The 144,179-nt window shown below is 39.8% G+C and overlaps 3 protein-coding genes across 4 annotated transcripts; 1 reads left to right on the forward strand and 2 right to left on the reverse strand.

Moving 5' to 3' along the window:
- The first annotated feature begins 1,034 nt into the window (after positions 1–1,034).
- Positions 1,035–100,383, forward strand: FOCAD (focadhesin). Its single transcript, XM_005154972.4, has 45 exons — positions 1,035–1,117; positions 4,969–5,068; positions 5,509–5,597; positions 9,907–9,981; positions 11,474–11,628; positions 15,501–15,605; positions 22,950–23,051; positions 24,531–24,735; positions 26,997–27,203; positions 27,651–27,738; positions 28,469–28,671; positions 29,765–30,022; positions 39,327–39,431; positions 39,819–39,920; positions 40,412–40,542; positions 41,223–41,349; positions 51,765–51,899; positions 52,270–52,320; positions 53,464–53,547; positions 54,699–54,813; positions 57,464–57,652; positions 57,907–58,028; positions 68,321–68,413; positions 70,432–70,520; positions 72,793–72,834; positions 75,082–75,190; positions 75,667–75,783; positions 77,275–77,513; positions 78,972–79,061; positions 81,515–81,662; positions 83,515–83,634; positions 84,656–84,778; positions 85,358–85,435; positions 85,828–85,899; positions 86,056–86,158; positions 87,313–87,393; positions 88,479–88,607; positions 91,526–91,641; positions 92,841–93,098; positions 93,734–93,823; positions 94,970–95,147; positions 96,615–96,712; positions 97,533–97,784; positions 98,919–98,994; positions 99,532–100,383. Exons 3-45 carry the CDS (start codon positions 5,541–5,543, stop codon positions 99,603–99,605), a joined length of 5,391 nt encoding a protein of 1,796 aa, XP_005155029.2. The 5' UTR covers positions 1,035–1,117; positions 4,969–5,068; positions 5,509–5,540; the 3' UTR covers positions 99,606–100,383.
- Positions 100,384–103,044: 2,661 nt separating this feature from the next.
- On the reverse strand, positions 103,045–119,389 carry HACD4 (3-hydroxyacyl-CoA dehydratase 4). Of its 2 annotated transcripts, none has more exons than XM_031054350.2 (7): positions 119,353–119,389; positions 116,372–116,475; positions 115,354–115,451; positions 109,526–109,638; positions 106,997–107,103; positions 106,123–106,254; positions 103,045–105,505 (listed from the first exon to the last, which is right to left on the reverse strand). In XM_031054350.2, the coding sequence occupies exons 2-7, from the start codon at positions 116,466–116,468 to the stop codon at positions 105,423–105,425; spliced, it is 630 nt and encodes a 209-aa protein (XP_030910210.1). In that variant the 5' UTR covers positions 116,469–116,475; positions 119,353–119,389; the 3' UTR covers positions 103,045–105,422. The 2 variants fall into 2 exon arrangements, with proteins under 2 accessions (XP_030910210.1, XP_005155028.1); XM_005154971.3 differs by having other exon boundaries at positions 115,354–115,481.
- Positions 119,390–133,093: 13,704 nt separating this feature from the next.
- On the reverse strand, positions 133,094–133,648 carry LOC101872647 (interferon alpha-2-like). Its single transcript, XM_005155097.1, has one exon. The coding sequence runs from the start codon at positions 133,646–133,648 to the stop codon at positions 133,094–133,096; it is 555 nt and encodes a 184-aa protein (XP_005155154.1).
- Between the last annotated feature and the right edge of the window lie 10,531 nt (positions 133,649–144,179).

Consider the following 144,179-nt stretch of genomic DNA (forward strand, 5'->3'; position numbering starts at 1 on the left):
AAGCTCAACATGAGCTGGCAGTTGCTCACAGCCCAGAAAGCCAGTCATGTGCTGGGCTGCATGAAAAGGAGCATCAGCAAGTTGAAGGTGATCCTTCCCCTCTACTCTGCTCTCATGAGACCCCATCTGCAGTACTGCATTCAGCTTTGGGGCCCCCAACACAAGAGGAACATGGACCTGCTCCAGCAAGTCCAAAGAAAGGAGACCACCGAGATGCTCAGCGGACTGGAGCACCTCCTTTATGAAGACAGGCTGAGACAGTTGGGCTTGTTCAGCCTGGAGAAGTGAAAGCTCACAGGAGACCTTAGGGCAGCTTCCATTACCTAAGGGGCCTACAAGAAACCTGGAGAGGGACTTTTTACAAGGGCATGTAGTGAGAAGATCAAGGGGAATGGCTTTAAACTTGAAAAGGGAGATTTAGATATTAAGAAAAGATTCTTCACTATGAGGGTGGTGAGACACTGCCACAGGTTGCCCATAGAAGCTGTGGCTGTCCTATCCCTGGCTGTGCTCAAGACCTGGTCTAGTGGCAAGCCGGTTGGAACTAGATGAGCTTTAAAGTCCCTTCCAACCCAAATCATTCTATGACTCTGAGGTTCTATGCTTCCGCTTAAGTCTTCAGATTTTAGTCTCCATTTCAGTTTGAATGTAAGGAACAGTCTGAAGCTGGCTCAAAATTATAAGACTAATTCACACCTCACATCCTGCACAGAAGCCTCGGCTCAAAGCACCTCATGCACAAGTACAAGAAACCTGGCCAAACCGTGTGATGAAGGAATGGCCGGCAGGCTCGGCGAGGCAGCCTGGGCAGCTGGAGCTGTGGCGGCCGCACGTCGTGCTCACACAGGCACGGCACAGAGAAGCATTCTGGTGGCCCAGCCCCGTCTAGGTTACGACAAACTCGCATAACCGCGTACCTGCCCCGCATTCCCGCCGAGACCCCTGACTGTCACCACGCCCCGTCGTGACCTCCCGCCAGGCAGCGCGCATGCGTCATTAGCCGCGCAGGCGCCTTCCCTGCTGGTGGGCAGGGTCTCATGGTGGCGCCCAGCTCCGTGTTCACTGGGAGTTGGGTGAACGCGCCTCTGGAGCTGGTCGGGTCGATCGGCGAGGCGAGGTGAGATGAGATGAGGGACGCGAGACTGCGGGAGGCGGCTGTGCTGCCGAGCGGGTGTGCCCGGCGCCGGCGTCCCCACTAGCGCAGAGTCTTGAGGAGGACGCTGAACTCCGGCCGCGCCTCTGCGGTGAGGTGCCGGGGCCTTCTCCTCCCCGGGGCCCCTCTTCGGCGACAGCCGCAGTGTGGCCGTACTGGGTCAGGCCGCGAAGCCCGCAGGGCATGTCACCAGGGCGGGCACACCGTCCCGGGGTCAGGCCAGCGGAGAAATAACAACTGCTGCCGTTAATAAGTTGGGGGAGGGGGCGTGGGGGGAGTGGCTGTGCTTTGTTTTTGGGTTGGTTTGGGGGATTTTGGTTGGTTGGATTTTAATTTATTTTCTTTAAACCTGGTTATTTTGGGGAGTTTTGAATTGTTGCACCAGTGACCCACAAGCGGTGGGAGGGAGTGTTTGCAGGTGGTGTCAGTGCTGGTTTGGTAGGAGCACCGGTTGGAACTGGGAGTCCTAAACAATGAGCAAAAGTCAGTTAATGTAGGAAATGTGATCTCAGTGCTCTTAGTGATAATTTCCTGTTATTTACCATAGCTTACCTTGTCGTAATTACTTATGATAAGGTGGTATAGACAGTATCTGAAAATGTGATGCAGTGACAACTTTTAATAACCAGGATACACCCCCTGTCTGCCTCAGTCATGTTAGCAATGCTTGGCGCCCTTAGCGTTAGGATGCTCTATTAGGTTTAAGTGGCAAGGCCATGATAGTGTGAGGGCTGTAGGTGTAGGGTGGCTTCTGTGAGAGCATGCCAGAAGCTTCTCCAGTGTTAGATGGAACTAGTGCTAGCTGGCTCCAAGACAGACCCACTTCTGTCCAAAGCTGAGTGCATCACTGAGCTTGGTAGAGCACTAAGATCAGTGCAGAAAAAGGGGGAGGAGGTGGTCCAGGTGCTGAAGCAGAGATTCCACTGAAGCCCATGGAGAGCCATAGTGAAGCAGATATCTGCCTACACCCTGTGGAGGACCCCACACTGTAGTAGGCTACTGTTTGGGGCAGGCTTCTGCCAGGCTCAGTGGAGAGAGGACTCCACACTGCAGCAGGCTCTGGGCAGAATGTGTGGCTTCGTGGAGAGAGGAGCCCATGCTGGAGCAGGTTTGCAGCAGTACTTGTGACCCTGTGGGGGACCCACACTGGAGCAACCTGTTCCTAAAGGACTGCACCTATGGAAGGGACTCACACTGCAGCAGTACATGAAGGACTGCAGTCCATGGGAAGAACCGACATTGGAGAAGTTTGTAAGGGACTGGTTCATGTGGGAGGGACCCCTTGCTGGAGCAGAGAAAGGGAATGACCACAGACCTCATTCCCTGTTCCCCTGTCCTGCCTGGGAGGAAGTTAGGAGTGAGTGAAATTGACCACAGGAGGGAGAAGGAGTAGGGGGAAGGTGTTTTTAGATTTATTCTTATTTCTCATCACCATACTGTGATTTGATTGGTAATAAACTAATTTCCTGGAATTGAGTCTGTTTTGCCCATGATGGTAATCGATGTGATCTCTGTCTGTCCTTACCTTGACCAATAAGCCTGTCTTTATATTTTCTCCTCTTGTCCAGTTTTCAGTTGAGGGGCGGTAGTAATAGAGTGGCTTGGAGTGTACCTGGTAGCCAGCCAAGTTCAACCCACCACAAATGCTTACTGTTCACATTGAGTATGTTGGGAAAGCAAGTGTCTCTTTCCTATGCCTTGTCTTTTTAAAATTTATCTTTTGTGCACACATTTCTGTGTATGTGTTTGGTTTTTGTCTGAGGCAGGTGTTTTTTATCTGTGTGGTTGATGGTGTAGAGTACCACTTCAGCAATGAGAATAGGAAAAATAAAGTTTAGGACAGACAAATAAAAAAGATCTCTGAAGGCGTCAGGTGTAATTAGTTATAACTAGGTAGGCTGCTGATATACGTAGGATAAGTTTTGGGATGTTTAGTAGCGAGTGTATGCTTGCTGAGATCAGCTGTTTTGGCAGGGTCCTTTGCAGTATGTTAGGAGAGGACTACTGTAAGAATCTGCAAGATAATTATTCCCTTTCATAATATTCCTGTACTGTTTTTTATTTCTGGAGGCAGAAAAATGAGAAGGAACTGCTGTGTGGAGTTAATTTTGGAGATGGGTAGATTTGTGTCAGAGTGATGCTGCTTCCTTTGCAAAGATTCTATTTTGTATAATGCTAATAATATTGCTGTTAGCTGCAATCTGGAAATAAATTACACAATGCTAGAAATTGTTTATCATAGAATCATATCATTGGAAGGGACCTTAAAGTTTGTCTAGTTCCAACCCCACTGAGACAGGCAGGAACACTTTCCACTAGAACAGGTATCTCATGGTTAAAGATTCTGCTAAGTGTTTTTTTGAGACAGAATGTTTTTCCAAGTGTTGTAAGCTACGGTAGAGCTTACCAGTTGTTTTCAAGGCTATTGTTGATGGGCTGTAGAGACTTGCCAGCTCTCATGAGCCTGACCCTGTTTGTTTTTCTTGTCATAAAAGACAGTTTAAGAGTAGGAAACATTATTTTGCTGTTGCTTTTCCAGTTCTTCGCATTGTGTGAAAATCGTGCCATTCGTGAAAAGTAGGAAAAAGAACTGCAAGAAGTACCGATGCTTACACTTCTCTAGAGTGGGGGCTTTTGGCGTATTGACAAGAGTGTGCAATAACCATGGTTTCTAAGAGTAACAAAACAGTTGTTCAGAATCTTAGGGTTTTAGTTATTGGAAAATGGTCTCCAAATTAATGTTAAATATAAACTGAAGAAGGGGGAAAAATTCTTCACCTTTTTGTTTTTGTTTCTTTTCACTGTGTCTTAAGTCCTGACCTAATTTTGATAGCTTTCATGTCTTCAGTGCCAAAAAAAACAAGACACTGGGTTTGTGTTGTGGGATTATTATTTTATTTTATTTTTTAACTATCTCCATATGTAGGGAGTGCTTAAGTTCCATTTTATAAATCATATTTGGAATTTTTTGAAATTATTTTTACTATCTTTTGGCTTTGCAATTACTACAACAGCAGCTGTGCTTCTCTTAAACCTGTTCTTCCTGGCTTTGTCTCATGCTGTCATCAGTCTGAGTGCTCAAATAGTTGTTACAATGTTTCCGTGTAGGTTGCTATTGGGAAGGCTGGAAATGACACTTTGAGAAGTGGGATATAAATTAATAAATAGCATCATGGGGAAGTGTGCCAGCTCAAGAATGCATTTAGCAATTCATGGTTAAAATTAATTCAGTTTTCTGATACAGATCTTGAACTGTGAAGTTCAGGTGACTCGAGATGGCAACATGAATGCAATGTGAAAGTGTATCTCTTCAAAGCTTTCAAAGAACATTAGCCACCACCCCTTGACTGGGTACTACTTTCTTAAAGCCTTTCTTTTGGTGATTTTAAATTTGCTGAATGTGTTCTGTGAACTTTTTACCTCTTCTCGAAAGAATGAAATTTTAATGGTAGTCTGATAACACTGCCAGTAGTCATCTTCCATGACCTGTTTCTGTGCAGTGCAAAGTCAGCAGAGAGAAAAGTAAGCATTCCAAATAATTTATATTGTTATGAAAGACTTGGTTTTGCACAGATGAGTAACTATGAAATTGTATGCATAGATTAGCAGAACTGTGAAACAGCATTTAATGTTTGTACTAGTGCAAAATAATAGCATTTGACATTGTAGTTACAAATAAATACTCTATTAAGTATGTATTTGAGATAAAAGCTTTCTGCTCTTTGTACCTGTAAAAAAAGTGTGGAAAATAGCTGGTAAAACAATGCATTAAAAGTAAGCTTTATTATCTTTTTTTTTTTTTTTCCTCTTCACAGTACTTGAGGTTCCTGTGTATTTGTGGGTGCCTGCATATTCCAGATTAAAAGTTTTTTTTGTCAAGTGTTCCAACTACAATTACAACTTGCAGTCTCACAGGTGGGTGTTTTGTTTGTTTTACTTCTGGTTTTGCGTGAAATAATTGAATAATTTGTGGAGAATTGTGCATTCTAGAAATGTTTTAGAAACTGTGAACACTCCTTCTGAGCTGTCCAGTTTTCAAGGCAATGAGGTATCCCTAAAAGGCTCTCAGGAGGAAATGCTCTCAGACTACACATATGCTATGCACTAAGGAACTTTATTTTGCTCCAGCTACAAGAAATGTTGATCACACACTCTTTGTGTAAGACCAGTGAGTATTCAGCATATCATGGGTTAAGGCCCATAAAGCAAGGTGATATGGTAGCCTTAGGATGGGGAAGAAAACTCTTTAAAGTTTATATCTGCTGTTAAGTACAAGATAAATCTTGTGTATTTTTTGTGGCAAGTAGAGTACTTTCTTTCCTAGTCCTAAGTATGTTTTTAAATTTCTTTTGCAGAGTGAGAGGTGGTGTCATATGACAGAACCAAAATGCTGGATGACATTAAGAAGCGGTTTGAATTTCCTAATGCAGTTATACAGTCACAGGTAATTTTTTTTTAAATATTAAGCAAATTGAATTATCTGTGGAAAACTTTGTTCCAAGGCCTGCTGCCTTCCTGTAAAAAGGTGATAAAGAAGATTTTGGGGAAGGTGGGGGGTTTCCTCTAAAGGCAGAAAGCCCTGGAGGTAGGCTATTCTTAAATTGTAAACAAATACCAATTGCCTTCTCTGTGTAATCCAGACGTTGGATATAGTTGCTCATCACTGTAACGTCTCTGCAAGAAAATCAGAAACTTTCCATGACTGGAAGGTTTAAGTGGAGCAAATGGTTTTTAGTGACCCTGTGATCTTGAGAGAATCCAGGAGTTACCAGATACCATGTGTAAGGTTAAAATACTTGACAGTACTTTACAAAACTGTCTTTAGAACTGATCTGCTTTCTTCCTGTGTGATGAGAGCCGATGGACTACTGTAGTCTTATCTGACATCAAAGAATAACTGTGTTCACCTCTACTGTGATCAGCAGACCAAACATTTTTAGAGCCATGCATTGCCTCCTGGTCATAATCACCTGAAATTTTCTCATGTGCATGAAGTGTTTACCATAGCATTTTTAATGGACACTAATTAAAAAAAAATAGACTGTTTTAAAAAATACATCTTCTTTGCTTTGGCCATGTCTCATTTCAGTACTAAAAACTTATCTCTTTTGCTGTAAGCTCAGTGGTAACTTCCCTGTTTTCTTCCTTTTCCTGTTTTGAATTCATGATTAAATAAGTAGCCATTTGTTTGCTAGAATAAGTTGATGCGTATGTAGTCTGTTCTACCTGGTTTTTCTGTTGCCTTTTCAATTCAGCTCAGTTTGCAGTGGTTTACAGTAATTAAGTTTGAAAGAGAGACAGAGAAGTCCTCTTGTGATCAGTTTGGCATTTAGGAGAGGAAGTCATGTCTCTGCTAGGATTCATGTAAGGTCTAATGAAGTGTATTGTACTGCTTATGAGTTCGCATCACTACTAGCCTCGAAGCATAGGATTTTGCACCTTTGAACCAGGTTATTTTTCTCCAGTGCAGAAGAATATCACCATGGTACAAGTACTGCCATAGTGTCTTGGTTCATCACAACAGCTGCACATCATTCAGGGCTACTGGTTCACTTTGGTTGACTTTTGTGCCATGCTTTGGTTGTTTTGCTAGTTTCCAACTTTCAGGAGAACTGGCTACACAAGACTTGGAGAAGGCTGAGGTTCTGAATGGCTTCTTTGCCACCGTCTTGACTGGCAAAGGCTCTGACCGCAGCACCCAAGTCTTGGAAGGCGGATGCAGGGACTGTGAAAACCTAGACCTTGGGCCCACTGTACATGAGGATCTGGTTTGAGACCATCTTAAGAACCTGAATGTACACAAGCCATGGGACCTGATGAAATCCATCCACGGGTCCTCAAGGAGCTGGTGAATGAAGTTGCAAAGCCACTGGCCATCATATTTGAAAAATCATGGCAGTCAGGTGAAGTTCCTGATGACTGGAAAAAGGGAAATATAACCCCCATTTTCAAGAAGGGGAAAATGGATGACCCAGGGAATTACAGACCAGTCAGTCTCACCTCTGTGCCTGGCAAAATCTGGGAGCAGATTCTCCTAGAAGGCATGCTAGGGCACATGAAAGGTGCTGGGTGAGAGCCAGCATGGCTTTACTAGGGGAAAATCCTGCCTGACCAATTTGGTGGCCTTCTCTGACGGGGCTACAAAAGTGATGGACAGGGGTAGAGCAGTTGACGTCATCTACCTGGACTTGTGCAAAACGTTCAACACTGTCCCACATGACATCCTTGTCTCTAAATTAGAGGGACATCAGTTTGACAGGTGGACCACTGTGTGGAGAAAGAACTGGCTGGATAGTCGCACTTAAAGAGTTGTGGTCAACGGTTCAATGTCTGGCTGGAGATCAGTAATGAGTGGTGTCCCTCAGGGATCGGTGTTGGGACTGGTCTTGTTTAATATCTTTGTTGCTGACATGGACAGTGGGATTGAGTGTGCCCTCAGCAAGTTTGCCAATGACACCAAGTTGTGTGGTTCTGTTGATACGCTGGAGGGAAGGAATGCCATTCAGAGGGACTTTGACACACTTGTGATGTGGGTTGATGCCAACCTCATGAAGTTTAACCATGACAAGTGCAAGGTCCTACACTTGGGTCGGAGCTATCCCAGGCACAGCTACAGGTTGGGTAAAAAGGAAATTCATGGTAGTCCTGCGGAGAAGGACTTGGGGGTGTTGGTGGATGAGAAAATGAACATGAGCCAGCAGTGTGCACTCACAGCCCAGAAAGCCAACCGTATCCTGGGCTGCATCAAAAGGAGCATGACCAGCAGGTCGAAGGAGGTGATCCTGCCCCTCTACTCTGCTCCTGTGAGACCTCACTTGGAGTATTGTGTGCAGTTCTGGTGTCCTCAACATAAAAAGGACATGGAACTGTTGGAACAAGTCCAGAGGAGGGCCATGAGGATGATCAGGGGACTGGAGCACCTCCCGTGGAGCACCTCCCCTCATGGATCACCATGAGGATGATCAGGGGACTGGAGCACCAGGGGACTGGAGCACTATTAAGACAGGCTGAGAAAGTTGGGGTTGTTCAGCCTGGAGAAGAGAAGGCTGCGTGGAGACCTCATAGCAGCCTTCTGGGATCTGAAGGGGGCCTACAGGGATGCTGGGGAGGGACTATTCATTAGGGACTGTAGTGATAGGACAAGGGGTAATGGGTTGAAACTTAAACAGCAGAAGTTTAGACTGGATATTAGGAGGAAATTATTTCCTGTTAGGGTGGTGAGGTACTGGAATGGGCTGGCCAGGGAGGTAGTGAATGCTCCATCCCTGGCAGTGTTCAAGGCCAGGTTGGATGAAGCCTTGGGTGGTATGGTTTAGTGTGAAGTGTCCGTGCCCATGGCAGGGGGGTTGGAACTAGATGATCTTGAGGTCCTTTCCAATCCTAACTATCCTATGATTCTATGACCCTTGAAAAGCGTGCTGTAATCTTCAAACTGTCATCAGGCCAGGATCCAGCTTCAAGGCAGATGTCTTCTCTTTTTGAGACCAAGACATCTGCTCTGAAGAGCCCGTAATCTACACAGACAAGGATCAGCAAAGTGAGGAACTTCAGCATTATTTGTAGGTCAAAAAAAATTTACCACTCTATCAAAATCAAGTTTTTGGAGTGCATTGGACTAATTCATATTTTGACTTTCCCGTACAGCTCACTGCAAAAGCCACTGTATTGATAAGCCCCTTTTCCAGTGTAACGAGAATGTTTTAAGAATGTGGGTGTGAATTCATTTCTGAATGTCCTTACAAGCAGGAAAAAAATAAAAATAATAGAAGATCCACTTTGTAAGTGCCCTAAAAAGATCCAGTCTGCCTGGGGAGCATGTTGTTGTTACTTTTGCAATGGGATAACTGCAGAGAAACATATACACATATCTGACTTTGTCCCGTTTTCTAATTTTGTTCTCAGAATAGTAAAATTCACAAATAAAAACCAGTCTTTTTAAGTCAAAAGTGTTAGAATACAGATCCAGACTTTTGAAAAGCATAATCTTCATAATTGAGGAAGGTATAAAGTGTCATCTTTCCTGAAAGTAGAAGGAATGTGAAAACATTTAAAATAATGTGTTCCTGTCTTTTTATGCACTAAAAAAAAGGACTGTCCCTAATACCTTTTTTTTTGGCTGACTTCCTAATTTACTTTTTCCAAAGGTTAGTGTCTGTCCTTACCATAGGGTAAATGCAGCTACTGTTCTGGGTACAGTGATAATCTGAAACATTTTTGTCCTCTTACCATAAGAAGATGTGTTTGTCTCTCACAGAGAGGGTTTTCTGTGTATCAGTATTGATGATTAAGAAATGAGACAGAGTAGAACATTAGAGATGAGTCAGGAAACAAATGCCTGGTTGCAAACACCTTTAAACCTTTCAGAGTGTTCCAGTATCTCAGGCCACATTGAGGTTTTTAAAAGCAGTTTGAGAAAATCATGTGTTCCTTCTATGAAAATAGAATGAAATGCTTACTCCTAAACTTCAAATGGACAAATATATGCTGTTCTGAGAAGCATTTTTTTGAAGGACCTTGAAAATTTAGATCTTGTTAATGATCTCTGCCACAGAATAGCTTTATGAGGAATACTGTTAACTTCAGATGCCTTGTTTAAAGTAAATAAAGCCTTTCTGGCGGTAGATATGCTAGGGGATAGTAAACTGCCTAAGTGAAATGGTTGTATGCAACAGCAGTTCAAATTCTTCCTATTTGAGAATTAAAAAATAATGTTTGATCTGCATGTGTTCTTTTTATTTCTTTTTCTCTTTTAGGCAGTGGGTCATCTGATTGCTGCAGTACTGAAAGAAAATGTTTCTTCAGAGAAAATCAGGCAGGCATCTGACCAGGTTTGTGAAATTCTTTCACCTCTGTCTCCTCTCCTATCCATATGTGCTTACATTTTTTCTGTTTTCTGATTCCCCACTGTGTAGTAAGTCCTAGAAGTTAACTTAGGTAGTTAGCAATATGTGTCTAGGTGGACAGATAGAAATAGCATATCTCTGGGCTCAGAAGAGCAGTTTCACTTCCACCAGAAGTCTTAATGGCAGAAGTCATAGTTCTGCACAATATCAACACCTAGCTCTGCCCAGTTTAAGAGAGTTTTATTTGCATTTATTTTCGTTACTGCAAGTGAAGTGCTATATGGTGAGACATCACTGAAGTAGGAATTTCAAAATTACGGCATTTCACATTACCTATATTGGTGTTATTTTTAACATTAGCTAAGGAGAGCTTTTATCTCTTGAAGAGAAAGCATAGTGCAGAGGCATACTTTGTGTTTTAGATGAGTCAGTCTTGCTCAAGTGCTGCTCTGTCTTGTTAACTGAGAGACATATGTAATACTGGCATTTGGAAGTGTTGCAGTAACATAGAAGTGTTAGTTAGGATTTGTTCTTCCATTCTTCCTTACCAAAAGCTAACTTGTACAGAAAGGAGCAGAAGATTATTTGTGGATTTTTCCTCCCAGTCTGAAGCCTTAAAAAATTAAATAAAATAAGCCCCAAACTAGCAAACCCAAACCTGAAAAGTGTTGAGTTTTGATGTGAGGGAATGTTGAGGGGGCGTGTAGTTTCTGTAATAGAAACTACTCTAACAGTCCAGGATCGTGTTCCCAAATGACATTCTGTTTTGAGGTACAAGCTGACTCTTCCCATTATGCTGCCACATAAAGGTTTTAAGCTAAAATACAGCAAACCCTCTGAAACATTAAGAAGTAGAATATTGTGTTGCTTAGACATCGATTACTCTTTTTAGACAGGAGTATTTTGTAGTGTTCGGTTATTTCAGAATGTCTCTTGTTTCTCCATTTGGAAGCTACAAAGTCAGCAAAAGAAACTGTGAATACAAATTTAGTATAAAAACTAAAGCAACAGTTTTAACGGATACAGCCAAATCTTTGTGCTTACTAACAAATGTAGAGAACTTTGTATCATGAGCAGAGACAACTTACCTTTGGATAGCCTCTTGTATGTCTGCCTGTAGCTGTCCGAAATACATCTTGTTGTAGACAGAGCTGACATAGCAGTTGCTGAGTTGTTTCCAATTACATCTTGCTTTTCTTTTAAAGAGAGTGAAATTGTGGAAAAAATTGTTTGCCTTACCCTTTTCTGAGAGACTCCTGTTCCTACTTATGACTCAGGCAGGAGGAGGCAGGAAAGTGGGAGCTGTCCTGGGAAAACCTTTCTTGGGTGTGGAACCTGTACTCCAGCTTTCTCACTTGTTCTAAGACTTCAGTTTTTATTTTAAAGTGTGTTAAATAATCACCCTAAGATGAGTGAAAAAAAAATAAAAATCAGTGTCAGCTTTCTCATTGCATTTGTCTCCTGCTTTTGCCTTAAGACTCCTGCTCTGAACTTACTTTGGGAGAACTGCTGCAGTGAGAACGTTGCCTTGCGAACAGCCTGCTCTGAGGGGTTGGTAGCACTTGTTGCAGAGAAACATGCTGAGCTAGACTATGTTCTTCATGGAGCTCTCAGCCTAATTCCTTCAGCAAGGTAATGTTTGGTTGCCTAATCTTGTGGGTTTTGTCAGCTGGTTATCAGTCATTGCTTTTCCCTTATAAATACAGGGGAAGAGGAAAGGTTCTGTGTATTACAGGGTCTTCAGATAAACTGTGGCATTAAGGACTGGCGTTGAGGTGTCACTCTGCTGAAGGCTGTTACTTTCATCTTGGCAGTTTGTCACTGTGGGTCTGACTTACACACTCATAGAGTATCCTATGTGTGTTGGCTGAAATGGTTAACTGTTCAGACTTATGCTCTGAACTTAGAAATGTTGCTCACATACAGGCACTGTAAGACTGTAGGTGGGGATAAGGAACACTATATTTCATTTCCCTGTCTGCTGAGGAAGAAATCACTTTACCTGGCTCTGCAATATTCTGTGAATATAATGTCTGCATCTCACAATGGTGTTTTGAGCTAGGCTGGCCTGTGCAGCATACTGAGAGAATGCAGCTGTGGGGGGAAAAAAGACACTGCAAATAAAATTTAAAATGGGAAGTCAAGTGATGCTTGGGAAGATGTTTCCATTCAGATATACCAGTCTTACAAAGTTCGTTGGGTTAGCTTTGTCTCTTCTGATTTTTGGCAACTAACTGGATTGCTGCGCTAAGCTTTCTCATTCACTTCCTACAGAATGCTGGAGTCGGTTTTAGCCAATCCAGCTAGTTGGTGCTGCATGTGTGATGTATTATGCTGGTGGGCTCAACAGCTGGTTGCAAGAACCATGCTATTCAAAATATGTTTTTCACCTCTTCTCACCCTCACATCACTAGTTCTAGTCTGAGGTTTCTATTGGTTGCTCTGAGCCAGAGGTGAGGTTAGGTTTGAGTAAACTAGTGAAATGCTTAAGAAACAAGATATTTTTAAAGAGTTTGCTTCTTTCCTTGTAACTTGATTGTTTACAGCTAGGATCTTGCCGTCTCTATACTTAGTTTGCAGTAGGTGGTTATGGATCCATAGGAAAGGTTTTGTAAATATATTTACATAATATGAATAATTTCTGCAAAGCACTCTCCTCCAAATTAGAAAATTTTACTAGTTCAGTTTGGGGTTGAGAAAAGAATATCCATTGTTAACAAAGAAGTAAAAGCACCTGTGCTTAGAGTGTGGAAACCCTAGTCCTGTGGGGTAAAATGGAGGGAAGGTTTATGAGCTGTGGCTTGCAGACTAAGAAATGTGAAATTCCTGTTCAGCTGGGGGTTTGTTACAGCAGTAGTGGTTTATAAGGAAATGAAATGCTAATACAGTTTTGTACTTGAGAAAATAAAAAGTGTAAAATGGGATATTAAGGATTGAGTTAACCTTAAAAACAAAATCAAGGTTATGTTGAATGGGCTTGGATATGGAGCATTTCTATATCATTCTTAGATTTTTTTCCACATGTGAAAACAACACATATCATTCATTGCTTAGTATGTGCTGTTAAATTACCCAGGAGTTTTCAGCTTCTTTCTGCTGCCATCCCAGTCCCAAGCTCCTATGGATGTCTGTGGGTTTAAAATGTCTGTAGGCTCAGGAGCTGACTAAACCTCAGATTGGTTCATTTCAGTGCTGGTACTGGGGTTTTTTTTTGTATTGACTATTAGAATTATAACCCACTGTTTTTCATTCTGTTCCCCCTGCCAGATTTTCATCCAGGTTTGCTCTGTGCCTTTGCAGTGCTGTGTGCACAGTGTCTGTAAAAAATAAATATGAAATTAGCAGCCAGTGGACAGGCATTTGCAACTGCTGAGCATCTTTCAGTCCTGAATGGAGATAGGTGAATGTTTTATTAGCAAAGACTACTCATGTTGTGTTCTTGCTTCTCTTGTGTTATGGTGAATTTAGCACGGATTTAGTGCACCTGCTGGGTTTCGTTTTGTCATGTGTATCAAATTCTGTGTGCTAGGGAAGACAGTTTGCTTTGATAGAGGTGAATATTGAGTGCTTATCTAAGGTGACTTCTTACAAGATTAATGCTATCTGCTCATTATACAAATGGGGATCTATTCTTACCTCTCTGGTACATCATTGTACCATAATTGACTCTCAGACCCAATGTTCAGTTTCCTTTGTTGCCCCAGCTGTTTAAAATTTATGGAACATAGTATTTATACATGTGTTTGTGTGTGTATGCATGCGTACAAAATATGTACACATGTGTAAACATATAAACGTTTTTACACATTTTTAACATTGGTCTCCAACTTTCTGTGTAGAAGATGATGGGAAAACTCTGTGGTCTGTATTCAATAAAGAATGAGTATAAATAATAAAATCAGTCTATTAAAACCCTGTGAAACAATGGATTATTCTGATCTCTAAGATTGTCAGAAGGATTTCTGTGTTACATATTATGTACTCTAAATATATGTATATCAATTCATAATTTAGGGATTGTAGAGTATAGTGCTCTGTATGTCAGACAGACTAATAATATATCCGTTTTCTCATGTCTTAAATGAGTATGATGGTTTATTTGTCCTGTGAGAGGGTTACGTAAATTCTGCATAGTTTCTTGTTTACAGCTTGTCATCTGGGGAGTTCCTGCAGTGTTCCATTCATTGATGGAGAAGTGGAATTGCAGACAAAATAGATTTCTCAGATTTTTTTTTGGTAGGAAGAAAGGAAGGGGGAGCAGCAAAAAGGGGAAAAAACCCAATGAAAAAACCAAACAACTAAACAAAAAAAAGGAAAGAAAAGGCAAAAAAAAAAAGCAAAACTTCCCAAAACAAACAAACAAGCAAACAAAACCCCACTCCCCTAAAAAAAGACCAAAAAAACCCCAAAACCCCAAAGCAAAAAAAAACCCAGTACCCAATTCTCCTTTTCCTTCCTTATCATACACTGTGTGAAAGAAGTAACATCTTGTTGCATGACTATCTCTTATATTAGCTCTTTCTGTTTGTTATGTGAATAAGGTGAGGAGTAATTATGGTTTGTTAATTTTTAGTAGTATACCATCTAGTTGATTTTAAGGGGTGATGTTGCAATTGTATAATATGTTCTAGATGAAAAGTCAAAGCATTGACCATGACTTTTTCTACTTCTCTGCTTCTACATTTTCACCTTGCAAAAAGTGTGTTTCATTATAGAATTCAGGCTATTTTCTTGAGTGACTTGTGTTGGATTTGGCATTGTCTGGTTGGAAAGGTGTGAAGAAGCACTTTATGGAGAAAAGAGCAAAATTTTGATAGTTGTACTTTTGTCCTTGTAAGCTCTGCCAAGCAGTAGTAAGCTGTATATTTAAGCTTTTTACTGCATGGTCACAGATGCTTTTTTTCTGCTCTTCGTGGTGGACTTTGTTGATTTCATTAGTGCCTCTCCAGCAGAATATGGACATTCCTATCAAAATTTCAGAAATACTGTTGTTTCTTAAATCTTCCTGAATGTTCCTTTAAATAAGATAGGAGAAGGAAGATAAAGTAGCTGTATGTATTTCTTTTCTACAGTCCTGAGATCAAAAGTCAGCACAAACTAGGTGTCTCAAGTGTCTTTTCTGACAGCGTGATTTCTCTTGCTTTTTCTTCCTAGACAGTGGAGTGGTGGAAATTTGTGATGTTTACCTGTATACTTGCATACAGAGAAAAGTTTTTAGCTTGTTAAAAGCACCAGTTTCAGTTAAGGTGGAGACAGCAAATATAGTTGTAAGATACGGTAGAATCAAAGCATCAAAAATTTTAATTGATGCATTGTGTTGCTTGTTACGTGAAAAGGAGAACAAAGACACATGGATTTACAACTTGTGTAGGCAGATGTAAGGAGGTCCTTAAGGAGAACTCTAGGATTCTGGAGTGTCAATTTTCTTCCTGGATTCCTTCTTTTATGGAAGAATCAACTAATATAACTACATGTGACAGCAATGTGTTTCTCTTTATCAACAGGAATGTACATGGTTTAGTAAAAACTATTTTGAAATTACTACAAATTCAAGCCATTCAACTGGGAGAAGATGGAAATGAGGCTGCCCGGAAACTATATGGTATCAGGTTAGTTTCACATTGGTTTTATTTAGATACCATAATAATTTCTTTTTTTCTGATTTTTCACTGGCTTTCTGCCCATGTTATTTTTGGTTTTGTGGTTTTAGTTGTTTGGGGTGTTTTTGGCTGGTTGGTTTGGTTTTGTTTGATTTCTTTTTGGTTTTATTCTGTGCAAGTAAGTAAGCACTGCACAGGTTACCTGCAGAGATAGTGGAATCTCCTTCCTTGGAGATACTGAAACCTGATTGAATGTGATCCTGGGCCAGCTTGAATGATTCTTCAGTGGTGACCCTTCCAAGCTAAATGATTTTCTGATTCTGAGATCTACTTTTGTTGTTGAAAGTTTCAAGGAGATTTTATAGTACAGGGGTAAGATTGCCACCATAAGCTCAAAAGGGGCAATGGTAACATGAAGGCTGAGTGTGAGAAAGAGCAAATAAATACTGTTACTTGTTCACATATAGTGGCTGGATGATTGCTAGCAGTCCTTTTAAATAAGTCTTTTAAGACTGGACCTCTTCCCTCTCACTTGTTTTTCCTGCTTTATTCCAGTTATCAAATAAGGTTCCTAAATGCTTTTACTGTTAAAGTGGTTGCCATATAAAATAAATGGTTTAAAGAGGCATTCAGAGCTCTTGTATAAAGCTGCTTGTCAGGTGGTAGCAGTCATCTTAAGGGGACATCTTGGTGACTTCATCTAGCTCTTGAAAAACCGGGAGTCAAGTGCTGACATTAACAGCCATTATTGTATCTACTTGGCAGATGTCATGAGTATTTTTCAAGTTGCTTCTTAAGCAGTTAAGAGGTATCATTGTAGCAGGCTGTAGCTATAATGCTTTAAGGATGTAAAAGGCACTATTTGGAAGACAGGAATCATGTTTTAAACAAAATGAAATGCTGAATTAAAACAAAACAGACTGTGGAGCACTTGATGTGCTTGCATTCCTGAAATCCTGTGTGCCTTGGTTTTTCTAGCTATATCAGTTCTACAGGATGGTAGAATTTGTAGAAAGAACAGGTGTAACTGAAAAGGCAAGTAGTGAAGGGTGGGTAGTAAGGTGGAACTCTCTTGGAAACTTTAATAGTAAATAAACTCATTTAAAGTCTTGTAATAGAAGAGGTTAAGTTCAAGCAATCCAGGCTCTGTGTGAAAAAGAGGATAGTAGGATGTGGCTGAAGTGAAGAAATGGCCTCTCCCCAGTAGGGTGAAAAAATGTTACTACATTTTGTTTTGTTTTCCCCAAGCTACCAAAAGAAAAATTGCTGGAAGCGTAAGGCAGATGAAACTTGGTTATCCGGAATAGTTTAAAATAATAGAAAACTGAAAATAAGCAGCAGACTAACACTTAGCCAGTATATTTTTGTTTTTCCTTTTGTTTCCGATGTCAGATTTCTTGGCTTGGTTCTGAATATCTAGGAGGTCAAGGCCATGTGATTTTGACATCAGACTATTGTTTTTTAGTGTACAGGAAGGTCTGTTGTCTTTATTCAGTGACTTGTTATGTAACAATTTTTGTAGTTGTGTTCTATCAAGTGCCATTAAAACTTAATTTCTGGAAGAAATTAAAGAATGTATACCATAACTCACAGACAGTAACTCCTGTTGCAGTGTTAATATATTATGCTATCAACTATGCAGAAGTATTTCATACAAAAATCATCAATGAAGAATCAAAAAGCACCAGTGTGTTCTCAAGTAGTTTTCTATTATGATCTCTGTTGGAACATTTTAAAACCAGTGTTACAGGATAATAAATAAATAAGTTTGGTTTAGACTAATGTTAATTTTGGACAATAGAATTACTTTTAAAATGCTGCCTGTTGATACAATGTAGTATCATAAACAGTTCCTGAAAAGAAATAAGAGAAAATAATGCCTGTAGTTTGGTTGAGTTAGCTTTTCCCATAGCAACCATCATAGTGCTGAGCTTTGTATTTGCAGCTAGAATAGTGTTGATACTATACCAGTACTTTGGTTTCTCCTGAGCAGTGCTGTTTTTCCAGCCCACCCCTACCCCTTCAAAGGGGTACCAGTAAGGTGGGAGTGTGCAAGATTTTGGGAGGGAGCATAGCCGGAACAGCTGACCCAAAGGAATATTCTATAGCATAGGACATTGTGCTCAGCAATAAAAGCTAAGAGAAAGGAGCTGGGGATATGGAGGGCATTCATTATTAAGATGTTGTTAAGACATGTACTGAAACCCTACTACATATCCCAGGAAGTGGCCTTTTGAGTAAATCCTTTTGTTTGACTTTGTGTTCATGTGCGGCCTTTGCTTTTTCTTTATTAATCTGCCTATATCTCAACCTACAAGTTTTTCATACTGTTTTCTTCTGATTGTGCTGAGGAGAGGGAGTGGGGGATCAATTTGGTGGGCACCTCTAGGCAGCCAAAGTCAACCCACCAGGTAGGTTTTCCAATTTCATCTGAGGAATCCTGTAATTCTAATCCCAAATTCTCCACTTTCTGTAAGCAAATTAACCATGGAAAACAGGGAATTGATTACCTCTGTTACTGCAGGAAGTGGGAAATGTTCCTTTTACCCATGTAAATCAGTAGAAAACTGCCTCTCCTATCACTGAATTTTGGGATTCCTGATTGTTTCCATAAGCTGTGTAAATGCAGCTGGATGTTTAGTTGGGTTTTGTTATGGTTTTGGGGGTTGTGTGTTTGTTGTGTTTTGTTTTGTTTGTTTGGTGTGTGTTTGTTGTGTTTTGTTTGGTTGGTTTATATTTGTTTGTTGCTGTTGTTCTGTTTGGTTTTCTTTTTTTAATAAGTAGCATTCCAGTGGTGGATAAATACCACAGCAACTCTGGTGGGACTTTTTTAAGGATGCATAAAAAAAGTTATGTGACTTTTAAACTTGCATATGGAATGATCGACACTGTTTGCTATAAAGTTAGGAGATGCTGTAGCAGAGACAGAAGTAGTTTGCAAGTTGGTCTCACTGTGGACTAGAACTGAACATTCCCAGGGGATTTATTTGTTGTATGGCATAAAGCTCTGTATTAATGTAGCTGTCCAGTAACCTAAGCTCAGGCTGAATTGAGTGGGAGGACAAGGAAGAGAGGTTTTTGAGAAGTGCTTGTCAGCATTCTCAGTGCAGAGCTTTGGCTACAAATATCTGCTGAAAGCTATTTAACATCTTTTATTTTCTTTTTTTAAAAATGAACTAGTATTATACATTATTTTTAATGTGATTATCCATTATTTTGTCTAAAAATTCTGGAGAGCTGAAACTTTCTGAAAATCAAAATTAATTCAGAGCAGGTAGAAAAATACTTCTAAAATGCATATTTGATGAAGTGCTGCTCCATCTTTCTGAAAGGACCAGGGTCAAAGCTGCATACATAGAAAATTATGTTACTAGCAGACATTATTTCCTTATACAGAAAAAGCAATCTGACACTGAATTTGTGCTTTAAATCTGGTTGGAGTGCTCTTTTGTCCAGAGATGTAACGAGAACATTGAGATGACATTAGAAGTAATTTTTGTTTTATTGTTCCCTAGACACCTATGTATTTACAGGTTGATAGCTGCTGTGTCTGGTTGTGATTTTTGCTTTATCCTGACCCCAATATTTTGGGAATAATTTAGGGTAGTAGCACTGTAATGTCATTTAAAGATGTGCATTTCATGAATCTTCAGTTAGTGTTAATGATAAATTATGCCTACACACCTGATTTTTCCTACTGCTAATAGTGTTACCAAATGGAACTTTGTCAGGCTGCACATTTTAGCATTTCATTATCTATCAGTGTTCAGTATGGAGCTTAGCTTATTTTTTTCACCAGCCAGTTCAGCGCAGTTCTGTGAGTTTTAGAACACACAAAATCTGTCATAAAAGTCTTGCCTTTTTTTCTGGATAGTAAATAATTTTCATTTCAGACCTGATACATAGAATCATAGAATCATAGAATAGTTAGGATTGGAAAGGACCTCAAGATCATCTAGTTCCAACCCCCCTGCCATGGGCAGGGACACCTCACACTAAACCATGCCACCCAAGGCTTCATCCAACCTGGTCTTGAACACTGCCAGGGATGGAGCATTCACTACCTCCCTGGGCAACCCATTCCAATGCCTCACCACCCTCACAGTAAAGAATTTCTTCTTTCCAGCCAATCTAAACCTCTGCTGTTTAAGTTTCAACCCATTACCCCTTGTCCTGTCACTACAGTCCCTAATGAATAGTCCCTCCCCAGCATCCCTGTAGGCCCCCTTCAGATCCCAGAAGGCTGCTATGAGGTCTCCACACAGCCTTCTCTTCTCTAGGCTGAACAGCCCCAACTTTTTCAGCCTGTCTTCATACGGGAGGTGCTCCAGTCCCCTAATCGTCCTCATGGCCCTCCTCTGGACTTGTTCCAACAGTTCCATGTCCTTTCTATGTTGAGGACACCAGAATGGAACAAAATACTCCAAGTGGGGTCTCACAAGAGCAGAGTAGAGGGGCAGGATCACCTCCTTCGACCTGCTGGTCATGCTCCTTTTGATGCAGCCCAGGATACGGTTGGCTTTCTGGGCTGTGAGTGCACACTGCTGGCTCATGTTCATTTTCTCATCCACCAACACCCCCAAGTCTTCTCCGCAGAGCTGCTCTGAATCTCTTCTTTGCCCACCCTGTAGCTGTGCCTGGGATAGCTCTGACCCAGGTGTAGGACCTTGCACTTGGCATGGTTAAACTTCATGAGGTTGGCATCAACCCACCTCACAAGTGTGTCAAAGTCCCTCTGAATGGCATTCCTTCCCTCTAGCGTATCAACAGAACCACACAACTTGGTGTCGTTGGCAAACTTGCTGAGGGCACACTCAATCCCACTGTCCATGTCAGCGAAAAAGATATTAAACAAGACCGGTCCCAACACTGATCCCTGATGGACACCTCTCATTACTGGTCTCCAGCTGAACATTGAGCCATTGACCACAACTCTTTGCGTGCGACCATCCAGCCAGTTCTTTATCCACCGAGTGGTCCACCTATCAAATTGATGACACTCCAATTTAGAGACAAGGATGTCATGTGGGACAGTGTCGAACGCTTTGCACAAGTCCAGGTAGATGACGTCAACTGCTCTACCCCTGTCCATCACTTTTGTAGCCCCATCATAGAAGACCACCAAATTGGTCAGGCAGGATTTCCCCCTAGTAAAGCCATGCTGGCTGTCACCAAGCACCTTGTTGTTTTTCATGTGCCCTAGCATGCATTCCAAAAGAATCTGCTACATCACATATGCTGGCTTACTTCAGTGTCATAGCAACATTTAGTTGACTTCATTACATTCTTTTTATTAGGAAAGATAATTAATCTAAAAATATAACAAAGCTACTAAAATGAACTGCTGCTATAATTTTGGACATCTGTACAAGGCTATGGACTTTAAAGGTCTTGGTGTGGTATGTAAACAGTATTTCTAGATTGCTGCCTGATAAAATATACTGTCAAAAATCAAAATCCCAACAAAACAACCAACCAACCAAAAAAACACAAACAGAAACAAAGCAGAAGAATCTATATCCAAACACCCCCCCCCAAAAAAAAAGCCCACAAACCAAAACCCATAAACAAAACAAAAAAGCCTGAGCTTCATAAATTGTTTCATTGGCTGATTCTTTCTCTGTGCAAATACATTCTTTTTTTTTTTTTTATAATCTGAATTTACCTATTTCAGTTACCAGCTTCTGATTCTTGTATGCTAACTTGACATTTGTTGCTTTATGAAATTTCTGTTTTCAGTGAAGGTACTTGGGTTGCAATGACAACATCCCTTAATCTCATTTTTATTGTTTTGTGCTAATAAGCTTAATAATGTGCTTATTAGCATGTGTTTTTCCAGGTCTTCATGAGACAGCCATGAGAAGAATTAAACTTCTCCATATTTTTAAGAACTGACTTGAAAGATGATGTCCTGATTTTAGCTGTAACAGTTATTTTTCTCCTTCCTAGTATCTAGTTCAGTGCTGTGTTTCAGCTTTAGTCTGAGAACAATGCTGGTAACACACCTGTGTTTTAACTGTTGCTCTTAACCCCGATCAAGGACTTTTTAGTTCCATGCTAAGCCAGTGAGGAGGGGCACAGGAAGCTGTGAGGAAGCAGAGACAGGACACCTGACCTAAACTAGCCAAAGGAGTATTTCTATTGAATGCATTTGTTGCCTTTCCATTTATTCATACAATCCTGCTCGCTCACGTGTTTCTAGCAGATCTGTGGTAATTGGCAAGACTCTTCCAACTTTCTCACAATTAGGAAAGTTGCTTCCATTTTGAGAGCAGGGAAGTATCATTTTGTCTGCTGTTAAGCTGTTGCTATCCCAGAGAAGAATATGTAGTTGGATGAAGCAGGAAAGGAAGCTGGGAGAAAACAGGGACATTTAGCAGTCAGATGGGAGTAAGTGGGCCAGTCATAGCAATATGGGTAAAATCCAGAAGGAGGTGATGGAGGTAGTGATGAATCTGCCTTCATGTCACCAGTTCTTCTCAATTTCCCACCTCTCCAGGAAATTCGATGTCCAGACTCTCATGTTCTGCTTTTCTTTCTTATACTAACTTACTCCAGTGGAATGACTTTTCTTTTTCTTATGACAGAACAAATTATATACTTCAGGTTTCTCTTCCTGCCCCACTTTTCTTCCACCTGCTACTGTCCAAGGATAGTTACAGTTTTACAGGAGCATTGCACTTTTAGGAGGTGTGGATGGCCTTCAGTGATTGACTTTGGAGATGGAGAAGGTGCTGGTGATAGGTAGGCATTGGTGTCTTTTCAGATGTTAGAGGGATGGCAGTAGAGTGGAGATCTCTAGACTGGCGGTATGCTGGCCTTTCTCCTTTCCTGCTGCTTTTGCTGCCTGGAAAAAAAAGAAAAGTAAAAACAAGAAGTTGGAGTAGGATTTAAAGTAGTAAGTGGGATGATTGTCAAATTGACTGCTGTGAGGTGCTGAAAATCTGTACCTATGCTTGAAAGACTGAACTGGCATGTTACATGGGGTTCAAATTTTTCTGTGGGTATTGCTTAGAGCCCACTACTAGGTCATGGTGCTGCTGCCAATGGCTGGAATCAGGCCACATATTTGAAGAATAATCCTTAAACATTTATTAAAAAAATTAGAAAAATCAGAGCAGGACTTCAAATACAGATTTTTTTTAATTATTATTTTTTTTTTAAGTCTTGTTTCCTGAAATTTCTATAAAATATGCTATTTTGACAGCATAGCAGTTCTGGCAGACTTGATAAAGGGAGTTAATACCAGAGAGTTAAGTTGTCTATTTCTACACTGCTTTTATTTTAAAGATAGTTATTTTTCACACTTGCTTTCTGCATTGTAGATTTAAATGTGATTTCCTTGTGTTTCAGGAACAATCCTCATCCATTAATCAATGTCCTTGAAAACAGACCTGATTGCTGGCCAGTTCTATTACAGCAGATAACAGTATTTTTCCATCAGTGTCCAGAGAAGTAAGTAAATGAATAATTAAATAATAGCAGATGTAGGCAGCTGGATCGTATGAGTGTAATTTTTTTGGAAAGCAGCTGCAATGAGCAGTCTTTTGAAAAATATAATTATAAAAATAAATTACACCATTTAAAGGTTAAAAATAGAATATTAATGAAGTACTAGAATAATCCACCAAAAATATTTTATGTTTTTTTCTAAACTTTGACGTTGATGTGATTTTTATTAATGTGGAAAAATGTGTGAAAAATTCATAACACCTTTGAGCAGTTTTCATTATTTGCTTTATCAATATTTTGACTGCTATGCAGGTATAACTTATCTGTACAAAATGGTGAGATGATGAAGGTAAAGCACAGATGGTTACATCTCACCATAAAGGATAAGGTCTTTAAAAATTATGTATGCTTCTTGATTAAAAAAAAATAGAAAGGTTGTGCCACTTTCTTCTGTAAAATACCTGTAACAATGAACAAAGTTGCCACCAATTTCAACATTTCTTCATGCTTATCTCAAAGGAGCTTGTCCATTGAAGCTTCAGTGTAAGACCCCAAATGCCGTAGCAGACTAAGTGCCAAATGTTTTCACTGGTTTTATACCTGTATGTATGCTCTTCAGATAAAAGGTATTTCTTCTGTTTTCTGGAAGACTCATACAAATCCAGCAGAGTAATAGTACAGTGAAACTGACTTCTATATTCTGTTGCTCTGGGTAAACAAATAAGTTTATTAATGTCTCAAATTTCTGTGGTCTTAGACTACATGATCCACAGTAAGGCTTTCATGCAAAAGTGTGTTTTTTTTAAATTCATCAGAGTAATTTTAAAATACTGTTTTCAGACTTGCTGTTCCACTCAGCTACTAAATCTGGGACTTGTGAAGAGTCCTGTCAGATGTCTGAACGATGGAATGAGCTGTGGATTTTTTCCTGGTAGCTTGCTTTAAATTAAAATAGGAATTGTTCTTGCTGAGAAGGAAAATTTCTTAAACTTCTTTGCTGCTTTTTGTGCAAATGTTTCTGTGGAATACATTCCAGACTGAGAATATAAAATCATGGAATCATAGAATCCCTTAGGTTGGAAAAGACCATTAAGATCATGAAGTCCAACTGTAACCTAATACCATGTCTGTAAGTGCCACATAAACAAGCGCCACCTGCATATGTTGATGTAGATGTGTTAGCCAGTTCTTCTTAAAGCTTTGCATCAGGACTAAGTCTTGTTTAAAACTGACTTTTAATTTTGATTCCCTGTATATTTGTTAATTGCACTTCATTTTGTGGTTACTATATGAGGTCTTATGACAGTATGAACAAGTGCTAACAAGTTTTTTGTGAGATTTACTAGTGTCTTCTGTAACACCTTTCTGTTTATTGTGTCCTGTAAATTATTTCAGGTAAGGTTACATTGCTTGGGTTTTCCTTTTTATTTGTTAAGTCTTCAGTAAAAGGCAGTCTTGGCAAACTTGCTTCTTGAACTGCAGGGCACAGAGTTCATGTGTTGGCATAATGGCTCCATTTCTAAGATACCTGTATTGCGAACCATCTCAGTTACGGGAATATGCTGAACTGCGAATGGGTTTACTTAAGATCTTACTTCAGCCCCATGGTCCAAAGCATAAAGAAGCACCCTGCGTGCTGGAATGTCAGATTCTTCAACTTCTGTGGGATGTGGTTCCCCATCTTCAGGTACAGTTGTTGCCTGTTGTACAGTTGTTGCATTAAAATTTGCCAGACCCCAATTTTACAAAGATACATTATCAAAGTAAAGATACTATTATTAGTATTATTGCCTTTCCAGTGTGTAAATACAGCATTCTCTTCCATTTTTTATAGGCCTGATTTGGTAGTACAGAAATCTAACAAACTGGCTCTTTCTGGTAGAAGATAAAGCTTGTTAAAAATCTGACATATCTTATGAGGCATAAATTGAAATACATTTACCATAATTATTTGTCACTAGGTGCAACAGTAAACATACAGCGAAGTTGTAGAGATACCCATGAGAGAGATAATATTGTTAAATGTTAAAATATTTGTGAAAACATGCAATTTCTAACTTAGCATGGATAATACTAAATTGAAACAAATTATACGAGAAGCACAATTCAAGTGTTCCTAGGTATTCCCTTCTTACTCTTTGTAACAGAGGAATTAGTGGATATGAAGACAAAATTTAATCCTTCTGTAATATGCTGAAGTTTGACAATGCTTTTTTAAGTTGTACAGTGATACTTGCTAGGAGCTACGGATTTAATCTTTTCTATCCCTTTTGGTTAGGGGTCTGGGGTATTGGTTAAAGTTCATAGCTCTGCTTTGAATCATGCTTTACTGTGACATTGGTAAAGCTTTTTTGTCCCTATAAACCTTTTTTGTCCTCTTTCGTTTTGGAGCACCATCTTCAGTGTGAACTATAGTGACTCAAACATGAGGTGCTATGATATCATTGCCATAGGGAGATAGTTTATAAGATCAATAATGTAGAGCATTTAGCTTTACATCAAGCCTTATCATGCAGGCTTGATGAGGATATTTGGTAGCATCTTTCTCCTGAGGAATTTTACTAGTAAAGTCTACTTTCCACTAGTAGCTACTTTTCACAACTTTTTGACCAATAATAACTTTGATTATACATGTTTATCTTGGTTCAGGTCTATGCTTTTTCATGATACGTAAATACTGACTTTTCTAGTCACAGGGTATTTCTGATTTTGTCTTGATTATACCTGAACTTCAGTATAACTTCGTGTCCTGAAGGTGTGACCAAGCTTCTGACTTGGTAACATTTAGCAATAAAAATGGCACCGAAGACTCACAAGATTAGTTACAAACCTTTCTTTCCTCCATGCATGTTGGCACTTTTCTTAGTAGAAGTATGTTTGTTTTTTATTAAGCTTGGGTTAATACTTAAATGTTTTTGTCTTGTCTGAGGTACAACTTTCACAATGGACAATAGTTCAAGAAGCCTGTTTGATGAACTGGTTTATAATGTTATTCCTTCTCCTCTTTCTCTGAACCTTGGGTTCTCCTTATCCTTTTAAACTTAGCCTTATTTAATCCTCCGTATTGTAATGTTTTCTAGTAATTTTGTCTGATGATATCAACCAAGCTGTCAAAGGTACAGCTTGTCACCTGCAGACTTTTCTAATGAAAAAAAATGTGGAATTTAGGCTTCTGGTTTGAGCAGATTATTCATGGAATTTGTTCTAAGGTCCTAAAAATTAAGATGTTTTCCTCAATGCTGGCTCCAGAATTTGGATTGGAACAGCTGGGTCTGTAACTAGTGTTTTTCAAGAGCAGAAATGCTCTCAACTAACGCATAAGGGTTTAGAGGCAGCCTGCATTTTGAAGTCTCTTTACTTGGCTTCTAGGTACAGAGATAATGCTTTTGGGTTTTACACTTCAGCTTTTCATTTTGTAGTAGGTAGATTATGTGGTGCTCCAAAAGCAGAAAACACCACTGCCTTTGTCTTTTGTGACATATTAATATATCTTCATTATGTTACTGAGGAAATACCCTGGAGCAGGAAGTTTCCATTACAAGATATTAAATGCCCGCAATTTGTTTTATGTTGCTGAGAGAACCCTGAGAGCTGAATTTATTTGCTATTGCTTTTGTGAAAAAAGGGACTTTTCTCAACAGCTACCAAGAAGTCTTTTTATTCTTTCACATGTTTCTAATTTTACTTCAGAATATTAAATAGCAGTTCATCTATTGCTTCTTCCGGGAGTTGAATAAGAGATTCCTGGGTTTAGTTTATAAAGTGTTTCTTCAAGGCTTTGGTAATACTTGCAGTGCTAATATTATTGCAGAGCTAATAGAACTAATTCTATACTTGGGAAATTCTCTGTGGATAGGGAAGGGGAGGTAAGCCAGAATATGTTTTGGTTTTGTTTTGTTGTTGTTTTTCATTTATTTATTTATTTATTTATTAACTGCCTTTCTACAGCATAAAGACTTAGTCCAAGTTACAGAAGCCTCAGTTTTTCTGCAAGAGCTATTCCTCAGTCTACTGCGTTTTTCTGTGTTTTGGAAAGTTCAGTTATCTGAGTTTTGTCTGCAACTCTTATGCTTCTGTGAAGTGTGCTTAAATGTAATGGGAGAATGCTCATCTTTGATCTCCTTAATAGAGGACAACTTTGAGCTCTTAAAAGAGGTAAGAGTTCAGGGGGAAAAATGCGTAGTTGTATTAAATTCAGAGAATGTAATTTTTAATACAGTAGTGGCATTGATATGTGACATGCATCTGCAAGTGACCGGTGTTGTTTGAAAAGTTTCTAACTCATTTTTTCCTTGGCTGAAGACTTTCAGAAGTTGAAAGCTTAACTGGTTCTGTACATATCAGTTAACTGTTTAGTATGGGAGTTGATTTAAACTGAGCTAAAATGGTTTGAACGAAGTAACAAATTAAAATGTTGTAGTTACTCACTTAAAATATGATTTTTGCACTATTTGTATTCTTTATTACATGTGTTATGTCCGTGTGCACTCACTATGATTCATGAGCAAACTCCTTAGAGAGTTTTGCTTGCTGCTCATTTGTGCTATTTAATCGCACTGAAAAAACAAGGCGATTTGAACCACTTCTGTTTTTTCCTTGCAGGCATTTCCAGTGGAACAGGGTATAATTGGGCTAGCACTTCTACTGCTGCAAACCCCAAAAAGTCAGCAAAAGTCTCTTCTGAGTCTAGGTAAAGCTCTTCTTGTCAAAGAGGAATCTATATTCTTAAGATTGTCTGTTGTTTCTTCACATTTATGTCTATACAAAAAACTTTATTCCCCTGAAGTTGGATTGGGTGATTGGGTTTTTTTTTTCATTTGTTCTTTTTTGTTTTGTTTTTTTTTTTTTTTTTTTTTAATAAGCAGGGTTTTCCCTGAGTTTAAAAAGCAACATTTCATGTAATGGCAATAAAAATAAATTTTCCTGCTACACTAACTTTTTTTATGAATGTTACTCTATTTTAAGCTCCCTGCTGTCTTGGAGCTTATCTGCTTTGGTTTTGAGTCAACAATAGGGTATTCTCAGCTGAGACTGATGCATGCTGAATGGTTTCTTTTGACAGATCTTAAGAGAGAAGGCCTGGCAGTCATGGCAATGTTTGGCTGAGCTTTTGATTTAACCGTTTTGATTAGTGGAGTTATTCCAGTAAAAGCAAAGGACTGTGCTGTGTTCCATTGTTGTATTTCTTGCTGCCATCAGGTACTTTGTTATAAACAACAGAAATGTACGGTCTCTAAACGGAATTGGAATTTCATAAAAAAATCTTTTGCACTTCAGGTCTAGTATGCACATAGTATAATTGTTACTTTGCTTGACCAGTGTGTTTCATAGAAATGTTTGTGTCATGTGTCAAAGTACAAATATTGTTAGTTCTTTCTTCCATGCATGATCTTTGTTTTTCCCCACCTTTTCCTAAATAGCCTGCAAGCTCCTTTCCTCTTCAGAAACCCAGAGCATCTCAACCACAGCCTTCACTTTGGTGATGCCTGTGCTACAGATCTTAACCTCTACAACAGTTGGGGACTGCCTATCAGAGGATGATTCTGGAATTACAAGGCAGCAGCTGGCTGTAAACCTTTTGGAACTGATACAGGAGGAAGGTGTGAAGAATAAAAAAGAATTGGTAAAGTTACAGGGTTTTTTTCTTCTTTTGGGGCAGGTAGGAGGACTGATTCAACAGGATTGGCATTCTAGATTGCTGATTTTTTTTCACATATGGTGGTTGTAATGCGTAAGTAATGGAATAAGTCAGTTTTAATGCTTCTTAAGAGGTCATCTGAAGTACAGTGGTGTTCTAACTTCCATTAAACAAAACAAATTTACATTGCTGAACAGTGAAATTCTGTGATTTTATGGAGAGCAGCCTTTCCTACTCAAAATCTCTTTTTTCCCTGGTAATTTATAGCCGAGTAGGCCCTGTGCTATTGGACTCCGAATTTCATTTTTAATGTTTGTTTGGAGATGCCTTTTCAACTAATATCTTAATCATGATTTTGATACGAACATTCTTCATCTGATTACTGCCTGCCAACTACTTTCTTGATAATTGAAAGGCATTTCTGAAAATAGTGCATTTTCTAAGAAAACAAAAAATTACTAGTAAAGAAATGTTTTTTTCTCGGGTTAAAATTTATTGTTTTAATTAAAAACTTTGATCTTCTCTGTTAATGTGCAGGAGCTTTGTAATATGCATACTTTTATATATATAGAAATCTGAGGAGGATTTCTCACTGGTATTTAACTACTTTCCTCCTTATCATGTTACCTTTTCTGGCTGCATTTGTAGAACATGTTGTTCTGAGCAGTGAAACAGTTTACCTAAAACTGAGTTGTTTCATTAAGTACTATAAAAAGTTAGAAGAATTTCCTTAGAATAACGTAGGAACGGGAGCTGCCAATGTACTGCAGTCTTACTGTGTCCATTTTAGTGAGGAAGTAGCACTGCAGTTACCAGCAGGAACAGGAATGATGGATGCTGAATGAAGGGGGAGCTCCTGCATGGGGAATTAGCAACCCATTCAATCATCCTTAGTATGGTAATTCATATAAATAATTTTAAAGAAATGTATTGCAAATTATTCTTTACATTTATTGTAATAGGACTCTAAAAAAAGGATTTGTTTTCGATAACAGAACTGAATTAGTTACATTTTTTTAGTTTGATCTTTCATTGTGCCTTTGTTGTTTGAGAATTTTTTGTTTCACTTTCTTCTCAGGTATCCTGTAAACTCCTTTACCCCATAACCAGCTCTTACAGCTCATTGTTTACAACCTGGAAGATGATAGAGCTCATGAAAGAGAAGTCTGCAGTTACTAACTGGTTATCTTCAGTTAAATCACTGTTACCTGTCACCACTCAAGTCCCTGCCCATGTTTTTCTTCTGCTGGCTTATCTGTTGGTCCAAAAAGATGGAGACAGTCTTCGTGATGTACTCCAGGCTACTACAGAAATAGTCAAAGCTGATTGTTCTCAGGTAAAAACCCTTACTCTATTTCTGTTACAGGGATTGGGATGGATTGTGCAGCCTGAGAGACACAACTCTGCCACAGCTTCATGACCTCAGGTCTGACAAGTAGTAAAACTGTGCCTGTACACCCAGTAGGTGTATCACATGCAGCACATGTGTACACCACATACCTGTGCTTGTATGTATATAATGCACACAGAGCACTCACAAGAACACAAAACAGCACCAGAGGTCCTATCCTGCTTCACTTTCTGGCTGAGAAGGATGGGGGTCGACTAGTGAGAATATATGTGCAATGTACGGATATGTATGATAGATATGATATGGAGCTTTCCAGCAACGGGGAATGCACAGTTAGTGTGAGCAGTAGGTGGCTTCTGATTCCGCTCTCACCAGTTGCTGGCATCTGGACGTACAAACCTCAGAGGTCATAGCTCTGCTGCAGTTGCTGGTGCAGACTGTCCCACTCATCCTGCAGACACACACAAATGCACCCCTACACACATCTCCTGACCCTAGGAGCACCACTGCTCTCTGGGACTCCCCTCACCCCTAAGTAGACACATCCACTGTGGTCTCACCTTCAGATATACACATACACATGCACACGTGTGTTCCCCATGCTGGCTGGAACTCTACATCAAAATATATATTATGTCTCAGTTTTAGAGTATTTTTTAATTGTTTAGGCTTAGGAAAAAAAGACTGGATTATTTGTTAATATTATCTAGTAACTATGAAAATACATCATGATGAAGTGGAAAAGAGGCTACTAAACTATTTCTGACTTTTGGTGACGTCTTAAATTATTCTCTGTGTTCTTTTGTGGTTATTGGAAGGTTGCGAAGTCCCTTGTGATATCTGTGTACTTCTTAAAAATATGTACATAGTCTATGCTTCAGTACTGAATTCAGGCTAGAATTATGCATCATGCTTATGCTTATCCACATGGAAAGATAAATGGCACTATTTAGAAACAATAATAGTGCATGAGATATTATACACAAACAGTCACATCTTCTTTGAAAAATTAAACAGAATATAGGTAAGGGGGAAGTGTTACTTCAAATTTCAGATGTGCCATAAAGACAGGCTTTATTTGCTTCATTTTTTTCTGTCTCAAAGAGTTACCATATTCTGCAACACAATGGTTGGATAGAGCTTACAGTGCATGCACTTGATGACTTGTAGTGATGAGCACTCTAACTCTGATCCAGGGAACCAGTTTAGGATGTGCTTCCTGTTGAATACATACTGAAATGCTGGGCTAAACTAGACATGTTATACAGTGCTTTTGGAGATAACTGTATTTCTTAAGCCAGAGAAGATTTTAAACCAAATGACAGATTCATCTGTTGTGGGTTGCCTGCTGTTAACTTTTTAAGTTTCTAAACTTTTTCAGGATGGTCTTTTGTTGTTTTCTTGTATGGGTGTGTTTTATAATGAACTCAAATTGGTAAGAGTTTTGGGAGTATGTGATTTCTTTTAAATAGTTTTGTCAATTTGACAGAATTTTGCATTTTCTTTGTCTTTCAAGTATTGTATTCAATGCTTTTGTGTTGTAATTAGGCTTGTAGGGATTAGTAATATTTCTTCAAAATCTCTTTCTGTAAGTCAACGCTCAGAAGAAGTATGAGTAGTCTGACAGGTTCACTAAATAGCCTGTAACCAGACCCTGCAAGGGAATTAGTTATCATCTAGGAAAAGGGTAAGTAAGTTACCAATACGTGTTGCAACATCTGCAGTAAACATACCTCTGCTACATCCTATGAAACTTTTCTTCAGTTCTCATCCATACTGCTGCAAATAAGGCAGTTTCCTTCTTGTTATGAACTTAGCTAGTGGTGTAAAAAGCGCTAAGGTATCTCCAGGTTTTCATCGCAACTTTCCTGGTTTTGTGTATAGACTGTAACTTGGTTTGATATATTAGGGCTTTGAGTTGTATGGTGAATCAGTTGTATGATAAATATTACAGAAAGAGGAGAGGCATGATGCTTTGTTTATTAGCTGTTTGATGTAGTTTGTTCAAAATACAATTTGATAGTAATTCAGAAGAGAAATAAATTACAGGCAAAAAAAAATCACTGAAGAATGACACCTTAGCAGAGTGGCCTGGACTCTATATAGAATCAATCTCTTCTGATCTCCCTTGGAGTAATCTGGAATAACTTCACCGACTTTACATGAAAAGTGTTAGAAACAAATTTAAATGCAAGTCATCAGAGGTACAGAAGCTTTAGACATGCAAAAGAAGAATTTATCCTGAACTTCTTGGTATTTAGCATGACATGAGTGGATTTACATCCTTTGTTCTACCTGTTTGAAGGCAAAGCTTTTATTCACCAGTGCAGTAAGAAAGATTGATGGGAGCAGCCTCTTGAGCTAACTGTGGTGCTCTGACTATTTCAGAATTAAGAATCCTTTGAGACTGGTGAAAAAGTCCTTCCTGGCTTTGGGAAAAATGGCTCATGCCCAAATGAAGAGAGAATGTGGAGTTCAAGCTGTATCTTGTTTTGTCTTTCCCTGATGATTAGCAGAAAGCCATGTGAATTAGAAACTGTTGTTTAAAATGACAATCAGTTGATAATCATCTAACTGCTCACACTTCATTTGCTAACAGGGACTGTAAATGGTTAGCTTTTAGTTTTTTAAACTACTGTGGGTACTAAGATTAATCTCTGCAAAATATATAGAGTATTCTCATGTCTTTTTAATAGTGTAACATGAAGCAATCAGTATAATTAGTAACACAGCAGAAGTTCAGCTGGGTAATATTTGGAAATTTGGCATGAAAAGAATACTCTGCTTATTTGGGATATTTCCCTTCTTAGTCTTTACATGCACCCAAGGACACCTAAATATTCTCTGGTTAGCAATATCTTAACACATTGCTGTCTTTTGAATTACATTTTTTTTATTCCAGAAGACCTTAACACTTTAAAACTGGGACTTACCGTCTGGCTCAATTAATCTTGGGATCACCTGGCATCTGTCTTGACTCAGAAAAATTATTTTAGTTCTCAGTCTGCTAAATGGGCCCACAGAGATTATTACACTGTGACACAGCCCTGCACTGAAAAATTATCATGTTGTTTCCTGAAGGTGCAGTGCTCTCTCTAAGGCATGAGGAGTTACCTCTGGTCTCAGTCTTGCCATTGCAATAGTTAGTACAGGGGGAGAAAACATTGAAACTCTTGGATGGGGGAAATAACCTATTTAATAAACTCAGTGGGCAGTATGATGGCAGCAACCACTAGCATACTGATGGCAAAGTTATACTTCAGGAGTTGCATTATTTGGTTCTGTCTTTTATTCAGTTCTACATAAGTAAATGATGCTTTATAAAAGATGGGTAAGGGGTAAAACTGTGATCAGAATATCCTTTAAGAAAGTGAAAAGCTCATCACAGCAAATTTTTAAAATGTTTTGAGTCTTCAGTTTCATAGGGCACTTTTTGAAGGATGCAGTGGGAAGGTAGTGTGCAGTATATTAATTAGAATGCTGTTCTGAAGAAGAAGAAAGAGATTGGGCGTGGAAAGAAGAGAACAGAAAATGGCTGTTAAGTTAATTTTTAAATGGTCACCTGTTAACTTGAATCTCTTCCTTTGGTGTTAGTAGCACATGAGTACTCAGTTTAAACCTGGGTGTTTGTAATGGAAGGATGATGGTCTAACCAAATGAATACAGATATATTCAGAGTTCCATGTTTTTGATTCATGTTCAAATCAAAGTAAACTCTTGGGTTAGCAGAATCTCAGCACTTAGCCTTGCAAAATGTAAGTAAAATGTCTGAAGGGCAAAATGAAGAAGTGTCAACTTTGCAATCAAACTGTAGACTGCTTGTACGACATCGGTACATATAGAAGTACTGGGATATCGTGGTGTGGGGTCATAGCATAAAAAGAATCCTGTATTGCTTTTTTTCTTCTTTCTTTTTTTTCTTTAAAGTGATGAAGTTAATCAGTAATTCTGCTATTAGTGAAATTCTGTTGCTGTGTGGTTCAGATGGTTAGTGGCTCTAGCTTTGGGTGGTGAATTGAAAATTGAATAAAAGGGTGATTGCCATGCAAAATCTGTGCTGGGGAATTGTGTTTCAAAACAAGACAGGGTCAGAAGAGAATGTGCATTGAGAATGCTGTCGTCATTGCTTTCATGTCTATTACAACTCTGTGGTGGTGGGTCACAAACAGTATCTCCCATTTCCGCACTGAACGTTGTTCATGTAAAGAGTCTTTTTTTTCTGCAGAAAATTAATGGAGCATTTTAAAAACCTTTCTAGGTTTAAAAATAATTACTGTAATTGATTTTGCAGACATTGTTCTGGCTATGCTTTATTTTTGTGTTTTCTTACCCTTTCCATTAAGGGAACCTACAGAGGACTCTGTGTATGTATCTCCTCCTTCCCCATTGAGTAAAAGCGTTTTTATGGTGCAAGGTTAATGATTGTATTGGACACGTTTTTAGCTGAGGCATTTTGGAGTAATGATCTGAAACACTATAGAAGAAAATCAAAAAATCTTTTTAAAAGGCTGAGGAATAAAGAATAGTACATGGCCTTTTAGTCTGTCTTAAATCACTGAGAGGCTGCTCTGACACATGATGTTCATAAAACACTTAATACAGTTTTTCTAATAGGATGAATTTTCTTGTTGTGCAAAAACTGTTATTACACTATGTGAAACCAGCTGTGCTGCAAGGGGAAGAAATTAAATCATCTGACTGAGAGGTCACTAGTGAATAGTAGCACAAGGTCTATTACCATTATTAAAGGATTATGAGCCTCTAGAGGACATCCGGTCTTTTATGGTCTTTCAACTGCTGGAATGAAATATTTTAGTGGTAAATGACACCCTTCTGGGAAATCCATCTAAAGATACATTTTGTGCTCTTTGGGAGTGTGTTTGAAAACAAAACAAAACAAAATGTAAAATGCATTTTTATTTGTGTGGAAAACATGTTTTTATGTTGAGCTGGATTTGGCTTGCTCAGGTGGAGTCTGATGATATTGTCCCATGTCTGATTATTTGTACTGTAGAGAGTAGCAGTAGGGAAATAATCACATTATAGTCAGATCTTCATGGTTGAAACTTCCTGGTTAGGATCCTGCCGCAGTACATGAAACCTTTGAAAATCTAGCTTCTGTTCTCTAGAAAGTGCTTCTAATTTTTGAAAACAGTTTATTTTATAACTTTTATAAACAGAAAGTGAACTTCACTTGTGCACCCTTTTGAAAAACTGGTTCCTTCATTTGTGTGAATTGATAATTCCCTCTAGCTCATTGGAGCAAGAAATGCTAAGAGTACTGAATGCTTTTGAAAACCTGCTCATGTCACTGCCTTGCCTACTGGGAAACTAGATTGTTGCTACCTGTCTTGCAGAACTCAGCCTAACATTTCCCAGAAATAAAACCTGGAACTTTGTAGTGACATTTGTTTCCTGCCTTTTGGTTGGCTTTTTGTGGGGGGCCTGGAATGATCTTTTAGTGTTAAAATTGACCCAAATAACAAGTATGTTCACACCATGTTCCACTACATCCTTCAGAAAGTGCCCTATGGAACTGAAGAATCAAAATACTTTGAAAGTTTGCTGTGATGAGCTTTTCACTTTCTTAAAGGATATTCTGATCACTGTTTTACCACTTGCTTTGCCCATCTATTATAATGCACCATTTATTTATGTAGGACTGAATAAAAGACAGAAGCAAGATAACCATGCAAGCAAGGAAAATATGGTGGGAATAATGTGAAGTGATAGCCAACATGTAGAGTTTAAAATTATGTGTTAATACGTATTTAATTATTTGACCTCACTGACACATCCTCTGGGAGTGTAGGGGATGCAGAAGGCAGTGTTGCTAGGCAGCATGCCTCTTCCACCTCTGGAGCTGCTTCCTACCTACTGGGAGCAAATGAGTCATCATGTCTGCATTTTGGAGCTGTTGAGCCATTGATGAAGATTTAGCATAAATTTAATGCTGAAATTAGTCCCAGCATTGTTTATCCATTACTTGAAGCAGATGGAGAGAACAGCACCTTTGCTGTACTAGAACATTTTGGTCTTCCTCCTTACCTTAAAATGTGAATTTAAAGGTCAAACCAAGTACACTTTGAAAGACAATACCTTTAAGGAAATATATAACTAAGCATGTGCTTAGTCTTTTACTGAGAATTTTGTAAATCAACTTTAGTATTTGTTTCCTAGATTTTAGTGTAAAAGTCATCGTAGAATTTTCACCAAATTTGTGATTGGAAAATTAGTGCCAACACAGGAGTTGGAATAAACTTACCATCACAGCTGATAAAGGCTAGGCTTGAGCTGACTGACTTTAAAGGGTTTGGATGCTTCTATAACTAAGGTTTAGGAATATAATTTATTTTGATTATATTTTATTTTGACTGTCACTCAGTCTAGTTGCGGCATGTATAGTCCAATGTAGCTACAACTGAGAATACAGGGAGTAGCCTGTTGAATAGAGAACTGGCTTATGATCAAATGGAGTTGCATAAGACCCTGTCTCTGGCAAAAGGAAGAGTCACTGTGGGGGGAGATCTGAAGGAACAAACTCAGGTAATGAGTTTGATTACTGTAACAACATACCTGATGTCTCTACTGATGTTTTATGTAGCCTATTTGTCCAGGGAAGGATAAACTGACGACAGCATTTATCAGGGATGGGTATAGTTTAAAGAATTAACAAAATGTTCATACCATCTAAGCTGAGAATATTTCAACCATGCTGCTGCATACAAAACTGTCTGGAAAATATTATTAGAAGACATTTGTTCACTGTTCACGCATTGTTTTAACACTTTTATGGAGAACTTATGCATCTCAACAGAGGAACATGAATGACCTCCCTAATGATTTTGGGATTCTAAAATGGTGACGCAGGTTGCTGTGTTAGTGTTAATGATTACCCCCACCCCTAGAGATGTGGAATGTCTGTTGCTTAGTCACCCTGCAATTGCCACCCTGCAATTCACCTTGTGTTATTCATAGATTTAGGTAACAGCAAATCAAGTGATACTTTTTTCCTTGACACTCAAGGTAGAACAGGTGCTTCTGTCTACCAAGTCTTCTAGCTTCAAGGGGATTTTTCTTTTCTTCCTATGTTATTTGGTTTCTGCTCAAGCTTCCCTTTCCCTAAGGCTTGATTTAACCATGCCTGGCTTTGAGGATATTTAGCTTTTGGTACTCAAGTCTTCAATTCAATTCTATTTAATCAGGAAATTAATTCTGCTTTTCATCCTGTGTAGTAAATGAACATAGTTTTCTTACAGTCATTGCTGTTTTCGTTTTGGCATGGGTAAATAGGGGACTACCAACTCTATTGTGCATAGGTTAGTCTAAACAAATCATTGCAATTGGGGGATTGGAAGGAAAGGTAAGTCAGGAAATTAAATCTCAAGTTTTGGGTGAATGTTTCATTTTTCTGTTTTTCAGTGTTCAGTTTGGAATAAACATGTAGGAGAGCAAGTCTTGTGTGGAAAGCGCTCCTAAGTGTGAGAGGCTGCTCAGATGAATACTACCTTAAAATCTCAGGCATATTTATTGATTTTTGCTTTGAAAGGTTTGCAGTAAAGCCAGTCGTCTGTCTGGGGAGGTTATGAAGTGATGATTGCCTCTGCAGATGGTAGACAGCAACCTTGAAAAACGGGGATGGAGACTAGTCAGTTAGTCAAAAATGTGGGGAATAAGTAGAATAAACAAGTTTATTCTACTTAAGAATGTCAAGAAGTATTTGCAAAACCAGGGAAAAAAAAAAAGAATTATAGATATTTCCTTAGGTATTAAATACAGATTCCAGAACAAGGGTTTTAAGTCTCTGGATGTCCAAATTTGTGTTGTTCAGCTGTAGAGATAGTGATGTCTTGTAGAACAAACAGTATTTTCTTTTTGTCTGTAACTTGGAACCAGTAATTACAGAAAGAAGCAAAATCCCAGAGCTCTTGAATTTTTATTCATTATTCTTGCTCTGTAGTTTCTGTATTCTGAAGCAGGCTTATGTACCCTGAAATGTTATTATTTGAAGACATCTGCTCATGTAAAAATGCATGTTGAGAGACTGCTATAGCGGAGTTTCCCGTTATTTTTTTTTAACGGCTGCATTTTGAAACCACTTACATATATATTAAAGGGGCAGCTTTACCAGGGTGGGTTTTCAGAGGTGTAGGAATGTGAATTAAAGATTGGATCCAATCCTGTAAATGTTGGGTTTGAGAGTTTCTTAGTCTTTTAGCCCTGCCCAGTATGTGTAGAATTTAGTACATGTTTGTACTCCTGCTTTAAGCCTCCAGTCTTGGCCTTACTCAATGAGTTTTCTAAAGTTACAGTAATTTGAGGTTAAAGAGGAAAAAGCCTCTTCCAGGGGTGACTCACTTCAGAAGTAAACACTAGAAATGAAATGGAGAACTCTGTACCCTGTTCACAAAAGGAAAATAATCTTCTGAAAGCCAGAAGACTCAAAAATAATTTTGTCTGTTTTCTACTGCTGAATACCTAATTTCCTAATTAGCTATTCTGTTCTTGGGAATGACATTTATCTTTTCACACAAGTTTTATCTGTGGAAGACTAAGCCATGTGGCTAAGTGAAAATCATCAGTACTGTATAAAGGCAGAATGTAAAGCAGTACTATGTAATTAATCATAAGTATCCATGAAATCAAGTAGGGGGAAAAGCAAAGCCAGCCTGAGTAGTTTTAATTTTAGAGGGTAGTGACGTGAATATGCCCAAGTAAAAACTGAAGGCCTGCAGGTATGAAAATACTGAAAATCTGGTCTAAATAAAGGGGGAATGGATGAATATCTCCCGTCCTTTTTTGTCACTTCAGGGACTGCTTTCTGGGAGTTTTGTACCATATATTAAAGACTGCAGTAAATTATATATTATTATGTGACAGGTCTGTGGGATATGATTGTAGCATCATTGGAATTTCTGTGTAATGACAGAACTGAATTGGAATAGTTTCTTCATTCATTTGGTATGGATTTTAGTGTACCACTTTCAATTATGTGTTCCTTTGAGTATGCCTGTAATGTAATTTCAAATAAAAATTCACATGTGGATTATTGCAGTGATTTCAGCTGAACATACAGGCACTATGTTACGTAAAATGATAATTTAAAGGGAAATAAATTGTTAATCCTATAAAATTACAGACTTAAGAATTTTCCTTTCTCTTTCCTATTAGCAGAAGTACTAATGCAAAAGGGTAGGAGTTTGTAATATTTTCTGACAAGATCACTGTCTTATATATGAGATCGCGTTGGGAACCTAGTTCCAAGTTTTTTTTTCTTCTTTTATTTTAGGTCCCAAATCTGATCCCAGTTTTAGTATTTAAATTGGGAAGACCTTTGGAGCCTGCACTTTACAGGGATGTATTGTATACATTGCCTACACTGGGTGTACACAAGGTCAGAATGAATGTTTTTTAATAAAAGGAAAACTGTGTCAATAAGAGGTCATTTATTTTGTAAAAAAATATTTATACTGAGCAAAGCATAGCTTGCTTAAAATAACTGATTTGTAAGCTTCAGCATAACTTTCTAATATCTTGGATGGTATATGACGTTTGTTTTAGAATTAAATTTACATTATGCTGTATTGTCTGTACTGTATCATTATATATAGGTCATAAGAAGATGTTCTTGGACTTGCACTGAAATTTTTCACAAAATTGACATTGCAGTTGGACAGTTATCTCCTTGGTGTACTTGGTCATAAAATAATCATTTGTAGATTAATCTTTGTTCTCGGACATAAAAAATAACAGTGAAATTTGGTTAAAAATTTTCTTTCAGGTTTGTGTTGCTCAAATTCTACGTGCCATACACATGCTGGGGAGCGTGCCAAAGCTTAGAGCAGTTACTTTGCGGCTGATGACATCCTTATGGGAAAGACAGGTTAGAAAATTCTTGTAGTGTTCCTAAGATAAGTGTAGTTGAAAAACTAGTTGCCCCTAACCAAGAAAGGAAATAAATTTTGTAATATTGCTTACACTAATAAGTCATTATCAGTGTTAATAAGTAAGTGGTGGGCTCTGTTTTAGTGAAAAATTTCAGTAGTATGTCTTTCCTGAAACCTGCTTTTCATTTCATGAGCTCTTAGACTGGATGTTTGAAGGACAGCTTTCTGCTTTTCATGATGTACAGTAAGAGCAAGACCTTAGTTATATGGCATTAATTTGCTTTTATGTTCATAAAGTAGCAACAGAGATTTGGTCTGCAGAAGCCATTTAAATCTCAGTGCACTATTAGATTCTCTTAATGAAGAAAAGCAAATATGGTATACAATAAAAGAGATATTTACAGATCATATAAAAGTGCTAACAATGAAAATGCTGTCATCAGCTTTCAAAGGTGTGATGATAACTTCAAAATTTAACCTTTTCTAGGATCGAATTTATCCAGAACTGCAGAAGTTCTTGGCAATGTCTGATATGCCTTCTTTGTCTGTTGACAAAGATGCTCAATGGGAAAAGCTGATTGCTAAAGCTGCTTGTATAAGAGATATATGCAGGCAGAGGTAAGCACAAGTGTAATCCATCTTACTTCTTTTTAAGTCAACCCAAGTTTTTTTTCCCCCCAGAAAAGCTGCATAATTATTTCTCCTACTTTGTTGTATTAATTGCAGGTGATATTTTTTTAGCTGTATGAAATACTGACTCACGCATTACTATTCTCAGCAACTAGTAAGGTTTGGGGTTTATAATAAAAATAATAGAAAACATATATAAATAAAGTTAAATTAAAATCTCTTTATCCTGAAGCAAAACATGCATCTTGTCCTGATCCAGTAACTTAAAGGTCTTTCAAATTATAAAAAGGGAGTGTTGAAACATTAGAAGAAACAACTGATGATCTGTCTATCTTTCTGTCCAAAGAAAGATTGGATGCTTTTCTGGATTTTCCTTCTCAGTCACTTCTTGAATGATGTTGTCCTTTAGTATACACAACATCCTTGGACGAAAACTTCCATTGTTTAGGTTTTTTTTGGAACTTTGGTGCGTGCTGATTTAATTCTCCAGATCACTTAGCCTTTAGAGCTTTCTATCATATCCTTGTTTGTATCTTTTTTACCTCCCAGTTTTAATCTGGTTTAGTTGTCACTTAAACAAAAGCAACACATAATGAGTTTTTGTGTATAGAATAGAACTTGTGTATATACGTGAATATTGGCTTGTATCGTCATGTTTTTTCTTTTAGGCCATACCAGCATGGAGCAGACATGTTGGCTGCAATTTCCCAGGTATTAAATGAATGCACAAAACCTGATCAAGCTTCACCTGCTGCCTTAGTGTTACAGGGTCTTCAGGCACTTTGTGAAGCTGAGGTAAGAATTTGGCTTGCCGTTGTGTTTTGTTCTGTTTGTGGATCATGGACTTTTTTCCTAGTTGTCTTTTGTTTTAAGAGTACTTTGGATTGTGGCAGATTTTTTTTTCCTTCCTTCTGACAAATTTAATTCCTCCATTCCAAGATCAGTATATTGTTCCTGGGGAATTGTACTGTAAAATTCTACTACAGCAGGTCAGTCCTTCAGTGCGTTGGTTTAAATTTTCAGTCAGCTTTGCAGTCTATTTCAGAGACATCCTTTCAGGTATTTTCAATGAGATTTGAAAAGAACAGCTGTTTGGCACATAATTCTGATTGGCTGAAAATTATGTAAAACATCTAATCTTTTGATACCTTGTTACTGGCCTGCTGTACTGGGCCTGATTCATATGATGGCAAATCACTTCTAGTGGGGAGGCTTTTGTTTTATGTTTCCTAATGCATTCGTTACTTATTGATGAAGAGGTCAAGTAAGCATTGGAACATCCTTCCCAGAGAGGTTGCATTGTCTCCATCCTTGGAGCTTTTCACATTCCTTTTGGACACAACCCTGAGCGACTGAGTCTGATCTCATAGTAACCCTGCTTTGAGAGAAAGTTGGACTAGAAATATCCTGAGGTGCCTTCCAACCCAGATTGTCCTGTGATCCTATGATATCCCTGAGTTAGGAGCCAAGGGTCTTTGTTTCCGCAGTGGCATACCTGATATGGTCATACAGGCACAGACATGCTGTGAATTCCACTATAGACAAACTGCGGACTATGCAGGCCATCTCAGTTAGTGGACTGATGATAGTCTGCAGAAATATTTAATTACCCATCCTGTCAAACAGCAGTTTTAAGTTTATCCACTTCTTCGCTTTTAATGCAGTGTTTACTGCAGTAAGGCCAATCCAACAAAATCCAGCCATTGTCATACGTTTGAAATCATGTCAGCAGTTTAAGAGCAACATGGTAAATGGTTAGCAGTCCACAGACATTAGTATTCAATATAGTTAAAAAGCTTCAGACAAAGGCTTATAAGAACAAGCTTACTCAGGGTAATCACTGTGTTTGCTTTTGGTGTGGAATTTGGCTCTTCTTTATTTTACATAGATTCTTTGAATGCTGGCTTCAGTATTTAGTGTTTAAGCAGTATTTTCCCAGGCTGGATTATACTTAGACTTTGTTTCGCAAAGAAGCAGGAGCTAGGCCTATGACAAATGTCACATCCTACTATGAAAACCTCATTTGGGAACAGACATTCTGTACCTCTGTTGAGAAGTGATAGGCTGAGACAACAATAGGAACTCAGGGAGGAAGGAAAGAAGGAATCACTTAGTGGGCAGGTACCAATTTTTCCTGTCCTAGTTCTTATATGCCTCCCTCATCTTGTTTTGCTTCTTCATTTTCAGATCTGCCACCTAGCAATACCTTAACAGAATTCTCTTGTTTGGTAAAGTAGGTAACCATTTGGGTTAAGTAATGCAGTCTGTCTCTTGGTTAGTAATTAGACTCCAGTCTGCAGTGCAGTAACCTTAAAGGGCATAATCATAGCGATTGGTCAGAGGGATTTGATTTGGTGCTTTCTCTCTGCCACTGTCTTAATAACTGACTATGGGAAAGGGTGCAGCTGCATAGGTGCAGAATGTTTGTGAGCACCTAATTTTCAGTCAGCTTCTGCACCAGCATAACAAATTATGTTTTCATTTGTATAGTTGACATAGTTGAAGACAGAATCTTATACACCATGTGGCTTTGTCAAAGCTGAGTTAGCTAAGCTGAGAGTCTCAGAAAAGCTTCTATGTGAAACTAATGCTATAATGTGCTATAACATTGTTTTGTTGTTGGTTTGTGGGTTTTTTTTTGTTGTTGTTGTTGTGTTTGGTGGTTTTGGTTGTTTGGTTTTTTTTGAACAGCATTAAGAATATCAGCTTAGTTTTAATGGGTCTCACAAGGAGGGCTTCTCTCCCCGCTTTTTTTTTCTAGTAGCTTTTAATGAATAGTGCACAGTGACTCGCATGTCAAAAATGTAAAATACACATCGTTCTTGCCAAACCACATTTCCTAATTGTAAGCAAATATTTTGTTGGGTTTTTTTCCCAGTAATTTCAGTGGAAGCCAGTGAACTTCCTATGAGGACATCTATCCTGGCATTTAATCGATTTCTTGTACCAAGTACTGTATGCAAGTTAAGAAACATTCAAGAGCAAAGATTATAAGCATAGTTTTTAGAACCACTTTCCAAGCTTTTTCTGGAAGTGGTTTCTTGCTGTTTATTCCTTCAGTCCACATTTAAACATTTTATTCACCATAAAGAAACCAGCATAGCAGAATATTACAAGGAACTGAAAAGCTGCATGAGAGCAAATGGTGTTGACTGAGTTTAACATAAATAGGAATTACAAACCTTGGATGCTCTTTACAACCATAAAACTGTACTTTTACAATGGTGAGTTTGTGTTGAGATATTTTCAGGTCAGATTTACTCCTCATTCTCTTTTTGCCTTTATATCCTCAGCCTTGTACGTAGTTAACATCATAATACCTATTTGAACTCTCTAGCCAGTAGTGTAGGTGCAGTTCCTTACCTGTGTAGGACTACTGTTGAAAGGAACTGCCAGGCTTTATATAGGTAAGGGGTTTTCCACATACTGAATGAGTGCATAAAATAAGTTGACCTGGAACCTTGCTGGACTGCATTCAGCCTGACTTGTCTGGTAAACACCCACTGTCAGAATATTTGCTGTTTTACTCGCTCTAATGGTATACTGCTACTGTGCCTAAAAGTGCTGCTGCTGCTTTTGGTTTTGTTTTGTTGTTGTTTTTTTTTTCTGGTTTGGTTTGGCTTTTTGTTTTGGTTTTGTTGGGTTTTTTTCTCCCTTCCCCCTCCCCTCACATCTGAATTGAAAACTGTGACTCCACCTACACTTTCAAGTCATCTACCAAAATCCATTTCAGTGTACCCTCATCACTGGTGCAATTCCTGGTTTTTGAAAGTGGGAAATGTCAGATTTTGTGGCAATGTAAATGTACTTTTTTCCATTTGCAAATGCATTGTTATATCATAAAGTCATACAATAGTTTGGGTTGGAAGGGACCTCTAAAGGTCATCTAGTCACAAACAGTTTCTCTTTCTGCACCTGTCTCTGCACCCAAACTGTCTTCATTTTGGAAACATTCACTACAGTGGCAACTTCATTTTCTATCATTTGATTAGGATGTGTGGTATACTAGCATAGTCCAAATGTTGCTAACGTTATTTTCTTCTCCTTCCTATTCCCAAGCTTTGTCATTTTATGTATTTTGACAGTTCATTTGGTTGCTTTCTCAAGGCTAGAAAAGAATTCTAACTTTGTCTTCTGGTTTGCTAATAAGAATCTCTTGGTTGGGAAGCATGCAAATAAACAAGCCTTATTGTAGCAGAAGAAAATGTAATGATTTGAAGGATGCTTTTCATTGTAAGGGCATCCACTGAGGAATTAAACACACAAACATACACCTGCACTATTTTCAAGTTATTTTTTGATACTTAGAAAACCTTCCCTTTTGCATTCTTAAAGAGCTGTAGTTTCCAAAATGCTAGTATTTATTTCTGGATGTACCAATGGAATTTTTCAAACATTTTTACCGTAACTGCAGAGAATCAGAATTTGCTTAGGACTTTTTTTGATCTGACACTTGGGTGTTGTATTATTGAATTAAGTTTTCATGTTTGAGCTGTCAGCTGTCAAAGGCATATTTATAGGACCATCTGCCTTAGGCTGGGAACTCTATTGCAAGTGTTCTTCGCAATAGCAGAAACATTCTGGGTCGTGTTGATAAGTTTCTGGATTTCCATCAGATTACAAGTGCTGTTAAAAGATCAGAGACATCATACAGTAGGAGAATTTTAATTCATTAACTATGCTTGATGGTTCTAAATTGTGATTATCTAATTGAATACCTCTGAACTGAAAATATTATTACTTAAATTATGGTAATGTCATTGTAGTTCTGTGGTTTCATTAAATAAAGAATTTGATGTAGACTGATGCTTACTTTTGTAATTGCATTGAATTGAATGTGAAATGGGGTTTGAATTCAGAACAGTATGTTTCTTGGACCCAACCATATGTGGGTCCTAGAAACATGAGCAGTTTCTCAATGCAGTTTTTAAACTAGCTGCCATAGTAATATGCGCCTTTCTAATCTGAGAATACACTGGCTTTGGAGAATTGCACCGATTCTTAGCTGTGTTGTTTAGCTTCGTACACGGCTATTTAGTGGGACTGTGGTGAAGATGATCCTGTGTCCAGTAGCAGTCCAGAGTGCCACACACTGAGAAGACAGGAGAATGCATTAGATGGAAACATCAGTGTTCTGTCATACAGTTAAGACCCTTCAGGAAGCTGTTCATGCTGCCAGCATCTCAAATGTTTTTCAGGATTTGAGTCTTCAATATATATAAGACTGGAGCCGCACAGCTTTGGATTTCAGGCAGCAGCTGGTACCGTGCATCTGGGATTTTGTCTCAGTGCCTGGCCAGTACCTGAAGACCTGATCCAAAATGAAGATTCTCTTTCATACCTTTTCTCCCTGCTTTAGGGCTTTGGATAGTGGCAGTGTTATGATGACATAGTGTCAAGTGTTATGATGACATATAGTGTCAAGTCTGAAACTTCACTGGCAAAGTTTTTGATGGCTACAGCACTTTCCTTTTTTTGGACCTCCTTTTGTTTTAAAAACAAACCTTAACAAGCAATCTCCTTAAATACAAATAAAAAAGCAGATAAAATGGCATTCTTTACCTTTTGCTCTCAAGAACAATACAAGAGCAGTGATGAGTGAGGAAACTGAAACATCTGGCTGTGAAAGGCTGAAAGGATCCACAAAAGAAGTATGAATGTAATTTTAACATTTTTTGTTTGATTGGCTTCTTTTTCCTAAGGAGTTATTTTCTCAAATAATGTAACTTGTTAGACATGGTATATTTTGGGACTGTATGTCATGTTTAGTATACCATGATATTGACTGAGAGAGTATATTGGCAGTTGCAGTTAAGTAAGACATTTCAGCACATGTCGAGCATGTTAGAGACTGGCAAGTCATTGATTACAAGAACAAAATGGTCAAAAGTTGCATATGCTGGCATATGTATGTTGCTGTACTGAAGAATTATCTTTCTGTGAGTAGATGATGCCTTTACTCTTCAATAAAATATTTAGCAATTGGAAATGCATGATGTTTCTTTTAGCTGATAGAAAAATTTAATTTCTGCTGGACCTCCACTTCTCAAGAAGATACGTATCAGTAGATTTAAAATCAGTATTGTGTTAATATAAATAATCTCTGCCATTTTCATGAATGTTTTTGTAGGTAAGGAAATTAAACCCTTTGAAAGGAAAAAAATCCTAATTTCACTTTTTTGGTCAGAGTATTGGTGTTGACTAAACTACTGAAATACTATTTATTCACTACAGTATGCTAAGTACTAGATCTTGTATGGCACTTAGTACTGCGCTTAGCATGTACAATGTTTACATGTGTATGTATGAAAAACAGTCCTCAGTGTATAAGACAGCATATGATTGTTGTAATACTACTGGGGATGTGTGACTTAATACCTGTGGTTTTGGCATACCAAATATACTTGGTCCAAAACCAATATTTTGTTTTCAGTGTAGCTGATAAAAAGACATTTGATATATGAGATACCTGCAGATTTCAGTTAAGTTCATCTGCTGTGGATGAAAATGCTGAATGCTGAAAATGCTAAGATGTCTAGTTGTTCCAAACAATTATCAAAAAGTGCAATTTGCCATTGCTTAGGCGTGGTGTGGATATCTGCTGAATCTGAAACTTCTGTTAGATTGCTCACTACTTTTTATGACCTTCTTTTTAACTGTTAGCTGAAATCGGAGAATGTGCGTGATACCATAGAAAAGAATTACATTAAACCATCTTGTCTAGCTACTAATTTTTAAGTCTTCCTAAATGACAATATCAAATGAGACCCCATGAAAACATAACAGCTTGAATTTGTTTCTCTGCATAGTAATGCAAGGTGTATTTTCTGCTTCCAGACAACTAGTTTATGACAAAGTTAAAACGTCTAGGTAGTTTAGTTTAGTAAGTGCTACAAAATGCTGTCTTTCTGAATAGTGGAAGAGATATTTTCATGTTCTTGCAAACAGTATGTTTTGAAAAATGGAAGAAAGAGAGACATAATTTTCGCTCAGAATGTTATCAGATTAGGTCTTGCCAGCCATCAGTGGTTGTTACCATAGAAACGTATTTATGGGTTTGCTATTCCTGAAACAGATTCAACTCAAAAGGCATCTTCAGTTTCTGTTAATCTGCACTCTGCAATTTGTTTTGCACTCACAATCAATTGCCTGAATTCAGTGATACCAAAGATGCTTTTTTCAGTGTAGAATAACAGTAAAACTATATTTCTTAATTCCTTCCCATAATATGCTCATAAACATTCCTTGATGTAATTTCATTACATAGATAGATTTGTATTTATCTTTGACTGAGTCTTCTGTTGCTTTGCATTAATTTCATAGACCTTGAAGAAGTTTTCATGGCATTGTGGCTCAGATTGTTTAAAGAAGAGTTTTGATTTGCAGCTCTGGTATGTTTTCCCCTTTCAAAGGCTGAGTATATAAACTCGTACCTAGCTCTGCCATAGCTATTTTGGGGTTTGTTTTTTTTTTGCCTAGACTTTGGTTTTGTGCCTGCATTGTTACAGGTTTGGTATGTTTCTTTGTTTTGTCGGTTTTGTTGTTGTGATTTGGTGGTTTTGATGTGGTGGTTGTGTTTGTTGGTTTGGGATTTTTTGTTTGCTTGGGTTTTTTTTTTCTGTTTTTCTTTGTGGCTCTTCCTATTTTGTGCTGTTTTCATTGCAGTGGAGCCTGAAAACTCAGAGACAAACTGTAGCAACATATAAGTTCCAGATGTAATTATTTTAGATATGGTGGCAAAATCTGAAAACTGAAATTTTCCTCAGGGAGTAGTGTGCGATTTGATGAAATGCCTTAGCAAAATTACCCAAGTTTTTGCTAGAATACATGGCTTCTTACAGAGAGAGAGCATGAGCAAGTGGAAAAGTCTCTCAAGAAAAAAGTTTTAATACCAGTAATACTGTCCAGTCAAGCTTCCTTTTCAATTTGACAACTTCTTTTTGTGACTTCTCTGTAATTCTTCAGCTAGAACTGCAACACTGGCTGAACATTTTATAGGTGTTTTTCAGTGCCTAGAAATTCAAAATATTGTACCTATTGCTCATTGAGCTGTCATGCAGATCTTTAAGAGTGAAGATGAGCCAGTAGAGGCTTATTTTTTATCTGGGAAGGGCTAAGTAGGACCAAATATGTGTCGCTGTTGTGCTGTAGTTAGGGTTATGTAGTCATTAGTTTCTTCACTATACAGAGTTAAGTTGTTACGAAAACCTAGATAAGTAGCTGTTACAGCCTAATAGTCTTTCAGCTTTGTGGAAGGTAGTATGGATGTGGAAAACATCACTGATGGCAAAAGCATAATTTCTAACTCTTAAAAACATTCTAAACACCTAACCCCAAATGTTATAAATGGGGCCTGAAGCAGTGATGTCTTCCTGAATGTATGGATGTTCTGAAACACGGGTGTATTGATATATAGAAGGCTCCTTTTCCATCTGAAATATGCATCAATCCTAGAGATAAGTATTAACATTTTTTATACTTAATAAAGAGCATACATCAGTGGTTTTTTAAAAAAAAAGAAAGAAGGAGAGAGAGATCAATAAGCCCTAAACCAGAAGCAGCAGATATAGAGAAGGCTTGTGCAGCATCATTGTTTTCCTCAGCAAAGAATCTGCAGCAGTTGGTGCAGTCAGCTTTTGAAATCACTGTGTCCTCCTGCAGAACAAAATATGACCTTTTCACTAGGGATCTTGGGGTTCAGTGTGAATTCTGGAAGCTGAATGCAATGCGTGAGCATACAAAAAAGATTATTTGTGAGATGAACAGATCTTGTGCGTTGTCAGTCGATTAGTTGCCTGTGACATTAGATCTCATGGTAAGGAGTAATCAGTGTAGATAGACTAATAAAGTAACTATGAATTTTTAAGAGAAGCTCTCATCTAAGAGTACATGGATGAATGTGAAGGTACTTATTTGACTGTCAAACAGGTGGATAAGGTAAACGGTTAGTTTGAGCTGGTTTTGCAGTTTAAATTGTTCCTACTGAAGAAGAAATTAAAGTATAGTGGGAATAGGAGTATTAGCTGTGAATGGATTTGGACTTGAAAACAAGTGTTTCATTGAGTCCCTTGCCCTTTCCAAAGGGACCAAAATTTCTCTTAGTACTTGAACACTTTTCATCAGGTACTAAGATGAGAAAGGCCATTTCCTTTGAATGTGCAAAGATTTCTGAGGGCATCTGAATTGGTGTGAGGAAGAGTTTGAAGAATTTCCAGTGTGCATAAAAAAATACTCAAATCACTTCGAGTGTTGAAGGAGAACCTATACAGCAGGTGACAGCTTAGCTTGGGATCTTCCTGTACACTGTTGTTATTCTTCATAAAATATGATTGTGAATATAAGCAGTAGACAGAAAGGACTTTTTTAGCATCCCTAAGTGGAAGTATTCACATTTGTAAGGAGACTTCTTTCTGTGTGAGTGCACTGAATAACGCAGATTTTGTTGTCATCTGAATTGTGTTTTCTTGGAAATAAAGCTGAGCATCAAAAACTACTGTGTCAAGGGGAACAGTGCTGGTTTTGTGGTTTTCATTTTTTTTTTCTTTTTTTTTTTCATTTGGGTGTAATTGCTTTCAGCTTGCAAAAGATCCCTGTGTACTTACCATATCCATGCTGTACTGACCTGCAACACTAGAAAAAAGAGAAAAGTAAAAGCTTGGATTTCAGCTCTGGTATTGCTGCCCAGCAGTAATACCTTTACTTCAGGATAACCTTCTGGCTGAAGAAATCAAAATACTTTTCTTTTTTTCACTAAGAGACTTCAAAGCCTATACTCTCTTCCAGAGCTTCAACAAAATAAAATCCCGTGTCTGCTTCCTCATCTTTTCATATGACACAAAAGATTACTCTTTTCTCTATATACTGTAAAATTTTTTTGCTGCTTGGGTGTGGCACTGATGTTTTAGGCACAGTATGTGAAATGCCTTGACAACAAGCTGCTTAACTATTTCAGAGACTCAGAGTTAAGGATATTTTGGTAAAGTGCTTAACGATAATCATGAACATAAACACAAAAAGTGATCTTGTATTCAGTGGACTGTTCATGTATTTAAATCTAGGCAAAAAGTGGAGTGCCTTTTTTAATTGAGTTCTGAAAAGTGAATCATGTCTCCCAGACATCTTCCGTTATCTTCCTTTTGCTGCTGATATACTTGTAGAAGCCCTTCTTGTTGTCCCTGATGTCCTTTGCCAAGCTCAATTCTAAGTGTTCCTTGGCCTTCCCTTCACATCTCTGCGTATCCTGATGATGTTCCTATGGCACTCCCACTTGGCCTGTCCGTTCTTCCACCTCCCATAAATTTCCTTCTTGAGTTTAAAGTTTGCTAGGAGCTCCCTGTTCATCCATGCAGGTCTTCTGCCCTTTTACGTGAATTCTTCGTCATAGGGATACACCGGTCATGGGCTTGGAGGAAGTGCATAATGCCTTCCTAGTTTCTGCAAAGGCAGATTTAAAAGGCTGAAGTTATTATGTTCTAAGGACTTGGAAAGCAAATGTCAAGACCCAAATTCATTATTAACAATAGGAACAATTTTTTTCCCCCCCAAGTTAAAAATTGGAAGCATGATGCTACTGTAGTTTCCTGACAGAATTACTTTTCTTATGTTTCTTGTTCACTGAAGTGATTTCTCTCACTGAAAATTCTAAGAACTGACCTGCTTAGTGGAGGGGTTATGAAGCTGTGGTATTAGTGTTTATTTTAATTTGACATTTTTCCCAAAACTGCTGTATTCCTGCAGTTTCACAGTCTTCTCCTTTTCTGCAGACCTATTTGGATTTGATTATGTTTAAAGATTAAGAGTATTTTGTTTTGGAGGGCTCCCAGGAAACATAGTTTCCTCAGTAGCTTCCTCTGCTTCCATCCTGTTGAACTCCTACAAAGAGCTTACTTTTAAACTAAGCTACACAAGTGAATTGGACCAGTAACATTACATAAAGATACATCTACAACTTGTGTGTGTTGCTAACAGCATCCTCTTTACTCCTTCTGGTAGCTGCTTTATCTGGTGGACTGGTATGCATTATTATTGCATGATGTCAATTAATATACTGTGAGATCGTTAATGCAGATAAAATTTTAACATGCTTGCCTTTTTTTGTGCATTCTGTAATTCCTGCTCCTAACTAAGAAGAAAGGTGGCAAGTGCTGAAAAGAGATGTTTAAATAAAGTTGGGTTTGCTGTTAGCAATGGTGCCTCCTAATCTTCTTCAGGTTGTTTGCATCCGTTCTACATGGAGTGCTCTGTCTCCAAAGTTGAGTTGTGATACAAGACCCCTCATTTTAAAAGCACTGAATGAGTTGTTTGCCCTGGTTCCCTCATTAACAGTGAATACAAGCGAACATGAGGTATGTGCTCATAGAATAAGGTGAGTCTCTTCGTGCATCTTTGTATATGTGTTTTATGTGTACGTGCTTGTTTTTAGTGTCTAAGGTGCACACACTGTTTAATTGAGGTTAATCATAATTAATGTTTCCATACAGTTTCACAATTTTAACTTGTATTAGTGAATCATGGGAGATAGGTGGGAAATCCCAGTGCAAGGTTGATCAATTTTCCCTCTCCCAGAATGTGGGGATATGTGAATATGTCTAAAGTTTAAACTTCCTAGCTCAGTGCGTGTTGATGTGGCAGCAGGTTATTTCAGGTAACTGTCTCTATTTCAGCTCTTTATTTGGTTAAAGAAAATCTGAATGTCTGCTTTGATTGCTTTTATAGAAATTTAAAGCTCAAGTTGTCAACTTTCTTTGGAACAACACACAAAACAAGGTAGGTGATATAGCCGAAAATGTTGATTGCTGGTGTCAGCAACTGGATTTATTGTTTTATGCCTTTCTGTCAAGATATGGTTATCTGTCTCATAAGGGGTCTCATTTCTAATAGGGTTTCTTCTTCATCAATCTAATAGGGTTTCTTTCTTCATCAATCATTTAATGCTGTTTGTGAAGCAATGTAATGCACATGAAAGGTGGTAACTGATGGTCCTAACATCTACCACTCTGTCGTGGTTTAAACTAAATCTGCACAGTTCCCCCTTTGTTTCCCCTCCCTCCCCTCACCTTCCCACTCCCGGAGGGATGGGAAGGAGAGCCAGAGGAATACAACTCCCACGGATTGAGGTAAAATCAGTCCAGCAATCAAGGTATAACAGAAATAACTACCGGTACCAATAATAAATCAATGTTAGAGGAGACAAACAGGGAGAGAGAATACAATACCACCCGCCGCCACGAGGCCAGCCCCGAAGAGAAGAGAGCTCCCCCCTCCCCTCCTGGCCAGCTTCCAGTTGCCTCCCCGAGCCCAGCCCGGAGTGTTAACCCCTTCCCTTCTGGCCAGCTTCCAGTCCTCTCCCCGAGCAGGATGTGCTGTGGTATGGAATACCTCCCTGACTAGCCCAGACCAGGCGCCCTATCTCTCCCTCCTCCCTGGCAGAGCATGAGCTACTGCTGAACCTATGACACACTCACAACAAGAATTGTAGCAAAAACAACTGACTCCAGTGGTAGACTTCAGCTTTGATGTGGTGAAGCATCTAGGCAAAACTGCAGCTATGAGAACTAACTGAATTTTTTGCTGGGGTATTGTAATGCATCATCACCATAGGACTGGAGGAACCAAAGTATTTTAGTTTAAACATAGCTTGGATATTGCTACATAAACTACCCTTCCAGCAGTAATGGCGTTCAGCAATCAGACGTTTACTATCCAGGTTACATAATGGATCCTCCTAGTTTGCATTGTATATATAAAGTAAGCAATTGAGAGTGTGCCTCAGGAACACATAGTTATTTTAAAGGGTTTTTTCAGGATTCAGTAGTTAGTGGATAGGCTCTTTGTGTGTGCAGTTTCCAGTTGATAGCAATACTGTGTGCTGTGCTTACGATTTTCTTTTTCCTCTGGTTAATTTGCTAGGATGCTGTAGTAGCCATTTCAGCCTACAAATCACTCTCGGCATTTGGCTCTGAAGAACATAAAATACTTCATCTTCCTGAACAGGTAGCATTTTACATGGATTGTATCCTCTTATCTTCTTGAAAAGGAGAGAAGGGTTTGTGCCAGAGAACCATCCTCCCTTATAGAAGGAATATGAGCTCCTGCTGGTGAAATGGGATGGTAGTATGCATGATTAACATAAACAGGACTTGGGAGAGGGCACAAATGGAGAGTGGGATGTAAGCAATCAGAAAGTAATTTTTTTTAATGCATTAGTTAAATCAGCAGGTTATTTTTTTGATCACCTAATTTGCATTTTAAGCTTTTCTGTTATTGTTTGCAGTTGAGGTTTTGACACTATGCAACACTTGAGATTACTGCTTCATCTGTTTCAGTCACTCTCATGCTTAGTGCTTTATGTTCCTGAAATGGGCAAGTCAGTTTGAAAAGTAGGTGCTATTTTTGGAAAAAAAAAAAAAAATTAAGACAGACTTGGCAATAATCAGTAGTCTGGTACTTTATGGCATAGTAAATTATTTATGGCATTATTGCAAGATTGGCACCATCTGTGTGTTGTAAAGGTCAGAATAAGCAACTTTAAAATTAAAAAACATTCTTGCTTTATATAAATCAATGAGGGGATTTCAGTATAAATGTTACAGCTGAAAAATGTATTTTGCATGGAAAAGCACAAGATAGAATGTGGGAAATCTAAGCATTGCTGCAATACTAAATTTTTCACAATAGTACACAGCTCTTATTGGTGCTGTTACTTTACACTTGTTAGAAAATAAGTAAGTGTTTTCATTGAAAGCATTGTAAATATGTTGCAGTTTTTCAGATTCTGAAAACTAGTATAGGATAGTAATGCCTAACACAAGTGCTGCGTGTATATCCAATATAAAATACTGATTTTCTCTAATTGAAGAAGAATCAGAGAGAAGATGAAGTTTTAGTAAGAGTTTAGAGAGAAATTTTACTTTTATAGATACGGATTTACATACTTGTGATTTTTATCAACCAGCTTTGCCTTTCCTTCAGGTAGAAGAAAAGCTTTCATTCTTTTAGTTTCAAATTAACAAAATGGAGTGAAAATAATGAGATTAGGAACTTCTCATATTGGTATTTTTGACACTTCATTGACACTTGGAATCATGAAAGGTAATAGATCTTGAATTTTTGTGCCGATTAGTTTTTTTCTTTAAACCTTTCAGGCACGACCAGAAGTAAACACTTTGGAGGAGGCAGGCGTGGATGAAGAAGATCTTTTTATTCCAGGCTCTTCATACATCAAGCTGTTGTCTCTAACACCAGCTTATGTTTTAGGAGGTATATTATATTCAGTATTTGAGGTTACTTTGCAGATTTATAATCACCATCACTATACACACGTGGCTTTTTTATAGTGGAGTGTCATGTTAAAGTGCAGCTGGAGAATGTTATACTAGGTTGCAGGAAAAATATTAAAGCAGAAGTTCAGAGGAAAACAAAAGCCCAACCCATTTTTAGGAAAACAGTGAGTCAGAGGTCATGATGGTAGAAAAAATGTTTATGACAAGATGTTAAAAATCCTTATCTGTCCTATAGGAAAAGCCAGTTGCTTATTACTTGCTTCAAGTGTTGTTTCATTGTAGTGCAACTTCAATAGGTAAGGCTGAACAAATATATTTAAAGGCAGCTCTGTATTTTAGCCCAGCATGGGCTGAAGGAAAAAACCATACACCCAAACCGATAATGTTTTATAAACAGAGTATCAATAGTATTAAACAACTGCTGTATACAAAAATCTGTTTAATAAATAGATCAGTGCTATGCTTAATATTTTAGTGGTGCATATTGATTTTAAATTATGCTTCAACAGTAGTTGAATCACTTTTAGGATTTGGGATTTTGAATATTCACTTGATTGCTCTCATGAATGTTATCTTTTGTTCCCAGTTATAAGCTTTTTATGTTAGTACCTGGACTAAAGTATGATTATTTCACTGTTTGTAGAATACATGATGTGTCGATGTGTGATTGTAACCTGTAAACATGGGCATAGGATAGTAGTAGTATTCTGTAGTATTTTCTCCCAGTAGCAACTCACTGAAAGATCCATTCACTTGATACTCCATGCATTGGAGTCTGGAGTATATGCAGTCTCACCTGGAGAATCTGTGTTGTGATAGATGTGCAAACTGTCAAGTTCTGGAAGCTTTGTGGGGAAGACTGACATACAGCAACTAAAGGTAGTGATGTGTCTGGGCAGAAAACTCAAGCTCTGTGTGTGATGGATGCTGAGATAGGCAACTTAGCAGGAAGTTGGGAATCCAAACTGGACTTTGGAGAGAACAGGCTGAGTAAGAAGATGCAGCTAATATTCACTGGTGTCCTGGTTTCAGTTGTAACAGTTATTTTTTCTCCTTCCTAGTAGCTGGTGCAGTGCTGTGTTTTGACTGGGTGAGAACAGTGCTGGTAGCACACTGATGTTTTAATTGTTGCTCAGTAGCACTTACCCTGATCAAGGACTTTTCAGTCTCTCATATTCAGCCAGTAAGGAGGGGCACAAGAAGCAGTGAGGAAACAGAGAGAGGACACTTGGCTCAAACTAGCCAAAGGGGTATTCTGTACCACAGCATTTCATGCCCACTATATAAACTGGTGGAGTTACCTTGAAGGCCCAGATCACTGCTTGGGTCGAGCTGGGTATCAGTCAGCGGGTGGTGAGCAATTGTGTTGTGCATCACTTGTGTTTATTGCCTTTTTTTACTTCCCTTTTTAGTTTTTTATTCTCTTTGCTAATTATTTCCCTTAGTATTGTTAGTGGTAGTAGTAGTAGTTTTGTATGGTACTTCAGTTATTGGACTGTTCGTATTTCAACCTGTGGGGTTTACATTCTTTCAGTTCTCCTCCCCATCCCTCACAGAGTGGGGGAGGAAGGAGGGAGCAAAAGAGTGGCTACGTGGTGCTGAGTTTCACCAGCTAGGCTTAAACCACAATAACTGATATAAAAACACATAATGAAAACATATAAAACTATTTTGTTCCAGTCTGCGATAGGTATTTCTTGGACCCAGAAAGGATGAGTGAGTACCCTTTTGTCTCTTTTGTCCTCAAGTTTCTAGTCAAAGTAGGACTGTGTATAATTTGGGAGCTTGTATGACAAAGTCTCAAGCCTACTGTGAAACAGTTATAAATCCTCTTAAAACTCAGTTATGTAACAAAAGCACTAACAGATTTTCAAACATACAAGGTTTTCAGGGTGCTGGTACAATGCTGGCTGTTTGTGATGTGGTAACAAATATCTTGCAGTTATATATCTACATACATTGTACACGCAGAACATGTACAGAACATGTTTTTTTCTAATGTGTGCCTATAGAAGTTGCTTAAGATTAACTTCACAAATGAACAGTAAATTAATTCTGTCTAATGTTAAACCTTATCAGACTATGAAATGCATAGCTTGAGAGCAGAGAACTGTAACTATTTGTACAGCTATGGTAACAGAAGTCAAGGTAATACTTCCTTCTCTCTGTATCTACTGTTTGCATATATACACTCCCTCTCCATCTACCTTCTTTGCATTATGCTTCTTTTAAATCTCTTTTAGAACAACCTGGTTTTAAAAACAATATTTTTCACTGTGTTGGTAAATAACAGTTTTATTTCTTATTGTCATTCTGTCAGCTTGTACCAGTTTTATTTGACACCCAGAAGACAATATCTCATGGTTTAGTTAAGACCATGTTTCTTCCCTGCCTTAGTTTCTGACTTACTCAGAGCCTCTTGAAGTTGCAGTGTGGTGTTGCAGTGGTATCAGAGAGACTTGCTAAGAGTTCTGATATTTGGCATGACTCGCCTATCTAAGCTTACCTCTCATGAAGCAGTGGTATCATTTTGGGTTTTCTAGGTTTGTTTTGGGGCCTCGTCATCATGGTCTGTGACATTCCCTTTTTCTTCTTTTTTTTTTTGTTTTTTGTTGCAATTCATCCAGCATTTGAAGAGTTTGCAACATCACTTGTGAAACAGGAGATGACCAACATGCCCCGTGGTATCTATCATTCTGCCTTGAGAGGAGGGACCACACGGTCAGACCAAGGCAAAGCCATGGCAGGCGTTGCAGACTTCTTGCTGAAAATGTATGAAAGGAACAAACAACCAGGCATGACGCCAGGCCTTGCAGGTAAGCTGTCAGTTTATTGAAGTTAGACAAATATGTATGCTCTGACCCAAATATTTCTATGAATCTTGAGAGTTAATCAGTTTAAGCAACAATGTCTTACTGCCACTTGCCTGTGCTTACATAGGCTTTTTTAAATTGAAGGCTTTGTTGTCTTTACTTTGCTTTGGGTTCTTCCCTGACTTATGCAAGACTTATGAACTGTTACCATGAGTATGGGTATTGACCCTTCTTTTCCCCTTCTCTCCCTCCTTAAGCTGGTATGTTGTCTTGTTATGACCTTCCAGTCCATATGGGCAAAGACGGCAAGCCTATTAATCGATTTCTGACCAGTAGGGGCCGTAATTTCCAGCAAATGTTGGTAGCCCTCATTCATGAGGTAAGTTGCTGGTTTTCTTTCCTTTTCAGAAGTATTATGCTTCCTTCCCTGTCTTACTACCTCACTTGTTTATGCTAATTAAGTATTAGCATAAGCTAGCAATGGCATGTATGAATATATGATAATTAACTAAAATTGCTGTGAGGACCAGCTAACTTCACATGTAAATACTTTTTAAGTGTTCACTGATGAAGTACTTCTAAAAATCAGTAAACAAACACAAGTTGACTTGCCTTTATTCACTTTGCAAGACTACTGTACCTGCCTTATGCCTGTTGTATGTAACCAGCTGTAGGTGAATGACAGGTTTGAACAATGATGGGATTCTGTGGGGACATGACATTTTCACCTTGCTAAGACTTGCTATTTTGTCTTTTAAATGTTTCAACTCCCTGACCTGTTAGGCTTACATTGTAGAAACCATACAGTTACCTTTGGTGTAGTTTCAGATAAACTACAGCAAAACTTAATCTTTACAGAAAATGAAGTGCCTGTAACAAAATCTTTCAGAGAGTTTAAAATTATGGTATTTATGGTTGATACAAAAGTTGATATTTGAAAATTTTGGAGAGCAGGAAAGCAACTAAGTAGTTACACTGGGTCCAGGGAAAGAAGTGGTCCGTTCCCAACTTTATGCCAATGAGAGCAGTTACTGACAAGAGTAGAAGAGTATTAATTGCTTTAAAAGTTCATAAACTAATTCTGTTAATACAGTCATTTTGTATTGCTGCAGAGGTTGATTGCAGTCTGAGGGTGAATTTTCTGCTCACAGGACACAAAATATGTATAAATTGTATTTGATACAAGCAAGAGAGCTTATATGGTGATAAAAAAAAAAATCATAAGATTTGGATTGCCTCTTAGCCAGAATGTCCAGAAATAAAAACAGGGTATGCATATCTGGAAATTTTAAAAGCTTTCTTTTTTTTTTCCTGCCCCACAGCAATACTAATTTCTATTACACTTTTCAAGGATAGAAAAGCTTAAACGGTCCCATTACTCCTTTTTCTGTCCTGTTTACATGCAGTGTGGTGCTATTAAAGATAATTTTATTGTATGCTGTTTTGTACAGAGGAGCCTTTTCTTCAGAGCATAGGATGGATCTTGTGTTGATAGTGAGCCAGAACCATATAAAATAAAAGGAAGTGTTTATCTAATACTCTCACTGTACTTGTTGCAGAAGTTGGAAGAGCTAGAATGAATAAAATATGGTTTGCAGGTGGGAGCGTGTTTGGGTCCTGATTTTGGTTTGTGAGTGACACCCAGCAGACCTGGAGGCTAGCAGCTGCAAAATTCCTTTATGATGCTAGTAAAATCACTGACACCAAACACTTTCTGTCATGAAATAAGTGAACACAGAGTTTGAGTGGGAAGGTTGCATGCACGGGGTTTGGAGAGTTTTCTGTTTACAAACTGAAAGTCTGACACAGAACACAGGTGGACATGCGTTCTGATCTTGTGATGCATCTGCATAGTGCTCTGCTAGCTTTGCTCTCAATTTCTGCTTCCTGCTTTTTCACACTGCACTTACAGTAGTTCACTCCCTCACTCTCTTTAGAGCAAATGAGTTAGTTACCTTTCTAGCAAACCTGTCTGCTGCATAGTTTGCCTGAAGTTTCCAGTCAAGCAATGTGTATGTTGAAATCAGCAGCTTCTACCTAGTTCAGTCTTCCAGCCCTGAACCATCTCTCAAAACACTTCCACAGATTAGCATGCATATAATTTTTTTACCTATCATGCAGCATCTTGTCATTTTGGTCCTTCTGAACTGAAAAGCCATAAACTAATAAAAATGTCTTGTGGCCATAGGGACACCACATGGATCCCAGTAGAAATTAGACCAAAAGCAGTACAAGGATGAAAGCTATTCTGCACCAGTTGTACTGGGGTATAGAAATCTTTCCCTGGTACTTTCTTATGAAGGCAGCGTCAACAGGGTTCTGAAGTAACTCAGATCTCAAGTTCTTCTCAAATAGTAAAAATAAAACCCTCAAACCACCCTTAAACACAGATCTCAAGGTGTCTAATCACTTACACAAGATTAACAGGTATTTTCCATTTTTACATCTAACTGCAAAGGATACCCCTCCTCCTCCCAGAAATGTGCAAGTAAATCAGTGAATGTTATGTAACATTTTCCAATGGAGAGCACATGGGGAAGTTCACAAGGGTACTGCAAAATGTGTCATGGAAGCAGATTTAGAGTAAGAAGTTAGGAATGGTGCACGGACTTGCACGTGGTGAATGGGGTGGAGTTAGTAATATATACTAATGACTGGAGACAGAAATATTTTATTAAGTATCTCAGTCTTTTGCGAAGTTAATTGGTTCAAGGTGTATTAAAACTAAAAAGAAATCTAGGTATGTTTGAAATGTAAACCTAAGCACAAAACATCTTCAGACAATCCTAACTGTACCCTTTTAGGAAAAATTCACAATAATTGTAAAGTTTTGATTGAAATAGGTTAGTATTTCTGCTCTGAGCTTAGACTGCTTTAAAAGACAAGCTTGGTTTTTGCATTTTTTTCCCCTTGTACAGAGAAATAGTTGGAGTTAGGGTTGTCAGAGAAAGGTATTAGTGTCTTTGAGAAGAGAAGGGTGCCCACGGACTCATCTGACTGCATTTTGTGCCTTAGTGTTTAGCCCTCAGTGTTCTTCTGAGAAGCAGAGTTTAACAGTAAAAAGGGAGCTTAAGCTATAAAGCTATCAAATAGCAGTACTGGTCTGAGAAAATAGAGTTAGTAGGACCTAGGCTCACCTTTTGCCTGTAACAGTGGCTATAGGAATTAATGTGTTTTGTGAAGTCCTTGCTGCAGAGTTCAACACAGCACGTTAAGCAAGGGTTTATTAGGGGGTTTAAATTACCAGAATTACGTTTGTTTGCTACAGCTTTGAGTCCTTTTTATTTGCGGGGAGTGAGGAAGGGGGTGTTAACTCTTATACTGACTTCTTAAGTAAAATGAGAAGCATTTGTTAAAAATGGTGGTCTTAAAGTGGTCTTAAAGTGGTCTTTGAAGTATTGCTGTCAGTACAAAGCTTAGAGAAAACCATGAGGTGGATGTAAAGACCAAGAAATTACATTTAACCGGGAGCTAACAATCATCCATTCATTTTATTTCTAAAAATCCCTGGTAGCTGGCATTTCCTTAGTGATTAGCAGTCTTCAGTATAATTGGTGTACTGGGATAATAAGGTTTTTGTCTCTTCAGTGCTTTGCTCCATGCTCATCTCTGTAGAATATAAGCCTACAGCTTGTGTATCTGTCTGTACATCTGTATGCTTAGTTGCCATTATTACACTTAGTTTTGTGAAAACTGGGTCATGGGGAGGGGCCTGAGGCAACCAGTTTCATTTTTGTAAGATTCTTTGTAGAAAAGTGATGCCTGAGATTCTGCTGCCAAAAAATAAAAAAATTAGTTGCATGAGGTCTATATGCAGAGGATGCATGTTTAAAAGTCTGTAAAGCATATAAATAACAGCTACGTGGGTTTAGCTGCCATTCAAATCTGAGAGTAACAACAATGATGAAAAGGTAATTTACTATTAAACCTTAATGGGCCAGAAATATTCTATCTCCTGGGTGTTACTCTAGATGAGGGACTGCGTACAGCTGTAATACCTGTCAGCAAAATCAGATTAAGATGGTGCAGAAGGCGATTTTGATGTCATTTGGACTGGTATCTGTTTCAATAAACAGTAGTACATTTAAAATGCCATATTGCTCTTTACTGGTGACTTGAAAGAAGAGGACCATATTTCCCAGAAATGGGGATGTGCTGTTCAACTGATTATTAAACAGAGCTTGTTAACCTCTCTTTGAGAGGACACATAAGCTACTGTAGTCACAGTGGTCAGAAATCACATAGACCATGGATTTTCTTTGTTTTCTCTACATCTGCCTGGATCAACTATGCAAGAAGTCCCCTGAGGTTACCAGTCACCTGGGCTAGGTTAGCTAATAATTACCTGTGTCTCATTCAGTTTTGGGAGTAAATATAGGAGCTAACAGGAATAATCTCTCACCAGCTTCACTTATTTGTGTTGTGAAAATTAATTAGGATTAATAGTCACATATATTCACATCATGCACCATATGTTTCATGGTTCTGTAAATGTATGTTTTGGGTTAAAGTTACTAGGTTCAGCTAACTAACCATCTTTTCTTTCTGTAGTGGAGGTAAGGGGAATCGTTCATGCTGTATGAAAAAACAGCAGCCTTCTTTTGGCACACAGATGAGGTGTATGGTGTCTTTGACAGTTGGAACCGATGCAATGCTTTTAGAATGAAGGATGGTCTTGCTTTCACATGTTTCTCAATATTCAAGTGCTTTCTTTGTGTTCAAAATAGCACAGTTATTTTGCCCTAATAATTAGTAACATTTACAACACTATTGTAAAGTTGTGTGCCAGTGATGAGTTGTACAAACAATGATCATGTTAGGTGCTCTGTGTATACTCACAGACCATTCCCTGCTTCTATTTTAAAGCACGTTCATTAGATTTGCTGCGATGGCATGCATCTTTGAACGCTGAAGTGGGAAATCCCTTCTGTACATTTCCTACCTGATCTCATTTTGATGTGATCAAGAGATTTATGGCCTTATTTAAACCTTATATGTGAAGTACCTTAAGGTGATAATTTGATTTCCTGGAGCAGAATTCACTGTAGTGTATTCATCTGTACCAAGGTATTTCTGTGGATGTGGTTTAGATTATGAACTACTCTGTGCTGATTTTCACTCCTGAATTTACTGAATGTATCTCCTCCAGTAACGAAATGGTATTCAGGAAGTAAGTTTGTAATCTGTAAGTTTTTGTTTTCCTCCTCCTCAGTCTAATGCGCCTTGGAGAGACAATTTTTTTCTCACGAAGGAATGCTGGGAGAGGATTTAAAAGTACATGCATGCAAATATGTTAAAAAAGAGCCCCTAAGCAAAATTTTAAATTAAAAGAGATGCTGCTTCCCTGTTTCACTGATGTGAATATGTAATGGTAGCCTCATTTATGAACTGAGGCTTCAGTTTATATGCTACATATATGAGAAGGACATTTAAATACATGCCTAAACATTTAAATAACATATGGGTATTGTTTAAAACATATTTTCACACCCACACATTTATTAGAGATAACTGAAATTAGGAATCAAGTGAGTTGGCAGGGCTACTGAGGTGGAAACCTGTTGTAGTTAGTAAAAGAAGTTACTGGGTTTCCCAGTCTCCTTGCTCTACAGCAGGTTTTAAGAATGGCCATAAATATTAATAATATCATAATTTCCAAGTTCTGTAGGCAGTATTCTCTCTATTAGACATCCAGGGAAATGACAGAAACAGGCTTAAATTCAGTTCTCTATATTTGTTTCATGTGCCCTCTGCTGGCTCTGCATCAGTGCATAACAAGTGAGCAATACACAAAGATCCCTGGGAAACACAATGGTACCAGTGCTGAAAGAAAGCTCATCAAGACCTTGCCATGGTGTTTGATTTTTAGTTGGAGTGCATTGGAGAGGGGAAACAACCTTCTGATTTCATTTGATATTATTTTTCAGTCTTACGGAAGTGTGCAAAATTTGTGCCATGTGTATTCAGAAATGTTGAAGTACAGGAGCAGGATCTCCTGTGGTTTGCCAGCATTCCCTGTCTTGTGGTTTGGCCAACTCAGTCTATGCTTGTGTGTCTTTTCAGGGAGGCATGCTCTTAAGCTTTGATCAACAGGCTCATATTACTAGGTCCTAGCTCATGCAGTTTGTTATTGGCTCAGGTATCAGGCTGCAGCTCATCCTTGAAAACTATTCAGCAGCCTGGCCTGGCTGTGCTGCTGCCTCCTGAGAACATCACAGGACCAGTGTGGCACTGTTTCACTACCACTCATTGGTTCAGAAGTCACTTAACCCTCCTTCCCACTTGCCCAGTATCTTCTTACACATAAACTGTGCTCTCAAACAAATCTGAACTTCACTTACTGTCAGCTTTGTCTGTGCTTGCTAGTATTAGTTAATGAATGCTTAATGTAGTTGTTGTCATTGTATATCCAGTGATAGAGGAGGAGTAAAGACTGCAGCTTTCCTGTACTGAAATAGTGGGTATCAGCACTGGTTATGTGATAATCTTCAGCACTATATCCAATCATTTCTCAGTCATAGGTGATATCTATTTGAGTGTTCTTTGTCGTGTGAAGATGTTATATCACCTCTTGTCTTCTTCTCATTCCACTTTCTGTAAATATTTACTGCCATGAAGAAGGTCAAATAATCAAAAGGTGCTCAGCAGTTCTGCTGGTCATCAACTGTATCTGCAAACTTAGGTAAGATGTGAGAGTTGCTAATAATACGTTCCTGATTAGACCTTATTGTCTAATTTGCTTTAAATGTAACAATACACCCAAAGCTTTGTATTTCCTGCTGGAGCATCTGAAGTGTTTTGAAGGCCTGTTTTTGTTCTGATGCACAATTATGGTTTGTGTGGTGAGCTCCATAGATCACCATGAGACAAATCTGAATGCACGAATCTAAAATAGTTCCAGAGCAGAGACAAAGGGAAAGGCTGGAGTTGCTGCAGATACCTCTGGAACCTGAGGTACACACAATTCTGACTAGGGCCTTGACTGCTTATGAGCAAGAGGTAATGAACTCAAATTTAAACATGGGAGGTCCAGGTTAGATCCAAAGAAGAAATTCTTTACTATGGGAATGCTGAGGCACTGGAACAAACTGCCTGAAGAAGTTATGAATGCTCCATCCCTGACAGTGTTCAGTGGCAGGTTGGATGAGGCCTTGAGCAACCTGGTTTAGTGTAAGGTATCACTGCCAGTGGCAGGGTGGTTGGAATTAGGTGATCTTAAGGTCCTTTCCAGCCCTAACCATTCTGTGATTCTGTGTTGATGAGCAGAGATGAGAGGGGTATGTGAATAAAATTTTGGCTAAAAAGGAAGGACTAGCTTTACTGAATGTTACTCATTTAAAGATGAGATTTGTTTTTTTCTGCAGGGTTTGATCATGTTGGCTGTGGGACAGAGTAGGTAATTATTTTTATAGACTTTTCAATTAAATTTATTTGTATAGATATATTATTACTTATACAGAATTGTTTTAGGTTTGCCACTAACAGTGGGCATGAAGTTTTAGCACGGTCCTATATTTTTTGTTGTAAAATCCATGTCAAGAAAGAGTATTGACTGCTTTATGTACATCACAAGGGGCATAAAATAGAGAAGATGAAGGTACTTAGCAGACAAGGGGAGTTCAGTTGTTCATCTTGGTTAACCAGTCTATACAGAGAGGCCAGTGGAGCACATGATGGGGAAAGGAGGGGTTTGCATATATAGAGGCATGGAGTAGTTTACATTTTAACAGGGACTAGTCTCCATAATAAAATAGAAGGAATAAAAAAGAAAAATTATAACCTTCTGGGATTAAGCCTGGCAAGATTAAGTTACTCCAAGTGGGCTTTGCATAATTTCTGATCACAGGGTTTTTCCTTTACCTGGGGAGTCTGTTGCGTTCTTCTAATTTAGAAATAAAATGTGAAGGCTTAAGCAGTGGATACTGAGATATCCCATCTCACCTCAGCCTGACAATGTTTGCCTTTCCGTTATTAAATACTGATTACCCTGGAAACCAATGATACTAAGTAACTTACTTCAGTGGAGTCTAAATGGCTATGATGACATTATCTTTTTGGTAGAGGCAGAAATAATTGGACAGTAGCAAGAAAAATAATTCTGTATGCCCACCTTTGAATATGATGAGATATAACAATGCACACCCATAATTTTAATTGCAGAGCTTATGTTGGTTTTGGTTCTGAAAACAGCAGTTTAAAAGGAGAGGACACCTGTACTCTTACTATAATAAAATATTGATGCAATTAGGACAGTCATGAGGAGAGGGAAATACAGGCTCTTCTAGTTAGTTGTGATACACAATTTTTAATTAATGTATTTTGATTTATAAACTGGATAATATGCGAATAGTGGGGAGAAGTGGACATACATTATGCAGGTCTCTGATGTCTGGAAAAACTTTCTTAATGGCCTTGAATTTGTGACCCATTCTATTTCACTTAGACCTGTAATTACTTCCTTAAGCTTTCAAGGGCTAGGAAATGGCTTGTTACTGAGATCACTTATAGAATCATAGCATAGCTAAGGTTGGAAAGGACCTTAAGATCATCTAGTTCCAACCCCCCTGCCATGGACAGGGACACCTCACACTAAACCATATTACCCAAGGCTTCATCCAACCTGGCCTTGAACACTGCCAGGGATGGAGCATTCACAGCTTCCCTGGGCAACCCATTCCAGTACCTCACCACCCTAACAGTAAAGAATTTCTTCTTTACAGCCAATCTAAACCTCTGCTGTTTAAGTTTCAACCCATTACCCCTTGTCCTGTCACTACAGTCCCTAATGAAGAGTCCCTCCCCAGCATCACTGTAGGCCCCCTTCAGATACTGGAAGGCTTCTATGAGGTTTCCATGCAGCCTTCTCCAGGCTGAACAGCCCCAGCTTTCTCAGCCTGTCTTCATATGGGAGGTGCTCCAGTCCCCTGATCATCCCCATGGCCTCCTCTGGACTTGTTCCAACAGTTCCATGTCCTTTTTATGTTGAGGATACCAGAACTGAACATAATACTCCAAAGTGAGTTCTCACAGGAGCAGAGTAGAGGGGCAGGATCACCTTCTTTGATCTGCTGGTCACACTTCTTTTGATGCAGCCCAGGGTATGGTTGGCTTTCTGGGCTGCAAGCACACACTGAAGCTGGCTCATGTTCATTTTCTCATCGACCAACACCCCCAAGTCTTCTCCGCAGAGCTGCTCTGAATCTCTTCTTTGCCCACCCTGTAGCTGTGCCTGGGATTGCTCTGACCCAGGTGTAGGACCTTGCACTTGGCATGGTTAAACTTCATGAGGTTGGCATCAGCCCACCTCACAAGTGTGTCAAGGTCCCTCTGGATGGCATTCCTTCCCTCCAGTGTATCAACCAAACCACACAGCTTGGTGTCATCGGCAAACTTGCTGAGGGCACACTCAATCCCACTGTCCATGTCAGCGAAAAAGATATTAAACAAGACCGGTACCAACACTGATCCCTGAGGGACACCACTTGTTACTGGTCTCCAGCTGGACATCGAGCCATTGACCACAGTTCTTTGCATGCGGCCATCCAGCCAGTTCTTTATCCATCAAGTGGTCCACCTATCAAATTGATGACACTCCAATTTAGAGACAAGGATGTCATGCGGGACAGTGTCAAATACTTTGCACAAGTCCAGGTAGATGATGTCAGCTGCTCCACCCCTGTCCATCACTTTTGTAGCCCCATCATAGAAGGCCACCAAATTGGTTAGGCAGGATTTCCCCCTAGTGAAGCCATGCTGGCTGTCACCCAGCACCTTGTTGTTTTTCATGTGCCCTAGCATGCCTTCCAGGAGAATCTGCTCCAAGATTTTGCCAGGCACAGAGGTCACTTGACTTCATTTTCATTTTTAAACATGCATGAAAAAGTCTTTCAGTTAGTTTGCTGTGATACTTATTGAAGAGACCAACCTTGGGCTCCTGAGGGAAGTCCGTGCACCTGTATCAAGTTGTGTAGTTGACTGAGTTATTCCTTTGTTGTGAAGTTGAGGCTGTCATACCTGTGTAAGATTTGAAGGCAGGCAGGGAGAGTTGCTGCATACTTCTTTAAACTATAACTGAGGTGGTCTTGTTTTACTCTTGTGAGTTCCATGCTGGTGCTTCCTACAAGGAAACCTTGTAATTGCTTTCTTTTTTTAACGATTTCCTGAAAGAAAGTTTGAACTATGTATTTGAACATAATTATATATACCCCAGTCACGAACACTAACTTAATTTAAATAACCTCCCCTGTATTTTGATAGTCATCTGCTTGTATTTATTTTACGTCTGTTTAACGCTTTTAGAAACACCTAAGATTTGCAAAAACTATGACATACATAAGCAGCACCATCATCTTTGTTCTGTGTTTGTCTGCCAGCACTGCCAAGTATGTGCTTATTGCCACATACAATTCCACTGCTCTCTCTGGGATCAATTATCTGACCTACCCGAAGCAACCATTGGTAACGGAGCTGAAATTAACTTAGTGTGTTAACCTGAAAGGATAACAGAGTACATTATCATGTTAGTTTTTTACACCTCTGTGTAACATCCCATAGGTGTGAGCCTATAGGCTTGTTCTTACAATGAACGCCTGGAAATTGCAGGTTGGAGAATGTATATTCTGCTATGTTAGACTTAATGTAACCAATTCTACCCTTTCTGGTGTCGCACAGGTTAACATTCAGCCTTCCGAATGGCATCGCTCCATACTGCTGCCACAGTCCTGGTTAGGATTTATGAGTCGAACCTACAGTGCAATCGTGCAGGTAATTTTGAGGTTCATAATATTGTGCACACTAATACTCATTCAGGTGGTATGTTTTTTATTTTTACCAGGAAGAGCATCCTCACAAGTTACAATAAGCTTGAGGTGTTTAATGGTAAAATTTATGAAAAAGAAATGAGTCTTAAGTTAGTCTCAGTACAAGCTGGGTTACTTTGGAGAAGTATAACTTCTGCTTCAGTTTAGGTTCATGCCATTTGGTTCTGGGGTCAAGCTGCAGAATGTTCTAATTCTTAGAATTTTTAGAATGTAAAATTTTAGCTAGAGCTCTAACCTATTATTTTGAATAAGAATTTTGTAATTAGAGTACCACAAGGGAGACAAAAGCTATCAAGGAATGATTCGTTACATAGAACTCTATCAGCATATAATGCTGTTGCAGTATGAAGGACTCATCTTTTTATTTTTTCATCTTTGTTTTTTCCTATCTAATGGTTAGGAAATATCTTAAATCCTCTCTTTCATTAGGTTAGCTGACCTGATATCTGGAGCAGAGTAGTATCATTTGGTTTTTCCACAGAAAAATTATCAAAAAAGCTTTTAACCAACAGCTGACTTGTAGAAGGCTCTCTTTGCACTACTAGAAAGTCTTATTTGTTTGTATTTCCAGGCCACATCAGCTGTTTTCAGTGTGAGCATCTCAGGTTGCAGAACAAATTCTAGAAGCTTTGATTGTTCCTCTTTTTGCTGTGCAGCAAAACATAATCTGCTCTCACATTTTCAAAACAGATTTTATCTTGGCTGTCAGCAAAATACTGTATTCTGAGTGAGCCAGCCCCATTACAAAGCAGACAACAGCCATTTAAATTGTAATTTTAGGTTGTAACTATAGAGGGGGCCGTTGTTGCTTGCATGTAATTTCTTTTTTATTTTACTTCAACCCTGAGTCAACATGTAGGAAGCTTGACATTTACCGGATTTGTTTCTGAAAGCCTCTGTTGGATTTTGTATCATTGTACTGGGCAATAGAGCCTATTTTTGTTGTTTCTGAAGTCCTTCACTGGAGACCTGATATCTTTACTTAACTCCCTCTGTTTCTGCAATACGTATCATCTGAGATGAACACAAGAGACTGCAGTATGAGTAAGTCTGAATAGTACATAAGTCAGTATTTCTGAACAGCTAATAATCATTTCTACAATTTAGGTGCAGGCATTCACAGAGTCCAGTGCACCAAAACACTTGCTTGAGAATTTTTTTCCGTTTGAACACCTGAAACTCCTCTTGTCTACTCACGTCCTTAAACACTTCCACCAATTTGTGCATTCAGCATGTTTTTGAGACTTCCAGTAACCTTTTGTGTGACATGTGAATTTACAGGATAAACTCTATTGTATTCACAGGAGGTTTTTTGCACACCCAAACTACAAGTGTTCAGTACCTGAACCTGGCTATGTTTTTTTCAGTTAAGGCTTAATAATCTACTAAGCAGCAGTAACTGACAACCTAAACTAGTTGAGATGTAATTTGCATTGAGATGGAGACTGAGCTTTAAAACAAAGCTGCTTAATATGTTTAGAGAACAATTGTTAAGAGTCCAGAATCCATATGCTCTCCTTTAAAATATAGAAAGAACTGTTGTAGGAGGTGACAGGGAGGTTAGATAACAGAAAGGAAAAGGATGAGGAATTCTGCTTTAAGTAGTGAATCAAAAAAAGTGATGTTTTGCTGTTACAATCCATGTTAGCTAGCAGGCTTCTAAATCTTATTCCCTGCTTGTAGTACCTCTTCCCAAGGGAACTTTTATCTTTGCATGGGATAGGAGAGATGTCTCAGTATCTGTGGCTGTTTGTGCCATCCGCAACTTGTTTTCCTCACTCAGAATAAAAAATTACGAATTTTTTTGCATAATACAATGTATATTACATTTGAGAAGCAGTCAAGTTCACTTACAAAGTAGCCCTCCGATGGAAAACTACATGTGTTACCTAAGTGTTCTCTGAGGAAATGTTATTATGATGATTTGCAGTGAAAGATCTGACTTACTCTGTAATCCTGCAGGGGAGGCAGGCAGAACTGGAGATGCAGTTAAAACATGGAAAAGATAATCCTGAAGAGGTGCAATACAAACAATTTACAGCCTGGCTCTGGTAAGGAAGTGCTTATTTGGTTCTCAGCACTTGTAATGGCAGGGGAAGGGGCAGAGAAGGACAAGACTTCAGAGCCTTTAGCTTTGCAAGTTTGAAGACTGCATGAGCACTATTGAAAAGCAAAACAAAACAGACGCTACATACAATGGCCAAAGTGCAGGGGGATTGGGAAGAAGCTACTGGGTAACTGTTTCCAAGGATTCCATGTGCATGGGTTCACAGGTACTTTCCCCTCTACAGTGTCTGAAACTTTGTAGGGTAAACAACTGGAAAGAGTGGAAAATTGTGTTTGTTTTGTCTCATGTTAAAGGAGACAAAACAAATGCAGCAAGCAAAATTTACTTGTAGAGATTAAGTGAGCTGTCTCACTGAAAATGGCTTGATAAAAGAAATGTAAGCCATGGTATGGATTTTGTAGTAAACTGAGACACACCTGAGTTCGTATGGTAAGCTGGCCATGTTGAATCTGAGGATATTGTTTAAAACCAGCCAAGTGATGCACACCCTGATCCATATCCTCAACTACTTCAGTTTCAGTCAGCTAAGGAGTGTCTCTCAGTCTGTCAGGATTTAGCCATGTATGTGCATAGCAAGGGGAACAAGGTAGGAAGTGGAGGCTTCAGGGGGAGAAAGAGCCACATATCCATGGACAATATAAATACTTGTTAACTGCTTTTTCACAAGTGCATTGGGAGTGAAGTACATACAGACAAATTCAAATGGCCTTTGCCTGTCAGGCAAAAAGGTGTTACTAAGTCACACTCAACAGGAATATAAAACTAGGGTGGCCTACAGTCAGTTTAGAGAGGGACCTTTTATAAGGGCATGTAGTGACAGGACAAGGGGAACAGCTTTGAATTGAAAGAGGGTAGATACAGATTAGACATTAGGAAGAAATTCTTCACTATGAGGATGGTGAGACACTGTGACAGGTTGCCCAGAGAAGCTGTGGATGCTCCATCCCTGCCAGTGTTCAAGGCCAGCTTGGACAGGGTTTTAAGCAGCCTGGTCTAGTGAGAGGTGTCCCTGCCCATGGCAGGGGTTTGGAACTACATGATCTTTAATGTACCTTCCATCCCATTCAGTGATTCTATGTCTGCTGTTTAATTCCAGCTAAATCTAGATTAAAGGGTTTCATAGAAAGATCAGTTTGTGTTTCCTAAATAGTGTGAATGTAAGATATATAAAAAATGAACAGAATTCCCTGTAACAGAAGAAAATGAAAGCAGTAAGTGAACGCAGAGCGTGGTATTAGCTTTCATATCTTTTACTGTAGCCCTACAGCTTGGTGCTTCAGGGCTCTAACTTCAGTGCTGTTTAAGCATTTGTGTTACTCATTGGGTTTAACGTGATTGTGGACAGCTTGATATAAACTTCAGTGCTAATGCTTTATTTCACAGGTACTGTGAAATTTTGCATTTATATTTGCTAAATTGGCGTGTTTCTGGTGTAGATGGGTTTGAAACTGTGCAAGTACAATGTGGTTGTGAAGGAAGCCTGAGTAGATTTCTTTTACAGCCTGAGAATAACTCAGTGTTATACAGCCCTGTTTTACAAAGCATGCATAATCAGGTATAGTAGACCTGTGATTGGAGTGTATCTTTTTCTGTTGGGTGAATGTCATGGCCAGGCTGATACTGTATGTTAGTGAGAGAGGGTCTGTTTTCTCACCCGAACTTTGCGATATAGAAGATTCACTTCATCTCTGCTTCTGTCTTGATAGGAATGCAAAACTAAACAAATGCAGACAAGTAGCCTATTATAAATCAGCTACAGTAATGCATAAGAAATTTTAGTTACTCCTATGGCTTTCATTTAAATGAATTCAGGTTACTGTACTGCTGAATAGCATAACTGCCTATAGTAGTTTCCAGGAGTGTAGTAAGTGTTGGATAAATTGTTATGCTTATCATGATAAAATATTTTTATTTTATTAAGGTGAGACATAGCACAGTGATCTAGAATCTTATGTTAACAGGTCAGTGGGCACATTTATGGCTATTGTATGAACCTGTATTTTACAAAATGTGGTATGAAGTCAAATAAGAGCCATTTATAAAACACTGGTAGAATATATGACAATGAAGAAATGTTTGGTGGTACATTTGCACTTTTACAGTTTTAGTGCTTCTGATTGTGTGAAGCCTTCTGATAGCAGAATGAGATATTTGTTAACCTAGAAAGGACATGGGTAAGGCATAAGGGGAATTCAGCTGAGTTCATGCTACAGTTTAATGAACATGGGTGTAAATTCTTTCTCTTTCTATTGTAGGGTCAGAGATATGTTGACTGATATCATCAAAGGTGCTTCCAAGTAAGAACTGTTAATTTGTTACAGATGAGAATGAGTTCTGTTTTGTGGCAGAAGATGTAAGATAATATTTTCTGCAACTGGTTTTCTGCCAGTTTCATTATTTCACATGACTGCTCTTTAGGAAAGGAACTCTTCCTCAACCTGTGCCATGAGATTTTTACTACAAATTGTATCTATTTGAAAGTCTGATGCTTAATGTTTTGAGTAAAACCTGGGTAGTGCTATGTGCACTATTAGGTCTTTTTTTTTTAACTAGCAACCTCAAGTAGCTTTACTTCCATAGTCCTGCTTGTTACACTATTTCTGATACAAGCCAGAATGCCTTTGGCCGTTTGGCTGCCTGGGTATACCTCTGGCTCATGTTCAGCCAAGCACCTACCCGTTAGATATTTATGTGCATTAATGAGATCCTCTCTCAGTCTTCTCTTCTCTAGATTGAACATGTCATGCTCCTGCAGCCTCTCCTCATAAGAGAGGTGCTCCAGACCCCTGATCATTTTTGTAGCCTCTCACTAGACTCTCTCCAGTAGGTCCTTGTCTTTCCTGTACCGAGGAGCCCAGAACTGGACACAGCACTTGAGATGTGACATTACCAGGGTTGAGTAGAGAGGGAGGATCACTTCCATTGACCTGCTGGCCACAGTTCTCCTGATACCCAGCATACTATGGGCATTCCTGGCCACAAAAGCACACTGCTGGTTCATAGTCAGCTTGTCATCCACCAATACTCCCAGGTCCTTTGCAGCTGAACTGCTCTAGTAGGTCAGACCCCAACCTATGCTGGTACCTGGGGGTCTTCCTGCAAGTGCAGTACCCTACATTTGCCCTTATTGCTGTGCATTAGGTTTCTCTCCGCCCAATTCTCCAGCCTATCAAGGTCCAGCTGAATAGCAGCACAGCCTTCAGGTGTACCAGCCACTCCCCCCAGCTTCAGCACTTGCTGGGGATACATTCTGTCGCTTCATTCACGTCATTGATAAACAAGCTGAATAAGACTGGACCCAGTATTGATCCCTGGGGAGTACCAGTGACTACAGGCTTCCAAATGGATTCATGAAATATAACCTATTTGACGTCAATGGCCAACACCACCAAAGGTTCTATACATAGATTGGGTCATTCCTTAAGGCAATAGATATAGGGAGATTTAAAAGAACTTAACCAAGGACCTAGTTGTAATTAGTTGTAGTTATCTCTTACCTGAAAGGAAATAGTTCTGGTGTTCAAAGCAGGAGAGTTCAGTGGCAGTCAGTTAAGACCTTTGTGTCCTATTTTAAAAAGTAAACCAGAAATCAGATGGGGTTTGGATCAGAAACAAATGACTAAATTTTCATAAAATTAAATTTAAAATAACAAGTAAAAAATAAATACATTTTTAGAGCAACAATTGAGGAAGATTTTAGAAATGGAAGACTGGTGCAAAAAGTGTAGAACACTGCATGGTGGTTTAGTGTAAGACTGTAAGAGATCTAGTACAATTGTATTGTTCAGCTGCTATTGCAAAACAACTAAGTTCCAGAAGGATTATACTGCAATATGTTTTTCTGGGAGTAACTGTGATATTGACATCTATCTTTTCATGAGACTGAACACAAGTTAAGTTCTCTCTCATATTGGTAGGTGGCAGGTTTATGTATTTTTTCTTGAAAAATTTACTCCTGAAAGTAAAGGTTTACATCATGATAGAACTTAGTGTGCTTTGAAACGTGTTGTTTTCCTTTTATGTTAATGTTTTCATAGCATAACAAAGTAGTTCATAACTTTTTTTTGAAGCTGAGATTTCAGTGATGGCTGCTCTGCTAAATCAACTGAACAGATGCTGTTGCAGTGAAGCAGCACGTGCCTGTCTAGCATTCTCTGTTTGAAGAGGGTTTTTTTTAGTTGTCCTATGTAGAGATGGTACTACTTAAGACCAAATGGTGCAATTCTGTGGGTGCTGCTTGCTCTGCAGAATGGCAGTCCTCGTTATAGTGTCTGTTTTTATACGACTTTGTGTGTGCTAGGCTTTATATGAAAGACAAGTATGAAAAAATACTGAAATGCTTCTCTCCCCTGTACGCCATTTTTATTTCCTGAAGATAAAGTGGAGTAGACTTTTGCTGAGCTAGAAGACAGCCCAATAGAGTTGTTAGGTGCAAAGGCCTTTCCTCCTGGACCACCTGTAGCATAATTTACATGCACTGAGATACACGTTTTGTTGCCTGCACCTCTGTTATGCTTCTTACGTGTTCACCTTTTTCTGTCCAGGGACAGCCCAGTGGTGAAAGGAAACTCTATTTTTGCCTTAACTGGTCTTGCTGTTGCTGTAGCCAAATATGAAAGCAGCCTTTCCTCAGACATTGAAGGGATGCCTGAGGTGAGCCAATGTGGGAAAAGGTTTCTCTGCTCTTAGTGGAATGTAAGGAAGCATGTTTGGTGGGCTGGTAAGTGGATGTGAAGTACTTCACATTTTGAAGTTCAAATTTCACCCTACACAGTGAATACCATCTGGTAGCTGCTGTGTGATTTACACAAAAGGAGGCAGAGTGTGTAAGCACATGAAAAGCCAGACTAACATATTTATTTTTTGGTTTTGGCAGATGAGATAGGGGTCTAGTGGACACTGAAAGCCAGCTAGCCTCCTTTCTCATTTTTGATTGCACTGAATAGTACCCAATGAAAAATAGTGTCTCAAGGATCAGCACTGGCAAATAAATCATTCTACTTGCTGTATATGACAAAATAATCTCATTCCTGATGGATCATAACTGGAACATCAGCTGCTGAGCTTCTGTTCAGGTAGGACCAGATTTAAGAAAAAATCTAAAGAATATTTGGGTTTGATCTTTGCAGACGGAACCTGATTTTCTTCCAACAAAACATTGGATTTCTATGGTCACAGAGACCCTCTTTAGTATTGTGAATAGCCGCTATCGCCCTAGAGGTCAAGTCTTTCCATGGTTCTACCAGGTACGTGTTGTGATCTTAAAGGCAGGAAACTGTACCTGTATTTCACACCTGGAGTTCATAGTGTGGAGTTTCCTGGTCCTGCTTGCCCTGTAGTAATTGCAATACAGCAGAATTAAAACTTTCTTGCTTTTTCTTCCATTGTGTTTTCTGCTTATATTTGGGTTTGCCTAGAGTTTTTGTCTGTATTACCAGAATAGTAAAAACCACCTGTGAAGATACATGAATCAAGGAAATTAAAAAAAAAAATAAAATAACCCCCCCCAAAAAACCAAAACCTCACAAAAATGCACACAAAACTCAGGCAAAACCTGAAATATTCAGCATGTGTATATAAAACAAAGCTTCTAATGTGAACAGGCTCTCCTCAGACCACACTATCAAAGGCTTGAGTGATTGTGACACCATTCCTCAGAGCTCTGAAATGCATACCTTTCTCAAAACCTAATAGTTATGGAGCCACTGATTCTTATTTCATCGCATGGGACCCCTGCCATCACTGATAGGGGATGTAGGTCCCCAAATCAAAAATATTGTTAAATGAATGCTAGACTGGTTGGACGTAGAGATTCAACTACTTGCTTGTCACTAGCAGTTCTCTCTGAATTGTTCTGTGACTCCTGCTTTTGAAAATAATGCTGTTTAACAAAGGTGTTTTTGAGATGGAACAATGTGACAATGATGCATTTGTAAAATTCACTCTGTTTAAAAATAAACAAATTTAAATCTCATATTTGTAAAACTCGTAAGGCACACAATAGAAATTGCTGTCTTACAGAGTGCCTTGAATCCTGATGGTATTGTTTTTCTGCTCCTTTTCAGACTTGCACGTGGAAGTAATAAATATACATTAGGCTGTTACTTAGAATCAGTTCATTGCTATATAAGCAGAGGTAGCTGTATGGATTTTCCATTTCAAAATGGAAAGGAATTAAAAACCTTCGTAATGGATCTTCCTTCTGGAAAACATCTCTACCCCTTATCTTGCATGATCTTATGATATTTTGTCATCCTAGGTGCTTTTAAGTTAGTGCTTTTTTAACTCACTAAATCTTTGGTGTGTTGTAATTACAGAAGTACATTAATATCATGGCTGGTTTCTGTTTGCCCTTCTGATCACCCTGCTGGATTTTTTGACAAGGAAGGTGAAAACTCAAATAGATTGTATTTATGTATTTATGTGTAGGGTAGCTGTTAAATTCACCCTGCCTTATCCTTTGTTTACAATGTCACGCTTCGCAGTCTTCACTTAAAAATTATATTCTGCAGTACCCTAGTTTTAAGCTTTTACAAGGCAAGGCAAATGGAAAAGTTACCATAAGCAATTCCATGAAACATTGTTTACTGACCGATTGCAATATGTCTGTGGCACTGTTTGCTGTATAGGTATTTATTTTAAATTCCTGAGGTTTTGAGTGTTACTACATGGAAAAGAATTTTATTTCCCTCTCCCAAGAGGAAAAGAAAATAAAAATCCTTTTTATGTTTTTATAGAAATCTTATTCAGGTGAAAATACTGCCAGTAGTATAGCTCGTTCCTGTGCAGCCACTGCTTTGTCTCTCCTGGTGCCAGTTTTCGTTGTATCATGCAAGGAGAAGGTTGAGGAGGTCCTGAATATGCTGACTGAAAGATTGCCTGGAAAACAAAATGCTGATGAGTCTCAAGCTGTTCAAATCCACATGGGCCTTGGGCTGGGGATGTTTATCTCACGTTTGTATGAAGAAAAAGTCAGGTAATGATTACCATATGTAATGTAGGTGTGCAAATAGCTTTCTTCCTTTTCCTGCATGTAGTCTTAAGTTCTGAGGAATTCAAAGTATATAGAAGTCATAGGCAACTGAGTCTTGTGGGGCTTTGCAACATTTCTTAAAAGGTGTCTTTTATTATCAGTGTTCACCACCCCCTGCCCTGGTGCTATCCTGGATATTTTGCCATTCTTTCAGTATGAATAATTAATTTTCATAACATCCTTAGCTGCTTCCACAAAACAGTCATCTTAGAAGAGCCACACATACACTTCTAAGCAGGACGAGCTGCTGCAGGAGTCTTAACTGTAAAATAATTCACACTTCTCATCCATTCCTTTCTCAGTGGTGCTCTGGAGATGTGGTAGTGTCCACTTATATCATGTGAATTATGCATATGGGAATGGAGCTACAGGAAGTAATGGGCTGTCCTTAAGGTGTGCTGTTAACAGCTGTGTCGGCAACAAAGCGATGTTCTGAAGTTAGTAAAAAAGGTCTTTACAGAAGGGTTAGCTACAGTTGTAAACTTCTGATGATTCCAAGAAAAACTGAGAAAGCAGGTTTGGCTTTATATTCTTCCAGCTTCTTTGCCACTAGGGATTCTGTCTGTGTGTATACCTGTAATAAATGTTTAAGTGACGCACAAGCACAGCTGTCAAATGAATTTGTCTGTCAGTCGTTAGTTTGCTTAGTGAGGCTAATGTTTCCAAAACACCTGCCTTTGTTAAAACACTGTGCAGCACTGTTCTGTTCTGATCTTTGTGTTCTGGCTTCTTGATGCCGTGCTGCCTGTGACTAAGCTGCTCTTCTGCTGCCCTGTATAATTTCAAAACTTAATCTCAGACATCCTTCCAAACATTGACTTGCAACAACAGCAAAACTTGAGGGGGTGTAACTATAAGTAATATGAAATCATAGAGTTAGTTTGTATTAATGTCCTGTTCATTAAGAAAACTACGTGTTTTGTAGGAGGGAGTCCCTATGATATCTTTGGAGTGAGATGTAAATGCCTTTTTTTGTTTGGTTGGTTTTTTGTTTGTTTGGGTTTTTTTTGTATCAGTAAGTTAAGCAATGAGATGGCAAGAAAGATTTATGAAGCTGGTATCTTAAAATACGATGCATTTTCTGATCAAGTTCCATCAGTAACCTCCTCCTTCTGTCAGGCATGTCCTACAAATCCTGGGTGCTGGAAGTTGTACCAATAATGATTGCCAGTTAAGGTCTGAATATGTTTTTATAATTTGTATATGTGTGTCACTTTCATATAAACAAACTCATGACCAGTTATTGCTTACAGACTAGTACCAGAATCTGTTACAGGAAGAAAAGAACTGTATTTACTGGCATTTTCAGTCTCAGCAGGAGATTTAATATGCTCTAGGATTTAAAGAGCAGAGCTGTGTTTTGGATTTTTTTGTTTGTTTTTTTCTGTTTTGTTTTTGTAGTGATGTATCTGGTCAGCAAATGAACTTGGTTCTAATGAAGTCCCTGGATGCTCTGGAAGACTCCTGCTTTGACACTAGTCTGGAGTACAGGTGAATTTCCTTCATTAGAGATGATATTTTGTTGTATTTTGAGATACACTTCTTCAGTTTATGCTTGTATTCCCTAATTTTACACAGGAGAGTAAGAAGAGAGCCTGTGCTGAGCTCTTCCATAGAATCACCAACTTGTGCAGGCTGGCAAGGGCTTTGAGGTACATGCCCTCCCTAAACATTTGGCCATGGACTTTGACTGCACTGCCCATGTCTTTACAGTCAGTGTTTAAAACCTGCAAGACTGGAGATAGTTTTTTCTCTAGGTCCTGGCTCCACTTTGGGGCTGCCCTTATCTCCATGTGAACACTGGTGTTTCAGCTTGTGCACCCACTGTCTCTCAGCCTGTCACTGTGCAAGAGCCCAGCTATGTCTCTTCAATCATAGAATCACAGAATGGTTATTCTTAGAAAGTTCCTTAAGATTATCAAGTTCCAACCTCCTGCCATGGGCAGGTACACCTCACCCTAGACCACATCACCAATGGCTCTGTCCACCCTGGCCGTGAGCACTGTCAGTGTCAGAGAAGCTGCTGGGTTCCCCCAAAGCCATCCCTTTTCACAGATGAACTAGCTGTGGTCCCACAGCTTCTGCTCTCAAGCAAGGTCTCCAGCCTCAATGCCTCCATAGCCTTCCATGAAATTGCTCAGTTCTATTGGTGTCTTCCCCCAACACTGCTAGTCCTCATCACTGCGTGGGTGCATGTGTGACCGTGACTCAGCTTGCTGCCCATCAGTGCTAGCGCTATTGCCAAGAATTGATGTCCAGACCCTCTGGTCCCAGCCTGTCTGTTGCCAGGTGCAGGACTGTGAGCTGGGTGCTCCTTGAATTTCAGGATGTTTCTGCTGGTCTATTCCTTTTTGTACCATCTCTTCTAAGTGAGTGTGTCCATATGTAAATAGATATATAATATTTATATATGAACATACATGAGTGTATGCATGTATGCCTGTATTTAACACACACAGGGTTTTTTTTTTCCATACAGTCCCTACTATGAGGTGAAAAGAAGCAATGACCACTACAGCTAATCCCCTGCCAATGCACTGGTAAAAACCCTGGACATGTATAGAGAACTACACAGTCTTACTCAGAGGCAGTGGAAAGATAGCAGCAATTCTAGGATCAGGGCTGCTTGTCTTATCTGCACATGCGTATTTTTGTCACCAAACAGTAGTGTAAAATTGCGTATAGAAATATTATGTAAGCCACATCCTTATTTTTTGACTGTTTGTGAATTCAGATATGCCAGTTACTTAAAAATACTGGTTCCAAAAGTTTGTTTCATTATTTTTCCCAGAAAAAGCGACACCATTGCCAAGACACCAGTCCAGGTCAAGGCATGCTCATCTTCTTCATCTGAAAGACATTAGCTTTTAAATATGATTTCAGCAGTTTCTTTCTTTTTAAGTTGGATAGCAGAAGCTTAGAAGAATGCTTAAGAACCTATTCTTGACTGCTTGCTACATAGGATGGCTGAAATTAGCATGCTCAGGGAGATGCATGAGGGGAAAATCATCTTCATCTTCACATAAAAACTGCTTCTTTAAACTATTGTATATGCATGTCTGTGAGAGATTATCTTCAGGGCAGGGAATATCTGCTATGCTTTTAGTATCTCATGATGGCAGCCACAACTGAGAATATTTGACATGAGTTTTCAGTATTATGACTGATGACCTGGGGAAACTGAGATGTTGTTGGAGTACAGGCACTGAATTTAGTAAGAGGTCTCTGGTCCAGAATGGAAATTCTAGTCAAATCCGAAAAACAGGCAGGGACTGTTAAGGTGTTCATGCCAGCAGCCCTATTAAATCATATACAAGAAGTTATGTTCCTCTTGTTGCAATTTTAAGTATCCTCAGCATCAAGCTATTAGTTTTGCTGAATATGTCTGCCCTGATGAAGCTGGTCTACTGTTACCTATGCTGATTTTAGTACACATTTGGTGCAAAATAGGGACTGTCATGGTTTAAATCCAGCTGACAACTAAGTGCCACACAGCTGCTCACTCACCCCCCTGCCCTCTTCCCCTTGCAGGAATCTGAGAGCAATAGACCCTATTACAGCCAGCAGACCTGCAATTAGTATTTTTAACTGGGATATCAGAGTTTGGGATGTTGGTATAAATCAGATGCAGAAGTTCGGATCCATAATTATTCACACCAATTGATGTGCTTGTTGATGGGGCTGTTGGTTCTTCAGGGACCAGAATAAATTTCTTCAGAAGAAGAAACAATGAAGCTCTATATATAGGATTTGTTATTTTTAATGCACATTTCCTTTTCATGCTGTTTTTCATTCTCTGTCTTCTAAAAAGCATCCATCTGTGTGTGAAATAAAAAACACCTGTAAAATTGACTGTGGTAGTAATTATCCACAGGGCTAATTATCAGGCAAGGCCATACTTACCACAGCATACTTAAACCTTTTTCTTTTGTTTTCTCATTAAGCACTGGATGTATTTTGGGAGTAGGACTTGTTCTGTCAATTATGAGTCACAGTAGCCAAACAGAGTCACGAGTGCATGTTTCTGCTTCATTGAGAAAACTCTGCAAATACCTGGACAGCAGTGAGGACCAATGCAGATGGGTCCAGGAGGTACGACATATTGTACTGTAAACTATGAACCTTCTTTTACTTTGTTGCCTCTCTTTAATAACTGTAGACTTTTACAGAAGCTTTGTACCTGTGGTACTGGAATACTTGGTTTCTGTTATTTTTTGTCACAATATCTGTGGTTTATATCTGCTGAATAAACCAATGTTTTATGTCTGCCGAATAAAACAATTATAATAATAGAATAATCTGTAATGCTGCACAAACATTAAGAAACTGCCTAAAAAAGTTAGCAGACATCATAACTGGATATGGGTCTCTCTAATACTCAGTTTACTGCTCATCTGATCTACTAGAAAGCAGATAGTAAATTACTGTCAGAGATAACCTTAATCCAAATACTTCTTCCTTTCATATGTCTGTTTCCTTCTTTGAAAGCTACTGTCTCTAGCTAATGTGAATCTTGCACTTGTGAATGTTGCTATGGTCCCATGTGCTGTTTTCTTTCTGTGTTCTGAAGAGTTAAACTGGCTTCTGCTAAGTTTGCACATCTGTTTCAGTTTATTTTGCCAAGATATGTCCTGTAAGTTTTGATGTGGTCTGTGCACTAAGTCTGTAAACTTATTGACATAAAACTTGAAAAGGAACACTGATGAAATTGGAGTTTACAACAGAAACCAAGAATCAGTATGCAGGTGTTTTGCATGATAAAAGAAGCAACCCTGTACCTGATGTCTGCAAGCCTCCAGCATCTGAAAAGTCGAGTTGCTTAATCCTCTGGTTTTTCTAAGGGAGTTAGCAGAGATTGGTAGTATTACTCTTTTTCTCCCTCGGTACTGCTCTGAAAGCTCTTTATTAAAGGTCTTCATTCATAAAGTTTAATTTTTTTGGCAGTACATGTGTGTTGGGGATTAAAAACCTTTTTGCAGTTTATGGTTCATGCATTAAAATGGTTTACAGCTATGAAATAATTTATTTCTCCTCAGAGATCTCAAAGTGCTTTACTGAACTTAAACTGGCTTCACTGCAGCAACTTCTGAGATGAAAGGCAGCAGCTGTTTAACATCATTAGATACTTTGGGATGAGAAGCAAAACTTACCCTTTTCAGTTAAAGCCTCTGAAGGAATTGTACAGATAATTACATGAGTAAAATTTGACCAGCACCTTAGGATGAATACTGCTATATTTACGAGATGCACAAAAGGCGCTTTGAGAGCTATAAGTGACTGGGATATAATCCTGTACTTGAGAGGTAACTTTGGCGTGCTGCCACAACAGGTACAATCTGAGCATTACTTGTTCTAAGTCAGTTTGTTGTCAGTCCTGCACAGTATGTAAATTCACTTAAAGCCATGTGTTGTTCTGTTGCTTAGCTTTGATGCAAAGGATGTAAAACAGTTGGCACAGTTGAAAGTTTAGACTTCATTTTCTTATTCTCCACATCTAAATCTGAAGAACAGAAAAAAGTGTCACTTGTGAATCCTTCTGCAAGGACATGAGGGTAGTAGTGCACTCTGTGTGGGAGACAGTTCTACTTACATATTCATCTTCTGGCCTTGTGGACCTGCTTGTAGCCCTGATAGGATTACAGCATGCTGTATATGTATGCTCACATAACTAACAATCAGACACTTGTGTTGAGGAGAATAACTACATTTGTGTGGAAGACCAACAGTTTGGCGTACATAAAACCAGAAGTACTTTCAAGCTTTAGCTGTATTTGTTTCATGATGGTGTCAATGAAGAATCTTTCAGAGAGGATATCAACATCTGAAATTAGAAATAGAAAACGTCATAGCATTTTATCATGCTGGCACATTGCTCCAAGTGCATATTGCTACAGTGAATGTGATCAGTCACCAGTTAACAGAATTAAATATTTTTATTTTTCAGGTACTTGCCTATTCTGTGGCCTGTTCCTGTGTCTCTGCTTTCAGTGTTGGCATCATAGAAGCACATGAGGCTGAGGAGGCCATGAACAAGCTACGGACTTTAGTTGAAAATAATCAGCAGGTCATAGTTTAGTGCTTGGGCTTTGCTTCAGTTCTGGTTTTCTCTGATCTATTTGATATTGGATACTGCTTTATCCAGGCTATAACTTCCAAGAAAATCATGTTGATTAACTTTTAGCATTAACTAACACTGGGCGTGTTGAGCATACCATGCAATAACCAAGACTACCACTTGATCCACTGATGCATTGTCTACAGGTGTATAGCTATTACCAGACAGTGAAATAAAAATAGATTTTATAGGTTTGATTGCATTTAGAAAGGAAGTTGGTACTTTTGAATTACTCATGTCTCTAGTCTCTGCATCATGCCAATTTTTGTCCCCTTTATGTTTCTTTAGATTCTTTTTCCTACCAGGAAAATACATTTACTGTGCTCGTCTGAATTTTTGCTTTCCCCTAGTCTCCAGACAGTGTATCATAACCACAGTCACAGCTTCCCCCAGGTGTCTTTTTCATCCCTAGTGTCCTAATGTTACCCTTTAATAATTCAAAAAATAGTTTCCATTATCTCCAAATTACAGTGCATGTTCTTCTTTGTTACATGCTTGCCAGGGGAAAAAAAACAACCAACAAAAAAAAACCAAAACCCCCACCCCCCAAAAAAGCCTAAAATCTCAAAAAAGAAAAGCAAACCAAAAAAACCCAAAGCAACCATATTGAGTCAAAGCCTGTTATTATACTCATCAACTGTTTAGAATGTTTATGTGGAAAACAAGAAGTCAAAACAAGCTACCTTTCCTGCAGATTTTTTTTTTGTATCAGAAAGTGCTCAAAAATAAAGGCTCCTGATCAACCCATGTGCCAAAGATCAGTATTTAATGTCAGAAAATACTATGTCACTTGACATGAAAAAATACTTGAAATAAGAAAGTATTCAGTATTTTACGCAAAGACGTTGCTTCTTGGTAATTTAATTAAAAATTGGTAAATTATAATTAATGTTTCAATAATAAATACTTAAAAGATTACAGGATAATTTTGAAGATCTGTTTCTTAATGTGTCTTTTTTTTATGTTGTAGACCCATGGCTTTGCTTTAGCTCTAGGTGCAATAGTACATGGATTGTCAGCTTGTGGTCATGGAAAGGCTGAAGACCTGAGTAACAGACTAATGCCAGCCTGGATAAAAGTTGTGCTTGCAGAGGTAAAGGAATTGGAATTCATATCCTGTTTTTTTGCATGGAGAGGGAGAGTGCATAGTTTAAATGAACAGTAGGGACATAATTTTCCTTGCTTTTGCAGGAGTGATGCTAGGAAAAGTTAGGACTATCCAAACATGTTTTTTGATATTTGGAAGCAAAAATACATCTTTGGGCTCTTCACCAAAGTTAAAAACCAAATGTTTCTCTTCTGCATGTGCTTATCTTAATGAGATCATAATTTGTACATCTTTACTAATTTGGAACAGCATCCAAGGGTAAAATCTATGTTGTTAAGTGAAGGTGTCTTGTGAAATTAGGTGCTATTTTGCAAAGTTACACTAACAGAATGGTGATTATACTGACTCAGTTGTTGTAATAATTTTAATTTACCTCATTGTAACAAAAAGTGTTTGAAATCAAACTCTAAACTTACACATAAAGATTGCAGCTGAAAAGGTAGTTGGAATGAGAGGTGTACAAGTGACAAGACTTATGGTTTTTAAGTTGGAAGAAGCAGGTGTTTTGTCCTACAGTATTGTGTGTGACCACATTGACTCACTGATCCTAAATTATGCTTCTAGGGTGCTCCAACAATGCAGCGTCTGGCTGCTGTCAGTGGGCTGGTTGCACTGGTGGGCTCTGAAGGAGGCATGATACAGGTGAGAGCATGCAAGCAAATGATACCTTTATCTCTTCTAGAAATTTGGCTAGAAGGTAAGTTGGAATGTCTTCGGAATCCTTAGATAAGGGATTATATACCAGGGCATCACATTTATGCACTACTGAGTCATGTTGAGTATAAACCAAGTGGGATAGAATTACAGTGTGTAAAATGGGGGTCTGTTCCATTTTCCCATAATATAGCCCATGTGCAGTGCTAGAGGGGAGAAGCTTACAGCCATGCAGGCTTTTTTCTTTTCTCTTTCACTCCTCCACAAAAAGGCATGTGTGCAAATGTAATCTGTCTTTTCAGCATTTGCTATCTGGTTTGTTTTTTCTTTTTTTCCTTTATAAAATTCATTCCCCCCCCTTTTTTTTTTTTCTTTGGCAGCTGAAATCTGAGAGAATTCAGTCCTCCCACTTTCAAAGTAAGCTGAATGAAGTCATCAGAACCCTTACACAGGTAAGAAGGTAGCCTCTATTCCCTGCTTTGGTTACTGTACTGTGACACCTCAAACAGCCAAGCCAAATCTGCTTAAAGAAACTGCGTAATTTCTGTGTCCAGCTTGAGTGAGGTATTGTAGGGAACTGTTTAACTAGTGTTTTATTGTCTCAACAGATAATCAGTCTTTCAGGGCAGATTGGCCTTCAGACAAATGCAGCAGGACTTTTGGGACGCCTTCATATGTCCTGTTTGTCTTCTACTCAGAACAGGGCATCGGGTAAGATGCTTTATTATTGCTGCTTAAAGGACATATAGAGGTAGCGCCTAGCTAAAAAGGCAACAGGGGACTCATCAGATAATATAGGCTAGGCCCTGAAGCCCTACTAAATGACATGACAGCTTTCTAATGGCTGTCATGGTCCTGTGTGCCATACATAAAGGTTGGAACATGAAGCAGGAATCAAATGTGCTGAACATGATTCCCCCCATCTGCTTTTACTTGCAGTATCAAAATAAGGTTCTGAGTTGTTCTAGTCAAATTTGTATATTTCTTCTGTCTTTGTTCTTTTATAGAATAAACTGTAAAGAAGTTTTATACTGCATATGACAGGTGTTTGACATCTACAGTATCTATGCCCTGAGAACTGATTAATCTACTCTTCTTTCATATATGTATATATATTTATTTTTTTAGTACTTCCTCTGATATAAAAAAGCCAAGAATTAAAAACTGATCTGTAACAAGAGCAAGCTTTTTAAAAGTATTTTTCTAAAAGAGATCTGCTCTCTTTAGCTGAAGTCAGAAACTAGTGTTCTGTACCCTTTCAGTGTAGCGGTTAGCATAGAAATTCATATTCTGTCAACACATCATTACCTTCTGATGTTGTTTCAATATCCATTAGTAAAATTAAGGCAGACTTACACCATTGATGAAGTACCAGTAATAGGAGGGAGCTAATGAAGTGGAAGCTGTTCCCTTCAGTGTGAACCACATTGGAATAATATGAAACGTAGATAAATATCCTCATCACAGAAGAATGATTCTTGGAATTTCTACTTTTGTATAATGATGGCACGTGTGCCTGAGATTATGTGGATATGAAATGTCTCTGTTGTATTACACTTACTAGGGTTCTGAAGCTCTCCTTTTTAAAGCCTAGTGGCTGATAAATATAAAGAAAGTTCTAATCACTGGTATTTCAGTTGGTCAATGAACTTGTTTTTTTAGACCTGGCACCTCTCATCAACACAAATGTTTAACTTGCCTTAGTGAAAAGGCCAGTACATCTATCTTGTGATCTAAATGCTTTGAGTCATCTACAGAATTAGGCCAAACATAGCTCAACTTGGTCTTTGAATTTACATGGGAACTGAAGTATGTAATTTCTGCTAACACGGTTTAGTATATAAAGAGACCTTTTGTCTTTACAGTTCCTCCAGATTTTGGCTACTTGCCTGAAAACAGCTTTATTAGGGCAGCCATTGACTTTGCCATTGAAAGTGGAAAAAAAGGTAAGAAGGGATCAAACTACAGCACCCCACTGGGAAATTTGTTATGAGTACAAAAGGTGACCCTAATAACCTGCTTTTATTTGCCAAAACTTTTCTAAATACTAATTTGAACTTCACTAGTGTGGGATGTTTAATCTCTAAATAAAAGATTAAATAACATGTAAAAAGATAAGGTAGAATTACGTAGTTAGGCTTTAGTTTTCTCCACTGGATTTTCATGAGTTTTTAAATGCTTTCTATTTCCCCTTCTCTCTGTGTCTGTGAGAGTCTGAATCTTCCCTGTTGGAATGAAAATCAAATCACTTTTAAGTGTTCCTATATATCAGCAGGAATACTCCATCATCAGACAAACTTTATGCTGCCCCTTATTTCAGTGATCTGAGGTTAAGATTCTCTGTAACAGATCTGTATTCAAATGGGTTACTTCTGTCTGGTAAATGCAGAGGAACCTGAAGAAAGTATGCTCTTACATGAGGAGTGGTAGTAAAAAGATGTCTGAGTACAGTGTTAAGGGGCATAAAGCAGAGGAGATTATTCCTGTGTGGATTTAAGTGAGCTCACTGCTGTCCTATGAAGCAGGTTTTGCTTTCATTGGAGGTAGAAACTCCCATGCCTTAGGAGCCCATGCCTTGCCTCCAGCAGGACTGAGTTGAATCACTGTGTTCAAGTAACACAGTACATAACAAAAGTTAGCATCTGTCTGACAGTTTTTGTGGCCTGCACCTACAGGATGTGGAAGAAAGGCAGTGTCAGGAAACTTTGCTATTCTCCTAACAAAAGTAAAAATACAATCCTATCAGATGAGGATTAGCTGTAATTACTCTGTAAATTAACTCAAGGAGAAGAAAAGTTTCTATTTATTACTAACAAAAAGCTTTTTTTGATAGGACATTAATGTTAAAATACAATTGTTGATTATAAGCAAGAGATAGTTTAAGATATAAAAAGATACAACTAATTTTATAATTCTTTTCAGTTCTTTACTACATATTGGTATTCAGTACAGTGTTAACACTTTTTCCCTGAGCTGCTTAGCGAAATGTGTGTGCATGAAATTCAGATATGATTTGGATCTTCTGTTGTAGGCCCTGAATCTGTCCCATTTGAGCTGGTAAAAGTAGCCCTGGCACCCATTGCATCAGTTGGAGAAAACCATCAGTACCCACCTGTAAACTGGGCATCCATTCTTTCTCCTTTGATGAGATTAAACTTTGGTAAGGTTAATAGTTTTCAGTCTTTGTACTTGTCACAAAACTTCTTTACTGAAACAGCTTTCACTTTAGAGCCCACTTCAGGACTTGAAGTTACTGCAGGGATTGGAGTGTTTACTATACTTTCAAGACCAACTTTTTAATCTTTGCAAGCATATATATGTGATCACCATCTGGACAGTTTGTTTTAATGCAGGAGAAGACCAGAGACAAGAATTTTGAGCAGTATTAGAAGTTCCCTAAAATGCTGGTGAATTTGGATCAAATTTTTCATTGGAACAGTAAGAAGAGCCCCTCATGAAACTTAACAAATTGTACCTTATTTTCAGTACCTGCTAAATGCTGGTCTAATGCCTGTGATAGAGGCTGCAGGCAGCTTTATCACCAGTTTGAACTGGTCTGTAGTTCATCTTCCTATCACTGGTGTGAAAATACTTTTTTGCTGTATTACACTGTGTGACAGAGAAAAGCATATCCCTTTTTCCATCATGACCATGGTGTTGTCGATGCTTCTAAGAGTATTTTTAATTTGTGTTGGAGAGTACCTCTGATGCTGAAGTGTTGTGTTGGAAAGCTTGTGTAATACTTTTTCTACTCAGGATATCTGTCGATGCCAGCTTTATTTGATAGAAGTGTTTGAGTTTCAAACATTTCCTTAAAAAAAACCCAACAAACTACTGTGCAAAGTTCCATATTCCCTGTTTGTTTCCACTAAGTTTTGTGTCTCCTGATCTATGTAACTGTTACTACTGGCCTTGTAGGTTGGGCAAGTGCTGTTGTGTTTAAATTGATGTGCTGTAGAGCCCAGGATAAGGAAGATTGTTCTTATTCCTTTCTGGTGTCTATTTTATTTACACATAGTGCTTGTATAATATCTATATTATTATATATATTATATAATTACTATATTATGTTATTACATACTATATAAATTATTATATAATTATTGTTATATAGAAATCATTGAAATGTCCTGTGAGGATCAACTACGTGCTAGATACAGGAAGGATTAGCTACGTATTAAATATTTTTTCTTGTACTTGAACTGCAGCTTCTGTTCTACTTGGTATTCTTGCAATTGATTGTACAGTCTTTTGTAAGAATAATTGAAAGAATTTCCTATACTGAGCTCTGCAGTCCATATTGATGCAAATTTGTGTGCCACCTTATGAATAGCTGAAACTTGTTAAATGTATGGGGGATTTTCTTATTTCTGTTTTTCACTTAGGAGTCTTTATATTGTAAATCAGGGGAATTCCAGAAGAAACAGTACATTGGCATTTATGGCTGTTTTTGTTGACTTCAAACAGCATTTTAGCCTAGGTTTTTATGCATAATTTCTCTTGACTGTGCCTATGTAGTGTTGTGAAATTTGCACACCCTTCCAGGTTGGACAGAGTTTTGGGTGAAATGGTCTAGTGTGAGGCATGGCATGGGGGTTGGAACTGGATGATTAAGGTTCTTTCCAACTCAAAGAATTCTATGATTCTGAGATTACATATGCATTCAGAAATAAGTCTTGCTGTGTGCTGGTGAGCAATTTTCGTGTTGTGCTGGAAAGCATAATGCAGAAGAGTTGTATTATGACCTAACAGTCCACCTGGAAATGTGGCACTCTAATGGTTTTTCTGGAACAGAAATTCATTTTTTAATGAAAATTAGATGCTCAATTATATGCTCAGTTTCTAGGTTACTGTTATTCATGTCTGAGAATTTATGTCTCTTTGTGAGCTTTAAATGTTTCACAAATTCTACTGTGAAGATTTGTTCACCTGTAAATATATTGAAGACAACAGTTTGCTTTCCCATCTCATAAGGTTTATTGCAGCTGTTGTTGAGCAGAAAAAATATCCTGTGATTGAAGTAGTACCTGATTTTTTTTCAGTAGAGATCTGGACTGAACAGTCATAAGCAAATCATAATCTGGGTTTTAGCAGTCCAAATTAGTGAGAGGTAATTCTTACTGGCTACCGAAGTGTCTTGTAACAATTTCACCCTTTCCACATTCTGCAAATGACTTTTCATATAAGATATTATACTTCAAAGAGCCAAATGCTAGATTCTTAAATCTTTGCTTTGTTCATGCATTAATGTTGGTAAACTTCATAAAAGTCATGCTATGTAGATTGCCACTTTCATTACTGAAGGAACATTTTAACTTGCAATGTAAGTTTTATGCTGACATTTAACAGTAATATATCTTCTGTCTAATGGGTTGAATGCTGGTATAATATTTAAATTGTTTGTCCTTATGTTGCTGTAGCAATCGTAAACTGTATGGTAGCCATGCCATTGTTCAAAGTACCTCTTCAGCGTATTTATGACCAGTGATTCTATTATGAAACAGGCTGTACCAGTCATTAACGTGACTTTAAGAGAAACCAATAAGGATCCCATAACCATCATAACCTTGAGGCACAGTAAGATCTTTCCATGTGTTAACCTGGAGAATGCTGCAACCCAGCACCCACAGCAGTAACATTTACTAACCTCTGTTCTGTGACACATTAGATGAATATGGGATACATGGAAGAGTAGAAACATGTGAACAAATGCTAATTACTCCTGCATTCAACAGGAAGGAATACTTAACTCAGTTCTCTTGCTGTAGATTAAATCTCCTCTTTATTTGGCAGGGATTTCTTTTTTACTCTTACTTTCCTTACCATTCCCATATTTTTATTCTTGAGTGAATTGAAATTAATTTCGTCAAATCTGAAGATTTCTTGCTGAAAGTGCGTGAATGGTAAGAGGAGACATCTAACATGTATGTGTTAAAAGCTTTACTGGCATCTCTAGAAAATGAGATTTTAGTGTCATGCTCTAGTAGAACAATAATGCACCTTTATTATATGATTTGAGAACAAATTTAAAGTGAAAATAATTTCTTCATAATGCCTGTTTGTTTTCTTCTGCTATAGGTGATGAGGTAAAACATCTCTGCCTTCAGCTGGCTGTGACACAGGCCCAGTCATCTCAAAATGCCTCAATGCTTTTGGGGATGTGGGTGGCATCTCCCCTTGTCTACAGTCTCAGTGTATGTATGTCAGAAAACTCATGGGAGCTCAGCACCTCTTTTCTATAAGACTTATCAGTGATGATGTTTACGATGTCACCCCCAAAAGGGATTGCTGGGTTCAGAATTCTGCAGATATACTGTTTAGCCAGTATTTACAGTGAGAGAAAGGCTATTCTGGGGCCTTGAAATTCAAAGCAGACTTATGATCTGCTACACTGGTTTTACTTAGATTGCTTAAGACTTTTTTTCTTCTCTCTCTTTTACTGCTATAGTTCTGATAACTTAAAGATGTAAGAAGCCATACCATGACGGGAGAAAAAGTGTTTTTTATTACATTAATTTATAGTCTTAGAAAAACTTCCCACCTGTCTGTCCAAAATCTTGCCTGTTTCTTCCAGCAATGTCTCTTGATCTAGTCAGATATGTTACTTCTTGAAAATCTGAATTAATTCTGTAGACAGTCAATAGACTAACTTGTAATGTAATCAGATTCGGATTTACCCTCCACTACAGTGCAGTTCTTCATACAGAAGTAAAACATGGACACCATGATACAGTATATCAGTCTCCTTAAATCCCACGGTACACTTGCAGTTCTCTCAGTTTATACAAGTTGAGGATCAGGATTTCTGTGATCTTTCCAGTACTTCAAGGGGTATTTTTGTCTTGTAATTTTTAATTCATTAGTCTTCACAGATCCATAAACACTTGGTGGCAGTTTTAAGATATGTTATTGGTAAGGTACCAAACAAAAGATGAGCACCAGTTTCTCACTGCAGTGGGCATTAAAGGTCACAAAATGAGCTTGGTAACAAAGTGTAAGCTTTGGATTCCTCTAAGGCAATTACTTATTCTTCCTTGATAGCTAGCAGTGTTAATGGTGCTAGGGATACCATACTCCTGTCCTTGGTTGTCTAGTCAGTCCCTATGCTTTATGTAGGAATGCTCTGGGCACCATGTAGGGAAATAACTGTTGTCCAGCCAGTACAGAGATATATAATGTTCATTGAAAGAAAGTTCCTCAGTTTTTAAGGAAAATAGAATATTGGCGTTTGTACATTTTATTAGTTCAAGCAAGTTATCAGAAGAGGGAATAAGACTTGAATTCGCTTCTAAGTGGTTTGAGTTACTTTTGTGTCATTTCATCCTTTATAACAGTAGTTGAAGGTCATTAAAGAGCTAGAGTGTGAAACTAAGGAGAAGTTTTTCTTTTTCAGATGAAAACCCAGCAATACCTTTTTGTGTCCCTCTCTCTGTGGATGAAACATGTTGCAGAAGACAAAATACAGTCTTTTACAGAAGTGTTTCTGATACAACAATTTGGAGTGAACTACAGAAAAAACCCAGAAATTTGCCAGTGTATTTTACAGGGTCTTATGCAAGCAATGAAACTTCCAGACCTTGCCCAGTACTGCTGGAGTTTTCTGTGCAAGGCTGTGGAGAAAATATTTAAACTTCTACCAAATGAGGTTCAGGTAAGGAATAATCATGAGAGGTATGAACATTGTAATTGGATATTTTTACTGATGTTAAGTCCCATCTTTTTGCACTGACTCATCAGATTTTAAATAAGAAGTAGATGTAAAACTTTAGTGATAGTAGTCAAGATGCCTGTGTCATTTCAATTGAAGTTACTTTCAGATATTCTTTAGAATATGACTGAGTTGTGAAACAAATTTAATGTACACTTTTCCCTTGTAAATGATTTGGTAATGGAAAAATACAGTATTAATACTGAAATAATTGGTACTGAAACAGAAGCAGAATACAACCAGAAAGCTTAGGGGGGTTTTCCTCACAGAATATTCAGCTTCTCACAGTGATTTTAAAAAAACTATCTAGCTACAGGAAATATCTCCAAGGAAAAAGGGAATTTTTCCATCAAAAGTAAAACAGAATCTCTGGAAATTTTTGGATACCATTATTCCTTAATAATGAAGCACATTGAAGACCCCAGCAAATACAGAATTTCTTAAATAGGATAAGTAGAACAGGGCTGGAGTCTAGATTAAATATTCATCATTATAATTAACAAAGTTCCTAGATTCACCAGTTTTAATGATGAAGAAACATGGAATTTTACATCTGAACATGCATTTTCTGTTTCCAGAGAAATGAACTGGAGATACATGTCAGTGTAGCAAAGTGTATCTCAGAAATGCCCGATTCGGAGATTGATCGCATTGTCCAGATTTCTCAGGTAATTATGTTTTATTCCAGGTCTTTCACCATCAAACCATATGAAACAAGCATGCCTTACCATTTCTGTGGTCACCAGAGTGTTTTAGCTCATTGGGAGCATAGATTATCTGCCATGCAAGTAAGAGTGTTCTGGCTTTGATTTTGCATGCAGCAGAAAGAAAGGTTTTAAGAGCTCATATCCAAAACTTTCTCTAGGGAGATTTCATCTGGAGCTTTGAACTGTGAAGTCTTAAGTAACTTGGTCAAGTTCAGGGAGGGATCTGTTAGCAGAACATTAATGCTGCTAGATCTTCTGAATCCCAGACCAGTGATGAAAACAGCAAATAATAGTCCTTTTTGGTTAACATAACCACTTACCGGAAACAGACTGTAAATGCATCCCAGTGGTTAGATGTGCTTAAATTGGTGGATCCTCACTTTGTTAAAAATATTAAATACTTTGGCTGAACAACCTTTCATTCTTGATTTACTGTGGTATATTTGTGTTCACAGTAAGAATGTTTCCTGGTGGACAGGATGATTAAGAATAACAACAGAATAGAAAGCTTTCAGCTTCTAGCTCACCAGTGGAATCAATTAGCAGTGGAATTCGTAGCAGCTGAAGTGCTAAGGAAATGACATGTATGGAAGGATTTGATGTTTTTTAAATGAGGTTGTTATAAAAAAAAAATCCATGATATAGAACTATTTTGTGCTGTTTACTGGCAGATTCACTAGAGAATCAAGCATTTAAATAGGTTAGGGAAGCTGAACTGTAATTTTCTTGTATCTTTGAGCTCTTATTTCCATACTGGAAAATGCCATTTAAGAAAACCATTTTTGTCACTACAGTGAATCTGTCTTTGCAGGAAGAGTTGCCTATACAGAACTGTCAGGCTGGCTCATTTCAATTTAAAGGGAAATGTAAAATTTAAAGCAGTATGAAAACAGTAAAAATACACTGAGTTGTATTTTGCTGGATTATTTAGAAGCACGTAAAAGTAATATGTACAGTCTTTTGCTTCATAATTTTTCTTGAATCAAAATGAGCTGGCTAGATAATCAAATATTTTCTTCCCTTTTTCTATAAAAGGGAATACAGCATCTGTTGTTTCCATGAGAAAGGTACATTTTAATCTAACAAGTTTTCTAATTGCATTTGCAGAGCAATATAGAGAAGGCCACATTCATGAAGGTGTATTTAATTTCTCAAGGCAAACTGCCTCTGATGAATTTGCGTGCTGTGATTGATACTGTGGCAGTGTATCACAAGAAAGAAAATATTTCATGGATGCTGTTGCATAGTTTCTGTCATGCTCGTATTGTAAGCCATGAAAATACAGGTAAGATCAGGCTTAAAGAAGAATTTGTAACAAAATTAATAGATATTGGTGTATCTATGCAGAGTTTAATAATTTTAAGATGGTTTAACCCCAGGGTTTCCGGATTTCGCCATACTAGAAATTACTCAGTCTTCTGAATTTTTGTGCTCTTCAAATACCACTAAAGTCAGAATTCAGAATGTGGGAAGAATTTGGAAAAAATACTTGTGTCAAACGTTGCTTTTATGTTTTTTCTCCAATTCTTTGTTTCTGTGGATTAGCTACAAGTTATATAAGTCAGACGAGTGTTTTGCAGCCTAGATTTTAATCTAGCTTTGACTAGATCCATGTCTCCTAATATTCATAGACTTTCAGTGTACAATAGTGTTTGCTAGAAATGTGTATGGCACATTGGAGCCAAGTCATAGTGCAACTCTGATAAAAGTCAGATCTAGTATCTGACTTACCAGTATGTGACACAGTATGTAGGGGTGTGTTACCATGAGACAGGTTGAACCAAGGAGATAGCTTGTTTTTCTGAGTTTCTTATACTGAGTTGACACAGAAAATAATAGCCCTTCTACATTTTTGAGCCATATCAGATAGTATCTGGTGGATTAATGTGTTGGGCTGGCTCAGCTAAGGCTCTGATAAAGCGCTGGAGCAAGAGGACTAGGAAAATCACATAGGAAGATAATGGAGGAAGCAACAACAGAGAGGCAAGAATGAGATTTTCTCATATTCATAGCAGAAAGATCTTTGGCTGGCGGTGTTCACAGAACTACTTCAAAGCATTATATTGCTGGATGCTTAGCTGCAAGCTGTGATTGCAGAACTTCTAACAATAGTAGACTTTGAATGTGTGAAGTGAGGTTTCTTTGAGTAAAAGAGCAGGCAATGTGTAAAGAGTACAAGGAAATGGTGGTGTATGATGTAATGTGTCAAAGGTGAAGACTTACTAGTTTGTAGGAGGTAGAACAGGTTTTGGGCAGCAGAATCTCTGGGTTGAGGGTTGATTTTATTTATGTGCCTTGTCTGTATTTCACTAGTTCCCTCTGCACTGTAGGAGGATTTTCACAGCACTCCCCACATTGTTGCCCATGTACAGTGACATCAGTGCTAGACTTAAATGAAGTACTGTTAACAAAAAATTCAGGGAGGCTTTAAGATTCTGTAGTGGTCCTATATGCAGACTGGGTTAATGGGACCTGCAGGCTGTCATGTGAAATAATTATTGCTCAGCATTCCTTTTTCTGTGTGTGGTACAGTCTGTTGCTTCCATTGTATGCAAAGGTTTTGTACTGTTTAATTGCCCACATTCGTTCTGTCTGTGGCAACCATGAATCAAATGTGATAGTGGTATTCATGATCATTGTTCTTCCACAGTCAGTGCTTTGTTGCTATAGTGATACCCTGTGCTTGCTTTTTAATGAAAAAATGGTTCATTCCAGTGTTTTATGTGAATCAATGTTCTTGCTCTCCTTCTAGGAGTGCTGAAAAGAATGGACTGGATGCTAGAGCTGATGGGCTACATCAGAAATTTAGCATACAAGTCAAGACCCTTAGAAAATGTCAATCTTAAAGAGGTATATACTGTGAAAATAATTTGCAGCTTTCAGGAAAACATGTTTCGATGTATTTCAAATTATAGCTCAGCAATAAGTAGCGTTCCCCATGCTTTTATATTTTAGGACATTGCCATCTTACCTCCATAGAGAAACTTTCAATTTTCATAAATGTATATGTATTTAAAACTCATACTTTAAAATAGCCATGGCATTTAAATTATGATATTAGCTAAAGGCAACTAAAGAAAATCATTACTTCCAATTTACTGTATTTAGAAAAATTAAAGGAAAAAATTGGAATTCACCAGTAGAAAAGTCTAAGCAGTTCAGAACTGTGCAGCTGCCATTTCTAAGAGGTTTTTTACAGTTTTAGGGAACTTGTATTGTTTATTGTACAACAAACAGCTGTTTATTCTTACATCTTACATGTTCAGCTGTTCTGGTTGAGGACATAAAACAAGCTGATGTTTAGATCAAAAAAGCATTTGTTACTTTGCCTCAATATTTCCCAACAATTTGTAGCACCAGAAGGGTCACCATCTCTAATTTCCCTTAACAGTCAGCTTGCTGTAAAGAAGTTATTTCCCCATTTTAAATTAAATGTTTATCAGCATTAATCTAAACAATGATTTTTAGAAGTGTGGTTTTGCTTTTTTTTCTGTAGACATTTTAGTTTGATTGGAGTTCAGAAAAAGGCTCATGATTCTTCAAGTGTAAAAGAGTATTAAGATATATTTATTTCTTGCATTTTGGATGTTAGCTGAATTTTCAGATGTTTGTTTTAAAGAGCAAGCCATCATCTGGATTTTCAGTTTGCATTTTTGCCTTTTTTTTTTAGTTCATAGATTTTCTCCTGTGGCTGTTTGCAGCATCTGTGGTGGCCTGGGCTGACCATGGTGCACCATTGCTGCTTGGTCTCAGTGCTAGCTGGTTACCATGGAAACAGCAAGCAGCATTACCAGAGTTATCTGAGGATCACATTGGCAAGCACCCCATTGACAAGCTTGCTGTGCAAGAGACTCTCACTCTCCTTCCAAGCAGCATTTGCCTTTTGCTGTCTGAAGAGCCTTGGAAAGAACAAACGCAGAAGGTAAAATTGCATGTAGTAGTAAGCATTTTCCAAGGGTCAGAAAACACCCTGGTTTTAGTAGTCAGCTCAAGTCTAAAGTGGAATAGTTGTTTTCTCTGTATCTATTGCATGTGACTTTGTGATCTTGTTTTTCTCTATTTGTAATCAGATGTGAATGTAGTTTCTCAAGTAATATGTGAGAATTACAAAGAACAAAAAGCATTACAGTTTTGGGAGTCAAACTCCTAAGAGATACAGATGGGACAGGAGAGTTGGCAGCTGCTGGTAGTAAGTCGGTCTTCTAAACACTGAACGACAAACCCTCTGCAGTCAGACTTTTCTACGGTGACAGTTTAGGGCTATCAAAGATCTGTACAGTTTATAGTGTGTGTCAAGCATAATTTTAAATGTGGAAAATCGTGCATAATTTGGCAACCCTACTGCAGATTGCTTGTGATGGAAAGATGTGGAAATATTGTTATAAACCTATAGATTAATAGCTGTTTTGTGTCAACCAGAATCTGTTAAGGACTGGTTCCTGTGCATGGCTGTGCTCAGAGTTACCACTGAAGTCAGAATTCGGAATGTGGGAGGAAAGCAGGAGTGGGCTGTTAATATGCAAATGCATAATTAATAAGTAATTAATAAAATAATTGAGACTATGCCCTGAAAATCATCTTGATAAATTTGAAATACCACATTGTCCTCCAGGCACCCTGTGCTGCTGGAAAGACTGTGAAAAATGAGAGAGGTCAAAAGAGGAACAAAGGCAGTTAAGAGTTCTGAGGATTTGCAGTAAAACATTTGAGCAAGACCCTGATAAGAAAAGATCATATTAACACGTTAAAGACATGAACAGGCAAGATGAAGGGAAAGTATTTACTGTTCTGTCTTCATTACAAAGAATTACTGCTTAGGTAATGAGATGGAACAGAGGGAGTTTCAGATCCAGCGGTGGGAGAAATTGTACTGACAGAGAGATGTACTCTAGGGCATTTGGACAGTTTGGGCAGAAGCTTGATTGACCACTGCCTCTGATAGATAACTGTGAATTAAGCTGCAATCAGATGTTGGTTGCAAAAATTGAAAGAATTTGTGGTGTTCTGATACAGAGGCTGTTGTAATTCAGATTTTCCTTTATACTTCAATCTTTAGTTTATTGACTGGCTGATCAGTATGATGGAAAGTCCTAAGGAAGCATTGTCAGAATCTTCTGTGAACCTTTTGAAAGGTAGGATATTTTTAATTGGGTCCTTATTTTTCCATGACTATCAGTACAGCTCAAAATCCAGTTGTTAAAAGAAGTGAGATGAATCTATACTGTTAGCATGTGTAGGAGAGCTATATTTTGCCTTTAAGAAAACCTTCACAGGTAAATTAGCATTCCTGTATCATCTTTTATTTGCTGTCTCATCAGCTGGCACTTCAAATGTACTACTGAAGATCCAGGGGACCTAAAAGTACATATGATCATTTAAGTGATAGATCTGTCAATTTTGAGTTACCTTTAAAAATTAATTGTAACATATTATTTTGAAACCCTCCATTACTAGAATAGCAACCACATAACAATTTATTCAGGTGCAGCTGAAGACTGAACTGTGGGGAAGAGATAGAAACTGTCAGGTGAGGAAGTAGAAAAGTCATTAAAAGATTCAGGAAAAGGAGAACTGAGTCTGTATGTGTGTTAGTAAAATGACTAGGGGGGGATACTCTAATGTCCTTTCTGGACTGCACAGATTAATGTAATTTGTCCTTGTCTTCACAGTGACACTTCTGGCCTTGAGGTCTGTTGCAGAGTTCAGGAAGAAAGCAGTGTGGACCAGAGCTTATGGGTGGTAGCTGCAAAGTGCATCTTATCCAATGGAGAAAAAGCACGTCCTTTGATAGCATAATAGCATTACTCAGGCATTAAGGAGACCAGTTTCAAAGAGGTTTCCTATCATGAGGTTTTGGCTTTTGGGGTGAATTGGTTTTTGGTTTTTTTTTTGTTTGGGAGGGGGGTTGTTTTGGGTTTCTTTTTGGAGGGGGTTGTTAGTTGGTTGTTTTTTTGTTTTGTTTTGTTTGGTTTAATTCTTTTACCTCCTTTTGAAGACTCGCAAGATAAAAAATACTTGTTTTTTTTTCATTGGTCATCTTGGGGTGGTCATCTTTTACAAACTACTTAGAGTTGTTTGTGCTGTGCTGAAGCTGAATGAGAAATACGCATTCAGTTTTATTGTTTCGGTGCCACCTGGGGAGCCTCAGAAGTTGGAGTCTGAAAAACTCATGGAAGCTTGCTAATAAGAATGAGTGAAAAAAATAAAAGTTTGGATTCAGCCTAATGACTGAAGTATGTTTTAGTGTAACAGACTTCAGAATGAGCATTACTTTTTAACTGATAACCTTTTTTAATTACATCATGATGCTCTTGCACAGTAATACAAGAAGATACATTGAACACTTTCAGCACATTGAAGTTATGTAACCTGAGTGGGGTTTATGGAATGGGTGATACGCTTGTCCGTTTTCAACAGCTGTGTCAAGACCATTGAAACAAAACAAGATATAATGGAAATAAATCAATTATTCCAATGGCTGCTATGTACCCAGCTCCAGGGCAGTTGCAGTTTTCTTTCCACTTATGTCTGTTCTTGTCTCCTTTATTCTCATTTGCACATAAGGAGAGCTTTTCTCTGCCTCTAGGCAAAAGTGACAATATAGCAACTATTTTCAGCCTTTGCCATCTTAAGCAGAGTAGCCCTTGCCACTTTCCTTATTAAAAAATCTTCTCTTTATGAAAGGATAGAGAAACTTTCTGTTTTGCAGTCTTTCCAAGACAGACCTTAAAAGTGGTTTTGTATTTGGTTATCCTCACTAGTGTAAACAAAAATTAACTGAATGTAATTGCTTGGGTACTGGTCAGTGAATGACTTCCAGAGCAGTAGTAATGAGAGCATTGTTGATTTTGACCAGTTTGCCTGAAACGTTACCACCCTACAATCTGGAGTCACCACCCAGTGCGGGAATTCTCTTAATTTCAGGACAGATAACTTATTCTGTGGAACAAATTCTCATCTGACTTCTTCATGGGTTTTTCTCACCTTTTCTCACCACTCTTAAGAAGTTTACTGTGAGATGGCAATGAGCTTCCCACAGTGATCAGACATTTCTTCAGACATCAGATGTGTGGAGGATTAACACAGTACTTGTATTCCCAAATTAGTGTATAGTAATGGTAATTTACTGCTCTGTATGCAGCTGTATACTGAGAAGACAATCTAAAGGTGAATATACAGAAGGATTGACTGAAAAGCAGTTGTCACAGAGTCAGTGTCTCACGACATTTACATTTGTGTTCGCTCCTAAGTAACCTCTAACAAGTATGTCACATTTTCATAGTGCCATCTCTGATGCACTGTTTCAAGCTAACTTACACCATTAGTCGCCTGAGTTTGCATGCGTGTTAGCCTTTTAATTCACTTTAAAATTTGCCTTATTTTAAAGATGATCTCTGGGTAATGCACACATGCTGTGTTTTAGTTTGCGTAGTGGAACAGTATATAAACCTCTGAATTAAACTATACTGATGCACAGTAGGTATTATGTATCTTGGCTTACAGGTGGTAGGCCAAGAGATGTTACAGCACCACCAGAAGGTGGCAATGCTAATGCAGATCCAGGGGGCACTGCGGTTTAGAAGCATAACTGAAATGCTTGTACACCAATGCACAGAGTATGAGAAACAGCATGAACTGGAAGTGTTGGTCAGTTCCCAGAGCTGCAGTGTCACTGGTGAGACTTGGTGGGATGAGTCCCACGATTGGAGTGCAGCAGGGCAGGCAAGGTGGAGAAGTTTCACTGTCTATAAGGGAGAGCTTTGACTGTACAGCCCTTACAGTTACAGCTGATGTGGTTGGGAGCTTCTGATGAGGATGAGGGGGATGGAATGCAAAGATTTTTGTATGTTCCTTCCAACTGGAACTATTCTGTACTAAATAGTGTACTCTACAACTCTGTGTGTTCAGCCCACATAAATAAACTAGAGGTGACGTGAAGTAAAACCCTTTAAAAGGCAGGTAAGTTGGCTGTTGGGTCCTCATTGTAAATCATTTCACCCTATAGTTCCATTCCTGTTGGGCTGCTGTACCTGCAAGTATACAGAGAAACTGTGATGGAGAGAGTATTCCTTCTGTTGTGTGCTAGTGCTGGACAAACAAATAAGACTTATTTCTAGGTGATCTTTCAGAACAGTATGTTGCTCTGGAGACAGCTTAGGGACTGAAGTGGGCAAGTTAGTTGCTTCTGCATTGTAGATGAGTGGAAAGGCAGCAGAGGAAAGCTGGTGGTGAAGATACTAGTAGGACACGTTCTTGTGATTCCAGCATAGCCATTTTGTGGGAAAACAGAAGGGTTTGTTGGTTTTGGGTTTTTTTCTGTCCTTAGCAGTTAGATGTAATTCTTTTCCACACTGTATGTGTTTCATATGCATATTTTATTAATTCAGTCTCATAGCACATAAGCTCTACTAAAACTAGTGGGGTTTTAAATTTCAGACAAATGTAGTCAGATGCTCCTAAGAGATTGTCTAACCACTTTCAATTATGTATCACTTTCTTAAGTGATGTTTCTTCATCCTTACCTATGCGGTGCATCCTTTTGCCTATGTTTATGTAGATCTGTAAGAACAACACTTATTTTGATTCCAATATCAGAAGATCTAAATGGAGATGATCTGGGTTCTCAAGACTCAGAAATCTTAATGAAGATTGAACTTCCCAAAGGTGTTTGCCCAAAGGCAATTTCGTAAGCACACTTTTTCCTGTCCAGTCCTGAACTTTTCCAGAAACTAAGGTAAGGTGTAGGCTCCGTAGTTAGTAGCCTGCTGCAGTCACACATGGAGGGCTGATTCTCTAGACCTCCCAATTGCCTGCCGGAAGTTACACTGCACCAGAAGGAGGTGGGAAAATCTTCTGTCCCTAACTTCATGCTGTTTGCCTGCAGTTTAGGTTTGGGGGTCCTCCCCATAGTGAATTTTAAAGAGTATCTCCCAGTGTTTCAGCCAGCTGTGAGAATCAATGCACAAGGGGAGCACCATATACTGATTTTTTTTAACATAAATGCGTAAATACGGCATAATACAAATATCTGGTACATTTAACCCTGGATGGCTGCCAGATGCCCATTCAGGTCCTCTCTGCTGCCTCAACAGGACAGGGAGAAGATAGGATGAGGTACCTCATGGGTCATGGTAAAGACGGGGAGATTATTTACCATTTACTCTCACAAAACTGGACTATAGTTGAGGAAGAGTAATTTATTGTCAATTCAAAGTAGAGTAGGATGTTAAGAAACAAAAACAAAACTGAAAACAACTTCACCCCTCTCTTCTTCCTAGGCTCAACTTTACTCCTTCATTCCTGACTCTTCTCCCTCTTCCCTCTCCAAGCAGTGCAAGGTGGGTAGGGGATGTGGATTACAGTCAGTCCATAAACCTTCATCTCTGCTGCTTGTTCCTCTTCATTTTACTCCCCTGCTCCAGCATGGGGTCACTCCCATGGGATGTGGTCCTTCATGAACTGCCCCAAAGTAATTTCTTCTCACAGGTTGCAGCTCTGAACTGTTCCTCCCAGGAACTTGCTCCTGTTTGGCCTCTCCGTGCTCCAACTTCCTTCAGGACACATCCACCTGCTGCAGCATGGGGTTCCCACCTGCTCCATCTTGGTCTTCTCCACGGACCACAAGGGCATCTACTGCAGTGCCTGGAGCACCACTTCCTCTCTTTCCCCACTGACCTTGGTGTCTCACAGTTTTCTTACTCTTCTGTCTCGCAGCTGCACATAGCATTTTTTTACCTTTTATTATGTATGTTTTCACAGAGCTGCCATCAGCTCTGCAGTTTCTCTTGGCAGTGTCCCTCCAGTTGCTCTGTTTTGGAGCTAGCTGGAACTAGCTGTGTCTGGCACAGGTGAAGCCCTTGGCTTCTCACTGAGGCTTTCACTGCAGCTTCCCCACTGCCAAAGCCTTGCCACATAGACCCAATACGCTAGCAAATGCCATGTTTCCTCTAAGAAGGTATGTTAGTTCCAGGCACTTTGATGATAAACAGATTAAATTTCCAAAGGGAAAATTGACCATGTTTGACCTTAACATGTTATATATATAATTTGAAGTGCAGCTGCTCTGTATGTTTCTTCATACAGTCCACATTTAAATCAGTTTGGGTCACACAGAAGTCCAAAGTGGAAGTGCTTCTGTTTCTCTAACGAGTTCCAAAGTCCTACTTCTGTTTGTAATGCTTTCCAAGAACAAAAATGAAAATCTAGGGTTTACCCTCTACTGTTGCATAAATTCTGCCAATACTCCATTGGTCAGGACAGTCTGAACGCACTGCCTGCCACATATATTAAATAATTAAATAAAAATTAGAGGTAACCTTTCAGAAGAAACTAGTTCAGCTTCACTTCTTCCTAATCTGCCCTCTTAGGCTGTATGGTTTAGAAATTCATAAACACAAACTCTCTTCATATTGTGATTGTGTTCACTTCCCCTTAAATATTTTCCTTCCAATTTTCTCTCCCACCCCCAGTTTTCAGTTATGCTCAAAAAAAAAAAGTCACTTTTCTCCCTCACCTGCTTGAATTCTGATGCAGGTGATAATCAATATGGATGAAACATCAGAAAAGCCACTGCTAGCCTCAAAATACTTATTTGCCCATTTTTGCCAGTCCACTTGGTTGCTGTCTATAGTCCTCATTCCCCAGCCTTTGAAGAGACTGTGTTTTAGTTGCATTCTCACAGATAGTCCTACAGAAGTATGTGGAGCAATGCACTTGAGTAAAATGGTTAGAATTTTGCATTTGGCTTCTGGTAGTCATTTACTTCCCTTTAAATAACATGTATTTGGCCTAACATCACATTTCTTTTGCATACCTGTCTGCTGTTCAGCATGGGAAAAAATCAATGTGGGAGAGATTCCTAATGTCTGCCAGACACACAGTTACAAGTTTTTAGTTCTGAGCTTTAAATATCCCCTAGAATATATAGTACATGCATACCTGATCACTTGCCTTTGTGGTTTAGCTGGATTTTCTGTAATCTTGTTTGCAGAAGTGAAGGTTGGGCCAGAATGTGAGGGATCCTTTGTGAATGTCTGGGACTATTTAGCATGTGAATTGATAGGTTACAAAGTTTCCAGCTTCAGCTCCTTGAGAGATTCCAGTTCTAGCTAATTTAGGATTTATATATATAAGGCACATACATGTTGGCCAAATGTAAAATAATTTTATAGATTAAATGGTGTTGTCAGCGGGAATATCTGTTTCTAACAAGGCAAGAGCTAACACCAAAATCAGGGTTGTTAATGTGATTGTGAGTGGAGATGGTCTTTAGACCTTTTCAGAGTTCTCTAATATGTTTGTTTATAGTATGTCTCTAATATATTTGTTTAATATATCCATTCAGAAGCATTTCCTACATTTGAAACCAAAACTGTAAAAAGTAACTCGTTATTTTGAGGTGTTCCATCTCTGAGGTGCATTAAAAAAAAAAAGCTGCCTTTTCTGAAAATTCTGTGCTTGTTCAATAACAAGTTGGTAATCTTTGTCTAACTTCTTTTTAACCTATGATATGCAGCAGCCCACTGGGAATATACTTCTTATTTCCAAACAATATATCAACTTAGCTTCTTTTCTTTTCAGTGTTGCCTGTCCCTAGGTGTGCCTTCCTTTCGGAGAAGAGGTTCTGGATGATAAAGCACATACCTGAATCAGAACACAAAACATTGTAAGAACAAGAGAGTAGAGTCCGAAGTGTCTTCAATTCATGCAGGAGGAACAGTATACGCTTTCATCTGGCAACTTGCATAGTTCCTTAAATGAACTTAAGAACAGAACCCCGTATCACAAAGACGAGATCCTTCAAGTTGGTCTTAAAGCCAATGACAGAATGAAGACTTGGCTGTAATGCAGCCAAATTCAGTTCGAAATTTTCAAAAGCAGTTTGTTGAGAAGAGGTCTATTTACATGCAGGTTTTGGGGTGGCTCTTTCTTTCATCCTTTTCAATAAGCAAGCTGTAGAAGTGTTCATTTAGATATAACTTCTTATGCTAGCTAGAAGGAATGAGTGAGGAGGGGTTGCACAGAATGAAGGTATGATCAAATGGAAACTGATATAACAAAAGGCAACTTTTCTATTTTTGTTTTGTATTTTTATGACATCAGAAATCGAAACACTTGGTGATGAGCCTTCCTGCAGTGGTGTGCAGGAGATGTGGCAGAGTTAGTGTTTGTGAAAGAATCTTTACTGATTTGATTTTTTTTGTTGCCACAGGCATCCAAGTTGTGTTGAGTCACAGCTTTCATGGAGATGAGATACTTACCTATAAAAAGCACTAGCAGATATGCTTTCAGAATATAGGGGAAGTAGATTGAGAAGGCAAATGGAAACAGTAGCTTGACGGAGTATGTGCCAAAGGATTCAAAATAAGGCAGTGATACACAAATTGCAAATGCTGTAAAATAATGCGGTAAATATTTAGTCAGAAGGAGAGGGAAGATCATCAGAAAGCTTCATGTAAAAGTCAGTTACCTTTAAGGCATAGATAGCTGTATTATATGCCAAAGTTACCATGACATTTGTATGCATATGCACGTTTTCTCTCTCAGTTCAGTTTTGTAAGTCTGAGGTTCTGATTGCTCTTAATACGAAAACCATCAAGTATTTCCTATTCCATAACAATTCTGTCACTCCTGTGGTTGCACAGAATATGATCTTTCAGTATGATCTCAGTGGGCACGTTTGCTGTTGTAAGCATGATAAGCTGGTTTAGGTAGTTCAATAGTCATAAATCAGCATATTCTCCATCCCATATATATAAAGTATGGCCTGTGCCAGTAAGGTCAAACTCAGTGAGGGAAAACGCAGCTTTGGGACTTGCTGTCTAACATGGTCAGTCTGGAATAGGGGAATCCATGTTTCTTTTCTGGGGCTACCAGAAAAACTAATGTTCTCCCATTTTGTTATAAAGCAAAACAAAACAAAGACATACAAGCCCCAGAGTAAGCCTATTAAAGAAAAAAGTACAGAAAAGAGGAAGATAGGTGACATACAGGTTGAGAGTATATAAACATTTATGTCTACTTTGGCAATAAAAAATAAAAAAGTATCTTAAGCACAAATAACAACTGAACTGATCATATTTCACTGAAGAAAATTAAGGAAGCAAACTGTTGGTACCTTTCAGATCTCCTTACCTTTAGCCAGAACTGAAAGAGGATAGAGCGGGATGCACAGTGAGAAGTTGAGCCATGTCAGTGGTAGGTAATATATTCCCATCCTTGCTAGCATGTTATAAATGTACCTGATGCAAGAGGAACAGCAGATGAGTTTAGAGGGAATGATTATCTCTTTAAAATATAGTATTGAACAATCCAGGGCAATTGCAGGAGAGCTTGGAGCTGCTGATATGAGAGCATTTCAGAGCAATACTGCAAGTTCTGTTCAGGCTCTAACTGATGGCTGGAAGTAGATCGTTCATTGTTTCAGAAGTGTTTGTCTATGGTGCTAGCAGGTAGACAGAAAAACAGCCTGCTAGCTGGAAGGTTCTATCAGAAACCAGTGTCATTTTATATTCGTCCATCAGAAAAATGGATTTCCGATAGGAATATTACACCAGAGAGGGGCATGCGGAATACAACTGTTGCTTGGGACTAAGAATATGCTGATTTATGACTGCTGAACTACTGAAAGCACTGCTGGAGAAGGCTAAACAGTAATCATAGGTACTTAATGTTCTGTGGTATGGCTGCCCCTCCCTTGGACCTCAGAAGGGTTCAAAAGAAAGCAACTGCACTCCAGTGTATTGCAGTGTTTTACTCTGCTGTTACTGTTCACTGGGGGCCAGAATGCCTAGGACTTCACTCTACAAGGTGAGCTAATGCTAGGTCATTTGATCTAACACTGGTGCAGTAGCTTTCCGAACACTGGAGCAATGGAGGTCTGATCACATTTTTGGTCAGCTAAAATGCTTTTGGCCTGTGGTCGTGCTAGAGAGGTGGAAATAAGAATTTTTAAGCCACTATTAGCTAGGAGTGTTTCTAGCAGATGGAACCAGCATTAAACAAAACTTCCTGTATTCCCTTCTTATTAATTCATTTGTATAATTCTGCATCATACCTGGACTGAGAGGAGTTTGATGGGCTATAAATGTACCACCTCTAGTTTGTCTTCTGCAACCTCAGGAGTGCCTCAATTTGTATATTGTTACTTTTGAGGCATAATCTCAACACAGTGCAAAAGGGATACAACTACTTCCTCTCGATACACATTCTTCGGCTGCTTATGGTATAAGCAGGAAAGATCATATATAGAAAACCTTGCAGAATTTGCTCTCACTATGTCATTAGCCATAATGCACAAGGTATTATGTGGAGGAGCTTGTAATACTTCAAGGGGTTGCCTAAGGTTTGGGATGAATTCCTGTAAGTTTTAGGACATGACCACCCCTTATTGATGCTAGGACATGGCACAGATATTGTAAAATAAATAAGGTAAGATACCATGTATCTGGATTGGGGCTTTGCTGCTGCAGACCACAGTATCTTCTTATTAAATGGCTGGTGTTCTTGCTATGATTCCGGACTGTGTACTTTAACAAAGATAGAAAATAGTGGTGCATTGGATGCAATAGGACTATTCTGACAGGACTTTTACAGGCAATCTTGTTTATGCTTTTGGCCTCTCTCTAGCTACACGGAAAGCTTTCAGTTAAGTTCTACTCTTTCAGCTTTACAAACTCAAAAAAGAAATAGAATGGAGAAATAATCCAAATAATTAATACATGTAGTGGTTTCTTAACACACATAGTACCTCTACTTTGAAGTTGACTTAAAGCCTTTCTTATTAATCCTGACATTTTCCTCTTTCAGATCTCTTTTATATCAGGCTTCCCAAGCTGCCTGAATCCATAGTCCCCCCTCACTCCTCAAAGCAATGTATTTGAAACAGCAGAAACTACTATTTGAGTAGAAAAAAGAAGATAAAAAAAAATTAGAGAGGTTGCCATGAAGGCTATGTATTGTTAAAATGTTTCTTAATTCCATATGTCTTCCCTGCTGTGAGTTTACAAAATGAGGGCAGTAGAGCTTATATTACACTTGAGAAATGTTACTGACTTCAGATGCTGATGCAAGAGTCAGTAATGTGTAATTTTCACCATACAATATTTTTGAGATAAAAGACCTGAATTGTATTTGTGTTCATTTTGCTTCATGTTTGTGTCCCTGAGGTATGGTATGTGCCTTACTACACCATTTACTCAGTCTCTGCAGCAGGAGCTCTTGACTTTTTGTACAGCACAGTGCAAATAAGCCAGAATAGTCTTGGTAAAAAGTTCTGCTGCCTGTGCTGTCTATCTTGGATCCAAGTGAGGTCTTAAAAAGTAAATAAATAATAAATGTGTTAGATTTGTAAATTATTTTGGAAATTGCTGTTCCCTGGGAAGCAGTTGTTACTTCCTTCTAAATTTCTGTTAAAAAGATCAAAGCCTTTGAGCTACACATGTTAATGCAATGGACGCCTGTAAGTGAGACATCTGTAAGTCGCTCTGCCTCTCAGCTATGTGGATTTTTGTAAAAATCAGTAAAAAGCCTTTATGTAAAATAGATAATATGCCTTTCTACCAGTTTGGAAATAATGAACTGAGCCTGCAGCACAGTGGAGGTGAGGTTCTGCTCACAAGAATGACCCATTTTTCCCTCATGGCTTTGCCGTTTACTTCTTACCTGACCACATCTAATACATTCCAAATAAAAAATAAAACACACACGATGTACTTCCCTTGAACTTCTTCCTGACTGTTGATCACAACAAATAAAACAATTATTCTCTCTGTGATCTGAAAAGAAAAAAAGAATTGTGAATTCCGGCAGCACCTTTTGTAGCTCTCATTGAATAGCAGGGCACAGGTTGAATCCAGTTTTCTTTGCACAAATGCTTCAGGGATCACTTTGCTTCTTGGCCTGCTTTTGTTCCAGACCCTGTTGGCCTGCAGCTCAGGCAACTGGAAACTGTTGGCTGCAGCATCATAAGTCTGCTATGGTAAGGGTGGAGGTTTGCTTGCCAGTAGGGATGACTTAGGTTTGTAGCCCAGGAAACCTGTGGATCAGCTGGCAAAGGTTATGGGAGCAAGGACTGCAGCCTACAAGCAAAGAAACTTACTCCCACATGGAAGTAAGTTTTTTGTAGGCTGCATGGGAGGGTGTGGGATACAGAGGGCCCTTGGGTGCATAGAATGCCAGACAATGCTAATCTCACAGTCCCATCTCTGCTTGCCACAGCTTCAAGATCTGCAACCCAATGTGTCTCATGTAAGATTTGCAGAAAGGAGGAGGAATTCTTTATTTTTCTTTCCTTCATGTTCCTGGCCAGGAGAAGTGGGTTTAAGTTTATAGTCTATGTGAATTATTGCCATAATATTAGTCACAACATTTTTCTAGTGGTTGAACTTAACCTGACCCACAATTTACAAATCAGAAGATATAAAAGTGGATTAAACACATGGTATCTTCAGCTTAAAAACAAAAATACTTTGGCAATATTAGAGCTCAAGAAATTAAAAACAAGTTTGTCCTTCTTGGACAAGTTTTCCATGCCCTGCCCTGTAAAATAAATATATCTGCAGTGTTCAGCACTGCCCACAGTTGCTTGTGAAACTCTCCCATAAGAGTACCAGTTCACTCTAATTTACACTCTGTTTGAAAGTAATGGAAAAGAAAACATGCATCTATTCAGTTGGTATGAATCAGTATAGCTTCATTGTTTTGGTTTGTTTGGGTTTTTGTACAACTCTTCCATAAGGTACCTTAAGTTTAATGATTTTATGGGTTAAGATGTCAAGTCAGTGAAAGGTTGTGAAATGAAAACAGATTGCCAAAGTGGTTTTTATGAGCTCAGCCATTCTCCTTCACTGGTTTCCCCCTTCCCCTTAGTCCTACCTTAAACAGTCTTACCACATAATTTTTACCAGTTCCTGCATGGAACATTGTGGCTAGAGATTTATTACTTTTTTTTTTTTCCAGACCACATTTGTCAGATCAAGCAATCATCACTTCACTATTCAGAAAAATTACGTGACAGCAATTTTCCATCCCTGGGGATCTGGTTCCTCATCCTGAAAGGCACTGAGAGGCCACAACAGATAAGAATGTTTTGCTGCCTCTCACCCTGCTCTGTCATCTTGTGCTGCTGATCCCATTGGTCCCTAACTGAGGAACTGATTTCTAAGAAGGTCAGATGTTGAGAGGCTTCTGTGTAGACAGGCCAGGAAATGGAGAGTGAGAGGTACTAAGTCCTGTGTTTGTACACTGATGCCAAGGAACTTGGAAAGAAACTGGGAGAACTGTGTTGATGCAGGATCTGAAACCAGATACAAGCGACTTAGAAGAAGTATGGTGGGACAATCATCACAAGAGGGAAATCAAAACAAAGGGAAAAACAGTACGAGCATTGAGTGGGATTGTGCGGAGACAATATAGAAAATAGAACCTGAATTAAAATCATTTTGATGAAGGGTGTTAAAGGAGTGCAGTGTTGGTGGTCATGGGCATCTTGTTATCAACCCTGAAATCAGACTGGGATGTGGAGGGAGAATTCTGCAATATAGTTATTAAGAGATATTTCAGGGAGTTGTCTCACTTAGAGACCAAAGCTTCACCATGGTAATGAAAAGCTGTTTTCAGATGTGAGAGTTGGCAGGCAGATTTTCCAAACAGTCACTTGCTCTTCAAGAAGTGGCTGGGTGGAAAAGTGCTAGAAAGCAGCACGGGCCACGTGATCAAGAGCTGATCCCATTTCAGTGAAATAAAAGGATAAGCAGTAGATCAGTAGCTACTGTCCCACATTTCAAAAGAATGAGCCACAGAGTGACTATGGAGACCCACAACACAGCCTTGTGGAGTGGCTGTGGATTTCTTCCTCCTCCCAGGGCATAAACAGATGCACAAGGGGCAGTGAGTATCACCTAGCTGGGGTTCAGCAGATTTTCTCCATCAACGGATTCATGTTTGGGAAGTGGAGCACTCAGCCCCACTAGTTGCAGATGATGGCAGTCTGATTACTGATTGTGTAAAGTAGGTTAAGCACCTGCAAGTGTAGGGAACCAGACCTGAAAACTGCCTGTGGTCTTGTTCTGGGGCACACCTGCAGGGCAGGACACAGACTGGCTCCTCAGGCCAATTGTGATGTCCTCAGGAGGACAGAGAGTAGCATCCTACCTCTTTTGTTGCCTGCTTGCTTGCATGCCTTTATTCCCCTTCAAGACATTGTGCTCATAGCACTCACATCTTCAGGTAACCCACACAAATCCAAGGTTGATGCAGGGGTTAGACAGAGGCTGGGGACCTTTTCAGCAAGTGACAAGGCAGGGTGCTACTTGAAGAAGGGGAAATTCCAGTAAATGGCTGTTGATATTGCACACATACATATATATACATGTATCTGTATATATATACACATGGAGTCATGTACACATCAATACACACACGTTTGTATGTGTATGCATATGTATACATGTGTGCATACACACATACATAGATATAAGAAAAGCATATATACGAAAAAAAAGCATAAAATCAGCCACAGCTCATTTCTTCTATTCATCTGTTCTTGCGTGAATGAAAATACGGCATTCTCTGCTGATACTCTCTTGCTTAAAAAAAAACAAAAAGGAAAAACCCCACAAAACTAGAAGTCCTGTGTTTTCATGTTCATAAAAAGGAAGTATGTGCTGACACCTCACAAAGTGTAAATACACTGGTTTCATTTTTCATTCCTTCTTGTTCTTCTGTTAAAGTCAAACTGGAATTTCCTTCCTCTCCCAGCACTGGTTTCTCAAAGGATACAGACAGTTCTCTAAAGTGGTACAAATTTTTGCACGGCAGCCTTGGCATTTCAAGCAAGTGAAACAGAACAAATCAGCCTAACTGAAGTTAGGGCAGAAGCAGGCAGCACATTCACTTTGGTTTTTTAATAAGCATGACAGTGCAGTATCGAACCTGGTGCCTGAAACCCCTACACAACTCTTTGATTCAGTGAATGTTTAAAAAAAGTAAGAAAAGTGCCGACATGTGACACATTCTCCCATACTCCTCTCATTCAAGCTGGAAATGCCCAGGCATCCCTTTGCACCAGCTTTGTGACCCTCCCTTGCCTTCCCTTCCTCCAGAGCACCATCACACAGGACTCATCTTTTTTTCTTGGTGTAACTTTTCCTTGGCCTGCCTAACCCTCCTGAGACACATGGTGGCCTGAGGCTTTGTCCTTCAATGAGGCCATACTGAATGGGTTTTTCCAGAGAACGTCTCTAGAGTTTACTTTTCCACTGTCTGTAACACGTATCTCGCAGTGTTTCCTGTAAATGCTGCTAAATCATGATAAATAGATTATTAGGCAGAAGTCCTTCATTCAGAATACTTAAATCTTGTCTCTGCTGTAATGCCCACAAAACAGCCAGCCACCACAGGGGTGCTTTCACAGTCTGTTTTATTCAAGGTGGCCTTATCTCCATCCATGTGCTTCCTTGACACTGCCAGAGCTGTTCTCTCACCCTAGAGTTCCTGAGATGAACTTCATTGTGGATATGCATGTGTGTGCATGGCCTGAAGGATGCATCTAGGGATATGTTTTAAGCTAAGAGTCAGAACAGGTGGTGGGAACACAGAAGAGGATAGTCACTATCAAATTCTTGCAGCTTTACCAGCACCCTGACTACATGCAGTAGCCCATAGGCTACAGTAAAGTAAGCATCTCTGACTGTCCTTCCCCAGTTCATTGTGAAAAATGTATTTTCTTTTTCCCTAAGAGGCAGGGAGGAAAGCGTGGCAAGTCACATAGAAGTACTGCTGACACACAACTACTTAACCTGTACTCCCACAGTGAAAGCAGGGCCCAAGTGAAAACAGAGTCTACACCAAAGAGCTTGTACCTAGCTTGGGCAGCACAAAACTACTGCTAGCATGAATGTAAGAGAGTTGTCTGCAGTGAGAGAACACTTGGGAAAAAGAACCATGTAAGGATCCAAATCTATCATTGTTGTGAGACAAATGTTTGGAGTCACTGGGCCATATAGCTCCTTGACCCATCTTCACGGTGCCCTGGAGAGCACTGCAGTAACTGCACTGGCCAAGAAAGGTCACAGTTTTCTTGTTCAGAAACATCCATTTCAGATCTAGTGTCTTTTGTGGCAACACAGAGCAGGTTTTGTGCAAGCTTCCCTGATCTCTGCTCCTGTTGGGCTGTGTAGGAAATGAATGGACTATGCAAGAGTTGAGGAATGTGTAACCTCTGCCAGGACAAGCCTTGCTTTAGTGATTATCTATTGGCATTAGGAGGCTGCTCTTCTCTGCAAGAGATGATGTGAGATTTGTTACAAGGAACTTTCAGTAGGATACCCTCCCCCTGCCCCCACCAATTAGTGTAAAAGCATGTAGATTTAGGCAGGGAAAAATAGTTGATTGCATTTTGACGAATTTGCTGCCATACTTAATGAGCAGCATAAAGATCAGAGATCTTTATTAGTCAGTTTCTAATGGAGATTTAGAAAGAGGAACATCTTCACCCATCCAATATGTCATTTGACAAAAATGGGCTATCCAGAAAACTAAAAACATAACTAACTACTCTTAGTCTTCTACCTTCTGACTGCTGAGAGCAATACCAGTTGCACCATTATTCAAATCCTAAGGACTGGAAAGGTTTGAAGGTAAACTCAAGTTGACATTTTTACCTTTTCCAATGCATTAAAAATTACCAAAACCTGAGATAAAGTCCCAACAGAAAACAAAATATGGTAAGGAAAATATCTGAGGATCATATTGTTTTCTGATTTTTTGGCTGGTTTTCTGCCTACAGCTGAACATATGCCCTTAAAACCTTAACCACATTGGGACCTCTGTATGTTACCACAATTTGCCCATATCTGGATTTGAGAGGGTAGAGACCCTTACAGCAAGAATATGACAATTCTCCTCTTTCCCTTTCTAGCATTAGTTCTTATTCAGTCCTTTAATTTCTCTATCAATTACTTTCCTTTCACACTCCATGACTGCCAGCAAACCCTGTTTCAGGAAGCTTGCTGTGCTGGTTGTTTTCTCAAGTGCTATCCCTTTGCTACCCCACAAAATCTTGTATTGTGCTTGTCTTCAAAATAAATACACACTTGTCAGAGAGTAAATGGCATGGAAAAGAATTAGCTATTGAAACTTCGGCTCTGAAATGTTGACTTCTGGCTGTAAATAGGCTGCCTGGGGAGGTAGTATCCTCAGCCACCTGTAACAGAAATGAGGTCTGCCCCTTTTCTGCGAGTGGCCTCTCCTCAGGTCCCTGCTGTTGTGCGCTGGGTGTGGGTCACTCACTGCTCTGTTTCATTTGAAAGCAGTTCTTTCCCAACCCACTTCTGAGGGCTCATTTCCTGCAGTTAAGAAATCATCAGCAGACTGAGGCCCTTAAGGAAAGGTGCAGGTGGACCCCTCAGAGTAGTAAGGGCATGTCCCCAGGGGCCGCCATGTCTGAAGTGTGTAGGCTGTGGAAGGAGGGTCTTGAGAAACCAACATACCTGCAAAACCCTGGGGAAGAGACGGCTTTTATCAATGCCAATGAGAATGTGTAGGATCTCCAGTACAGATAACAACTGGCAAAGGCGCATCACAAGTCCTATGGAGTAAAAGGTGTCTGCCAGTGAATCTACAAAGTGAAGAGGAAAATTAGAGGGTGGTTAAATAGTAAAAGTCTGAACCAACTAGGGTTTGCTTCTGCCCTATCACCACCGGAAATGACAAGAAATAAAGCTCACACAGTACCAAACATTTGGGTAACAGACACAAAGCTTCATAGAGGGGAGGAGGCAACCCACTCTGTGTGTATGACTCTGATACAGAGGCAGGAAGCTGAGAAGAGGAGCCCCTACACTTGTTACATTGGCAAACACTGTGCAGGATGTGTTGGTTTAGGGATATCAGTTTAGGATATTTCTAAATATGAGGAAGTGTTGAGAAAATGTATGAGGAATGCTTAAGCAATGAGGAAATGTTGAATTCCTGCCTATATCTGTACACATAGCACTTCTAAAAAGAGGCAGACCACAAAGTAGGTATCTTATGTGCCTACTGTCCATGATTATAAATAATTTTAAATTTCTAGTCTCTAGGTTCCTGGTTTTGTGCCTTAACCCCATGCAACAGAAAAAGAGTTACGTATAATGTTTTTGGAGATAGTGATGTGCAGTATCTACAAAGATATTCTCTCCTAGTGGCTTCAGTAAGATTAATATTCACCCTTATGACTGAACCTACTCACATTTAAGTCTATGTCTAAGTCAAATGTTACTAGGATGCTGCTGAATATTAAAGCTAATTAGGAAAACAAGAACTTCATTCCTGATGTCATACAAGCAGAATGTAGGTATAAGAAATTTCTTCATGGTTTTTATGGAAGAAACAATGTTTTTCTAATTGAAATTTTAGCCCCAGTATTGGATATACACCTATCCAGAATCCTAAGTTTATCTCTAATTTGTTGTCACTGTGTGTTACTGCCTTCTGAAATGTTTAAGGAAAACAAAGAAGGAATCTTACCTTTTCCAAATGACATGAACCTGATGATCATATTTGTAAATATCCAGGAATGTCCACAGAATTGCATCAAGTCATACATGAAGAGGTAGGTGTTCATGGTAAACCTGTGGAGGTGAAAATGGTACAGCAAACTGTATGACTTACTACAGTGTTCAAACTTTCTGACCTGTAGAAATTGCACCCTCTTTGGACATGTGAGTAAATAAAAGGAAAACAGCTGAAATATAAACAGATCAGTGAAAACTGACTGTGTCTGGCCATGGCCACAAAACAGAATTCTCCCAAGTGGATCAAAGGCTCCCTTTGTTGTTATACCTAGGAGATGCCCAGAAAAATACTCTTGAGTTTCCTCCAGTGATCAGGGTGATCTGTGCCTCCAGAGGAACAAGTTGAGTGAACAAAGACACTCCATTGGGTGCTGGATTCAAGCCTGAGCCCCTTGGCTTGGCTTTATCTTGACAGTGTGACCAGACTCAAAGGACTGCTTGTGGCTGCACCCATAGAAGCCCTGCTGAGGGCCTTGGACTCCCACAGGCACCAGCCCTGGGATTTCTCCATCTGCATGATGTAAATCCTGTCGTTCCCAGAAGGCATGCTTCTAGCATGCACTCAAGACAGCTTAAAGTACAATGCAAATAATTTGCCATGTCTCTAGCAGACAGCGGTTGTATTTATAAAAATGTAGGTGAAGAAATTGAAAATAAAGACACAGTTCAGTCTGCTTTTATTCGATGCATTCTGGAGGATATCTGCCTTTTCCCTTTTTAACTAAATGGCTCTACAGGTTTTCCACATAAACATGAAATTAGGGTCTTTGTCTTTCTGCACAGCTTCTGTTTTAAGTTGCATTTAATAAAGTGAATCTTCTCCTGTTTGAGAAGACTAACCATTGCAGCCCTTCTAACCTAATTTCCATAGGTTATCTGACCTTTGGCAAAACTTCATAGGCTCCTGAGATGCTTTATTGCCATTTTTCATAAATGTCCAGTCTTCTGATTTATTCCAGAGGGAGAGCCTTGCCTGTCCTCCAGTTATGAAAAGAACTGCCTACATTTTTGGGAAGTGAATGTGTGAATTTTGTACTAGAATTTATCTCCAGTGTTTAAGCAATTAACTTCCTGATCCAGTAAGTAATAAGAGCTCTTTAAATTGCCCTTTGATCCAATGCATTCATATGGTATGTGCCATCAAATCTCTGCCATCAAATTTTGTCTCATTTGTACCTATGCACTAACAAACACAGTGTTTAGAAGCATCTAAATATGATAAATGCATACACTTCAGTCCCACTATTGGACCACAACCATAAATAACAATACATACCTCTATAAACTGATTTAAATTAAACTGGTCTTCTAAATTTTTAATCTAAGTTTATCCTAGGGAGGTCACAGAAAATGCCTTTCTTCCTCTCTTCCTGTCTTGCAGGATGGCCACTATTCACATCAATACTCCCATAAGCACAGAAAGATTTGTTCACATAAATTACCTTCCAAGAGAAAGCAGTAGCCTTTGATATTATGAAAATAAGACATATGAGAACCCAAACAAATTAATGTATTCCATAAATACTCCTTTTGGGAAAAGTATGATACAACTGAATTGTACTAAATTCCAGTGAGCTCTATAAATATTGAACCCAGATCCCATCTGCTTTATTACTTAATGACACTTTGCTCTCTCTTGTGGTAAGAAAAACACGGGACACTGTACATTACAAAAAGGCAAAAAATAAGAACATACATTGTTCTGATTTAAGAAACAGCCTTATTGCTAGATGGGTAGGAATTATTGTAATGGGTATAAAAGTTACAGGAACAGTTATGAAAATCTTGAGGCTTTCCAGTCAGCACCTTCACCATTCTCTTTGGACTGATACTGCCATGTGGGCTTCACACAGGATGCAAGCTGAGCATATAGTTTCTCTTTTCTTCTGAAATTTAGTTTGCTACATCAGTCTCTCACCCTCAGAACTTGTCTTTCAGTGGTTTGTTTTCTTGTCTTTGGGCTTGTTTTCTTGACTCTTCCTCCACTGGCTAGCCAGAAAATTGTTGTCTTTACAATTCTTAAGCTGCTTAATCTCAGCTAAACAGGGCGTAAGCAAGAAGACATTTGGAAATGCAGCTTTGTCTTAATGATTTGGGAAAATATGGCAGCTGTTGCATGTTAGAGCTCATCTTCTTTAAAATGTACTGGGGACTACTGAAATGCATGCACTCTGTTGGCATTTATGAAGGGCCCCATATTCCTAGTGAAGTATAGAGATGTGCTTGTGGGTAGCATGCCAGTGTCACTTGGAGGACTGACCCCAGCCCCAGAGCTGCCAGCCTGACATATTGCCACAGGCAGAAAAATCGCATAAATGTAATTGTTGCATTTTATTACTTTTAGCATGAAGGTGCTCAGGTGGTTGCTATCACCTGAGGTAAGCACAGGGGTAAAGTGCCTGCAGTGTCTCAAGGGGGTCAGGACCACAAGCTAATGTGACAGGTCAGGACAGCCCTTGCCCTGGCTAGCTGTCTCCTGCAAGGTGCCAGGGTGAAGGCCACACTTGGATCCCTCTCACAGGGGGTCACAGCCATGCCTGCATAAACCAAGCACTTCCCTGCCTTCAGAGCTGTTGCTGCCTCCCCATGCACCCACAGTGGCTGGCCACACATGAGGAAGCAACGCTGGCACTGAAACCAGAGAGCAGTGCTCCTTTCTGGTTTTTCTCCTTCAGGAAAGGTCTGCTAGAAAAGCCCTTCCACTGACATAGTTTCCTTTTCAGTCACACTGGTTTGAACTTTGACCTCCTCCTCCCCCCCCCCCCCCCCCCCCCCCCCGATGATAACTATAAGCACTAGAGCTCGGGAAGCAAAACACTACAGAGCAGCAGCACAAAACGTACATTTCTCACACAGGCACATCCCGCCCCACTTCTCTGTCCCCTTCCTTTTTGCATCGAGCGGGGTGGGTCGCATGCTCTGCAGAGGCATTACCTGCTGCGGGGGTCGCACTGCTGCTGCTGCTGCTCGTGGTCTTCCTCCTTTTTCCTCTCTACAGCTGCAGCAGCTGTTTGTTAGATCACCCCTCCTCTTTCCTCTTCCCCCACCCCACGACGTCACCGTATGCAGCATTAAGCAGAAACAACACTGCACTTCCCAAGAAATGAGTTTCTGACCCCGAATATCTCCACCCCATTTGTCCTGCTGCTCATCCAGCCTAGCCTAGCCTGAGCTAACCTAACCTAAACTGGTTTCTTGCACCAGTAAGCTGGTCTGTAAATCCCACTAACTTTGTCTCTGAACCCAGAGCACTATTTTGAAGGATTACTGGAGAGAAGAAATGTAAAATTAATTTTTTTTTCTCCTCTGTTTTAATCTTCAGCACTATAACAATGCTAACAACACAAATGATAAGGAAGGCTGGGAGCATAGCATTGAAGGAGTACTCTAAACTACTTCAGATAGGTAGAGAATTTTCCACTTCTCATCTAGAAATGCCTATTTATTCATGCCCCTGTGAAATATGGGCACTACTGGCAGAGAAAATGTATTGCAGTTTACATCTGTCCTTACTTGTCCGAGACATCTCAACATAAATCAGATGAACGTTATAACGTGTTTACAGACTCCCTTGTACCACGAAGTTAGTTTTCCTGCTGTCACTCATGCTGAAAGCACATCCCATCCTACAGTGATATTTAAAATCTGATGTTATGAGTGAAGGTCATAATGAGCACAGGCTGTTATGTGAGTACAAAAAGTAGGGGGGGGTTGGGGGAAGGGCAAAAAGTGTCTTACTGGGTCTCGTCCCTACTGTGAGTGGTGTTGAGCTCTTGGCAAGACCATCTGCAATCCTAGTGGTGTCCTGGAAAAGTGAGACATGCCTCCCTTACAGGTGGATGGTTTCCTGGCAAGCACACTGTGGGACGCCTTGTTTTTCCTGGTTATACCTCACAGCTGGGACCTTCACATTTATGCCTGGCTTTCCTGCTGGTGCAGCATCTCACTTTTACTGCTCAAGAAACATCATAATTTTCTAGGCTAAAGACTATTTCCTTCTCAAGAGGAAATAATAAATCAGTGTTAAATAAAGAGTTAAGCAATTAAACAAATAGCTATTGACAGGCTCAGCCCATAGCTCTTGCAAAATAGCTCTCACACTGCATGCTTCTGGGAGGACAACCGGTGTGACTAATAATGGCAGGAGTTGAGCTCACAACTGTAACAAGATCCAGCAATAGGAAGAACAGCTTTTTACAAACATCAGGCAAATACATAAAAGCAACAAAAGCTCACCTAGCTCTGTGAGGTGCAAAATCCCTCTTGTGGGCAGCTGCCAAGTTACAGCTCTCATGGATGATGGGAACACCTGCAAGAGCCGGTGAGCTGGCTACCAGTTCTGACCTGTGCTGCTGGCCCCCTTATGGCACAGCCAGGCAGCAGGTGGGGGCAGCTGGGGCTGCCTTGGCTGCCTGCAGCCTGCTGGGCAGTGGGGACCCTGCACCAGACAGTGCCACCCTGACCTGGGCACGGCTTCAGAGCAGAGCAACTTGTGTTGAGGAGGTGGTGCCCACCATGGGAGCATTTTGAATGGTTTTCTTTGCCAGCAGCTTGGCCCTGTGGTCTAGATGCCCATTGCTTACTGAAAAAGAGTATGTTGCAATGGCATGTGAAAGGAGTGATGTTGTCCTTTGAAAGGAATGATACTGGTGCACTCCAAGCCTGTCCGGTAATGAAGAACAAGACACTGCAAGGGACAATAACTAGAAAATCTGCTTCAAAGGTGCACTTCTGACTGGAACTATAACACTATTATAAATATGCCCATTTGAGCGGCAATGCACTGCAGCCGTGGAGTAAAAGTAGGGGGCTCGTAAACCCGCTGTTACATGGATATTAAAATTCTTTTTTGGGAGATTAAGAATTCAACTCAGGCAGTGGGCCATAGTAGAACTGTCCAATCAGACCTTTTTTTTTACAAACAGAATCCTTCTCTAAAATACAAGCTTCTTTTCTGTGTACAGTTTGCAGTTGAAAACACATGTAAGGTTCCTTTAGCTCTGTGATTTGCAGTGGTGGTTTTGTAGTGCGATGGCCTGTGGGTATGAGAACATATCAGTAACAACAGGTAACAGCTTTTTTTATTAGAGTAGATAGAAGTGGGAACACTTCCAGGCACACAGGATTTAGAGAAAGGCTTTTATGCTTAAAACATTTAACAGTTTTGTAAGCTGCAAAGACATTCAGATGAAAGCAAATATTAAATTACAGTAGTGGAATACATGCTAGCTCGATATGGGAAGACTAGAGTAAGCCCTGGAGGAAAAAATCTAGCTTTTATATTTTAAAAATAAACTTTTTTACTCCGGCAACTCCTTTTGCTGACAAGCTTCCATCTAGAAACTACTTTACCAGCACCAAATAATTACTTGTCTGTAACTGCTAACATCTCTTTAAAAAAACAGCCAAGTTTCAGGACTGTTCAGCATCTGTTAATCCTGATTCTCAAAATCTAACCAGCTTGTAACCACGTTTGATTTCTTTGTGTCATGAGATGGGAAAACACATGTTCTGTCTGGGCATGGTGCTTGTGTCAGGAACCATTACAAGGAGATGCTTTATGCAGAAAGTTAACAGCAGCCCTGAAATGTTTCATGCAAAGTGCAAAGAAACTTATTCTCTTTAAATAGGAAACAATACCAGAATGAAACATCTGCTCCTTTTATGCTTTTGTTTCCAAACCCTTGCTATACAAGTTACACCAGACAGAATCCCTGGCTCCTTTAGGATGAGGAGAGGGGCATGGGATGAATTAACATTGTACCACAAAAGCCCACCAAATGGATACAGAGCTGGCAGGAGTTTTCAGCTTTACAATTTCATCAGGTGAAAAAAAGATGAAGATTGGAAATGCTTCTAGAGGGAAAAAAAATCCCAGTCAGTCTGTATGGCTTTGGCCAAAAGACAATATAATCAATCTATGATTGACCTTTTGCATTTACTGTCTTTCAGAACAGCTAAGTTCCAAGGCAGGCTCGTGGAAGCTGAAGCAGGAAAAGAGGAAGGATGAGGGAAGCCAGATAAGAACCTCCTAGCAGTTTCGCAAAATGTCATTTGAAGGAGATGTGACAGCCTTATTCTCCTTATTTGTCACTTCCTGGGACTCTTTGAGGGAGCACATCAGCTGGCCTCTAGATTGACCTCTGTACTCACAACAGCTCTGTAGGAATATGCTGATTTTGGGTATTCATTACTTTCAAGCATTGATCTCCCAGACTACAAAGAGGAGCTGAGCAGGAATACCAAGAGGCCCACGCAGATGAACAGAGAGCTCCCAAACAAACTCCAGCATGAAAAGGAGGCCTGCAGCGTGGGGAAGCTAGGATGGGCAGCTTGGGAAGAATGAAGAGAAATAGAGTAGCTCCTATGAAGACAGGCTGAGAGAGTTGGATTTGCTCAGCCTGGAGAAATCTCATGAGACCTTATGGCAGCCTTCCAGTACCTAAAGGGGGCCTGCAAGAAATCTGGAAAGGGACATTTTACAAGGACACGTAGTGCCAGGACAAGAGCAAATGGCTTTAAACTGACAGAGGGGATGCTGAAGTCAGACATTAAGAAAAATTGGTCCCTGTGAGGCTGGTGAGGCACTGGCACAGGTTGCTCAGAGAAGCTGTGGCTGCCCCATCCCTGGCAGTGTTCAAGGCCAGGTTAGACGGGGGCTGGAGCAACCTGCTCTAGTGGAAGGTGTCCCTGCCTCTGCCAAGGGGTTGGAACTGGATAAGTCTTTAAGGTCCCTTCCCTAACCAAAATCTTCTACAATCTTGCCCCAGTCCCCAGGCAGGGGTAAATAAAACAGTGAATATGCTCTCAGCATAGGATTAAAATGTTTCTGTAATATACCTTAATCCTGGTTTTCATAAAACTGTTTCTACTTGGAAACAACTTATTTTTTATGATGCAAAGGATAGCTTCTTTTTAGGCTGATCATTATAACCTGATTTTACTATTCATAAAGAATCTAATCTGCATATTCAAGGACAATGCAATCCAATTTTTAGGGTACAAATTTTTAGCAATTTAGTGTTCTTATAGGGAGAATTGTAAAAAGCGTTACTCATTTCACTTGTTTTGTTGTTTTTTTTTAATAGCCTTTACCCTTCAGTATTGGTTCCTGTCATTCCTTCTCATTCTCAAGTAGTCTCTTTTCAGAAGAGGGGGAAATACAATGGTTTTGCTAAGGATGCAGTGAAAAAATTAACTGAATGGCTTCACTAAGGGGAAATCCTGCCTGACCAATTTGGTGGCCTTCTATGATGGGGCTTCAGAACTGATGGACAGGGGTGGAGCAGCTGACATCATCTACCTGGACTTGTGCAAAGCATTTGACACGGTCCCGCATGACATCCTTCTCTCTAAATTGGAGAGACATCAATTTGATAGGTGGACCAGTAGGTGGATAAAGAACTGGCTTGATGGCCACATCCAAAGACTTATGTATGGTCAATGGCTCAATGTCCAGCTGCAGACCAGTAATGAGTGGTGTCCATCAGGGATCAGTGTTGGGACCGGTCTTGTTTAACATCTTTGTCGCTGACATGGACAATGGGATTGAGTGCGCCCTAGCAAGTTTGCCGATGACACCAGGCTGTGTGGTTCGGTTGATTCGCTGGAGGGAAGGAATGCCATTCAGAGGGACCTTGACACACTTGTGAGGTGGGCTGATGGCAACCTCATGAAGTTTAACCATGACAAGTGCAAGGTCCTGCACCTGGGTCAGAGCAATTCAGGATTGGAAAGGACCTCAAGATCATCTAGTTCCAACCCCCCTGCCATCGGCAGGGACACCTCACATTAAACCATATCACCCAAGGCTTCATCCAACCTGGTCTTGAACACTGCCAGGGATGGAGCATTCACTACCTCCCTGGGCAACCCATTCCAGTGCCTCACCACCCTCACAGTAAAGAATTTCTTCCTTATATCCAGTCTAAACCTCTGCTGTTTAAGTTTCAACCATTACCCCTTGTCCTATCACTATAGTCCCAAATGTATAGTCCCTCCCCAGCATCCCTGTAGGCCCCCTTCAGGTACTGGAAGGCTGCTATGAGGTCTCCACGCAGCCTTCTCTTCTCCAGGCTGAACAGCCCCAACTTTCTCAGCCTGTATTCATATGGGAGGTGCTCCAGTCCCCTGATCACCCTCGTGGCCCTCCTCTGGACTTGTTCTAACAGTTCCATGTCTTTTTTATGTTGAGGACACCAGAACTGAACACAATACTCCAAGGTGAGGTCTCACAAGAGCAGAGTAGAGGGGCGGGATCACCTCCTTCGACCTGCTGGTCATGCTCCTCTTGATGCAGCCCAGGATACAGTTGGCTTTCTGGGCTCTGAGTGCACACTGCTGGCTCATGTTCATTTTCTCATTGACTAACACCCCCAAGTCCTTCTCCACAGGGCTGCTCTGTATCTCTTCTCTGCCCAACCTGTAGCTGTGCCTGGGATTGCTCCGACCCAGGTGTAGGACCTTGCACTTGGCATGGTTAAACTTCATGAGGTTGCCATCAACCCACCTCACAAGTGTGTCAAAGTCCCTCTGAATGGCATTCCTTCCCTCCAGCGAATCAACCGAACCACACAGCTTGGTGTCATTGGCAAACTCGCTGAGGGCACACTCAATCCCACTGTCCATGTCAGCAAAAAAGATATTAAACAAGACCGATCCCAACACCGATCCCTGAGGGACACCTCTCGTTACTGGTCTCCAGCTGAACATTGAGCCATTGACCACAACTCTTTGCGTGCGACCATCCAGCCAGTTCTTTATCCACCGAGTGGTCCACCTATCAAACTGATGTCTCTCCAATTTAGAGACAAGGATGTCATGTGGGACAGTGTCGAACGTTTTGCACAAGTCCAGGTAGATGACGTCAACTGCTCCACCCCTGTCCATCACTTTTGTAACCCCATCGTAGAAGGCCACCAAATTGGTCAGGCAGGATTTTCCCCTAGTAAAGCCATGCTGGCTGTCACCAAGCACCTTGTTGTTTTTCATGTGCCCTAGCATGCCTTCCAGGAGAACCTGCTCCCAGATTTTGCCAGGCACAGAGGTGAGACTGACTGGTCTGTAATTCCCTGAGTCATCCATTTTCCCCTTCTTGAAAATGGGGGTTATATTTCCCTTTTTCCAGTCATCAGGAACTTCACCTGACTGCCCTGATTTTTCAAATATTATGGCCAGTGGCTTTGCAACTTCATTCGCCAGCTCCTTCAGGACCCGCGGATGGATTTCATCAGAGCCCATGGACTTGTGTACATTCAGATTCTTAAGATGGTCTCAAACCAGATCCTCATGTACAGTGGGCGCAAGGTCTAGATTTTCACAGTCCCTGCGTCCACCTTCCAAGACTTGGGTGCTGCAGTCAGAGCCTTTGCCAGTGAAGACCGTGGCAAAGAAGTCATTCAGAACCTCAGCCTTCTCCAAGTCCTGTGTAGCCAGTTCTACCGAAAGCTTCCGGAGGGGGCCTACATTGTCCTTAGTCTGTTTTTTAGCCGCTACATACCTATAAAATCCCTTCCTATTATCTTTAACATCCCTTGCCAAGTTTAGCTCCAACTGGGCCTTAGCTTTCCTAACTTGGTCCCTAACTACCCTGACAACATCCCTGTATTCATCCCAGGCCACCTGTCCTTGCTTCCACCTTTTATAAGCCTCTTTTTTCCTGGGAATTTTTCTCAGCAGCTCCTTATCCATCCAAGGAGGTCTCCTGGCCTTCCTGCTGCACTTCCTTCTAGTTGGGATTCAACACTCCTGAGCTTGTAGCAGGTGATCCTTGAATGTTAACCAAGAGTCTTGGGCCCCCCTGCCCTCTAGGGCTATATCCCATGGAACCTTGCTAAGCAGGTTCCTGAAGAGCCCAAAGTCTGCTCTCTTGAAGTCCAGGGCAGTGAGCTTACTGCATGCTCTTCTCACTGTCCCGAGGACCTCAAATTCGACCATCTTGTGATCACTGCATCCAAGACTTCCCTGGAGCGTCACATTTCCAACGAGCCCTTCCCTATTGTGAGCACGAGGTCAAGCAGGGCACCTCTCCTCGTCGGCTCCTTTATTGCTTGCAGAAGGAAGTTGTCTTCCACACAATCAAGGAACCTCCTGGATTGCTTGTGCCAGGCCGTACCGTCACCCCAACAGATGTCAGGGTGATTGAAGTCCCCCATGAGAACAAGGGCCTGGGAGTGTGAGGCTTTTCCTATTTGTTTGTAGAGTTCTTCATCCACAGGTTCCTCTTTGTCAGGCGGTCTGTAACATATCCCCACAGTAATGTGTCCCATCACCAATTTCCCCTTAACCCTGACCCACAAACTTTCTGTTAACTGATCACCTGTCCCCAGATGGAGTTCCATACTCTCCAGCCTATCCCTAACATAAAGGGCAACTCCCCCTCCCCTCCTACTGGGCCTGTCTTTTCTGAAAAGCCTATAACCCTCCATTCCAACACTCCAGTCAAAGGAGCCATCCCACCATGTTTTGGTGATGCCTATTATATCATAGCCCCGTAGATGTGCCCACATCTCTAATTCCTCTTGTTTATTCCCCATGCTACTGGCATTTGTATAGGGGCATCTGAGCTGAGCTCCAAATGAAGCCAGCTCAGTGGCTGGAGCGGCTGGAATATCACTACATTGCTCAGAGTATCTATTATAGGTGCTGGTAACTGACTGGGTGTGTTGGGATGGAATGATGCTCCCCTCCCCCAACACAACTAGTTTAAAGCATCCTTGACAAGTCTGGCAAGCCTCCCAGCAAAGCCACTCTTCCCTTTCTTTATCAGAGCAGCTCCACCAGCCCCCAGTAGGCCTGGCCTACAAATGTGGGCCCCATGTCCAAGACACCCAAACCCTTGACTATGACACCACCCTTTTAACCATTTATTAACCTGTCCAATCCTCGTTGCCTTTGGAAGGTCCTCCCCTGTGTCTTGGAGAATTGTCAAAAAGACTATCTGAGCTCCAGAACCCCTGACCACCTCTCCCAGAGCTCTGCAGTCCTTCTTTATACTCCTCAGGCTACTACTATCTATATCCCTAGCACCCACATGTATCACTAGAAGTGGGTAATAGTCCGTGGGACTTACTAGAGCAGGCAGCCTCTCCGCAACATCCCTGATCCATGCCCCAGGTAGGCAACACACCTCCCTTGCGACTGGGTCAGGCTGACAGATGAGCGCTTCTGTCCCTTTCAAGGCAGAGTCCCCTACTACTACAACTCACTGCTTTTTCCTGGCGGCACCAGTAGAGATCTTCTGTACCAATGCACCAGCCAACTGTTTCTGATGCAAGTGCATTTCCTCATCAGCCCCCTGCAGGACAGCAAAGCGGTTCTGGGTGGGTACAGCAGATTTAGGAGGAAGCCCCTTGCTTTTAATTGCTCTCTTCCTCCTTTGGTTGTTTTTTTTTGTTACTAATTCCCAGCTTCCCTGATCGACAGCCCCCTTCTTTCCTCCAGGAGCTAGAGGGGAATCTTGAGGCCCCTGCACTGTTTGGGCCTGGAGCAAGCAGTCCTGCTTCCTCTCAGCTTCCCTGACATCTTGCAGCTTACTGACAGCATCCCATAGCTCAGCCACCTGCTGCAGGAGGACCTCCATCAGGGAGCAGCGAGTGCAGCTCTGCCCATTCTGCACCTTTCCCTCACAGGACCAGTGCAGGCACTCTCTACACTCCAAGCTCTGCACCGCAACCTCCCCTCTTACCGGCTCTGTCTGGGTGCCTACGTTGGCCACCACCAGGGCGGCCAGGGCAGAGCTCCCAGACCGGACCCTGGTCGTACGGCGAGTGCTCACCATCCCGCTCGCCTGCCCTCACGAACTGCCTCGACCCGCTCTGTTTGCCCGCTCTGTTCGCCACGCTCCTGGTTGCCGCGCTCCCTGGGTAGGTTTTTAACCACTCACAGTTGGTGCCACTCCTCCTGTCTCCGCCCCCGGTGAGTCACCTCCTCGCGGTAGCTGAGCTCTTTGCAAGTCCTGTCGAGGACTTGAGGTTCCCTCCTCAGTGGCTCTTGTCACTTTGTGGTGAGGCTTCTGGACACTGATCTCCCCTGGCTCCGCTCTGGTGCCACAGGCGTCCTTTCTCAAGCCACCCCCCTCAGCAAGTGACTAAGTTCACTGCACTCTGTTTCATTGCTGGATGAGACCCATGGGCCCATCAAATATAGATCATAGAATAGTTAGGTTTGGGAAGGACCTTAAGATCATCTAGTTTCAAACCCCCTGCCTGTCTTGCCACCCATGACTCCATCTGCGACAATAATAAGGAGGAGTTATTGCTTGATGGTTGAGAGAGTTCCTTTTTTTAAGTGTTAGCCATTACCGAGTCAATCATAATGGAAGTTGTGATAAAAGCATCTGATATATTCTATGAGTGTAATGGTTTGCTCAAATAGTGACTGTTACCCTGCTATGAGGAACTGGGAAGGAGAGAGAAATGTGCCCTATTTTTCTAAGAGAAAAAAAAAAAAGGAAAAGGAAAGGCTTTAGTATCTTTAAATATTTCTAGTGACCACTAATCACTTTAAGCATAAATCTTTTTTTAAACACACATGAGTAGCTGTGACAGAATATAATTTTTGTCCCAAGAACAACAGTGTGAGTTCTGCCACAAGCAGCAGAAGCTTACTTTTATCTGTTACAAAATTAGAGTCACAAGAAAAGCTCTGATATAGCCAGATCTGGAGAACAGAACTGAGACCACCTTGAACCAAAAGAGACTGGAAGAGAAAATTCATTAATTGCTTAAAGAGAGAGCAGCATTTCTAAAATATCTGAAGTCAAACAGGCACTTTCCCCCCACACCCCTCCCAAAGAAAAGCTCCCTGTTTTGTATAAATAACTCCTTTCTGGGAACATGAACTGTAACACACAGTAGCCCAGCTAAGCCCAGAGGAATTTTGATTGGTTCTGGCCTAACAAGATAAGACACTTGAAGAATACAGTCAGCAGTAAGGAGTTACAGTGAGTAGACATGGTGGTTAACTGGTGTGCAGGGGGGAGATGCACTATTTGAAATCTCAGTAATCTCCTTAATGTGGATTTTGAATTTGCAAATGCATTACCATGTTTTAACAGTTATTTTCTACAGAGGAGTGTTAGCTGTATTTACTTCCACACTTCCAAAAGCAGACTGTATTATTTGCTTAGAAGATTGAATTCTTCATTGCTGAAGGTAAAGTGGTAGACAGGTTTAGGTTTAGGATTCTAATTGCAAGCAGTTGGGCTCAAGAAGGTTGGTCTTGGAAAATTAATCTACCTTGAAACCTCTTAATGGAGAGAACTCAGGCAGGACATGAATTTTTCTGCACTCATCACTTACCACTTCACGCTCATTCAGGCTCCCCTGAAATTAATGCAGAGAGTTGCCAGTTCATGTGAATTGGCGATTTCAAATTTAATGTTATACAGAGACAAAATGAGCTCATCCAGGACACAACCAATGAAGAGCTTAAATAGCATCTGGAAGCAAATGGCAGTGCATTGCTGCACTGGGAGAATTGCAGGAGTGGCAGGAGTGCAGCTGCCGTCCAGTTTGCAGAATGGGCTGTAGCACTTGCATGTCTGCTGGCTGAGAAGAAAGGTTGTCCTCATTTTCCCTGTCAGTTTGCTCCTCTAGGAACCCTCAGCACTGAAATGTTCTTGCTCCTTACCAGAATTTGCTGATGTCAGTTGAAATGTGGGAAACGCTGATATAAATGAGTCATCCTTACCTATATGAGGCTTAGCAGGAAGATTTTTGGATATTAAAAAGCACAGTCACCTTACTGGGAAGTATCAAATGCCATCTTACTTGTTTTGTTCACCTTTTTGTGCTTTGCATTAGATTTCTAAAGCAAAGTAAATTCATTCTGCCAGTGAAAACTGTATGCTTGTCATCCTCATTTCTTGGTCTCCCCTCCGGCTGCTTCCTGGAAGGGCCCAGCATTATTCCATAACTGGGAGGAGAAAGACAGTTCAGGACCACCTCCGAGGAGGGGCAGGCTGGGTTTGAAGTGAGGACTGGCAGTATGCAGCAGTCCATGGGCACTGTCTCCCCATGAGCAGTTCCAGATCCTCTCCCAGCCCACACCCTCAGCCTGGCCTGCCTGCTCCACCACAGGCACTGGCGCAACTTCCTCACATGTGCTTGGAAGGAGTTCACAGCTGTCCTTCTGAGCAACATGGGCTAATCCTGGATGATTATGTGAAGAGTTACTCCCAAAGACTTTTGTCCTGTTTTGCTTTGGTTTTTTTCTGTTTTGGGTTTGGGTTTGTTTTGGTTTTTGCTGGTTGGTTTTGTTTATTTTTTTCCCCCCCAATTTAAAAATGAAGTAAAGCCAGAGCTGACAGAACAGAGCAAACCCACAGAAGAATTGCTTTGGAAAGCTGTAGTTGACTGTAACTTGTAAATACTTTTTTTCCAGACTAAAGTCTGGAATAAGCATTCTTCAGTTCTGCTGCAGCTATTCTGAAGTTTCATGTGGGGGACAAGACATTTGACCCCAATGCCATAACTCCATTCCAGCAAACACTCTGCATAGATGAAACTCTACCAATTTTAGTGCAGTTTCCCAAAAAGTGCAGTACAGCACATGTAAACAAGGGCACTGAGAGTAGCATGAGAATGGCCTCAACTGCACAGCACTGCAGCACAGGACTGCTGCACCAATCTTTCCAGAAAATTCATCACAGAATCCCAGAATCCCAAGGGTTAGAAGGGACCTCGAAAGATCAACTAGTCCAACCCCCCTGAAACTTTTTTGTCCTACAAGCAGTCCTATCTTGGAAGGATTTTGCTTCATGTCTGTTAGATTTTCAACCAGGATTTGAGACTTCATGTTCACTATTTTACTCATTTACATTTGAAAATTATGCATGTAAAACCTGTATTTTGCTACATTTGTTTAACTTCTAGGAAAAAAACAACAGGAAAAAAAAAACAACAAAAGAGAGTTTCAGTTAGCCAGGAGTATAATATACAGCCAACGTGGTAACATGACAGTGATATTACAGATAGTGCCAAAATGTTACAACGGCAAGAAGAGAGAGGGTCATCTTCACCTTCAGTTTTCTTCCTTTACCTTAAGGACTCAACCTGTCTTGAAAAAGTGAGAATAAAACAAAGATATATAGGTTTGCTATTTTCTTTTTCCTTTTTATGTGCTGAGCTATGTCTGTTCCAGGATCCCCATCTTTAAATGAGTCTTCTGTCTCAGTACAAGTAACTTCTATTAGGTCACAGTTGACTAAAGAGTAATTGAAATCAAATGCTGGTTTATGAACTCGTGCCCATCATCTCTTGAGATTTCCTTCTTTTGGTAATCACAGAATCATAGAAGAGTTAGGGTTGGAAAGGACCTCAAGATCATCTAGTTCCAATTCCCCTGCCATCGGCAGGGATACCTCAAACTAAACCATATCACCCAAGGCTTCGTCCAACCTGGCTTTGAACACTGCCAGGGATGGAGCATTCACAACCTCCCTGTCCTTTTTATGCTGAGGACACCAGAACTGCACACAATTTCAAGTCCTTTCTGTGAACCCAATAGCAGTTTGTTGATAAGCAATGCGCTAAGAGCTGAAACACTGTCTTTCCAAAATACATATACATTCACCTACAATTCTTACACTTGTCTATAATTTCAGTTTGCCTTCTAGTGACCATTCTGGGTTTTTTCCTGCACTGAAAATACTCTGTTGACTGAAATATGTCGAAATATTTTTATTTGGCAATGAGATTTTTAAGGATAGTTATGAACTAAAAGAAAGCTAAGAACAATTAATGGGCCACAAATAAATGTATTCCCACTGCAGGCAAGTGAGACAATAAAAACTGGGATTCTTCATGAGAGAGCAGCTGAAAATATTTTATGTTGTTTCCATAATAATAAAAATGAGGCCATTTCAGTAAGTTTACCACACTGAAACTAGGATAGCAGAACCAGAAAGATAAGTAGGCTAAATGTGCTTTTACAGGCTTGAAGTGGTGTAAAAAGAACCAAACAAGCAGCAGAAATAATACTGAAAAAGTCTTACAGTGGGGCCATTTCTAGTGCTGTTCATTACAAAGCCCAAGAAATGTACATTTTGTTTTAACATTTGTGGCAGGGTGTCAGCAGGTGGAAAAATGGCTCTTATTCTTTGCTCTTGCTTCTTTGGTCTTTTCTGTTGTTCTGGACCATAGTAAAGTTCTTAGCTGTTTCTGCTATTTCAGCTTCAGGCTCGATACCTGTATCTCTTGTCACTTCTTTAGCTTGCATCCATGAATGATAGTGGGTAGAGTATGTACACCTGCAAAAGAGACTCGTGTCATAGGTATGGCACCTGAGATCTGACATTCCATTGCTGCTGTTCCTACCAGTCAATTTTTTGTTTAGATGTACCTTTTTACTATCACCACTTTGAATAATACTCTTCTTAATGGCTGGAGATCAGGAAAAGATTTAAAGTGGTTCCTCACCTGATGCTTAACCCTGTGTGGCTTTAGGGTACTTTAGAGGAGTTATTTCAAAGAGCTTGTGAAATAAGTTAAAGTGAATTGGAAGCACAGCATTTACTTAAATGCATTATATTTGTGAAATTAAATTTCAGCAACATAATTATTTAAACACAATCAAAACTAACAAGAAGCACTGCCACAAGATAGATCATAGAACAAATAATAAATACAGATATTTTTAAAGCTAAGTTATGTGAGGTCAAAGTCTTAGTACCTTAGTTGTTGAGCTTCCTTACAACTTTATCAACCAACTGAAGACACCTTCTCATTTCTGCACGGCTGATTTCCCAGGAGCACAAGCTGTACTGTTTGTCTTTAAGAAAACAGTCTATTTCTTTGAAGTACTTCTTCAGTTTCAGCCTGTTGGCTTCTTTACTCCAAAAATGCCGGGTCTGCTTCTTTATTACACATGCTTCCAATTGCTCAATTTGCTGATAAAGTCCATTTTGGAACTGTCCTAAAGCTGTCTTATCCCAAGCAGCTAGAGTCAGATTCTTGTTAAAGATGTAGAAGATATGTTGGAAGATCTCTTCAATAGCCACTTTGACAGTCTCTTTCTGTCTGGGCTTTAGAACCTGCTTAGGAAATCTGAAGGACATTTTCTCTCTTAGACATTGTTGAGGAAATTTTTCACCCATTTTGTCCAAAAGTTGCATGCTGTTCTTGACCACTCTTCTTCGCTGTAAAGGAAGGTGATTACACTGAGGACAGGAGGTAGTGCTGGTGCACAACAGTAAGATGCCAATTTGTATTAAGCCAAAGGCATTCATGATAAAAGCTCTTAAGTTCCTCCTTTCCTGTGTATAAATTCTGAGAGACAGGGTGGGATGCTATAAAGGTCATTCTTAGGCATCAGTTTCTTCAAAATCTTGAAATTTAATTATTCTGTAGGAGAAGTTTTCTTTCATCATTATTTGGTTTTTAAGGTTTTCCCCCTTGTGTATGCTTTTGACACCACTTTCATTTTCTGCCTTATGACTCATAGTCTTCCCACACACACTTTCTTTTTATTTCAGATGAATATTAAAATATTATATATCCCTCTTCCTCAGAAATTTTACAGGAAGTATAATGAGTATTTAGAAGGAAAAGTTACAAAAATTTATTTTTTATTTTTATTTTTTTTTAGTATTTTATCAGTGGAAGAACATGTTCCATATAACATGCTCCAAATAACACTCTCAATGATGGGTCAGAGACCTGCTGGGTAATATTGCCATCCTGTCTCCTCATCATGATTTATACTTCTAAAAGTCAGTTAAGTTTTCTCCATCTATTTTGGTTCAGGAAAAATATTTTCTTTCTCCTCACCTTTCTCTTGACCATTCAGACATAAGCAGAGATGATATATCATTAAAATATGTGTGTATACATTTTTAAAAACACATATATGCATCAATATACCTATGTGTATTTTAATGCATATACACTGCTAATTTAACGAGGCCTCAATCTCAATTAGGGACTACAAGTGCCAAGTAAATACAAATACCCACATGCGAAGAGGTTAAATAATTGGATGAAATAGTCTTCTACCCCTTACAAGTAAATGAGCAATAATTAGTATCAATGCCAGTAGAGTAGAGGTCTGAATTCTCATAATAAATGGGAAGAGAAATTAATAGAATCATAGAATCATAGAAGAGTTAGGGTTGGAAAGGACCTCAAGATCATCTAGTTCCAACCCCCCTGCCGTCGGCAGGGACACCTCACATTAAACCATATCACCCAAGGCTTCATCCAACCTGGTCTTGAACACTGCCAGGGATGGAGCATTCACTACCTCCCTGGGCAACCCATTCCAGTGCCTCACCACCCTCACAGTAAAGATTTTCTTCCTTATATCCAGTCTAAACCTCTGCTGTTTAAGTTTCAACTCATTACCCCTTGTCCTATCACTACAGTCCCTAATGAATAGTCCCTCTCCAGCATCCCTGTAGGCCCCCTTCAGGTACTGGAAGGCTGCTAGGAGGTCTCCACGCAGCCTTCTCTTCTCCAGGCTGAACAGCCCCAACTTTCTCAGCCTGTCTTCATATGGGAGGTGCTCCAGTCCCCTGATCACCCTCGTGGCCCTCCTCTGGACTTGTTCTAACAGTACCATGTCCTTTTTATGTTGAGGACACCAGAACTGCACACAATACTCCAAGGTGAGGTCTCACAAGAGCAGAGTAGAGGGGCAGGATCACCTCCTTCGACCTGCTGGTCATGCTCCTTTTGATGCAGCCCAGGATACAGTTGGCTTTCTGGGCTCTGAGTGCACACTGAAGCTGGCTCATGTTCATTTTCTCATTGACTAACAACCCCAAGTCCTTCTCCACAGGGCTGCTCTGAATTTCCTTATTGCCCAACCTGTAGCTGTGCCTGGGATTGCTCTGACCCAGGTGTAGGAACTTGCGCTTGTCATGGTTAAACTTCATGAGGTTGGCATCAGCCCACCTCACAAGTGTGTCAAGGTCCCTCTGAATGACATTCCTTCCCTCTAGCGTATCAACCGAACCACACAGCTTGGTGTCATCGGCAAACTTGCTGAGGGCACACTCAATTCCATTGTCCATGTCAGCGACAAAGATGTTAAACAAGACCGGTCCCAACACCGATCCCTGATGGACACCTCTCGTTACTGGTCTCTAGCTGAACATTGAGCCATTGACCACAACTCTTTGCGTGCGACCATCCAGCCAGTTCTTTATCCATCGAGTGGTCCACCTATCAAATTGATGTCTCTCCAATTTAGAGACAAGGATGTCATGTGGGACAGTGTCGAACGCTTTGCACAAGTCCAGGTAGATGACGTCAACTGCTCCACCCCTGTCCATCACTTCTGTAGCCCTGTCATAGAAGGCCACCAAATTGGTCAGGCAGGATTTCCCCTTAGTGAAGCCATGCTGGCTGTCACCAAGCACCTTGTTGTTTTTCATGTGCCCTAGCATGCCTTCCAAGAGAATCTGCTCCCAGATTTTGCCAGGCACAGAGGTGAGACTGACTGGTCTGTAATTCCCTGAGTCATCCATTTTCCCCTTCTTGAAAATGGGGGTTATATTTCCCTTTTTCCAGTCATCAGGAACTTCACCTGTCTGCCATGATTTTTCAAATATGATGGCCAGTGGCTTTGCAACTTCATTCGCCAGCTCCTTCAGGACCCGCGGATGGATTTCATCAGAGCCCATGGACTTGTGTACATTCAGATTCTTAAGATGGTCTCAAACCAGATCCTCATGTACAGTGGGCGCAAGGTCTAGATTTTCACAGTCCCTGCGTCTGCCTTCTAAGACTAGGGTGCTGCGGTCAGAGCCTTTGCCAGTGAAGACCGTGGCAAAGAAGTCATTCAGAACCTCAGCCTTCTCCAAGTCCAGGGTAGCCAGGTCTCCTGATAGCTTCCGGAGGGGGCCTATGTTGTCCCTAGTCCGTTTTTCAGTTTCAACCCGTTACCCCTTGTCCTATCACTACAGTCCCTAATGAACAGTCCCTCCCCAACATCCCTGTAGGCCCCCTTCAAATACTGGAAGGCTGCTATGAGGTCTCCACGGAGTCTTCTCCAGGCTGAACAGCCCCAACTTTCTCAGCCTGTCTTCATTTGTGATATTGCCATTTTCTTTCCCTATACAACACAGGAGGTTAGCACTGGGACTGTGTCTGACTCCTGTCTTTTAGTTTATTTGGTGAAAGCTAGTGTTAAGCTATCATTTTGCTGTCTCACCAGCCTCATGTGCAAACATCTGTCATTGCAAAGGCAATTCTCTGCAGGTGATTACTTCTTGATGAAGAGGTCAGATAAACTACTTTTTAGTCTGAGATCTGGCTCTACTTTTGTTTTGCTGTTGCAGCCACTGCTATGTGGTTGGCTTCATTCACAGCCTGTCAGTCTGATGAACAGGCAGATATATGACACTATTTTAGGGCTTTGTTTTTGTTCAACATACAGCTATTTTGAAGGCTTAGAAAAATTATAAATTAAGCAGAGCTCTATTATTCACATGAGTAAACTCTTTGGATGCCTTGATGTTGCTTAAGCAACTTTGAATTGGAGGTACTGCCAGTGAGAGGAAAAAACCCCTATCACCTACGACAGTATTAAATAAAGAAAGTAAGAACAGTCATATAAAATGCATAACATAGGATTGAATCTTTTGACTTAGTGGCAGTGCTTATTACTTTGGAAAAACTGGCCTGAAGTGCCATTGAGATGTATCACTTTTGCAAAAATACACATATTACAATCATCATGAAATCAATAAAAATGGTTATAGTTCAAGAAAAAAAATACTGCTACACCTATTTCCATAAATTATACTTAAGTATTTTTTTCAAACTGTAATCATTATATGACCTTAATCCTTCTACTGACTTAAACAGTAAACTTCTTCATATTCATTGTATCTCCCAGACACCCAATTTCTTTCTTTCCTCTTGCCATTAAAGAAAAAATAGTCTTTTACATGTTTCCACCTCGATGAAGAGCTGCAGATGCCTCCCTGGGTGTCACAAACAGTAGAAAGGGGGAAAACCAGAAGATTGTCTCTTCCAGATTTCTTACAATGGTAGAGCTGGTGTTTTATCCTCTTGTCTGTGTTAATAGATTGACACTCAACTTAGGTTTTCAGGTTTTTGTTTTGGTTTGGCTTGGTTTTAATAATAACAAATCGTTCTTCTCCACTCACCCAATTTCTTGATTATTGGACTGAGTAAAGCACGATTCAAGACGCAGTCTCCTGTAACCATCCAATTGCTGAGGTGAGTAGCTTGAGAGAGAAAGCCTTCACCACCGGAGCTGGGGGAGATCAGCGTCCAGGAGCCTCAACTCAGAGCGGCAAGAGCCACCGAAGAAACCCCAAGTCCTCGACAGGACTTGCCCAGGAGCCGGCAGCCTTGCTGACGAGAGCAGCTGACTCACAGGGGGCGGAGCCAGGGGAAGCAGCGTTAGCAGTGAGTGGTTAAAAACTTGCCCCAGGGAGCGCGGCTAGGCAGTTTGCGCTGCAGCTCGAGGGGGATGGTGAGCACTCGTGTGACCAAGGCCCGGTCTGGGAGCTCTGCCCTGGTTTCCCCAGCGATGGCCAGCGTAGGTAGCCAGAGCCGGTGAGAGGAGAGGCTGCAGTACAGAGCTCGGAGTGCAGAGAGTGCCTGCACTGGGTCTGTGGGGGAAAGGTGCACAATGGGCAGGGCTGCACTCGGTTCTCCCTGGTACGGGTCCTCCTGCAGCAGGGACTGAGCTGCAGGATACTATTAATAGGCTACAAGATGTCAGGGAAGGTGAGAGGAAGCAGGACTGCTTGCTCCAGGACCAAACAGCACAGGAGCCTCAAGATTCCCCTCTAGCTCCTGGAGGAAAGAAGGGGGGCGTTAACCCGGGAAGCTGGGAATTAGTAACCAAAAAAAAAAAAAAACAACCAACCAAAGGAGGGAGAGAGCAATTAAAAGCAAGGGGCTTCCTCCTAAATCTGCTGTACCCACCCAGAACCGCTTTGCTGTCCTGCAGGGGGCTGATGAGGAAATGCACTTGCATCAGAAACAGTTGGCTGGTGCACTGGAACAGAAGATCTCTACTGGTGCCGCCAGGAAAAAGAAGTGAGTTGTAGTAGTAGGGGACTCTGCCTTGAAAGGGACAGAAGCGCTCATCTGTCGGCCTGACCCGGTCGCAAGGGAGGTGTGTTGCCTACCTAGGGCACAGATCAGGGATGTTGCAGAGAGGCTGCCTGCTCTAGTAAGTCCCATGGACTATTACCCGCTTCTAGTGATACATGTGGGTGCTAGGGATATAAACAGTAGTAGCCTGAGGAGTAAAAAGAAGGACTGCAGAGCTCTGGGAGAGGTGGTCAGGGGTTCTGGAGCTCAGATAATCTTTTCGACAATTCTCCAAGACACAGGGGAGGACCTTCCAAAGGCAAGGAGGATTGGACAGGTTAATAAATGGTTAAAAGGGTGGTGTCATAGTCAAGGGTTTGGGTGTCTTGGACATGGGGCCCACATTTGTAGGCCAGGCCTACTGGGGGCTGGTGGAGCTGCTCTGATAAAGAAAGGGAAGAGTGGCTTTGCTGGGAGGCTTGCCAGACTTGTCAAGGATGCTTTAAACTAGTTGTGTTGGGGGAGGGGAGCATCATTCCATCCCAACACACCCAGTTAGTTCCTAGCACCTATAATAAATACTCTGAGCAATGTAGTGATATTCCAGCCACTCCAGCCACTGAGCTGGCTTCATTTGGAGCTCAGCTCAGATGCCTCTATACAAACCCCCTTAGGTGGATAAGGAGCTGCTGAGAAAAATTCACAGGAAAAAAGAGGCTTATAAAAGGTGGAAACAAGGACAGGTGGCCTGGGATGAATACAGGGATGTTGTCTGGGAAGTTAGGGACCAGACTAGAAAAGCTAAGGCCCAGTTGGAGCTAAACTTGGCAAGGGATGTTAAAGATAATAGGAAGGGATCTTATAGGTATGTAGCGGCTAAAAAACAGACTAAGGACAACATAGGCCCCCTCCGGACGCTTTTGGGAGAACTGGCTACCCTGGACTTGGAGAAGGCTGAGGTTCTGAATGACTTCTTTGCCACGGTCTTCACTGGCAAAGGCTCTGACCGCAGCACCCAAGTCTTGGAAGGCAGACGCAGGGACTGTGAAAATCTAGACCTTGCGCCCACTGTACATGAGGATCTGGTTCGAGACCATCTTAACCTGAATGTACACAAGTCTATGGGCTCTGATGAAATCCATCCACGGGTCCTGAAGGAGCTGGCGAATGAAGTTGCAAAGCCACTGGCCATCATATTTGAAAAATCATGGCAGTCAGGTGAAGTTCCTGATGACTGGAAAAAGGGAAATATAACCCCCATTTTCAAGAAGGGGAAAATGGATGACCTGGGGAATTACAGACCAGTCAGTCTCACCTCTGTGCCTGGCAAAATCTGGGAGCAGGTTCTCCTGGAAGGCATGCTAGGGCACATGAAAAACAACAAGGTGCTTGGTGACAGCCAGCATGGCTTTACTAGGGGGAAATCCTGCCTGACCAATTTGGTGGCCTTCTACGATGGGGTTACAAAAGTGATGGACAGGGGTGGAGCAGTTGATGTCATCTACCTGGACTTGTGCAAAGCATTCAACACTGTCCCACATGACATCCTTGTCTCTAAATTGGAGAGACATCAATTTGATAGGTGGACCACTCGATGGATAAAGAATTGGATGGGTGGGCACACGCAAAGAGTTGTGGTCAATGGCTCGATGTCCAGCTGGAGACCAGTAACGAGAGGTGTCCATCAGGGATCAGTGTTGGGACCGGTCTTGTTTAACATCTTTGTCGCTGACATGGACAGTGGGATTGAGTGTGCCCTCAGCAAGTTTGCCGATGACACCAAGCTGTGTTGTTTGGTTGATACGCTAGAGGGAAGGAATGCCATTCAGAGGGACCTTGACACACTTGTGAGGTGGGCTGATGCCAACCTCATGAAGTTTCACCAATGCCAAGTGCAAGGTCCTACACCTGGGTGGGAGCAATCCCAGGCACAGCTACAGGTTGGGCAAAAAGGAAATTCATGGTAGTCCTGCGGAGAAGGACTTGGGGGTGTTGGTGGATGAGAAAATGAACATGAGCCAGCAGTGTGCACTCACAGCCCAGAAAGCCAACCGTATCCTGGGCTGCATCAAAAGGAGTGTGACCAGCAGGTCGAAGGAGGTGATCCTGCCCCTCTACTCTGCTCTTGTGAGACCTCACTTGAAGTATTGTGTGCAGTTCTGGTGTCCTCAACATGAAAAGAACATGGAACTGTTAGAACAAGTCCAGAGGAGGGCCACGAGGATGATCAGGGGACTGGAGCACCTCCCATATGAAGACAGGCTGAGAGAGTTGGGGCTGTTCAGCCTGGAGAAGAGAAGGCTGCATGGAGACCTCCTAGCAGCCTTCCAGTATCTGAAGGGGGCCTACAGGGATGCTGGGGAGGGACTATTCATTAGGGACTGTAGTGATAGGACAAGGGGTAATGAGTTGAAACTTAAACAGCAGAGGTTTAGATTGGATATAAGGAAGAAATTCTTTACTGTGAGGGTGGTGAGGCATTGGAATGGGTTGCCCAGGGAGGTAGTGAATGCTCCATCCCTGGCAGTGTTCAAGGCCAGGTTGGACAAACCCTTGCATGGCTTACTTTACTGTGGGGTGTCCCTGCCGATGGCAGGGGGGTTGGAACTAGATGATCTTAAAGCCTTTTCCAACCCTAACTATTCTGATTGTATCATTTATATTTACTGCTTTATTCAGAAACAAGCTGTTCATTAAAAGTAATGAGTGGAAGAGCTATCTGAGTGATAAGCTGCAGCACAGATTGCTGTTTATTTCTCTGCCTGTAGTTGAAGCACAGGCCACTTTAACCTACAGTGAAGAGGAAATAGGTCTACAAAGCTCAGCTGTATTTTGAGGTAGACCTAAAATCATTATTCTAGAAAGATTATTTGATCTTCAATCCTTTCATATAAAGAGAGGCTGAGAAAGTTGGGGTAGTGACAGGACAAAATGCAACAATTTTAAGCTGTCATAGAGGAAAGTTAGGTAGATATTAGGGAAAAATTCTTTACTATGAGGGTGCTGAGGCACTGGAACAGGTTGCCCAGAGAAGTTGTGGCTGCCTCATCCCTCGAAGTGTTAAAATCAAGGTTCATTTGTCATGTGAATAACCTGGTCTAGTGGAAGAAGTCCCTGCCCATAGCATGGGAATTGGAACTAGATGACCTTTAAGGACTCTTACAGCCCAAACCATTCCATGATTCTATGGTTCAATTCCATGCAAGAAAGATCTGCCCTTAAAAAGTCATCTACTTATATATATATGTATTCATTCCAGGGGCATTAAGAGTAAAGCTTATATTAAAGCATAAAATTATATGCATAATTTTTATGTATTTCTAACAACTGCAAAATACCACAAATTGCTTCCCTAATGGCAGTTTTTCACTTTATTTTCTAATGAAATAGAAGAATTAAATGATTATTTGTTATCCTTTATGACATTGGTTCTTTTATCTCGGGCACCAAGGCAAGTGTTTTGTCTAAGTTCAGCCTACATGTATGCTGGCAAATGGAGCAGTGCAAGGGAACGTTCCTGCAAAATAGTGTAGTTTTGGCCTCTGGTAACTACCCCATATTAAATCACTTCATATAACCCTACATGAACTTTCTGAAATCAAAATAATCAGTTCCTCTCAACATTTTGTCTACTCTAGCTATGAGTTTCTTTTCTCCTTTAATTTATCCAAAACACACTATGCCACAAAGGAGTTAAAATATGTTCAGCTTTTCACTGCACAAGGTAGTTTCCTTCCCAGCTAGTTACTGCCTATGTTAAGAGAAAACAGGTTTTCTCCATTATGTTTTCTGTCACAGCTATAACTTGCTAGTCAGTAACCCTTATACATCTAGATTCTTTCTTTGTAATTTTTTTTTTTAAGCAAAACCTTCAAATATAGGCAAGACTGGATTCTTTGCTTTTATCTTAAGATCATATGGCTGTCCAGGTGCAAGCCTTGTGCTGTGATGGACAAAGGCGGGGGCAGCCAAAAGTGATTATTACGCTGATCAAAAATAGTATAGTAAAGGTTTAGTACTATTGCTGGAACCACTCCACAAGAATGGATAAAGCAAGAAATATATATACACACAAAATCTGCCGTGAAAATGAATACTTTATTCAGTTTTAAATGATTAAAGCACAGTTAATTTAGCTCATATGCTACAATTTCAGTCACAATCACAGTCTGCATTGAGAAGTTAGCATCTAACTTAGCCATGTAACCTTCCCATCTCAACAGACAATTTCTTGGTGTCGTGTTGACCTGTCTCAACCCAAGTGACTGTCTTATCTTATGCTGAGTAATCCACTGAAACCATTTATGCAGTACATGCTTGTTCTTGGAAAGTTTTGTTTCAAGAAGTACAATTTTACAAATAAGTGTATAAACTAGTAACTAAAAAAACCCAAATTGCTACAAGTTCAGTTTACCAGAAAAGAAATTGAACAGAGCAATCCTCAGTGAGGCAGCAGCAAAGGGGTATTATCTAAAAAAGCAGTAGAAGCACAGAAGTAAAGAAACTTTATTATTTCCATTTATGTCACTGAAGGTTTGTCATCTTAATTATAAGAAAAAAAAAACATAGCGAAGAGCTTTTCTTCTGCTTAAAAAAAAAGCAGGACCTGCTGTCTTTTTGGTAGGAAACTAGATTATTTGAAAGTATTTACTTCCTTGCACTGACAGCTTGGAAATCAGCACATAGTGGGGCTGCCTTTTTGCCCTCTCCAAGGCTTTTCATCTGGTAATATGAACTATAATAAAAACAGCACAGACAGCTTCCTTGGATGCCTTGCTGGAAATATGACATGATTTATCATACTGAACAGTTACTCTGAAAAAGTGTTCAGACTTAATACACTTGAATACAGATGGCATTCATTTTTTTAATAAGTGAATATCTGAAGAACTACCAGACTATTCTGAGTGGCAGCATTCTTAATATGGAGGATCTCTTGCATTCATTTCATGAGAAAAAACACAGGTGCCCAAGCTAAAATTGCTTTTCAAACTTTCTGTTTTTCTTAAAAAGCCAGACATTTTCAAAAATAAGTCTGCACTTGAATAGTAATCTTTATGAAATCTAAACAGTTTAAAGAGAGAATACCTTGGTATTCTCCTGGAGAATACCTTGACAAAGGTCATGAAAAATACTTGAGCATATAAAATAAAAATGGGAAAAACTAAATGCTTTAAATATAAGCCTGAAAAATGAGCATAAAATATGAAGCAAATACATACGGAAATGGGCAAATATGTGAAGCAATTTTAGTTTTGCAGTTACAGAGACAAGCAACAGGAGCCAACTCAGACCATTTTGGCAGGTCAGGACAAGGAGGGGTTGATATCAGGCATTCGAGGGCCACAGTTGGATTTCTCCCTTCTCTAGCATCACAAGGGTGACCAACAATGGATTGTGTTCCCTGAAAAAAAACATCCAAGGCAGCACCTCCTGGAGGTGGAGGCCTGGGCTGGAAGAGTAAGAAGAGGCCAGTGCAGAGACAGGCTGCTGAGCAGAAACAGCTGGGAGAGGGAAGCTGCAGCCTCACAAGATTTTTAAAGGGGGCATATTCATGAGACAGGGAGGTGAGCTCCCTTTGAGGGACTCATGTCCCACTCTACCCCAGATGCTCTGAGCCGTTCTCTAGCTGGGCCTCAGCTCCTGACATAGGCAGGGAGGTCTTGCCCAGGTAGGCAAGAAACTTCAGGCTGTCCTTGTCAGTAGCCAAAACCTTGGCTGCCAGGGAGGTGGCCTGGGCAC

Source organism: Melopsittacus undulatus, chromosome Z (assembly GCF_012275295.1).
Source record: "Melopsittacus undulatus isolate bMelUnd1 chromosome Z, bMelUnd1.mat.Z, whole genome shotgun sequence".
In the NCBI taxonomy this organism is placed as follows: Eukaryota; Metazoa; Chordata; class Aves; order Psittaciformes; family Psittaculidae; genus Melopsittacus; species Melopsittacus undulatus.

Bases quoted from the DNA above. Each gene is read 5' to 3' on its own strand.
- HACD4 (XM_005154971.3), bottom strand. From the start codon at position 116,468: ATGAACACCTACCTCTTCATGTATGACTTGATGCAATTCTGTGGACAT. The intron at 107,104-109,525 runs GTAAGAAGTAAA...CTCTTGCATCAG, and splicing joins AATGTATTAGATGTGGTCAG to GTACATTTATAACATGCTAG. The intron at 105,506-106,122 runs GTAAGTATCTCA...GTTCTGATTCAG, and splicing joins TCTGCTAGTGCTTTTTATAG to GTATGTGCTTTATCATCCAG.
- LOC101872647 (XM_005155097.1), bottom strand. From the start codon at position 133,648: ATGAATGCCTTTGGCTTAATACAAATTGGCATCTTACTGTTGTGCACC.
- FOCAD (XM_005154972.4), top strand. From the start codon at position 5,541: ATGCTGGATGACATTAAGAAGCGGTTTGAATTTCCTAATGCAGTTATA. The intron at 5,598-9,906 runs GTAATTTTTTTT...TTTCTCTTTTAG, and splicing joins ATGCAGTTATACAGTCACAG to GCAGTGGGTCATCTGATTGC. The intron at 88,608-91,525 runs GTAAGGTTAATA...CTTCTGCTATAG, and splicing joins TTTGATGAGATTAAACTTTG to GTGATGAGGTAAAACATCTC.